The sequence below is a fragment of the Salmo trutta genome, chromosome 39 (genome assembly GCF_901001165.1).
Source record: "Salmo trutta chromosome 39, fSalTru1.1, whole genome shotgun sequence".
In the NCBI taxonomy this organism is placed as follows: Eukaryota; Metazoa; Chordata; class Actinopteri; order Salmoniformes; family Salmonidae; genus Salmo; species Salmo trutta.
In genome coordinates this window covers 8,081,410-8,216,409 of record NC_042995.1, presented here as the reverse complement: position 1 = coordinate 8,216,409, position 135,000 = coordinate 8,081,410, and the positions used below count along the sequence as shown (strand labels likewise).

Below are 135,000 nucleotides of genomic sequence, written 5' to 3'. Positions count from 1 at the left end.
CGAATGAACAATGTAACCATGCCGAATGAACCCTGTAACCATGCCGGATTAACCCTGTAACCATGCCGAATTAACCCTGTAACCATGCCGGATTAACCCTGTAACCATGCCGAATTAAGCCTTTAACCATGCCAAATTAACCCTGTAACCATGCTGAATTAACCCTGTAACCATGCCGAATTAACCCTGTAACCATACCGAATTAACCCTGTAACCATGCCGAATTAACCCTGTAACCATGCCGAATTAACCCTGTAACCATGCTGAATTAACCCTGTAACCATGCTGAATTAATGCATCAAAAATAGACGTTGATCCATAATACTGTACGTCGATGTTCGAACGGAAACTATGAGATCTTGTGTTAGATCAGGGTTTCCCAAACTGGGTCCTGGGGCCCCGTCTGGGTGCACATTTTGATTCAAATAATCCAGGCTTGATGATGAGTTGGTTATTTGAATCACCTGTGTAGTGCTAGGGCAAAAAACAAAACGTGCACCCAGGGGGAGGCCCCAGGACCCAGTTTGGGAAACCCTGTGTTAGACAACCAACCATTTGTATGTTAGATCAATATTTTGCCTGTTCTACCATCCTGAAACATCCTGTTACTGTCAAACTTCCTGCCACTCATAGCTTTTTACCCCTCCTCCCACCTCACACACACACACACACACACACACACACACACACACACACACCTCAGACCTATTAGCCCTTTCAGCCCTTATCCCTCCAGGCCTCCAGACCCCCTATCCCTCCAGACTCCCTATCCCTCCAGACCCCCTATCCCTCCAGACCCCCTATCCCTCCAGACCCCCTATCCCTCCAGACCTCCCTATCCCTCCAGACTCCCTATCCCTCCAGACCCCCTATCCCTCCAGACCCCCTATCCCTCCAGACCCCCTATCCCTCCAGACCCCCTATCCCTCCAGACCTCCAGACCCCTATCCCTCCAGACCCTATCCCTCCAGACCCCCTATCCCTCCAGACCTCCAGACCCCCTATCCCTCCAGACCCCCTATCCCTCCAGACCCCCCTATCCCTCCAGACCCCCCATCCCTCCAGACCTATCCCTCCAGACCCCCTATCCCTCCAGACCTCCAGACCCCCTATCCCTCCAGACCTCCTATCCCTCTATCCCTCCAGACCCCCTATCCCTCCAGAACCCCTATCCCTCCAGACCTCCAGACCCCCTATCCCTCCAGACCTCCTATCCCTCTAGACCTCCAGACTCCCTATCCCTCCAGACCCCCCTATCCCCTCCAGACATCCTATCCCTCCAGACCTCCTATCCCTCCAGTCATCCTATCCCTCCAGACCCCCTATCCCTCCAGACCCCCTATCCCTCCAGACCTCCTATCCCTCCAGTCATCCTATCCCTCTAGACATCCTATCCCTCCAGACCCCCTATCCCTCCAGTCATCCTATCCCTCCAGTCATCCTATCCCTCTAGACATCCTATCCCTCCAGACCCCCTATCCCTCCAGACCCCCTATCCCTCCAGACCTCCTATCCCTCCAGTCATCCTATCCCTCTAGACATCCTATCCCTCCAGACCCCCTATCCCTCCAGTCATCCTATCCCTCCAGACTCCCTATCCCTCCAGACCCCCTATCCCTCCAGTCATCCTATCCCTCCAGACTCCCTATCCCTCCAGACCCCCCTATCCCTCCAGTCATCCTATCCCTCCAGTCATCCTATCCCTCCAGACTCCCTATCCCTCCAGACTCCCTATCCCTCCAGTCATCCTATCCCTCCAGACTCCCTATCCCTCCAGACCCCCTATCCCTCCAGACCTCCTATCCCTCCAGACCCCCTATCCCTCCAGACTCCCTATCCCTCCAGACCCCCTATCCCTCCAGACCTCCTATCCCTCCAGACTCCCTATCCCTCCAGACATCCTATCCCTCTAGACATCCTATCCCTCCAGACACCCTATCCCTCCAGACCTCCTATCCCTCCAGACCCCCTATCCCTCCAGACCCCCTATCCCTCCAGACCCCCTATCCCTCCAGACCTCCTATCCCTCCAGACCTCCTATCCCTCCAGACCCCCTATCCCTCCATACCTCCTATCCCTCCAGACCCCCTATCCCTCCAGACCTCCTATCCCTCCAGACCTCCTATCCCTCCAGACCCCCTATCCCTCCAGACCTCCTATCCCTCCAGACCCCCTATCCCTCCAGACTCCCTATCCCTCCAGACATCCTATCCCTCTAGACATCCTATCCCTCCAGTCATCCTATCCCTCCAGACTCCCTATCCCTCCAGACCCCCTATCCCTCCAGACTCCCTATCCCTCCAGACCCCCTATCCCTCTAGACCTCCTATCCCTCCAGACCCCCTATCCCTCCAGACCTCCTATCCCTCCAGACCCCCTATCCCTCCAGACTCCCTATCCCTCCAGACATCCTATCCCTCTAGACATCCTATCCCTCCAGTCATCCTATCCCTCCAGACTCCCTATCCCTCCAGACCCCCTATCCCTCCAGACTCCCTATCCCTCCAGACTCCCTATCCCTCTAGACATCCTATCCCTCCAGACCCCCTATCCCTCCAGACTCCCTATCCCTCCAGACCCCCTATCCCTCCAGACTCCCTATCCCTCCAGACCCCCTATCCCTCCAGACCTCCTATCCCTCCAGACCTCCTATCCCTCCAGACTCCCTATCCCTCCAGACCTCCTATCCCTCCAGACCTCCTATCCCTCCAGACTCCCTATCCCTCCAGACCCCCTATCCCTCCAGACTCCCTATCCCTCCAGACATCCTATCCCTCTAGACATCCTATCCCTCCAGACCCCCTATCCCTCCAGACCCCTATCCCTCCAGACTCCCTATCCCTCCAGACCCCCTATCCCTCCAGACATCCTATCCCTCCAGACTCCCTATCCCTCCAGAACCCCTATCCCTCCAGACCTCCTATCCCTCCAGACCCCCTATCCCTCCAGACCCCCTATCCCTCCAGACCTCCTATCCCTCCAGACCTCCTATCCCTCCAGACCCCCTATCCCTCCAGACCCCCTATCCCTCCATACCTCCTATCCCTCCAGACCTCCTATCCCTCCAGACCCCCTATCCCTCCAGACCCCCTATCCCTCCATACCTCCTATCCCTCCATACCTCCTATCCCTCCATACCTCCTATCCCTCCAGACCTCCTATCCCTCCAAACCTCCTATCCCTCCAAACCTCCTATCCCTCCAGACCTCCTATCCCTCCAAACCTCCTATCCCTCCAAACCTCCTATCCTTCCAGACCTCCTAACAACGTACAGCCTGTAGATGAATGTCTGTAGCTGAACATCCAGAAGCATTAGGCTAATGCTAGAAGCCGTAATGGACTCATATCCGGCATGAACATGCAGACACAGCACACATCACATTGGTTAAAATGTTTAACATGGCCACTTACTGTGTGTGTGTGTGTGTGTGTGTGTGTGTGTTGTGTGTGTGTGTGTGTTGTGTGTGTGTGTGTGTGTGTGTGTGTGTGTGTGTGTGTGTGTGTGTGTGTGTGTGTGTGTGTGTTTGTTGTGTCTTTACAGGAGAAGAGGAAGAGGCAGACAGAGATCGAGAACAAGAGGAGACAGCTGGAAGATGACAGAAGACAGCTTCAACACCTAAAGGTACAGACACACACACACACACACACACACACACACACACACACACACACACACACACACACACACACACTCTTATCGTAAGAGTAAGGATGTTAACCCCGGTGTCCTGGCTAAATTCCTAATCTGGCCTTCATACCATCACAGTCACTTAATCATCCCCAGCTTCCAATTGGCTAATTCATCCCCCCTCCTCTCCCCTGTAACTATTCCCCAGGTCGTTGCTGTAAATGAGAAAGTGTTCTCAGTCAACTTACCTGGTAAAATAAGGGTAAAATAAAAAATAAACACACACACACATACACACACACACACAGGCCTTTGTGTCTCTGTTTAGTACCAGATAGAAACACACTCGGCTGTCACAGACTGTTAACACAAGCTAGGAGATAAAGCCTGCTTCGATGCACATTACATAGCCTCCCTGTTATCTCCCCTCTAGCTGACTTAACCAAAGTTAAAATAGCCCTTTGATAACCCTTCACACACTGACTGAAACACCAGCCTCTGATAAAGTAGTGTGTGTTAGAACACCACCAATGACCTTGTGTGCTCCCATTCCTGTCTTTTCTGTGTGTGGCTAAAACGGGGTACAGTATGTGTGTGAGAGTGGTTTCCTGCTCAGAGGGAGTGGAACACAAATCTGTTTCCTCTGACCAACCTTCTATGGATTGTCTCTAGACACACGCACACACACCGTCACACACACACACACACACACACACACACGCACACGCACGCACGCACGCACGCACACACACACACACACACAATGAGTTCTACAGCGGCTGTTTCTAATTAGGTGTCATATGTGATGATGTAATGCAGCCTGGAGATTTTGTGATGTAACCATGGAGACGTGCACACGTATGGTAGAGAAGTAAAAGTTTGAGAGTAGAGTAAGGTGTGTGTGTGAGTGTGTGTGTATGAGTGTGTGTGTGTGTGTGTGTGTGTGTGTGTGTGTGTGTGTGTGTGTGTGTGTGTGTGTGTGTGTGTGTGAGTGTGTGTGTATGAGTGTGTGTGTGTGTGCGTGTGTTCCTTCCATTGTCAGTAGTGTAAGTAGTTTTTACACCAGAACAATGAACAGCGTGCTGAGCTGGGGAGGGATGTGCATATCCAATTATATCCAATTATGTGGGTGGGGGGAAGGGGAGACACTGCTGATGGCTACTTTACTGAGGAAAAATGTACTTACTATGTCTGATGTGTGGTTGACCCACCTAGCTATCTGAAGATGAATGCACTAACTGGAAGTCGCTCTGGATAAGAGAGTCTGCTAAATGACTCAAATGTAAATGTAAAATGGAGGGAGAGAGAGAAATATGAAAGAGAGAGGGAGGAGTTTTATGCAGCGTTACGGGAAAAAGTATATACATATTTGCTTAATGGAGAGAGAGATAGAAAGAGAGAGTGACGGATGAGAGACAGTGAAGTAGAGAGAGAGAGAGAGAGAGAGAGAGAGAGAGAGATGGATGAAGAAAAGGGGAGTGTTGTTTGTAAATTATTTTTCATCATATGGTTGGAATGCACATACAGCTGACAGGAGAATGCTGGGGAGAGAAGGACTACTCCTTTTCCCTGGAACTGGTCTAGCTGACAGGAGAATGCTGGGGAGAGAAGGACTACTCCTTTTTCCTGGAGCTGGTCTAGCTGACAGAAGAATGCTGGAGAGAGAAGGACTACTCCTTTTCCCTGGAGCTGGTCTAGCTGACAGGAGAATGCTGGAGAGAGAAGGACTACTCCTTTTTCCTGGAGCAGGTCTAGCTGACAGGAGAATGCTGGGGAGAGAAGGCCTACTCCTTTTCCCTGGAGCTGGTCTAGCTGACAGGAGAATGCTGGGGAGAGAAGGCCTACTCCTTTAACCTGGAGCTGGTCTAGCTAACAGGAGAATGCTGGGGAGAGAAGGACTACTCCTTTTTCCTGGAGCTGGTCTAGCTGACAGAAGAATGCTGGGTAGAGAAGGACTACTCCTTTTCCCTGGAGCTGGTCTAGCTGACAGAAGAATGCTGGGTAGAGAAGGACTACTCCTTTTCCCTGGAGCTGGTCTAGCTGACAGGAGAATGCTGGGGAGAGAAGGACTACTCCTTTTTCCTGGAGCTGGTCTAGCTGACAGGAGAATGCTGGAGAGAGAAGGACTACTCCTTTTTCCTGGAGATGGTCTAGCTGACAGAAGAATGCTGGGTAGAGAAGGCCTAGTCCTTTTTCCTGGAGCTGGTCTACGTAGCTGACAGTGTCGCTGCCTGAAATATACACTTAGAAAAAAGGCTTTAGAACCCTTTTGGGTTCCATGTAGAATCCTCTGTGGAAAGTGTTCTACAAGGAACCGAAAGGGTTCTACCCTTAACCAAAAAGGGTTCTTCAAAGTGTTCTCTTATGGGGACAGCCGAAGAACCCTTATTGGTTCATTTTTTTTCTAAGTGTGTACATTGCCTAAATACCTTCCTCTGTTACCAGTGGTTGAACCTCTATTTCCTACTGTCTGTCTACCCTCTCTCAATGCCCTTGCTCATTCTATTCTACCTGTGTGTGTGTGTGTGTGTGTGTGTGTGTGTGTGTGTGTGTGTGTGTGTGCGTGCGTGCGTGCGTGCGTAGTCAAAAGCTCTGAGAGAGCGCTGGTTGTTGGATGGGGCTCCAGAGGAAGATGAGACTCAGAGACGACTTCAGGAGGACGAAGAGAGGACTAAGGCACTAGAGAAGAGCATCCTCTGGTTAGTACACATACATACACACACACATAGGCACACACACACACATACACACACACACACGCCGTTGCCGGTCGTCATTGTCGATAAAGCAAAGTAACTCTTTACTTTCTCTTTAATACTCTTTCTCCACACACTCCATTCATGTGTAATTAATGTGTGTGTGTGTGTGTGTGCGTGCGTGCGTGCGTGCGTGTGTGTGTGTGTGTGTGTGTGTGTGTGTGTGTCAGCCTGGAGCAGGAGATAGAGGAGCTGGAGAATCCGGTCGTGACCAAAGAGAACGGAGGAGGTCAGTTCTACTGTTAATAAACTGTTAACATTCTGATCATTATTTTCCATCTGGTATTGCATTTTTTCCATTTGTTAAAAATTACCAAAACTTTACCAACATTTGCTGATTATATGATGCAAACTATTTTTATATGACGGGACTTTATTCACATAAAAACAGTCGGATGGAAACCTGGCTAATGTTTTCTAGATTTTTGTCCATGTAGAGCCTAACCAGCTCCCCCCCCTCTCACTCACCTCTTTCTCTCCCCCTCTCTATTGACCCCCTCTCTCCTCTCCCTTCTCTCCCCAGCTGTAAATGGAGTATCACAGAACCAGAGTCCTAGAAGAGAACTAACAGGAGTAGAAGCCAAGTTGTTGGGTCCCAGTCCAGACCAGGCCAGCGCTGAGAACCCTGTTACCCTGGTCTTCATGGGCTATACAGCTCTGGAGGGTGAGATAGCGGGGGAGGTGGGGGAGGCAGTGGGGACAGAGGGTGGAGACGGCTCAGTCAAGGCGGAGCTTGTGATGCTACCAGATGGGGAGGGGAAGGGGGGTAGGAGAGGGGGAGACGGAGACCCAGGCAGCAGCCAATGGGAGTACGGGTGAGAAGGGGGAGGCAAGGGGGGCAAATGGGGGAGGAGGGGAGGAGGGGGAGAAGGAGAAGAAACAGAGTTGCAAGTGTTGCACAGTCATGTGAGTGTGTGTGTGTGTGTGTGTGTGTGTGTGTGTGTGTGTGTGTGTGTGTCAAAGAAAAATAGATGTGTGTGAGAGTTTGTGTGTGTGTGTGTGAGTGTGTCAGAGCAAGAGAGACTTGAGTGCGTACGTGTGTATGCGTGTCTGATCACACACTTATCAGCACTACAAAACCAAACAGTCCGACTCCTCCTGCCAAGCAGCAAAAACTACAGCCAACACCAACCATATACAGCCAACAGACACTGGAGAATCAGTACTACTGTGTATTACTGTAGTAGTACTACAACAACAACCTACAGCCAGGACAATATACACTAGACTATGTACTACTCTAGTACTACAATAACAACCTACAGCCAGGACAATATACACTAGACTATGTACTACTCAAGTACTACAATAACAACCTACAGCCAGGACAATATACACTAGACTATGTACTACTCTAGTACTACAATAACAATGGGGAAATCTGAAATGGAACCCTATTCCCTATAGTACTTTAGGCCAAAACACTCCCACAGTGCACTAGTATAGGGAAAAGGCTGCTATTTCAGATGCAGCTAGTACCTCCAGACTGATCAAACAAAAACTCCCTCACTGTGTACTGCTATCGTACTACTATTTACTACGATGTATTTCTTCTGATATGGATTATTCTTTTATTTTGATTGCTATTTTTATATTTTTCTGTCTTGACATTTATAGTGTATTCTGTGTGTACTTCTGTATTCTATTCTATCAATATTATCTTTATTATTGAACTGGATGTGCCGTCACGTTATTGTTGAAAAGAAAATGTAGCAGGTCTTTGTATTGTAATGTGTCTGCTATCGGAGCCATCTGGAAAATGTCTATCATTGTTTTTTAGTCCAGAATATGAAGAAGACATACATTTTGTATATTTCTCTGTGTATCAAGTATTTATCAGTCAGTTTCATATTATATTGTCTCTGTAATATAATTTCACAGTGTGAACAGTATTCAAATATATTGATATCAAGTTTTATACAATGTATTTATTTGTTTGGTTTCTGCCAAATCATAGCCAGCCACACTCTGCATGCAAGCTTGTACCATCATCACAAATCAGTAGGTAAACCAATCAATCAATGAATCAAGAAACCACACCATGTCATCTGGTACATCTCAGATAACATCATTATCTCTGTTTTAAACTGTCCATCCCATGTCATCATCTCTATCTCATCATCTCAAGTCATTTATACTCCACTTACATCTAGTAATCTATTGATCTCTATTCATCTCTACTAATCTCCTCATTAGACTCACTATGACACTGTGCAACTCATAAACACATTTCACTATTATATTGTTAAAAAATGTAAAGGATGGCTGGTTCACTGTTTGAGTCAAGCCCAGCCATTGTTTAAATGCTGATGCTTATGAATTTGTTGAGTCAGTGATGTTGAATCTTCTGATGTAGCATTAACTCTAACTCTGATTAGTGTTGTTATGATCGTAATACTCCTCATCAGGTCTGATCAGTATCATTGATAACTAATCCATCATCACGGCATATTGCTTAACATGAATGTAATAATGGGTTCTACTGGGATCGAAGGGAAGGTGAAATCTGTCGTCAGCAGAATAAACCTTCCATTCCCAGAGACTCTCTGGTGTCTGTGTGTTCCATTACCCTGCTCTACAGTGTACACTAGGGGAAAGAGAACGGGTGGGGTCTGGGATGAGAGAGGGAGGAGGGAGAGAAGGGAGACTGGAGTGGATAGGTTGAATGAAGGGAAATAGAGAGGGGATGGGGAGGAGAGGGAGGTGGAGAGAGAAGGTGGGGTTAGGGGGAGTGAGAGATTACAGATCTCTCGCTGGAACCAGGGAGTGTGATGGTCTTGGGTTAGCTGGGGTCGTTTATGGGTCAGATCCACACACCATAGATTACCTCTGCTTTTTTATGCATTGGAAATAGTAACAACTGTTTCAAACCACTAAATACAACAACAACAAAAACATGCAAAAAAACCCCACTTGGGTCAAGTATGTGAAATACTTTTAATAATTGATGTGTGGTTGATTTTGTTTACCCAGCATGGAGTTTGTACCTAAATGACTATTCCATTGTATCCAGCATGGTAATCTGCTGCTGAAGTATGAAGAACGTTGACAATTTGACCCAGCAGGTCTGCCTCAGAGTCCCATGGTAAACCAAATCACACAGCTGCTCCTCCTCAGTCAGCCCTGTAACAGACAAATTATGCCATCTGTTGGCCAATGCATGAACTACAACCCTGTATGGAATTTGTATTTTCTGAACTACATGAACTGATTGTGAAACAGGAAAGAAGCAGCATTCATTGTTTAGTTGCAAAGGTTTGCGAGTCAGCCATCCAATACCAGAACATAATAAATCAATGTGTGTCAATGAAAACCATTCTTCGTTATTTTTCCAGGTAAACAAATGCAAAGCAAGGGTATGGTTTCACAGTGATTATGGTCAAGTTTCGGCCGAGAACTTTAAGAGAACGTTATACCCACCCTTTTACGAACCAATCAAATCGCGATGCTAGGTGTAAGTGCCCGCCCATTTCGGGTTCTTCCAAGTACCTGGACCAATCAACGAACGCCTCGGTGTATTCAGCCATTTTGTATGAAAATCAAGGAAATCTGCCGCCGCTCCAGAGACCTGTGGATTATATCGAACGATGGAAGGGTGAGTGAAAAATATGTAGTTTTATGTCGAAAAGAAACGGAAATAATCTAACCGTAGTTTGACTATTTATATATTTTTTGATATATAGCTATGTTATGCAATATGTTTAGTAGTAGTTTAGCGTTTAGTTTGAGACGAGATGATGCTTGAGACTTTCAACAAGGCTAGCTAGTTAGCATTGTCTGCGCGTGAGCGTGTCCGGAAGGGATGCGAACTAGTTGAAGTTAAGACTTTTAATAAGGGTTGTTTATTTTTTAAACTTATTATATTGCAAATAACAGAAAAAACGCTAGTTGCAGTTTTTTTCCATGTAGACGAAAGTAACCACCTTTAAAGTATTGCCAAATTTAGTTTAAAAAAAACGCCCATCTTGAATCAACGTGTCTTTGTAACGTTAGCTAGTTTCCGCATTCCATATGTGCGCTCGTGTTTGTGGAAGGCGAATGTTGTGTGTTCAGGATTAGGGTAATTCTTCCAATTCTATGGCTATTAGCTGCTCAGGGGACATTTCAATTCAACGAGGTGAACTAACGCAAACTTTTCTTGAGTCAATGCAGTTTCTAGCTAGCTATGAACTTCCATAAAGTTAGTAACTAAACTTCCTCTTTCCTCCTCCATTTCCTTCTCTCCTCTCTTTTCCCCCCTTTGTTTCAACAGACACAAGTTAGATGCTGATCTGTATCCTATGGGACCTGGCTACGTCACAGACATAGAGTAAGTCTCCTGATAGATTTTACATTTACAATCAATCAAAAATGTAATGTAAAATGTTGATTGAGTGATTTACTGATTGGTTGATCTTTTAGGAAAATGCATCCTGCCCTCTTTGGAGTAACTCAAATGAGTAACCCTCCTTTTCTCTCTCTCCCCAGTGTTTCAGTGGGTACCAAGGTAGGTGTCTTCATTCACAATTTAATTCCTTGTTTTTTCTCTCTGTCTTCTGTGCTAAAACGTTGGTTAAAGTCTCTCCTCTGTGGCTGTGTCTCTGAGTGCTGTTAGCATGAGTGTCTTGTGTCTCTGGCTGGAACAGTAGCTGTATTGTAGAGAGATGGAGTGAGGCTGCTGGGCCACTCCAGACATGAGCACCATTGACTGACTGACACAGAGCAGCTTCATTAACTGTAGTCTGGCTGAGCAAGACCATCTGTCTGACAGACTATTCCTCTCCAGCCATTACTCTGTTAATACATTTACCCGGGTCGTATTTGTTGGTACATGTAGCAAGACGTTTTGCAACAGAAAATGGAAACAAGTTTGTTATTGGGCATGTTCAGGGTTTTCTTCGGTTGGTGCTTAGTCAATACAACCCAGCTAGGCCTGTCTCTGTCTCCATGGTGTATGTGGTTATGATCATTGTGAATGTTCCTTTCTCTTCCAGAGGGGATCTGATGAACTCTTCTCCTCCTACATCATGACCCCAGGTGTGTGTGTAGCTGATGGTTAATCAGAATTTTCTCTGTTGTTCTCTAGTAGTTAATGGTAATGTGTCTGGTAATCAGAATGTTCTATGTTGTTCTCTAGTATCTGATGTTAATGTCTGGTAATCAGAATGTTCTGTGCTGTTCTCTAGTAGTTAATGGTGCTAAGAGTAGGAAGTTACATTAAAAAGGTGTCTGTGTTTGTAGCCAACGGTAATGACAGTAAGAAGTTCAAAGGTGAGATGCGGAGCCCCAGTGCTCCATCGCGTGTCATCCACCTGCGCCAGCTGCCTGGGGACATCCAGGATTCTGAGGTCATCAGCATGGGAATGCCCTTTGGGAAGGTCACCAACCTTCTGATGATGAAGGGAAAGAACCAGGTACACGGGCACACTACAGATCCTCTACCCTAAAGGTGTTCACATACACTACAGATCCTCTACCCTAAAGGTGTTCACATACACTACAGATCCTCTACCCTGAAGGTGTTCACACACACACACTACATATCCTCTACTCTAAAGGTGTTCACACACACACTACATATCCTCTACCCTAAAGGTGTTCACACACACACTACAGATCCTCTACCCTGAAGGTGGTTCACACACACACTACATATCCTCTACCCTAAGGTGTTCACACACACACTACACTATCATCACCCTAAAGGTGTTCACACACACACCACAGATCCTTTACCCTAAAGGTGTTCACACACACACTACAGATCCTCTACCCTAAAGGTGTCACACACACGCTACAGATCCTCTACCCTGAAGGTGTTCACCACACACTACATATCCTCTACCCTAAAGGTGTTCACACACACGCTACCGATCCTCTACCCTGAAGGTGTTCACACACACATACAGATCCTCTACCCTAAAGGGGTTCACACCACCACAGATCCTTTACCAAAGGTGTTCACACACACACGCTACAGATCCTCTACCCTGAAGGTGTTCACACACACACTACAGATCCTCTACCTAAAGGTGTTGCACACACACGCTACAGATCCTCTACCACTAAAGGGGTTCACACACACCACAGATCCTTTACCCTAAAGGTGTTCACACACACCACAGATCCTTTACCCTAAAGGTGTTCCACACACGCTACAGATCCTCTACCCTAAAGGGGTTCACACACACGCTACAGATCCTCTACCCTAAAGGTGTTCACACACACACTACAGATCCTCTACCCTAAAGGGGTTCACACACACGCTACAGATCCTCTACCCTAAAGGTGTTCACACACACACTACAGATTCCTCTACCCTAAAGGGGTTCACACACACTACAGATCCTCTACCCTGAAGGGGTTCACACACACCACAGATCCTCTACCCTAAAGGGGTTCACACACACGCTACAGATCCTCTACCCTGAAGGTGTTCACACACACCACAGATCCTCTACCCTGAAGGTGTTCACACACACACTACAGATCCTTTACCCTAAAGGTGTTCACACACACACTACAGATCCTGCTACCCTAAAGGTGTTCACACACGCTACAGATCCTCTACCCTGAAGGTGTTCACACACACACTACAGATCCTTTACCCTAAAGGTGTTCACACACACACTACAGATCCTCTACCCTAAAGGTGTTCACACACGCTACAGATCCTCTACCCTAAAGTGTTCACACACACGCTACAGATCCTCTACCCTAAAGGTGTTCACACACACGCTACAGATCCTCTCCCCTAAAGGTGTTCACACACGCTACAGATCCTCTACCCTAAAGGTGTTCACACACACGCTACAGATCCTCTACCCTAAAGGTGTTCACACACCGCTACAGATCCTCTACCCTAAAGGGGTTCACACACACGCTACAGATCCTCTACCCTAAAGGGGTTCACACACCGCTACAGATCCTCTACCCTAAAGGGGTTCACACACACACTACAGATCCTCTACCCTAAAGGGGTTCACACACACACTACAGATACTCTACCCTAAAGGTGTTCACACACACACGCTACAGAGCCTCTACCCTAAAGGGGTTCACACACGCTACAGATTAGAGGTCGACCGATTATGATTTTTCAATCCCGATTATTGAGGACCAAAACAGCCGATATCATTAATCGGCCAATTTTTTTATTTATTTATTTGTAATATTGACAATTAACAACAATACTGAATGAACACTTTTTTTTATTTTAACTTAATGTAATACATCAATAAAATCTATTAGTCTCAAATAAATATCAACATGTTCAATTTGGTTTAAATATGCAAACACAGTGTTGGAGAGAAAGGACAAATGCAATATGTGCCAAGTAAAAAAGCTAATATTTAAGTTCCTTGCTCAGAACATGAGAACATATGAAAGCTGGTGTTCAATATTCCCAGTTAAGAAGTTTTAGGTTGTAGTTATTATTGGAAATATGACGCGTGGACTATTTCTCTCTATACCATTTGTATTTCCTACCTTTGCCTATTGGATGTTCTTATAGGCACTATAGTATTGCCAGCCTAATCTCGGGAGTTGATAGGCTTGATGTCCTAAACAGCGCTGTGCCTCAAGCATTGCTAAGAGTTGCTGGCAAAACACTGTAAAGTGCTGTTTGAATGAATGCTTACGAGCCTGCTGCTGCCCTCCCACCGCTCAAACTGCTCTATCAAATATCAAATCATAGACTTAATTATAATAAACACAGAAATACGAGCCTTTGGTCATCAATATGGTCAAGCTGTAAACTATAATTTCGAAACAAAACTTTTATTCTTTTAGTGAAGTACGAACCGTTCTGTATTTTATCGAACGGGTGGCAACCCTAAGTATAAATATTGTTGTTTACATTGCACAACCTTCAATGTTATGTCATAATTATATCACCCGTTTGGAAAAGTTGAAGTAGGCTGTGATTCGATGATAAATTAACAGGCACCGCATTGATTATATGCAACGCAGGACAAGCTTGTTAACCTAGTAATATCATCAACCATGTGTAGTTAACTAGTGATTATGTTAAGATTGATTGTTTTTTATAAGATAAGTTTAATGCAAGCTAGAAACTTACCTTGGCTCATTGCTGCAACAAGGTCCTTTTGATGCTGCACTTGCGTAACAGGTGGTCAGCCTGCCACGCAGTCTCCTCGTGGATTGCAATGTAATCAGCCATAATCGGCATCCAAAAAGGCCGATTACCGATTGTTCTGAAAACTTGAAATTGACCCTAACTAATGCCGATTTTAATCGGTCGACCTCTACAACAGATCCACTATCCTAAAGGTGTTCACACACATACAGATCCTCTACTCTAAAGGGGTTCACACTCAGGAACACATACATGGTGTCCACACACACCTTCCCTGGCTGATCTTTTGTGTGTGTGTGTAGGCGTTCCTGGAGATGAACACCGTGGACCAGGCTCAGACCATGGTGAACTACTACGCTACGGTCACCCCCCTCATCAGACAGCAGCCCGTATTCATGCAGTACAGCAACCACAAGGAACTCAAGACCGACAACTCACCTAACCAAGTGGTAGTGCCATTGACCCATACCAATACGAGACTCACTAACTTGTATGTCTGTAGCACATTTGTAAAGAGGTTACAGAGGTTACAGCATAGTGCCCACAGTACAATGTAATAACAGTGTGTGTGTGTGTGTGTGTGTGCCCCGCCCCAGAGAGTCCAGGCAGCACTGCAGGCGGTGAATGCTGTCCAGGGTGGCACCATGTTGGGCTCTACCATGTCCGGTATGGGGGGTGGGATGGGCGCTACCATGTCAGTTGGAGGGGGAGAGATGGGAGCCAGAGGCATGGCCACCCAGAGCCCTGTCCTTAGAGTCATAGTAGAAAACCTCTTCTACCCCGTCACACTGGAAGTCCTGCACCAGGTACGCACACTCCACCAGTGTTTCTTAGTCATGAGTGTGTTCAAATGGTTTTCTTTTGCTTGTTGTCAAAATGCCTGCAGCAGGGATGTAACTGTGTGTGTTCTCCCCTGTAGATCTTCTCTAAGTATGGGTCTGTTCTGAAGATCATCACCTTCACTAAGAACAACCTAGTTCCAGGCTCTGGTCCAATACGCTGACCCCCATGACGGCACAGCACACCCCAAATGGTACACACACCCCCCAATAAACCTCTGATTTCTCCATCTCTCTCTCTCTGCCGTCTCCAGATGGTCAGAACATCAATACTAGATGCTGTAAATGGACTTGCCTGACCTTCCACACACCCCTAATCCCTCTGTGTCTCTGCAGTCTCTAGACGGTCAGAACATCTATAACGGCTGCTGTACTCTGAGGGTGAGTTTCTCCAAGCTGACCAGCCTCAACGCTGAAGTTTACCAACGATAAGAGCCGTGACTACACCCAGACCTGACCTTTCTACTGGAGAGCAACACAACCCTCAGCCTGGAATGGACCAGCACGCGATGGCTGCTGCAGCCTTCGGTAACACACACACGTTAGACCAGTGTTTCTCAAACTTTTTTTTGTACCAGGAGATAGCACGTAGCTACCAGGCTGCTCTTCTGGAGACTGTCAAACTGACACTGAAATTAGACTCATGTCTTTTTTCCCTCTCTCTTTCTCTCCCACCTTCTATCTCTTTCCAGGGTCTCCAGGTCTGATCTCAGCGTCTCCTTATGGACACGGATTCCCCCAGGCCTTCACTCTACAGCAGGCTGCAGTACATCCTCACGTTAAACACAGTCAGCTGGTTCACTCTACCTGTAGCCTCCTACAAACCTGTTCTTACTCCGTTTATTACATAGCTATTACTACATTGTCAAATCATCGGTCGGTCTACTCCAGCTGCACAGCTTGGCCCCGGTGCTTGAGATAACGTGTGTGTTTCTTTGTGTGTCTAGGTCTGTCTATGCCCGGTGCCTTGGCGTCATTCGGTATGGGTCCAGGGGGCATGGCCGCTAGTCGTCTCGGCCTGCAAGCCCTCGGCGGTGGAGGAGGACAAGCTGGCGTCCTATTGGTCAGCAACCTCAACCCAGAGGTCAGGACTGTTACTACCCACACACTCTTTCTCTCACCCACAAGCACACCAGTATACATCCTTTCTCTATTGTACAAGCACACCAGTATACATCCTTTCTCTATCGTACAAGCACACCAGTATACATCCTTTCTCTCACCCACAAGCACACCAGTATACATCCTTTCTCTATTGTACAAGCACACCAGTATACATCCTTTCTCTATTGTACAAGCACACCAGTATACATCCTTTCTCTATCGTACAAGCACACCAGTATACATCCTTTCTCTATCGTACAAGCACACCAGTATACATCCTTTCTCTATCGTACAAGCACACCAGTATACATCCTTTCTCTATCGTACAAGCACACCAGTATACATCCTTTCTCTATCGTACAAGCACACCAGTATACATCCTTTCTCTATCGTACAAGCACACCAGTATACATCCTTTCTCTATTGTACAAGCACACCAGTATACATCCTTTCTCTTTCGTACAAGCACATCAGTATACATCCTTTCTCTATTGTACAAGCACACCAGTATACATCCTTTCTCTATCGTACAAGCACACCAGTATACATCCTTTCTCTATCGTACAAGCACACCAGTATACATCCTTTCTCTATTGTACAAGCACACCAGTATACATCCTTTCTCTATCGTACAAGCACACCAGTATACATCCTTCTCTATCGTACAAGCACACCAGTATACATCCTTTCTCTATCGTACAAGCACACCAGTATACATCCTTTCTCTATCGTACAAGCACACCAGTATACATCCTTTCTCTATTGTACAAGCACACCAGTATACATCCTTTCTCTATCGTACAAGCACACCAGTATACATCCTTTCTCTATTGTACAAGCACACCAGTATACATCCTTTCTCTATCGTACAAGCACACCAGTATACATCCTTTCTCTATTGTACAAGCACACCAGTATACATCCTTTCTCTATCGTACAAGCACACCAGTATACATCCTTTCTCTATCGTACAAGCACACCAGTATACATCCTTTCTCTATCGTACAAGCACACCAGTATACATTCTTTCTCTATCGTACAAGCACACCAGTATACATCCTTCTCTATCGTACAAGCACACCAGTATACATCTCTTTCTCTCGTACAAGCACACCAGTACATCCTTTCTCTATCGTACAAGCACACCAGTATACATCCTTTCTCTATCGTACAAGCACACCTATACATCCTTTCTCTATCGTACAAGCACACCAGTATACATCCTTTCTCTATTGTACAAGCACACCAGTATACATCCTTTCTCTATTGTCACACACCAGTATACATCCTTTCTCTATCGTACAAGCACACCAGTATACATCCTTTCTCTATCGTACAAGCACACCAGTATACATCCTTTCTCTATCGTACAAGCACACCAGTATACATCCTTTCTCTATCGTACAAGCACACCAGTATACATCCTTTCTCTATTGTACAAGCACACCAGTATACATCCTTTCTCTATCGTACAAGCACACCAGTATACATCCTTTCTCTATTGTACAAGCACACCAGTATACATCCTTTCTCTATCGTACAAGCACACCAGTATACATCCTTTCTCTATTGTACAAGCACACCAGTATACATCCTTTCTCTATCGTACAAGCACACCAGTATACATCCTTTCTCTATCGTACAAGCACACCATAGTAAACTTTTCCTCTGAGCCCTTTAAATGGGTGTGTCTCCACGGTTTAGAACTAACAGTTTTCTGTTATCTTCCATTTCATGGCTTCCTTTTTGTCTATTCTTGAGTTGCTGGAGACACAATAATCCTTATATAGAGACACCCCCCATGTTATTGTACTGTATTATCTGACCTGTACTGTTGCATTGTTAATCTCTCTTTTCTCCTCCTAGTGTTGCCATAGTCACAGTGTTTTAATTTAGACACTGTGTTTACTGACCTTGTTTTTTTCTTCTTTACCTCCTTTCTTTTATTCTCTCTCCTTCCCCATCTCATCCTGCTCTTTGCCCTTTATAAAAACTCACTCCTATGCCAACTCTTTCTTCTCATCATTCTCCCTCTATCTATCTCTGTCTTTCTCTCCCTCTCTTTCTCTCCCTCTCTTTCTCCTCCATGTGATCCTCCCGTGGACCTCTTGGCTGCTGACTGCTGGACTCCATCCCTCCATCCCTGACTCCACTCTCCTCCTCCACTTTACCCCTGTCCCCTCCCTCTTTCTCTCTCCCCCTCCCTGGTTCCTCTACCTCCCCCTGCTGTTTATAAAGAGCGTTACACCAAACTGCCTCTTTATTCTCTTTGGTATGTTATCAGCCTTTCGTTTCCCTTTATGACTTTAGGTTTTTACATTTACCTACTGTTACCAATAATATTATATCATCACTGTACCTTTGACTGTACCTACCTCATTCAGTCTTCATTTACCCTTATATTGACCTAAATATATACTTTTTATTATTTTATCATTCTTTAATCTGTTTCACTTAATATATTATTTAATTACCCAACTGGTACTGAATCTATCTGTTACCTGGGCTGGTTTTTCATGTTGTGGTTCTGTCTGTCTGTGAATCAGAAATCCAAGCTCTCCTTTACATGAATCAGTCGTTTTCATTTCAATGGCCAGAAACTGAGTAGTGGTGGTGATATAGAACCTGTGGTCTGGGCATTACAGTAGTCTAGTCTGTCTGCTGTTGATCAAGACCATCACATTACAACACTGACATTACAACTAAGTCTCTTCAGGAAAATGCATCTGGTTTGGAGTGTGTGCTGTGTTTTTAACCTGTGTGTGTTCTTCAGGTGTGTTATGGCGACGTGATGAGAGTTAAGATTCTGTTCAAATAAGAAGGACAACGGCTCTGGTCCAGATGGCTGATGGCACACAGGCTCAGCTAGGTCCTGTGTGTATGGGACCGTTGAGTCTGTGTGTTATTGAGTAGGCACGTGTGGTTCTGGTGTTTGACGGTCTGTGTTCTCTTCAGCGATGAGCCACCTGAACGGGGTGCGTCTCCATGGCCGGTCTCTACGTGTCTCCATGTCTAAACACACCACCGTACAGCTGCCCAGAGAAGGTATGTACACACACTACCATGTCTAAACACACAGCTGCCCAGAGAAGGTATGTACACACACTACCATGTCCTAAACACACCACCGTACAGCTGCCAGAGGAGAGGTATGTACACACACTACCATGTTCAAACACACAGCTGCCCCGAGAAGGTATGTACACACACTACCAGGTCTAAAACCCACAGCTGCCCAGAGAGAAGGTATGTAAACACACGACCATGTCTAAAACACACAGCTGCCCAGAGAGAAGGTATGTACACACACGACCATGTCTAAACACACAGCTGCCCAGAGAGAAGGTATGTACCACACACGACCATGTCTAAACACACAGCTGCCTCAGAGAGATGGTATGTACACACACTACCATGTCTACACACACAGCTGCCCAGAGAGAAAGTATGTACACACCACTACTACCATGTCTAAACACACAGCTGCCCAGAGAGAAGGTATGTACACACACTACCATGTTCTAAACACACAGCTGCCCAGAGAGAAGGTATGGGCCGTCTAACATCCACTAATGTTGTGTCATGACATGTTCTACTCTATCCTATTCAAGGCCATGAGGACCAGGGGTTGACTAAGGACTATGCCACCTCTCCTCTCCACCGTTTTAAGAAGCCTGGCTCCAAAAACTACAACAACATCTACCCTCCCTCTGGCACACTGCACCTCTCCAACATACCGTACGTACACACACACAACATCCCCTTTATGTTTGAAAGTGTCCTATTGCTTTCTCTGCTAATGCTTTCTCTTTCTCTCTCTAGTCCTGCAGTAGGAGAGGAGGATCTGAAGGCACTGTTCAGCAGTTCAGGAGCTTCAGTCACGGCCTTCAAGTTCTTCCAGTAAGTCTCAACATCCAACTACACTTTTATGACATCACTACCTAATGATCAAATCAAACTTTATTTGTCACATGCGCCGAATACAACAAGTGTAGACCTGGGCCTTCCCTGTAGCTCAGTTGGTAGAGCATGGTGTTTGCAAGCATGTGTTTGCAACGCCAGGGTTGTGGGTTCGATTCCCACGGGGGGCCAGCACAGAAAAAAGAAAAAAATGAAATGTATGCATTCCACTACTGTAAGTCGCTCTGGATAAGAGCGTCTGCTAAATGACTAAATGTAAATGTAGACTTTACCGTGAAATGCTTACTTACAAGCCCTTAACCCAACAGTGCAGTTCAAGAAGAGTTAAGAAAATATTTACTAAGTAGACTAAAATAAAAGTAACACAATAACGAGGTTATATACAGGGGGCACCGTCAGTGTGGGGGGGTACAGGGTTAGTTGAGGTAATTGATGTGCTTGTCTTTATGGCGTCTTTACCTAATGATGTAATCGTCTTTGTGGCATCACTACCTGACAATGTTAAGGTCTTTATGATTTCACTACCCAATGGTGGAATGGTCTTTATCACATCGCTACCTGATGATGTTTTTGACTTTATGGCATCACTACCTGATGTAATGGGGAATCCTCTTTCCTGGTGTGCATAGGAAGGACCGTAAGATGGCTCTGATCCAGATGAGCTCAGTGGAGGAAGCTGTTGAGAGTCTCATCGAGTTCCACAACCATGACCTGGGAGACAACCACCACCTCAGAGTGTCTTTCTCCAAATCTACCATCTAACACAATCACTCACACACACACAGCTGTAACTACAGAGTATAGACCAAACCTGTTTATCAGAATGCCTTCCACGTCGTTTGTATGTCAAGTCTTATTCCACACGACACACTTAATCATTCCTTTATACTTTTTTAAGTTTTATCATTTTTACACAATTATTTACATTTACTATGGATATAATCGGTTCATATTTTATTTTAGTAGTTCGACTTCTATGGAAGGAAACTCACAGAACTCTCCAAGATGCACATCTAGTATTTCTGTTTCTACACTCTGCAGAATGCACATCTAGTCTTTCTGTTTCTAGATTACAATGTTTTATTTTTTTCCATTTCATATACTTAAAAAAAGAAAAATCCATTGATTAATGTTTTCTGTTTCTACTGTCTGTCCTTGGGATTTTCACCACTAGTCATATTGATCTAACAAAATGCCTTTCCGCAACAGTCTAGTGCCTTAACCAGACCAGCCGGCTAGCCTTTCCATGCTATTACATTGGTTTTATATGATTAGACTCTCAAAAAAGCTTTTTCTTTGAACATCAACAATTTGAGTTGAATTATATGGCTGTGGTCTTCCCTTTTGATTTCTAGATGTACACTATGCATTCCATTTCTATTTTTGTAACCTGGTAGTTCTATACTCTATCATTTTCATACCGTGTACTGTTTGATATCTACCGGTCACTGTGCCTCAAGTCTTAATTCTTGCTCCAGACGGTGCTACTTAAAATCATGCAGCATTGAGTCTTTAGTGCCTACTTCACCCCTAATATTTTACAGATACACACATGAAATACTCAAATTTATTTCACACAGCCTTAGATATTTAGTGCCTACAACACAAACGTATTTATTACCTTTGTTCTGGCACTGACTGTCTATATATGGCTTTTGCTATAGATTCTTCTGTAGCATAAACTGTTTCGTGTAGCTATTGATGGTTGATGTTATTGAGGACCAAAGTACCTACCACCCCTTCTACTAAAAGACAACGTTCTAAACTCTCTTTTCTCCCATTGGTTTGATTCTATGGTCCAAATTGAAAGACCGCTTCTAGGGATTTGATTTTGTTTTCATTTTATACCTAATCTGTCGGCCATTAGATCTAAAAATAGTAATTTTGAGTGAGTTATACCTTGAATTTGTGATATTTGGTTTCTTGTCCCATTTCTGTTAATTACAGTTAATTCCTCTATGTTGTAGAGTACTTTAAGCATGAATATATACTGTATGTTGACCTAGTTGATGATATCACAGTGGATAGCTGTGAGGTAGTTCTGTATTCCTCTCCTGGTAACGGTTGTCGCTTTTATTTTCCATTATGGTTTTATTGGGGTCAGGGGTCAGCAGGATGTGATATCATGAAGCAGGGGGAGGGTTTTTGTCTGTCTATATTTAGTGTTTTTGTACCACAGTGATTTGGATTGTACCACAGATTCCATTTCATTCCAACATGTATATTTTGATATATAGTTAACAAACGTTGATTCCAACATGTATATTTTGATATAAAGGTAATGCCAGCTTTCTCTGGAGGGCTGTAAAGATGAGTTTTGTATCACAAAGAAATTAAACTTAATGGAACACAGCCTTGTGTTTTTGATGTTTGCTGATTTCCAAATGGCCCCCTAGTCTCAAGGCACTACCCCCGGCCCCTACTCCCTATAGGCACACTTGTAGATCTGAATAGATTTGAGAGGTTTAAGCAAGCTTCTTTGCCTTCTGATAGGCTTGGGAATGACCCTCTCACTGGTTAATCCCTGTATGGCCACTTGGTGGAGCCATGTGTAGGGATACAGTATACATCACTGTATCCAGGAAAATATGGCACTAGGTGGAGCCATCTCTCGCTCTGACTTTGTCCCCACTGACACAGAAGTGACTATCTTGTGATTATTTCTCTGGCTGTCCCACTGCTACGAAGATGACTTTACCTTGTGATTATCTCCCTGACTCTGTCCCCACTGCAACAGAGGCGACTTTTTCGCCAATTAGATAGGATTAAATGCATAGAAATAAATTGAATAGAACATGCGAATCATGACTTGAACTACTGTTCTATTCATTCTATTCTATGCATTTAATCCTATCCGATAACCGAAATCCAGATAGTCACCAGGGCCGTTTTTCTAAAGTTAACGATCTCTGTGACATCACCTTTGTGTCATTTTCTTGTAATTTTACTTAGAGGACATTGCTTTGGTGACGGTGCGTTCTGTTCAGACCTCATGTCCCCCTTACAACCGTAGGGGTCTGGTGGTGGTGATGAAATAGTAGTAATTTCCCACCCACACACTGTTGAATTTTCTTCAATATACAGTACCAGTCAAAAGTTTGGACAGACCTACTCATTCAAGGGTTTTTATTTTTATTATCTACATTGTAGAATAGTAGTGAAGACATCACAACTATTAAATGACATATGGAATCATATAGTAACCAAAAAAAGTGAGATTCTCATATATGTTTGAGATTCTTCAAAGTAGCCACCCTTTGCCTTGATGACAGCTTTGCATTCTCTCAACCAGCTTCACCTAGAATGTTTTTCCAACAGTCTTGAAGGAGTTCCCACATATGCTGAGCACTTGTTGGCTGCTTTTCCTTCACTCTGCGCTCCAACTCATCCCAAACCATCTCAATTGGGTTGAGGTTGGGTGATAGTGGAGGCCAGGTCATCTTATGCAGCACTCCATCACTCCTTGGTCAAATAGCCCTTACACACTTGGAGGTGTGTTGGGTCATTGTTCTATTGAAAAACAATGATAGTCTCACTAAGTGCAACCCAGATGGGATGTCGTATTGCTGTAGAATGCTGTGGTAGCCATGCTGGTTAAGTGTGCCTTGAATACTAAATAAATCACAGACAGTGTCACCAGCAAGCCACCATCACACCTCCTCCCTGCTCACGGTGGGAACCACACATGCAGAGATAATCTGTTCACCTACTCTGCGTCTGACAAAAACACAGCGGTTGGAACCATAAATCTCAAATTTGGACTCATCGGACCAAAGCACAGATTTCCACCGGTCTAATGTCCATTGCTCGTGTTTCTTGGCCCAAACAAGTCTCTTCTTATTGGTGTCCTTTAGTAGGGGTTTCTTTGAAATTCGACCATGAAGGCCTGATTCATGCAGTCTCTGAACAGTTGATGTTGAGATGTGTCTGTTACTTGAACTCTGTGAAGCATTTATTTGGGCTGCAATTTCTGAGGCTGGTAACTCTAATGAACTTATCCTCTGCAGCAGAGTTAACTCTGGGTTTTCCTTTCCTATGGTGGTCCTCATGAGAGCCAGTTTTCATCATAGCGCTTGATGGTTTTGCGACTGCACTTGAAGAAACTTTCAAAGTTCTTGACATTTTCCGGATTTACTGACCATATCTTAAAGTATGATGGACTGTCGTTTCTCTTTGCTTATTTGAGCTGTTCTTGCCATAAAATGGACTTGGTCGTTACCAAATAGGGCTATCTTCTGTATACCACCCCGACCTTGTCACAACACAAGTGATTGCCTCAAATGCATTAAGAAGGAAAGAAATTCCACAAATGAACTTTTAAACAAGGCATACCTCATGAAGCTGGTTGAGGAGAATGCAAGAGTGTGCAAAGCTGTCAATCAAGGCAAAGGGTGGTCTACTTTGAAGAATCTCAAATGTAAAATATATTTTGATTTTGTTTAACACTTTTTTGGTTACTACATGATTCCATATGTGTTATTTCACAGTTTTGATGTCTCCACTATTATTCTACAATGTAGAAAATAGTACAAATAAAGAAAAACCCTGGAATGAGTAGGTGCGTCCCAAACGTTTGACTGGTACTATATATATATATATTTTAGAACTGCCCTTGTAAAAAAAAAAAAAAATCTGTCATTATCCTGGATATGAAGCGGGCCAGTAACCGAGGGTTGCCAATTCAGATCCCAGGGCTCATGGGGGAATATCTGCAGGGAGTGAGCAGACAGCCGGAGGGCTGCTGGCAGTGGTCTCTATCCCATGTCCTACATACTGCCTTACGCCCTTGAGCAGGCACTTAAGCTCACACAGCTCCAGGGTTGCTCAACCCTGTTCTGCTCATGTATTGGGTTGGGTAGAGCATCTACAAGCTACTTCATCCTCCTGCATGTGTGTTTAACATGCACAGCTCCAGACCGGCAGAGAGATGGGAGAGGAGTGAGACAGAAGACTAGGAGGGAGGGGTAGAGGAGGGACGAGAGGTGTGTGTTTAAACATGTTCGCTCCAGGCAGCCACCTTATGAATATTCAGTCAGACAGTCAGACAACAATGCAGCTGGTCTGGGTTGTGTTGTGTGTAGAATGGTTAGTTTATTATAAATTTATTAGGTTATGATGGTTAGAATGGTTCGTTTATTATTAATTTATTTAGGTTTTGATGGTTAGAGTTTATTATTCTTTATTTAGGTTATGATAGTTAGAATGGTTAGTTTATTATTATTAATTTAGGTTATGATGGTTAGAATGGTTAGTTTTATTATTAATTAATTTAGGTTATGATGGTAGAATGGTTTAGTTTTATTATTCATTATTTAGGGTTAGATGGTAAGAATGGTTAGTTTATTATTAATTAATTTAGGTTATGATGGTTAGAATGGTAGTTTATTATTTAATTTATTAGGTTATGATGGTTATGAGGGGAAGTTTATTATCCATTTATTTAGGGTTATGATGGTTAGAATGGTTAGTTTATAAAAACATTTTCGGTTATGATGGTTAGATTATTCAAATCACATTTTATTGGTCACATACACATTAGCAGATGATATTGCGGATGTAGCGAAATGCTGTTATTCATTTAATTAGGTTATGATGGTTAGTTTATTATTCATTTAATTAGGTTATGATGGTTAGTTTATTATTCATTTATTTAGGTTATGATGGTTAGTTTATTATTCATTTAATTAGGTTATGATGGTTAGTTTATTATTCATTTATTTTGGTTATGATGGTTTGTTTATTATTCATTTATGATGGTTATGATTGGTTAGTTTATTATTCATTTATTTAGATTATGATGGTTAGTTTATTATTCATTTATTTAGGTTATGATGGTTAGTTTATTATTCATTTATTTAGGTTATGATGGTTGGTTTATTATTCAGTTATTTTGGTTATGATGGTTAGAATGGTTTATTACACAGAGCAGACCCAGTATGCCAGTAGATGTATTATTTTACAGCTGTATTTGGGTTATATTGGTTATGATGGGGGTATATATCTGTTCATAAAGATAAGTATTCTTACAATACTCTTAATATTTCGATTATATACATTCTTGCAGCACAGATGCACTACAATTATAACTACATTATTCTGGAACAGTACAAATGTAGTAATACCTTAATTGTACAATAAAGGTGTAGTAATAACTTGATTACACGACTTGATTTGTAAAGATGTAGTAACTGGATTGACAGTGATGTTCTAACCTAACACTGTCAGTATTATCCTAACCTGTCACGTCCTAACCAGTAAAAGTGGTTATTTGTCATTGTAGTTTGGTCAGGGCGTGGCAGGGGGTGTTTGTTTTGTGTGTTTTTGGTTTAGGTTCTATGTGTTCTATTTCTATGTTTAAATCTAGTTTTCTATTTCTATGTTGGTTTTTGGTAGGACCTCCAATTAGAGGCAGCTGGTTGTCGTTGTCTCTAATTGGAGGCCATATTTAGTTGAGGTTGTTTCACTTGTGTTTTGTGGGTGGTTATTTCCTGTATAGTCTGTGCACCTTATGGGACTGTTTCGTTGTTTGTTTCTTTTGTTTGTGTTATTTCTAATAAATTAAGAAGATGAGCACTTTACCCGCTGCGCCTTGGTCCAATCCTTACGACGCTTATGACATAACCCATGTTATGTATATGTGGATACATACAGTGTAATACAGCTGAACTAAGCGGCTTCAGAGCCGCGGGAGCAGTGAGTCAGACACTGTCCCCAGAGGTAAGAGACTGAGAGACTCCGCCAGCTCAGAGTGAGAGAGGGAGGGAGGGGAGAGGGAGGATGGGGAGAGGGAGGGAGGGAGAAAGAGGGAGGATGGGGAGAGGGAGAGAGAGAAGGAGGTGAAAACGAGCAGTGAGGAGATTCTGGCAGCAGCGGGAGCTGAGAATCAGATTCACCACGAGGAGTGTTGTCACCGTGAGAGACTGTTGGAAGGATCGCCACGTTATTCACTCTGTCGGTCTGTCTCTCTGCCAGTCTGTGTGTGTGTGTGTGTCTGCCAGTCTCTGTGTGTTGATCCGTAAAGAACATTGTGGAGTGTGGACCATGAAGCCAAATTGGATTTGACATACAAATCAGCAGAAACAGACAGAGAAGAGGCTAACTTGGGACGGGAGGAGTGTGATAGCTGGTGATCTGTGATAAAAACGAGCAGAAATAACAGGACCCAACCAACCACTCTCACTGAGGAAACGATAACCTGTCGTGGTTTATTGACCCGAACGAACATCTGAAGAATATTCAAATGGACCTCCCTTAATGAAGGGAGGTGTTCAGGATCAGATAGAAACTGGTCAGTACCGCAACATCTACCTTCGACACCAAAACAGGATATGTTAGTGAGGAAACTGGTCAGTACCGAAACATCTTAGAGGAACCTTCCAGCACCAAACATAATTTCTTACTGAAGAAAACTGCTCAGCACTGGAACATAACTCACTGGGGGAAAAAATCAGTATGGAACATGTCTCACTGAAGAAACTGTTCAGTACCAAAACAACTCCCTGAGGAAACTGTTACGAACCAATAGATCTCTTACTGAAGACAGTTCAGTCCCAGCGAGCTGAGGGGAGTCAGGATGTTCGGTCCCCAGACGACATTAAATCCAGATTGGATTTGGCTTCGCGTCTCTTTGTGGAGTGGAGGAGAGGAGTGGAGAGAAGAGGTTTCTATTTGTGCTGATAGTGTGTGATCGAAAGAGAGAGGACGACATCGTGAGATGGCTGATAATTCATCAACGCCAGTATTTATAGAAATACAGAAATATGTCAAATAATAACAATGTCTCATCACCGTAATCAATCATCAATGAACAGACAGTGGACTTAAGATAAATGCGTGGATTCAGGAGAATGAAAGTCACTAGTTTGGATGTCATATTCAGGGGAGCACAAGTTGTACGATGGGAGGACAAGTCTCAGACCCTGGCAAGAACATATACACTCTTCCTGTATTGATTGAGATTGAGTGATTTGCCCAACATGCAAGCGCAACAGGTTAGGTTTGGGCATGCTAGCGATTGGTTAAGGTAAGGTTAGCTTTAGGTATGCTAGCAAAGTGGTAAAGGTTCAGGATAAGGTTCGTAAACAAAAACACGCTAAAACAACACACCCTGGATTCAAACCGCATTACAAAGTCCTGGATTCAAAGTCCTGCACACTACGACCTCTACCAACCTGTTTCCACTAACAGGCTGGAACAATCGGAATGGACTGGGATCTTTGAATGCCCACACTGATTGAGACTGTCCATGCACTGGATATTCCAACTCAACTGTAAGCTAACATAACCAGCGAACACTACTGTGGAGGTGGATCTAACAAGTAGACTTCAAGTGGACACTATGATGTTGTGTGTAACTGGTTGAGGAGTGTGAGGTGGACGGCTCGGCCTGGTCAGAGGACTGTGTGTACGTGTGTGACGCAGGTGGTTCTGATGTGTCTGACCGTCCTGTCTTCCTGTCTGTCCGTCTGGGCTGAAGACCAGATCATCTTCGACCACCATGCTGTCTACTGGAACAGCACGAACCCCAGGTAGGATGATACAGTCTGTGTGTTTGTGTGTGTTTGTGTGGATGCTATAATTGAGCTGAAAGCTCCTTTTGTCTCTGATAGACAATGAGGGCATCATGCCTCCCTCTTTCATTCTGCCTCCCTCTCCAGTTATTGAGTATAGGGGATAGACACACGCAAACACACACACACGCACACACTGCTGTGGTTAGCTGGGTCTCATTGACATGGTGCAGAGCAGCCTCGCTCTGTCAGTCTAATGAATTCTGACAGACTGGACAGCCTCCCCCTCCCTACATCCCTTCTCTCTCTCTCAGGTACATATATAAACAGTGAAAGTGCTCCCACTCTATCACGGTTGGAATTACCACTAACCGGCTAACAGCCCTGTCTCCCCCTGAAACACACACACACCGACACTGCTGATTTAGTTCAGCTAACAGCTCTGTCTCTCCACAAGTGCTCAAATATTTAACAGGCAAGGAGGAAGACTCTCCTCTCTCTCTCTCTTTTTCTCTCCGTCTCTTTCTTTCTTTTTTTCCTTTCTCACTCTGCTCTTCCCCTCCTCCTTCTGTCAACGTGCTACATCAGACAACATGCTTTGTTTGTGCAATGCTATTGTTATATTGCTGAATTAATGTGTGATGGGAGGTTGATAGAAAAGTTTGTTTATACAGAAACAAATGAACAGGAGATGAGTTTCAAACCACACACACACAGCTTTGTTTTTGCGAAACACACATGCATCCTGTCTCTCTAGCCTCAGAGAATAGCCAAATCTAATCCCAGGGTTGATCCTTCAAAGTAATTATATTCTTCTCCTCCCTTTTTCCTCCCCTTCCCGTTTTCTCGCCATCCCATTTCCTCCTGATCCTGTTTCCTCCACATCCCGTTTTCTCGCCATCCCATTTCCTCCTGATCCTGTTTCCTCCACATCCCGTGTCCTCCCCATCCCATTTCCTCCCGATCCTGTTTCCTCCCCATCCCGTTTTATCGCCATCCCATTTCCTCCTGATCCTGTTTCCTCCCCATCCCGTGTCCTCCCCATCCCATTTCCTCCTGATCCTGTGGCCTCCCCATCCCGTGTCCTCCCCATCATGTTTTCTCCCCATCCCGTTTTCTCCCCATCCTGTGTCCTCCTGATCCTGTGTCCTCCCTATCCTGTGTCCTCCACATCCCGTTTTCTCCCCATCCCGTTTTCTCCTCATCCTGTGTCCTCCCCATCCCGTTTTCTCCCCATCCTGTGTCCTCCCCATCACGTTTTCTCCTATCCTGTGTCCTCCCCATCCCGTTTTCTCCTCATCCTGTGTCCTCATCATCCTGTGTCCTCCCCATCACGTTCTCTCCATCCTGTGTCCTCCCCTTCCCGTTTTCTCGCCATCCTGTGTCCTCCCCATCACATTTTCTCCCCATCCTGTGTCCTCCCCATCCTGTGTCCTCACCATCCCGTTTTCTCCCAATCCCGTTTTCTCCCCATCCCGTGTCCTCACCAAACCCCGTTTTCTCCCCATCCTGTGTCCTCCCTATCCCGTGTCCTCCCCATCACGTTTTCTCCCATCACGTTTTCTCCTCTCTCTTCTGGGAGGCTTTGTGGTTCTCTCCATCCTCCTCCAGAGGTCCCTAATGATGGTTGCAGAGGGTTTCATGCTATGGGATGGATGTCCTCAGAGAAAGACTGAAAGGAGAAGATAGTAGCTAGTGTGTGTGTGTGCGCAGAAAGGCCTACTCTCCTCTCAACTGTGTCAGACACACAGACTTAGCCATGTGCAGTCTCTCCTGTCCCCTGCGGCACATTCACATCCATGTATCTGTCTTGCCCTTTTCCCCCCCCCCAAAAAAAATATATATACACACACACACACACACACACACACACACACACACACACACACACACACACACACACACACACAACACACACACACACACACACACACACACACACACACACACACACACACACACACACACACACACACACACACACACACACACACACACACACACACCACACACACACACACACACACACACACTTTCTCTACTGTCCCCTGTGACATACACAGATATATCTTTCAGTTTGTTCTGACACACATCTGTACTATACACTTACATGTAACAGCAAACCTCTGTGTGTTTGTGTGTGTCTGCCTGCTCTCTATCTTACTGTCTTCTCTGTTTGAAATGAAACAGCCTCTGTCTGTCTGTCTGTCTCTCTGTCTGTGTCTACCTTTTATTCCCACTATGACTGATGTACACCAGTTATGACAAACACATCTAAACAATAGAAAATAAACAGGAGACAAGACAACAAAAAAGCCTGTTAACGTCTCTGACTTGATTACAATACAATAATCAAAGCTTCTGGTGTGTGTGTGTGCTCTCAGTACACAATTTTTACAGATGAGAGAGAGAGAGGAGAGAAAGAGGAGGAGAGAGAGAAGAGAAAGAGGAGGAGAGAGAGAAGAGAAGAGAGAGAGGAGAGAGAGAGAGAGAAGAGAAGGAGAGAGGAGAGAGAGAGCGGAAGAGAGGAGATGAGAGAGAGAGCAAGAGGAGAGAGAGGAGAGAGGGAGAGATAGGGAGCGAGAAAGATGAGAGAGAGAGAGACAGAGGTTGTAAGGAGAGGAAGGAGAAGGAGTGTGAAGCGAGTGGGGGGATGAGAGAAATTATGTGGGAGAGACAGGAAGAGATGTTTTGCTGGTGTACACAATCTGTTTTCCACTTGGTTTAGCTTCACAGGTGATGTTAAATGTCTATAAAACATTTAAGGTCAGGACTCGGAACAACTTTCACTCAGCAAACTTTGTCAGGAAATCTCTGTTTTTAGTGGTGTGTGTGTGTTTGATATTGCAATCACATCACCACTCATTATATGTTTTAAAAGATGGAGGCACTTGTCTGAAAGATCCCCTTATTCTTAATCTGATCTCGCTTCATTGGCAGGTTCTTCTTGAATTACGGTGACAATTGGACTTGGCACTTTGGAAAAAAAGTACTTCATTCTTCTAGATGTGTATTTATTTAAATGTATTTAGTTACATCTTCCCATTTTAAATCAACTAATATGGTACCTTAATGACTTTAAATAACATTTACCATTATGATAACATTGTGCCACCAGTAGGAGTATTAACACCAATGAGTCACGTGTGCTCCCTCTCCGGCCTCTAGCTCACCAGGCTGCTCGTTATGGCGCACACCTGTCACCATCGTTACGCGCACCAGCGCCTCATCAGACTCACCTGGACTCCATCACTTCCCTGATTACCTTCCCTATATATGTCACTTCCTTCCCCAGGCATCATTGTTTCTGTTCCAGTGTCATGTTTTTGTATTTAGTTGCGTTTATTTATTAAAATACTCACTCCTCGCTTCCTGACTCTCAGCGCACATTCTGAAATGGAGACCACAAATGCTGAAATCTAACGTCATCAATCCTTTAAAAAGAATGTACTGAAGTGATATGATTAAACATTTTGCTCACAATGTTATTTCCCTTCATTTCAATTCACTAACACCAAGTGGCACTTTGGATTGAGACACACCACATGATCAACTGAATCCTCAAACGTATGACATACTAAAAGGGTGTGTTTAGCTAATAATTTGATTTAATATAGACCCATCCCCGATAACAGTTTGCCACTGGAGAGAATGCTCAAGGTCCTTGTATATCTTTCTAATTATTGATTTTCAAGGCGGTAACACCAATGACATAACACTGAGGGACACACATTATATAACTTCATAGCCTTCTTTTTTTTAATTGATCTATACAATACCTGATAGTAAATGTCAAAGATAGCAGATAGATACAAGATATCTGGTGTACTGTATTAGAAACACAATATACTAGCGATGTTAGATGGAAACATTCAATATTACATAGAAACAGATAAGAGATGGAAAGAAGGTATTCGCCGCAGATGCACGCCCACCCACACACACGACAATGAAATGACAGGAGTGAGAAAGGAAAGAAATAGACTATTAGAAAGGTGGGGATAGAGACAGAGGAGATAAAGAGATTACAGGAGGAGATACAGGAGGAGTGTGTGAGGTATGAGTTGTGGCGTACGGCTGTGGAGCTGCATACTCACCGTTTGATCACACACACTTCAAACGCACACTTCTGTCTTCTTTCCAGATCCCAGAACTGTGTGTCTTTGTGTGTGTGTGTTAGAGATGGTGCACTGTTCTAAACTGGGTCGGTCCTAAAAACTAGACTGCTGAGAAACTGGCGGTGCGGCTACCTTCTAACATTACTAACCGCTTTACGCTGGGCTTCTTAAAGGGATAGTTCACCCAAATGATTAAATGCCTTATTAGTTTCCTTACCCTGAAAGCGGTCCTATGGACAAGGACAGACTGTAATCCACGCTTTGTGTGTGCTTACTCACGGTGACCAACCACTAACTTTAAGCATTAGTGTGTGTATGTGAGTATTTTGGAAAGGGATTGTGATAGCTTATTATTCTGAAGTTTTTCTTGCTTTCTACATCTGTGAGAGAAACACAGTTAGAGAGAAAATACTCGTATGTCTGAGAGAGAGATGTTTTCAGAGATGTGTGTGTGTGTGCCACAGCTGGTGAGGAAATGCTCCCAGCAACATCTCCTCATTGGTTCAAAGTTCAGACTGTTTTCTCTCTGGTTGTGGAGAAAGGGAATTAACCCCCCCCCCCCACACACACACACTGCTGTCTTTATTAGTCTTGAGGAGGTGATGAGGCACAATCTCTCTCTCTCCCTCCTTTCTTACTAATTCGGAGAGACTGCCTGGATGAATAATTCATGTTCTCTCTGCCATCCTCATTCAGGTGTGTGTGCGTGCATGCGTGCACTGTGCTATTTCGCTTTAACATGTTTCAGCTGTGAAGAAGAACATCTCCTGTAATGCTTGCACAATCGTCTCTAAGCCTAGCTCTACCCCCCCCCCCACACACACACACTAACCTCAGCTGTAACCCTGTGCTCTACAAATCATTTATACTTTATTTTTTTACACAGTCAGATGGGAAAATAATGTATTAATGATCCATCTACACTACAAGTGTCAAATGATTTTGAAATGTTCTATGTTTTGTACATAGACATTGATAAAAGTGTTATTAGCCAAATGCTTTCTCTAAACTACCGTCAAATCACTTACACTTTCAAATGTATAGGCTGATAGGTTAATACTTTATTAATCCTCAAGACGACATTTCAGTAGCGAAAGCTGAGAGACATAAGAGGGTTAAAAGTAGAAATGTGTTAAATCATTTGAAGAGAAAAAGAGGAAGTTTATACAGTGAGACAGAAAAATTAGAAATGATGCTGTTTGTCTGGTTAGATAATCCTCTATAGGTGGTGGTTGTCTGGGTAGAGAATCCTCTATAGATGGTGGTTATCTGGTTAGAGAATCCTCTATAGATGGTGGTTGTCTGGGTAGAGAATCCCCTATAGGTGGTGGTTGTCTGGTTAGAGAATCCTCTATAGATGGTGGTTGTCTGGGTAGAGAATCCCCTATAGATGGTGGTTGTCTGGGTAGAGAATCCCCTATAGATGGTGGTTGTCTGGGTAGAGAATCCTCTATAGATGGTGGTTGTCTGGGTAGAGAATCCCCTATAGGTGGTGGTTGTCTGGGTAGAGAATCCTCTATAGATGGTGGTTATCTGGTTAGAGAATCCTCTATAGATGGTGGTTGTCTGGGTAGAGAATCCCCTATAGGTGGTGGTTGTCTGGTTAGAGAATCCTCTATAGATGGTGGTTGTCTGGGTAGAGAATCCCCTATAGATGGTGGTTGTCTGGGTAGAGAATCCTCTATAGATGTTGGTTGTCTGGGTAGAGAATCCTCTATAGGTGGTGGTTGTCTGGGTAGAGAATCCCCTATAGGTGGTGGTTGTCTGGTTAGAGAATCCTCTATAGGTGGTGGTTGTCTGGTTAGAGAATCCTCTATAGGTGGTGGTTGTCTGGGTAGAGAATCCTCTATAGATTGTGGTTATCTGGGTAGAGAATCCTCTATAGATGGTGGTTATCTGGTTTGAGAATCCTGTATAGATGGTGGTTGTCTGGGTAGAGAATCCTCTATAGGTGGTGGTTGTCTGGGTAGAGAATCCCCTATAGGTGGTGGTTGTCTGGTTAGAGAATCCCCTATAGGTGGTGGTTGTCTGGGTAGAGAATCCCCTATAGGTGGTGGTTGTCTGGGTAGAGAATCCTCAATAGGTGGTGGTTGTCTGGGTAGAGAATCCTCTATAGATGGTGGTTGTCTGGGTAGAGAATCCTCTATAGATTGTGGTTGTCTGGGTAGAGAATCCTCTATAGGTGGTGGTTGTCTGGGTAGAGAATCCCCTATAGGTGGTGGTTGTCTGGTTAGAGAATCCTCTATAGGTGGTGGTTGTCTGGTTAGAGAATCCTCTATAGGTGGTGGTTGTCTGGTTAGAGAATCCTCTATAGGTGGTGGTTGTCTGGGTAGAGAATCCTCTATAGATGGTGGTTGTCTGGTTAGAGAATCATCTATAGATGGTGGTTGTCTGGTTAGAGAATCCTCTATAGGTGGTGGTTGTCTGGTTAGAGAATCCTCTATAGGTGGTGGTTGTCTGGGTAGAGAATCCTCTATAGGTGGTGGTTGTCTGGGTAGAGAATCCCCTATAGGTGGTGGTTGTCTGGTTAGAGAATCCTCTATAGGTGGTGGTTGTCTGGTTAGAGAATCCTCTATAGGTGGTGGTTGTCTGGTTAGAGAATCCTCTATAGGTGGTGGTTGTCTGGGTAGAGAATCCTCTATAGATGGTGGTTGTCTGGTTAGAGAATCATCTATAGATGGTGGTTGTCTGGTTAGAGAATCCTCTATAGGTGGTGGTTGTCTGGTTAGAGAATCCTCTATAGGTGGTGGTTGTCTGGTTAGAGAATCCTCTATAGGTGGTGGTTGTCTGGTTAGAGAATCCTCTATAGGTGGTGGTTGTCTGGGTAGAGAATCCTCTATAGGTGGTGGTTGTCTGGTAAAGGGTTGGTGGTTTCTCTGGTAAAGTGTTGGGTTGGTGGTTGTCTGGTAAAGGGTTGTGTTGGTGGTTGTCTGGTAAAGGGTTGGGGTGGTGGGTGTCTGCTAGAGTGTTTAGTTGATGCTTATCTGATAAAGGGCTGGGGTGGTGATTGTCTGGTAAAGGGTTGGGTTAGTTGTTGTCTGGTAAAGGGTTGGGGTGGTGGTTGTCTGGTAAAGGGTTGGGGTGGTGGTTGTCTGGTAAAGGGTTGGGGTGGTGGTTGTCTGGTAAAGGGTTGGGTTAGTTGTTGTCTGGTAAAGGGTTGGGGTGGTGGATGTCTGGTAAAGGGTTGGGGTAGTGGTTGTCTGGTAAAGGGTTGGGGTGGTGGTTGTCTGGTAAAGGGTTGGGGTGGTGGTTGTCTGGTAAAGGGTTGGGGTGGTGGTTGTCTGGTAAAGGGTTGGGGTGGTGGTTGTCTGGTAAAGGGTTGGGGTGGTGGTTGTCTGGTAAAGGGTTGGGGTGGTGGTTGTCTGGTAAAGGGTTGGGGTGGTGGTTGTCTGGTAAAGGGTTGGGTTAGTTGTTGTCTGGTAAAGGGTTGGGGTGGTGGTTGTCTGGTAAAGGGTTGGGGTGGTGGTTGTCTGGTAAAGGGTTGGGGTGGTGGTTGTCTGGTAAAGGGTTGGGGTGGTGGTTGTCTGGTAAAGGGTTGGTGGTTGTCTGGTAAAGGGTTGGGTTAGTTGTTGTCTGGTAAAGGGTTGGGGTGGTGGTTGTCTGGTAAAGGGTTGGGTTAGTTGTTGTCTGGTAAAGGGTTGGGGTGGTGGTTGTCTGGTAAAGGGTTGGGGTGGTGGTTGTCTGGTAAAGGGTTGGGTTAGTTGTTGTCTGGTAAAGGGTTGGGGGCAGAAGGGGGTTACGGTTGCTTGTTTTCTGGTAAAGTGCTTACGGGGCATGTCAGTGTTTGGAGTTATTAATAAAACACAAATTATATTATTGATCAAAGATGTGGCAAACTGCCCGCAGATATAACCTCATTTTGATATGGATGTGTGTGTGTGTTCGATATGGATTTAGTGAAGAGCCTCTAAGTGTTTTCCAGCTTTGAGTGATTAAGTCAGGCTACTACAGTAGACACACATCAGGATGGGTGGGTGGAGAGAGGGATGGAGGGAGAGAGAGAGAAGGGTGGGGCAGGAATGAGGGGAAAACTCTTATGTTTATGTCAGTTGGTTAATCAGTTAGTTAGTCGTCAGTCAATCAGACAAATGTGAAGCATCTACTGTGAGATTCAATTATTCCATTTCATCAGAATCACTGGAGCAGTTACATACTTTTAGTCAATTTATTTCAATAACCTTCCCCAACCCTCTCATACCCGGGAGGGGAAGTACCGTACAAAACTAGTCCCGGAGAAGAGAGAGGGATATGAGAGGAGAGTGTAGAGGGATATGAGAGAAGAGCGTAGAGGGATATGAGAGGAGAGTGTAGAGGGATAATAGAGGAGAGTGTAGAGGGATATGAGAAGAGAGTGTAGAGGGATATGAGAGGAGAGCGTAGAGGGATATGAGAGGAGAGCGTAGAGGGATATGAGAGAAGAGCGTAGAGGGATATGAGAGGAGAGTGTAAGGGGATATGAGAGGAGAGTAGAGGGATATTAGAGGAGAGTGTAGAGGGATATGAGAGGAGAGTGTAGAGGGATAATAGAGGAGAGTGTAGAGGGATATGAGAAGAGAGTGTAGAGGGATATGAGAGGAGAGCGTAGAGGGATATGAGAGGAGAGCGTAGAGGGATATGAGAGAAGAGCGTAGAGGGATATGAGAGGAGAGTGTAGAGGGATATGAGAGGAGAGTGTAGAGGGATATGAGAGGAGAGCGTAGAGGGATATGAGAGGAGAGCGTAGAGGGATATGAGAGGAGAGTGTAGAGGGATATGAGAGGAGAGTGTAGAGGGATATGAGAGGAGAGTGTAGAGGGATATGAGAGGAGAGTGTAGAGGGATATGAGAGGAGAGTGTAGAGGGATAATAGAAGAGAGTGTAGAGGGATATGAGAGGAGAGTGTAGAGGGATATGAGAGGAGAGTGCAGAGGGATATGAGAGGAGAGTGTAGAGGGATATGAGAGGAGAGTGTAGAGGGATATGAGAGGAGAGTGTAGAGGGATATGAGAGGAGAGTGTAGAGGGATAATAGAGGAGAGTGTAGAGGGATATGAGAAGAGAGTGTAGAGGGATATGAGAGGAGAGCGTAGAGGGATATGAGAGGAGAGCGTAGAGGGATATGAGAGGAGAGCGTAGAGGGATATGAGAGGAGAGTGTAGAGGGATATGAGAGGAGAGTGTAGAGGGATATGAGAGGAGAGTGTAGAGGGATATGAGAAGAGAGTGTAGAGGGATATGAGAGGAGAGTGTAGAGGGATATGAGAGGAGAGTGTAGAGGGATATGAGAGGAGAGTGTAGAGGGATATGAGAAGAGAGTGTAGAGGGATATGAGAGGAGAGTGTAGAGGGATATGAGAAGAGAGTGTAGAGGGATATGAGAGGAGAGTGTAGAGGGATATGAGAGGAGAGTGTAGAGGGATATGAGAGGAGAGTGTAGAGGGATATGAGAAGAGAGCGTAGAGGGATATGAGAGGAGAGTGTAGAGGGATATGAGAAGAGAGCGTAGAGGGATATGAGAGGAGAGTGTAGAGGGATATGAGAAGAGAGTGTAGAGGGATATGAGAGGAGAGTGTAGAGGGATATGAGAGGAGAGTGTAGAGGGATATGAGAGGAGAGTGTAGAGGGATATGAGAGGAGAGTGTAGAGGGATATGAGAAGAGAGTGTAGAGGGATATGAGAGGAGAGTGTAGAGGGATATGAGAAGAGAGCGTAGAGGGATATGAGAGGAGAGTGTAGAGGGATATGAGAAGAGAGTGTAGAGGGATATGAGAGGAGAGTGTAGAGGGATATGAGAAGAGAGTGTAGAGGGATATGAGAGGAGAGAAGTGGTGGATGAGAGAAAAAAGTTGAGAAAGTTGCTGAAGGTCATCTGAGAGCCTCGGGGTAGGACCAATCAAAAGACAAATCTGTCAGCCAATCAAATCTGTCAGCCAATCAAAGCCCAGTCCTGTATCATATTCTTCAATCGACAAACACACACACACACACAGGCACACACACACACACCGCAGGGAAATGCAAGTAAGTGAACTCTTTCAAACAGAGAGAACTAACCTTCATCAGCCTGCTTTATCTGGAAGTTTAACCTACACAACTATTAATATGCCACTCTAACACTGGGAGGAGAGGAGCGATCACAGGCTTTGATATGGTAATGAGGGGGTTTACACACACACACACACACACACACACACACACACACACACACACACACACTGCCTGAGTGCGATGAGGCTGTTTACATAAGGGCCTGCCCTGGGACGAGTGAGAGCTGTCATCCTGCCAGAAAGAGAGAGAGAGAAAGAGAGAGGGGGAGTGAGAGGGAGCGAGAGAGCAAACAGCCTGTCTGATCTTTTTACTGAGGGATGGAGTGAGAGATGGTGAAAAGGAACTGTTTAGAGAAGTGGAAGGACAACTGCTAAGAAAAAGAAAACAGAAGATGGAGAAATGAGAAGGAGATGGAGGGTAGAGAAGGAGATGAAGAGAAGAGAAGGAAGAAAGAGAAGGAGATGGAGGAAAGAGAAGAGATGGAGGAAAGAGAAGAGATGGAGGGAAGATAAGGAGATGGAGGGAAGAGAAGAGGAGGGAAGAGAAGGAGATAGAGGGAAGAGAAGGAGAAAGAGAAGGAGATAGAGGGAAGAGAAGGTGATGGAGGAAAGAGAAGAGGAGGGAAGAGAAGGAGATGGAGGGAAGATAAGGAGATGGAGGGAAGAGAAGAGGAGGGAAGAGAAGGAGATAGAGGGAAGAGAAGGAGAAAGAGAAGGAGATAGAGGGAAGAGAAGGTGATGGAGGAAAGAGAAGAGGAGGGAAGAGAAGGAGATGGAGGGAAGAGAAGGAGAAAGAGAAGGAGATGGAGGGAAGAGAAGGTGATGGAGGAAAGAGAAGAATATGGAGGGAAAGTGGAGAGGGTCATGGAAAGAGAAAGGGAATGGTAAGACCTAGAGGAAAAGGAGGGGAAGGCAAGAATGGAGAGAAAGGGGGGAATAAAGGATATGGTCCCCTGTTTCCCTCAGTTCAATGTGTCCTCTTTCAGGCTCTTAATCTACATTAACACACACACACACACGCTGCCTTCATGTCCGCACTCAGTGCTTAAAATAAAGTTTAGTGTGTGTGTGAGACTGTGTCTGTGTGCGTGTCTGTGTGTGCGTGACTGTGTGTGAGTGACTGTGTGCTTGAGTGTGTGTGTGTATGACTGTGTGTGTGTGTGTGTGTGTGTGTGTGTGTGTGTGTGTGTGTGTGTGTGTGTGTGTGTGTGTGTGTGTGCGCGTGCATGTGTGTATGAGGGGGTTGTAACCAAGGTCAAAACCACTTAAGTGTCTGTCTTATGTAACCCCCCCCCGTACAAATATTCCCCCGCTATGTCTGAGCTGCATACTAAGGTGGACACACACAGACACACACTCTCTTTAAAGCGAAAGGGTGTGTATCGATTTAGCATGGTGTGCAGATTCCCACCACAACCCCTATACAAGGATTAAAATGAGAGCGCCAGAGGAACACACACACATCGCTTCTTAACGACACAACCTCTCCTAGCTACTCCTGTATCAGTTAGTTGAGGGGTATCTCTCTTCCTCCCCCGTATCCCCCTTCCTCCTCTTTCCTCTCTTTCATCTCGCCATTAGGCCCACAGGCTAAGGAGGTGTGTCTTTGTGTGTGTGTGTGTGTGTATGTGTGTGTGTGTGTGTTTAAAGGAAGAGAAACAGCAGAGCTAGCAGTAGTTAATTAATACACATCAAAAGGACCATTAAATATGAAACAGCTACACAGCACAGCCAACAGCAGCAACAGTTTGGCTGACCTGAATAATTCACACAAGAGCTTACCCTGTGTGTGTGTGTGTGTGTGTGTGTGTGTGTGTGTGTGTGTGTGTGTGTGTGTGTGTGTGTGTGTGTGTGTGTGTGTGTGTGTGTGTGTGTGTGTGTGTGTGTTTAATGTGAATTATTCAGAATATAGCTTACCCTTCTGCCCAACACTCTATTTTGTTAACAAGAAAAATATTTATTTATACACTTTAAGTCTCTTTACCTTTATAGAATTATTTATAATTAGAGCTGTCAATATCTCTATCAATCATGTTACTATCTCTATTAGTGCTGTCAATATCTCTATCAATAATGTAACTTATCCAATCATCCCTGTTATAGCTCAGTCAGTCCTGTTACTATCTCTATCAGCCCTGTTACTATCACAGTCAGTCCTGATACCATCTCTATCAGCCCTGTTACCGTCTCTATCAGCCCTGTTACTATCGCAGTCAGCCCTGTTACTATCGCAGTCAGCCCTGTTACTATCGCAGTCAGCCCTGTTACTATCGCAGTCAGCCCTGTTACTATCGCAGTCAGCCCTGTTACTATCGCAGTCAGCCCTGTTACTATCGCAGTCAGTCCTGTTACTATCGCAGTCAGTCCTGTTTCTATCGCAGTCAGTCCTGTTTCTATCTCAATCAGTCCTGTTACTATAGTCAGTCAGTCAGTCCTGTTACTATCTCAATCAGCCCTGTTAGGCTACTCTCTCTAACTCACCCCCAATATTGGGTATGTAACAGAATATACTTAGGCCGGGATACAATCCGTTCGCACATTGAAACACGCTTGGCATTTAAAGGTAATTTCCGATTGAGCAATGTGGGAACATTGCCTGTAATGCACGATTGGATTGAATCCAGCCCTTATTCAGATTACTTTTACATCTCCACCAGTGAATAGCTCGCAATGTCAAGAACATAAACGGTAGTAAATTAACAAAATAAAAATATGATTATTTGAAACCCCATGAGGCTAGAGTTGCATTTTTTTTGACCATTTTACTATTGGTTTTCATTCTCAGGGTTGAAAATGGAAAGAGTGGAACAGAGCTGCTACACTATGGGCGTCGCTTGATGTCTGTGTGTGTTTCCCCCTGAGCGGATGCCTATTTCTAGATCGGTGGGGGGCAAGGTTTGGCCACTGGAGGAGAAAAGCTGCGTTTCTGTTTTAGAGAAGAAATCCTCACAACCTAAACCCTTCACACACACACACGCACACACAATGAAGCACACACACACACAATGAAGCAAACACACACGGGTCTTTCTATAAACTAGGGTACCAGTGAGGATTTCTTATACTGGACAACTTCTTAATAAGTCATTGATAATAATCTGCCAATTTTTTTTCATGTCATTACAGATACAGTATAAGGGGGGATCATACACAGTATAAGGGGAGATCAGAGCTTGCAAAGCTGTCATCAAGGCAAAGGGTGACTACTTCGAAGAACACTTTTAGGGTTACTACATGATTCCAAATGTGTTATTTCATAGTTTTGTTGTCTTCACTATTATTCTACAATGTAGAAAATAGTAAAAATAAAGAAAAACCCTTGAATGAGTAGGTGTCCAAATCTTTGCCTGGTACTGTAGGTCCAGAATATTTTGGTGTCTCATTCCTGAGTCTAGCTGTGCGCAATTGTGTAAGATAGACTATTGCGCAACACCCAACACTCTTCCTATTAATTATTCTGGATATAATGACGACAAATTACATAGCCTAGTGGGCTTATTCACAACATGATCTGGTAATGAAATAACATGACAAATCCATTTTATTTTCCATGTTACACCTGCCATTTTAAACAACAAGGGGCTTGAAGTAGCCCACTTGGAGCTCAGAAATTCAAGCACTAGAATATGCCTACCTTGAGTTGAAAATCTGACATTTCCTCAATTTGGTGCTTGAAAATTACTTCTAATTATTGTAGCCAATTTATAAATTCTCCTGCTCCCATATAATTATCTGTGATTTCATTTTTTATCAGTTTTTGCCACTTTCGTTTGTTTCCCGCTGCAACTATGTTGCCGTGAAATCACGTACAGTTGTTATGAAGTCGACAACATCTACTGAAAAATCGCCATGCATACATCCAATCTATTTAGTCAAGCAATGTCCACATTATTCTCACATATTTTAGAATGTAATAATAATAATTAGAATATCAAGGCCTAAAAAATGTATTTTTCTTAAAGTGGTAATGACCTACTTTTTCTTTTGCACTTTTTGGGTGGACGGGGGTTCTATATTAGGCCCTAAATGTACAATTCTATAAATTATACAATTGTTTAACATTGTTGAGATCCTTGAAAAGGACAATAGAGTGCTTGAAAGCGTCCCTGAACGTCCTTGAATTAGACTTGCCAGTGTCTGTGTGAACCCTACTTAAAGGATGTATAGTCCTAGTCCTGTGTTGTTGTATAGGTGGAGTAATGGGCTAATTTGCATGTATTCCCTTTTATTCCTCTAAGTACACATCTGGAACTGCATGAAAATCCTTTGATCTTGTTTCAAACCATTTAGAAATGTTTTGCCCAATGTCACACTGGCCTCATTATTTATAGAAAGACCCACATACATTTTCAGCAGAAAGTAGAGTTGTGCGCATGCGTTTGTATCTTTGTGTAATGTGTGTGTGTGTGTATCCGCTTGGTCACGGTGGTTGAGCACTCTGATTAATGCTTACAGAGAGACAACAGATGGGGGAGAGGGGAGATATGAGGGGATAGAGGATATAGATGGTGGAGGACAGGGAGTTGGAGAGAGATATGAGGAGTGGGAGAGAGAGAGAAACAGAAGCAAGGAGAGAGAGAAAGAGAGAAACAGAGAGAGACCGAGGGACAGCTAGATGGAAAGAGAAAGCAGTGTAAATCCATCCTAACCCTGTGGTTTTGTTGTGGTTGTGTTGTGGCAGTGTTTTAACCATGTTGTTGTGTTGCGGTCTAGGTTCCACCATGACTACAGGGTTGCGGTCAGTATAAATGACTACCTCGACATCTACTGTCCATTCTACACCAATGGCCCTCCGGCTCACGGTCGAATGGAACGCTATATCCTGTTCATGGTCAACCACGAGGGGTACACTTCCTGTCAACACAGGATGAGGGGGTTCAAACGCTGGGAGTGCAACCGACCTACCGGTCTTGACGGTCCCCTGCGCTTCTCAGAAAAGTTCCAGCTGTTTACGCCTTTCTCCCTGGGCTTCGAGTTCAGGCCAGGACACGAATACTACTATATCTGTGCGTAATATATCATATCACTACAATATAACTAATATGTGAGCAATATTTTGTACTACTACAGTACTACGACTATAAATGTGAGTAATATCTTGTACTACTACAGTACTACCACTATAAATGTCAGTAATATCTTGTACTACTACAGTAACACTACTATAAATGTGAGTAATATCTTGTATTACTACAGTACTACTACTATAAATGTGAGTAATATCTTGTACTACTACCGTACTACTACTATAAATGTGAGAAATATGTCGTACTACTGCAGTACAACAACAACATATTATGGGGTGAGTTGAAATTTCCATTTAAGTCGAATTTGACATGAATGCATGAAGTACAATTTTTGACTTCAATGTAAGTTAGGATTTACTCCTCTTACTGCTACAGTACAACTACTAGTATATGTATTACTACTGCTATGAGGAGAGAGAGAGAGAAGAGGAGTAACGAGAGAAAGGTAGAGAGAGGGAGGGTGGGAAGAGGAAGGGTCATGGTTATTTCCTCTGAGCAGCAGATTTTTATGATGTTGCTCTGAGGTCAGACTTGGCTCTTCTTATCCTCTCACTGTGTGTGTGTGTGTGTGTGTGTGTGTGTGTGTGTGTGTGTGTGTGTGTGTGTGTGTGTGTATGTATATCTCCCTTTCAACCTCATGGACACCAGATGTAGTGGGATCACCCAGGTCTAACCTGAACCCCATTCACAGTGGCATAACCAACATAGCAAACTACAACCTATCTCCATCTCATTTTCTTTCCCTCCCTCTTTCTCTCTGTCAGCGTCTCCTCATCCCAACCATGTAGGGAGGCCGTGTCTGAGACTGAAGGTGTATGTCAGACCCCCAGGTAAGTCACGCTCTAACTACACACACACACACACACACACACACACACACACAAACACAGAGAGAAGACAGGACAGTAGAAAGACAGACAGAAATCCTCTCCTTCAAGTTCCTAAGAGACATAACTCCTCCCCTTTAAATGTAGTTCCTAATAGAGACATGACTCCGCTCCTTTAAATGTATAGAGACGACTCCTCTCCTTTAAATGTAGTTCCTAATAGAGATACAACTCCTCTCCTTTAAGTTAAGTTCCCAAAATAGACATGACTCCTCTCCTTTAAATGTAGTTCCTAATAGAGACATGACTCCGCTCCTTTAAATGTATAGAGACGACTCCTCTCCTTTAAATGTAGTTCCTAATAGAGATACAACTCCTCTCCTTTAAGTTAAGTTCCCAAAATAGACATGACTCCTCTCCTTTAAATGTAGTTCCTAATAGAGACATGACTCCTCTCCTTTAAATGTAGTTCCTAATAGAGACATGACTCCTCTCCTTTAAATGTAGTTCCTAATAGAGACATGACTCCTCTCCTTTCAATGTAGTTCCTAATAGAGACATGACTCCTCTCCTTTAAATGTAGTTCCTAATAGAGACATGACTCCTCTCCTTTCAATGTAGTTCCTAATAGAGACATGACTCCTCTCCTTTAAATGTAGTTCCTAATAGAGACATGACTCCTCTCCTTTAAATGTAGTTCCTAATAGAGACACGACTCCTCTCCTTTAAATGTAGTTCCTAATAGAGACATGACTCCTCTCCATTTAATTTAGTTCCTAGAGACATGACTCCTCTCCTTTCAATGTAGTTCCTAATAGAGACATGACTCCTCTCCTTTAAATGTAGTTCCTAATAGAGACATGACTCCTCTCCTTTAAATGTAGTTCCTAATAGAGACATGACTCCTCTCCTTTAAATGTAGTTCCTAATAGAGACATGACTCCTCTCCTTTAAATGTAGTTCCTAAGAGACATGACTCCTCTCCTTTAAATGTAGTTCCTAATAGAGACATGACTCCTCTCCTTTAAATGTAGTTCCTAATAGAGACATGACTCCTCTTCTTTAAATGTAGTTCCTAATAGAGACATGACTCCTCTCCTTTCAATGTAGTTCCTAATAGAGACATGACTCCTCTCCTTTAAATGTAGTTCCTAATAGAGACATGACTCCTCTCCTTTAAATGTAGTTCCTAATAGAGACATGACTCCTCTCCTTTAAATGTAGTTCCTAATAGAGACATGACTCCTCTCCTTTAAATGTAGTTCCTAAGAGACATGACTCCTCTCCTTTAAATGTAGTTCCTAATAGAGACATGACTCCTCTCCTTTAAATGTAGTTCCTAATAGAGACATGACTCCTCTCCTTTAAATGTAGTTCCTAATAGAGACACGACTCCTCTCCTTTAAATGTAGTTCCTAATAGAGACATGACTCCTCTCCTTTAAATGTAGTTCCTAATAGAGACATGACTCCTCTCCTTTAAATGTAGTTCCTAATAGAGACATGACTCCTCTCCTTTAAATGTAGTTCCTAATAGAGACATGACTCCTCTCCTTTAAATGTAGTTCCTAATAGAGACATGACTCCTCTCCTTTAAATGTAGTTCCTAATAGAGACATGACTCCTCTCCTTTAAATGTAGTTCCTAATAGAGACATGACTCCTCTCCTTTAAATGTAGTTCCTAATAGAGACATGACTCCTCTCCTCTGTAATTACTCTTTTTTTCTGACTGACATATAAACCTCATCTTCTTCTAAAGACTTTCTACAATTATCACTGTGTGTGTACAACTGTATTAAACTGTAATAAGGTTGCTTAAACCCCCTGCTGAGGTCTTGGCAACATTAGTCTCCTCTCTCTCTTTCTCCTCTTACATTCTTTCTCTCATTCTCTTTCTCTGTTGCTGTATCTGGAACTCCAACACTTTCTTATTATTATTCCTGTTATTTTCTGTCTATTTTAGTAATTTTCTCTCCATTCTGTTGTTCTCTCTCTCCAATCAGTTGGTTGTTTAGATTTCTTTCACTCTACTTTCAAATGCTTCCATCATTTTCTCTCCGCTTTCAGATCGTTCTGGCCTTCTCTTTCTCTCTGTTCTATTCTGTCCTATCTCTCCTTTCAGATCATTCTGGCCTTTTCTTTCTCTCTGTGCTATTCTGTCCTATCTCTCCTTTCAGATGTTTTCTTTCTCTCTGTCTGTTCAGACTTCAGTGTTTTCACTCTCTGTTGAGTCATGTTGTCATTCTCTCTGTCTGTTCCAGGCAGTTCAGGGTTTGACTCTCCAGAGCCCTTTCTGACTGATGGAGCTGCAGACTGGAGCCCAGAGTCCCTGCTAGCCCCAGCCCTAATAGCCAGCCTGGCCTCACTGCTACTGGGCTCCCTCTCATCGCTGTGACTCCCCCTCCACTGGAGCAAGACCTAGAACAGAGTCTTTGCTGGAAGGCTGCCTGGCTGGCTGTCCCTCAAACTCCCACACGCTCAGGGAGAAACTATCTTTCAGTCCTGGATTAAAAACCACTGTGGGTCCCCAGGACAAGCATTTACAGCCCCTGGGCTAATTCATGGATGAAGAGCCCCTAGTCTAAACTTAACCCTAACCCCCCTGGGGTGTCTGAAGGGACATGGATGGGGGGTGGTGGTAGTTGGCTGGACACACACATGCATGACCACTGTGAATCTGGACGGAACTAACTAAACTGATGGTGTTTCTGTTATGTTTACATGATCACATATAATTTAATTGAAGATGGTTCTACGGATGATGTCATGGTTATATTTGAAATGGACAGTTAATTAGACTTCCAAAGTGCAGATTCTGATCTGACACTCAGAAGAAGCCTTCTGATGGACAGAGAAACGACTCAACTATATTTACTGCTGCAACCCCCAGCCCACAGAGGGAAGAGGAGAAGGAAGGGGAGAGGGAACTAAACAAAGAAAAGGAGAGAGAAAGAAAAAGAGTCTCTGGGGACCGAGACTTCTTTAATGTCGGGAAGGGAACATAATGAGAAAGCACTGTATTCACACACATACACAAACAAACAAGAACACGTTTCTACCCTGTTTCATCTTATTTTTGTTCCGTTTAAAAGCACCATCAATTATTAATATATATGAGAGAGAGAGAGAGAGAGAGAGAGAGAGAGAGAGAGAGAGAGAGAGAGAGAGAGAGAGAGAGAGAGAGAGAGAAAGGAAAGTTTGGTCCCTACTTTATTCTCTAACCCTAAAACCGTTGATGATGACTCAGTATTCTGTTCCTCTGATGTTGCGTGTCTTAGTGTGTGTAATCCGCTGGTAGTTTGTTCTATCATGTACAGCATTTACGCTAGGGCGATCCATGCCATGGTTTAATGTATAAAAGGTTTCCTTCACGTCTCCATCTCATCAGTTTGTCTCCTGTTCTGATCTGTTGTTTTTGTCAAGATGATGAGACAGGAGAGAAACACACCAATAAATATTGTTTTGTCTACAAAGTGACTGACAGTGATTATTGTCTTCTATACAGTAACGCAGGAATAGCTCCTATTTCTTAGTTGGTTGACACCATTGTCCTCTGCTGGTCAGTGAGTGTCACTGTTTTACCTCTAAATTCAGGTAAATTTGTAATGAGGAGGGAAAGGGAGTTTTCTATAAAAACATGTTTTTGTTTAATGGCTTTCCAATTCATTACTTTCACTGAAAAAACTATGAGAGAGAAAAATGTAAAAAAGAAAATGAACAGCAACAAAACAGTTACGCACAGACCTACACTAGGGCCTGAAGTATGTCTTGGTTAGGGAAAACTCCTAGCCTTAGGTCATACGACAAAACGTACAGTTTTATGAACCAGAACGCTAACTTATGGCACCTCGAGGCGCTTCTTGAGGTCCTGGATCTCTCTCTCCATGTGGTAGATATCATCAGACAACTGCCGGTGGCCGGACTGGGCCTTCATCAGTTGGCAGTGGAGACGCTTCACGATGGCATTGTACCGTCTGTTCTGGATCTGAGAACAACACACTTGGGTTTTAAACAGATATTGTAGCTTTTGATTTTTGTTGACATTGTCCTGCATTTCTTCCTTTTTGTATGTACAACACTTTGAGCTGCATGTTTGAAAGGTACCAGATAAATAGTTATTCTTATTATGAATACTGTACATGGTGGGTCTTTATCTAACAGAAACTCTCTGGAGTGACTTATTTTCTGTTGGATGAGAGGAAAATGAGGGTGAGTGAGCATCAGACAATAGGGATTCACTACCGTACCTCGATATGCTTCTTAATCAGTGTGTGACTCTCAAACTCCTTCAAGATGAGCTCTCTTCTCTCAGTCACCATCTTCCTCCGGGCTGAGATCTGCCCCCTCATTTCATCCATCTCTTTCTGTCAAGAGATTGCAGATTTATTATTGATTCACGATAACAATTTGCGAACAGGTGAATTGGAGAAAACAGGGATCACAGGACCAAATTAAAGTTGTTTTTAACATATCCCATATGACTGTAATCTGTCAACATCTACACTGGTTCCTCATCTGCTCTTACCTGTGCCTGCTTCACAGCATTCCCCTCTGGGTTCTCCAGGTCGGCCCTCAGCTCCTCTCTCCTCTCTGTGAGCACTCTGACCAGAGCCCTTTTCTCCACTAGCTCCCTGTGAGCCCTCGTCTGGCTCTCCGCTTGCAAGACAGCTGTCCGGTGGCCCTCCATCTTGTTCCGGTAGGTGTTGTAACCGGCCAGCACGCGGCTGAAGTTGTCCTCCTCTTCCTCGATCAGCATTCGGAGCTCTGTGTTTTCGTTGTAGACGGTGATGGAACGCAAGCCCAGGTCTTGCATGTGTCGCTGCAGGTGTTCCATCTCACCCTCCAGGATGAGAATCTGCCTCACATTGGATTTTAACTCCACTTCAGCTTCTTTGCCTTTCTTCTCAATGTCTGATAGTATGGCCTGGTAGCAGATGAAAACAACATTGCTTTACACTGAGTGTTAAAACAAATGTTCTAATATTAATGTTGCATGGAATATATAATTTAAGCAGCAATAATTACAGTGTTCCTGGAGTTTTCAAATGTTACTGGTCATTGTGTTAGCAGGTAAGGAGAGTTTCACCTGGAGAGAGCTGAGCACTTGTTGTTTCTCCTGGAGCGCCACAATCTGGGCATATCCTTGTTGAGAGACGTCTTCTAAAGCTTGTGTTAGAGAGAAGTCAGGCCCTCCGTGTGTCTCTACAGCAATACATGGAAGGGACGCTGTCACATCTGAAGAAAGAAGGTGGTTTGTTATTAGCTAAGCTAGCTAACGTTAGCTTCCTAAATTAGCTTGTTGTAGTCCTAACGTTAACTCTTTAGTATCTCCACCCCCAACAACTTTAGGCATACTTTGCTGCTGTTTTAGCAAAGCATCCCAAGATAATACAGGCAGTCCAACATTTTATACGGAATTTGCTATATGTTTTCTTGCCATTTTCCACCGTCATCCCAGCAGAGTTGGCCATGTTGACACGTTTGTTGTTGTGCGCGAAACAGAGTTGATTTTCGCGCTCAGCTCAGCACGTGCGCTCTCTTGGCCTGGCTGAAGTTCCTGGGGGGGTTCAGGTGGGATTCCCCCAATACGACCCAGATTGACTGACTTCACCTTTGCCGAGTAAAGCAATATACTTATGTTAAGAATTAAACCATTAAAGAAACCAGAAGTTCGGACACACCCAAAGAGTTCCATTGAATTGAGTGGCTCATCTTCATTTTCCAGATATTGGAGAAACGTTCATTTGTGCCCTTCCCACTCAAAATGTAGGGGAAATAAATAGTGATCGTTATTCAAATCCATTGGTCAGTGAAGTAAACTAAAGGAAATGTAGCCCTAGTTTTCGTATTAATTTATTTTACAATGGATTTCCAGATGTCCGGATTTGGTTCTATACATCATTTTTATGTGATAAATGACAGGGACTTGTCCCTATGGTTTCTGGTGGTACGAGACAGTATAAATGTGAGTTATGTGTATTTACATGTTTCTTTGTTCCCAGTGTGAGGCCATAGCCTACTGGTTAGGTCCACAAGTGGTGTTTTAGGGTTAGCGAATAAAGTAGGGACCATTCTCTCTCTCTCTCTCTCTCTCTCTCTCACGCTCTCTCTATACCTTTATAAATCTAATTGATGATATGAAAAGATGGCAGTTATAGAGAAAATGTGTCTGTAGGCCATTTGATTGCACACAGCAGCCCTCCAGGATATGTACTCAGTCACTCATTTTGTTTCCTTACTATAACCAGAATATAGGAAGGATATAAGGAAGCTAGTACTAATACATCCCCATTACGCTTCAACACACACTTCCTCTAAGTGTGTGCGCGTGTGTGTGTGATGGGATCAAGTCCTTTCAGTTTTTGTGCAGCCTACTGGAAATGTATTGCGACCATCCAGATGAACAAAACAAGGTTCCTTTCCCAGGCCCATGCAGCCTATAAAGCCATGACCCAGTAGGATTTGGCTGTGAAGGCGCTAGCTGGGCTGAAGGCTGGTGAGGGACCCACCATTTGGTAAACAATAGCCAATAGATTTGATTTACTAGCACAGGACCTGACAGCTATTTGTGCTGGTGGATGTAAATATTTTATTTGTTGTTTGGGTTTGTTTGCGCACAAAAAATAGCAAATTGTTTGAACGTGATGACAGTTGGAGTTCCCCATTTGTGGTTGAAGTTCCCCATTTGTGGTTTGCCTCCAGATGCTAAAGTTCTGAGTAATTAGCTGCTGTGGTTTCTGAGTCTTGTGGCTTTATTGAGGCACATTTACGGTGTACGAAATAGGTACAGGTGTGTGCCGGTGCCCCATAACCAGTTATGAAAACAAAACGGATGTGCTGCAGTGAACATCATGATCTTATAGGCTATTGCGCCATTACATCCTATGAACTTTTTATGCGTTTGGATTTCTCATGTGTGTTTGATTAAATAGAGCCCTCCTCAGTCAATCCCAGTCTCAGTCCCATAGACACAACAGGATAAACTGTATGTATGACTCAACAGGGTGCTCCCCCTCCCTGCCTCCTTCCCTCCAATCCCTCCCTCCTTCCAATCCCTCCCTCCATCTGTGACTCAATATAACCACAACTATTTCCTGTCTGGTTCCCTGACATTGACTCTCATTCCCTGTGTTTCATCAGCACTAAAACATGTGTATCTGTTGCTATTATTTTGTCCACTCCATCCTTCCTAAAAATAGGAAGAGAGACAACAAAGAGGGGATGGATGGAGATACAGTAGCTATGTTTATTTTTAATTTCATACAATGTTGATCTTTTAAATACCATTAATGGCCCTAGAACAGGGGTTGTTGGCTGTGGCTGGTCAACTACATTAATACCCTGTTATTCATCTCATCTGCTGTTATTTGGGCCACCTGTGTTTTGAGGTGAATACTGATACTGAGGTTTCCATGTGTTTGATGCCATTCCATTTGCTCCGTTCCAGACATTATTATGAGCTGTCCTCCCCACAGCAGCCTCTACTGATTTGAAGTATAGTAATTTGAGTGGTTGCATCAGCAGTTTTACAAATGAAACCTTTATTGAAAGCCGAGCTGATTTGTGTGCTATTGTTGCCCATTTTCTGAAAGGTTACAGAGTGGTGCCAGCTATATGCCAGACTGAAAACAAATGAAACAGTCTTTGTTTCAGTGGACGACATTAATACTGTCTTAAGAGTGCAACTGTCGAGCTGAGATGGTGTAGTTAGGTGCCGTTAATGCACGCTTTGACATGGAAATGACATACGAGTGAAGAAAGCTTTCAAGGGAAATATGGTGTGTGTGTTGAATTGTTCTAATCCAAGCATGGACAGATCGATTCCTCACTTCGCAAATGGATTTTCATGTGAAGAAGGCAAACTGAGCATAGTAATGACATTACACGTCAACAAAAGAGTATCTCATTTCATTTTAAATCAGAGACATGAGGCGAAGTGGGGGAGGGGCAGGACTATAGGGGTCAGTGAAATCAGGGAATGAGTAAGGAGAGTAGGGGGCCTCTAAATATGCATGACACAGCACTCCCAGCATGCATCACTAACTGGGGTTATTCCCTTCTAACCACAGAAAGCACATAAAATCGAGGCGCCCTGCACTCGTACGCCTGAGACAGTGTCAAGTTTTCAGAGATCTGCTGAGGTAAAACAGTCTCTCAGGGTGAAATGTAATGGTCTAATGGCATCCCTGTTTTCCTATAAAATGGGTTGAAGCATGGCAATATTGGTGATAATAACGGAGCATTTATAATCTCTCTCCTGTATTTTTACAATTGTATATGACTTTATTGGAATGTTCTATAAACACACAAAAAACTGAACACAGAATTGAATACGAGATATCTCAGAAAATACATAAATATTGAAAACTTCATAAAACTAAATTAAAAGTGAGCCAAATTCAGTTTGTTTTCGCAGTATAAAAATACAAAAATCTATTCCATATGCAGACAGTCCAGCTATCTAAAAGATATGAATTGCACCTCATCTACAGCCCTGAGCTGGGAATGGGATTAAAGAGATATCAGTTACTAATTCATCAATTAAGTGCCCTGGGTCTCCTTCCTCATTCATCATATGCTGATTCTGAAGGCCCCGAAGTAGCTTCCCTCAGCTTCCGGGTCCAGCAGCCAGGAGTTGGACACGCTGACGTAGATACTGTCCCCGGGCCCCAGGGGGAAAGCCCCTCCCTGCTGCTGACAACACATGTGGTAGTGGCTCCTCTGCCAGTGCTTGGTGCTGCCGCTTTTCATCAGCACAGCTGGCCTGTGGGGGGCACTGTGACTGTGACGCTCGTGGAACACGTATTGTATAAGAAGGGCAACAGCCCCGGCCCCGGCTCCATCTTCTCTGTGAATGCTAGGCTCTGCTGAAGCCCCTCTTCTCCCTGGAGCATGAGACCCAGACTCCAACAGTGACTCCTCTACCTGGTCGTAGTACCTGAAGCAGGTTTTGGCGTAGATGTAGTACAGGCCTCCCTCGCGGACCAGGATCCTGCCGTCATGGTACCCGATCTTGGACAGGTGTCCATGGGCGTGGTCCCAGTGGATCATGGTGTTCTGGATGTCTCTCTGGATGTGCCCACTGGGAGGCTGAATGGGCAGGTGGGCTGATGGTGTGACCTCCCTGGGTTTGGTTGGGCACCTCTGTGACTCCCCTCTCTGGAGGTCGTCCGATGTCTCAACTAGGGCTGGTCCGGTCTGGGTGACCTGAAGTTGACAACAGAGACAGCGGCAAGAGATGTTAGAGGTCACAGTAGCCCAAATCCCTCATTGGGCATCGATACACTGCTGTTAGATGCATTTATAGAGTTATTGACCACTTGTCACTTAAACTTTTTTTTACTGCAGTAGGCTAAATCAGGGTCACACAGTGTATTTCTTAAACAAATCTACTTTGAAACAAGTATACACCTTCACACATGGTTGTGGGCTTAAAAAGAAGACTCCTGCACCATGTCAGATGTAGAGTTGAAATGTATTACATTTTGAGTTTGCATTTCAATATTACCCTTTATTTCCATGACAGAAGACTGAACTATAACAAAACCGTTTGACATAGAACATCGGATTTTCTGCAAGTTTTTGAAATAATGTTTATTAATTATGAAAAATATGAATAACATTGCACCCATGAGGCCACTAGGTCACTTTATATGTACAGTATATAGTGTATTCTAGTCATAGACATCCTATATAACTACTGCTGTACACACCTTCTCTATTAATATAGTGTCCCAACTGTCCCTACACACCAATATACATATTTATATTCCGGACTCTGACATCGTTCATTCTGATATTTCTTAATTTCTTTCTTTTTACTTTTTGGATTATGTGTATATTGTTTTGTATTGTTAGGTATTACTGCACTGTTGGAGCATTTCGCTGCACCTGCGATAACATCTGTAAATCTGTGTAAACCAATAAACTTTTATTTGATTTGTTGCTCTCTTGCAATACATAAAGCTACTTTGTAAGCCATAAGAGGCAATAGCCAGTAAAACCATCCATACAATATGAAACACTTTGTCTCTGTTTGAAGTTTAATGTGTTATAGATGTTGTGGTGAGAGAGCAACCACTTGAAATGGATTACATTTAGTGCAATGTGTATTTGTGGCAATCATTGTATATAATAATTTTTTTGTCCAATGTTTTCTTGCAGCACCTGCAAACTGTTATAACAATAACTTTTTTCATACAAAATACAACTTTGTGCTATAGAATTACATAGATTTTATGATCATTTTTAGAGTATAATCCAATGTAAGAGACCTATGCATTAGTATTTGTATTATGATTACCTGTTGAAGATGACCTGTCAAGTGAAGTACAACAGCAACACTTGATACCACTTGAAGTAATCCCATGAAAACGACGGTACCAATAAGAGTTCTGTTTGAAATTGGTTCTGTTCTCCTAAGCTGCTGAAATCTTGGCAGACTGCTTTCCATTTCCTAAAGATCCGTTTAATACTGAACATCAAATATCCACTGTGTTTCAAACAGACCCAATGTTAGGCTATGCTTTCCCCGAGATGTGTTTGTATTTCAGCGTATTCTCATTACCAATAGAAGTTTTAGGAGGCGGTTTTCTCAGTTTAGTACCCCCCCTCTTTGAGGACCAATCAGATTACAGATTCATTTAAATAGCTTTTTAACACCACCAGGGGCGCTGTTGTAAAATACTGTGCGAAAAACATGATTTAGGACTACATATCCCAGCATTCAACACCACTCTTTGACCTTGCTGGAAGCGTGATTACATTCTTTACAATGTTACTACATCTGAGATGATAAACTCATGTAAGTAGTTTACACTTATTTCGTATACACTGTAGCCAGATGCTTACGCAGAAATGTATTCGACTGTGTGGCCTCGTCTCGCCCCTCCACATGCGCAAGAGAATATGGAAGGACCTAGCAAATCGATCACTTGTATCATCAAGACGTTATTGTAACAATCATTTGGGAGATTTATACCGGAATGAGTCTGTACAAAGATATCTTCGGCAGCTTGTGGAAGAGTACAGAGATGTCACCAAAACATTACAACATGGGTTTCTCAACGACTCTGCCAGGAAAGAGTTGAACAAGAGAGAGGTGGGACTTTCACCAGTGGCCACTGCGTTTCAGAGCGCTGAACATGCCGTGAAAGACCTAGAGGAGGTTGAAACTCTGCTTCAGAGTAAGTAAGCTGTGTTCTGTTTTGTGTATTTTGTTAATTGCTAACTAGCTAGTGGTCTTTCTGTGTCTTCCTTTCATACGTGTCTCTAACGCCTGTGTGCCGTAATGACCAGAAGAGGTCGCCAATGCTTCAAAAACAATGTGCTAACTGTGAAATGTGTCATGTATCTGAAAATGTTATACATTGTCATCCATATTCTCATTTTACAGGGACAGTCGGTTCCAAAGAGGAAGACCGACAAATGGTCCAGCTACTGAAAGAGGAACAAGCACAGATCACCCAAAGAATCGAGTCATTGAGAAAAGATGTACGAACAGACATTAGACACAGAACATTTTAAATGTCTGCCTTGGTCAGTCTGGAACTTGATGAGAAAATCTGAATTCATATTCCCCCAGTTGATCCAGACACTAGTACCCAGTGACCCACATGACACCAGTAATGTCCTTCTGGAGGTGGTAACAGGGCGGACAACAGGAGGTGAGTCAGTGAACTGTAATTACTCAATGAACAGCATAGGCCATGGCCAACAGCTCTCCATTACACTCCTGGTCCTAATGATAATGTATGTCCCCTCTGGTACACATGTTTTGATCCAGGTGACATCTGTCAACAGTTCACCAGAGAGATGTTTGACATGTACCAAGGCCTTGCCAGCTACAAGAACTGGGACTTTGAGATATTCAACTACACACCTGCTGAATATGGTAATGCTTCTCTTCAGTCTGTCCTATATGGGTCACTGGATGAAAGTGTCTGTGTTTATGTATGATTGATTGGTGTGTTTATGGTCTGATTTGATTCACTCAGGTGGACTGCACCATGCGGCAGTAAGGATAGCGGGGGAGAGTGTGTACCGGCGTCTGAAGCATGAGGGAGGGACACACCGGGTTCAGAGGATCCCCGAGGTGGGCCTGTCCTCCAGGATGCAACGCATTCACACAGGAACCATGACCGTCATCGTCCTGCCACAACCCAACGAGGTCTGCCTGTCTGCCTGCCTGCCTGTCTGTCTGTCTGCCCGTCTGTCTGTCTGTCTGCACGATAATAAATTGGCATTCTGTTTTGTAGCTGGACATCAGCATTGACCCTAAGGACCTGCGGGTTGATACGTTCAGATCGAGAGGGGCGGGAGGTCAAAGTGTCAACACAACAGACAGTGCTGTCCGAATAGTACACCTGCCAACAGGTAAGAGCTTACAGTTTGGAGAAACAGAATATGTATTGAAAATCCACTTTAAGAAGTAAAAAAAAAAATCAATGGCACTTCTCAATTCTTGATTTTGAATTGATCTCCTGATATTGACTGAATTGAAATGGAATTACTGACTCACCCGTTCTCTGACCCTAGGTACGGAATTACTGACTGACCCGTTCTCTGACCCTAGGTACGGAATTACTGACTGACCCGTTCTGACCCTAGGTACGGAATTACTGACTGACCCGTTCTCTGACCCTAGGTACGGAATTACTGACTGACCCGTTCTCTGACCCTAGGTACGGTGGCAGAGTGTCAGACGTCCCGCTCTCAGCTGCAGAACCGTGACACGGCCCTGCGCGTGCTGAAGGCCCGCCTCTACCAGAGCATGATGGGTAGAGAGACGGAGCAGAGACTTACGGCACGCAAACAGCAGGTGATCCCCGACACAGTCCCATCCTAAAGCTTTACTGTCCCCCTCCTCCCTCCCCCCAACTCACCTCAGAGCCATTCATGTTACTCCTTCTCCAGGTGGGCACTCGCTCCCAGTCGGAGAGGATTCGCTCCTACAACTTCAGCCAGGACCGCGTGACAGATCACCGGACTGGCTATGTGACCAGAGATATCAAGGTGGACTTCTAACTATGCAAACAAGCAGTCTATAATGGAAGTTGATTTGTTGTGTAATGTTTGTCATGTCATGCTTTTACATGTAGTGGTAAGTTGGTTAATGTGTCTTCTGTATTCTCTTGGCAGGAGTTCATGAGGGGCGGAGAGCCCCTGGATGATCTGATCTCAGAGCTGTTGGAACACGGAGACAAGGAGGCTCTGCTGGAGCTGGTGGTGACCTGCATTCAGAGATACTGACTCAAGACAGTGTGACGCCTTAGTTCTGGGAGCTAGCTAACATGACCCACTGCTGCAGCACTGACAGGAGAACAGTCAGACTGGTGGAGTCAGAGCAGATACGGAAGCAGTGGCGCAAACACTGATCCTGGTTCAGTTTGTGAAAAGAATGGCGTGTGGGTGGAGAAAAGAGAGCCTGGCTGCAGACAACCCAGCTCTTTAACCAGTCTCAAACATATACACAATTACACCCTAGCATCTTAATAAAGTCCCAAAATGTTACTGAAAATAGTTGGCGATGAGCCCTGCTCCTATTGGGTGTGTCAGAGCTATGTTTCAGCCCAACACACACGCTCTAATCTCAAGCACCCAGGCTGTCTGGCAGCTGGCCAGCCATGGCATCAGTATCTCTCACACACAGCCATAGCAATGAGCGTGTATTGGCACCAATGAAGGGTTGAATTACCTTCGAGGCTACTCAAGCCCCTGTGAAATGTTTGAGTTGCTCTGACAGAAGTCTGCAAAATAAATCCAGGGAAGACTATTGATTACTAAAGGCTGGACTAAAGGCTGATGGACTAAAGGAAGAAGCATAGAGAAAATGTCCACACCAGCAGAATGTATATTCAACATTGTACTTTTTTTTTTTTATTGCAAGCCATCTTTAATCAATCATACTGTAGAAAACTTTCTTTGCGTTTTCTTTCTCGCATACTCCAACCATGTTGGGCTACGGTTCAGGGCTGGGTTTCCCCAAAGCAGCGTAGCACTAGGATCATGTTAATTCCATTGAAACTAAATAGACAAAAGATGACCTTAGTGCTAAGATGGTTTTGGGAGACCCAGGCCTGAGCATGTACAGGTGGCGATGTGGAAAATGACCACCACCACAGTAAGGACATCACAGCGGTCCTTCACAAGCCATCCACAAATTATCCAGTTAAAAATACATCACTCATAAGAAAATATCTCTGGGAATGATATTGTCTGTCTGTCATGGCTGTATGCTATTCAACTCAAATAAAAAAGCAGGAGGGCATCAGGCATTGAAAAAGGAAATTGTAAAGAGTAACACTTCAAGTTAGGACAGCTAAAGCCACTGATCCAGCTTGTTTCAGACGTCTGCTTGTCCTATCGTTCAACCCCAAAAGCTTCTGATATACTGTAACTTGGGTGGTTGGATGGGTAAAATTCAACCTGAACAATTCTGAAATGATGGCATCTTGGTGAGTAGCTAACTCGAGTTCTCTGTAGCCTACAGGGACCTGACCTGCGTATCCAGGTATTGATATGACGTTGCTAGAATTGTCCCATTACACAATAACAGTCTCTAACAACATCCCCCAGTTTGTCAAGCCTTGTCTGTTTAAAAAGAGTTCATATGAATTAGCCTGGGTATTAGTTATCATCTCCCCGTTGCCTCAGGCTCCTGGAGGATTTCCCGTTCTCTGCTTTCCTCTTCCTGAACGTGGCCCCAGCTCCCGACGCGGGGCCACCGTCGTCGCCCAAAGAGGTGATGATACGCTCCCTAAACTTGGGTTTGGGCTCAGGTGGCAGCTCCGCGGGGGCGCTAGCTGAACCTTCCACCTGTGGTAGCTGCAGGTCCACTTTCTCACTGGAGGAGAGAACATGGGGTATAGAGCAGATAGGTGAGTTATTAGTTTAGCATTTAATAAGGCACACAATAACAAGTTGGCTAAAATAGAGACAGACTAGCACCAGGGTCCTGTTCATTAAGGCAAACTGTAACAAAATCTCATAGTTAAATCCAAGTGAAGACATTGACGGTATAACAGTCTCTTACTAAGGCTCTTCTTCTTCCTGTATCTGCTCCCAGGCTCCGTAAGGGTTGGTCTTCCTGGGCTTCTTAACAGCAGGCCTCTCCTCTTTCTCCTCAGGCACAGCTGTCGGTGTGTCTTTGGCCACTTCGTCTCCCTTCCCCCCATCATCCTCACCATCTTTATCCTCTCCCTCCTTGTCTGAAGGCGGTGTATTCTTTTTGTGAGGAGAGCAAATGATTATTGAAATAATCGTCAGTCACCATGACTCAAATCCTAAACTAATGCCTACTATTGTTTGTGCCCATTCACTACCAATGGGGTTGTATTGAGAACTCAGAGTCTCACCCTGAACTGAATCTTGGTGACCTGATTGGAATCCTCTCCTTCCCCAGCTCCGTTGGTACTGTTGGAGCTGTCCTCCCCAGAGAGGGGTTCTGGCTGTAGGGCAGATGGGTCATCTACCCCTGGGGGGCCCACTATCTCTCCACTGGGCCCAGACCCAGACTCACCACCGGCAGGGAGATCTGCAGGTCTTTCCCAGCTGGACTCTGTCAGAGTGGGGGAAACATCAAAACTATGTCAAACATAATTATGTAAAACATACATCATTCTTGTCATTACCAATCTTTATAGACTGACCTCCAGTCTCTGTGTTGTAGTAGTAGGTAAATCCATCAGGACTGACTGCCTCCATCCAGGCACTACCTAAGGAGATCTACAGGGGAAAAAAGTGTGTTCATACCAGGACTTGAATGCATTACCTCGGTACATTACACTGACTCTAAACATATCAAATAGGTAATAACATACAAGAGACTTCCTGGTGAAAAGAAAGTTATTAAGAAAAATAAATTAAATAGTTGTGTGTACCTCAGTTTGACCAGGCTGTGGAGATGGTGTGCTCTTTCCCTGCAACCCAGATGGTTTGTCCCACTGAAATTCTGAAAAGATATAAAAACACAATGCTTCAGGAGAAAGGTGAATGGTCCTAGGTGTATGTTCAAAACTGATTTATTAAAGTCACAGTCTGACTTTTAACCCGTCATCTCTGATATCTGCGGAGGTGTTGTGGTCTTCAGCCTACCCATGGTTCGTACCCATGGTTCGTACAGACAGTTGCAAACCAAATGCAAGGGCTTTCAAGTACTTTTTTAAGCACTAATATTTATTTCCAAGGACCAGCAATTTGTAATAGTTCCTATTATGCAATTGTTTCTATTCGCCACCAGATGGCAGTATATTCACCAAGACCTCATAAAAAAAAACATACTATTCATTACATTTACATTTTTACATTTTAGTCATTTAGCAGACGCTCTTATCCAGAGCGACTTACAGTGGTGAATGCATACATTTCATACAATTTCATACATATCATACATTTGGTTTTTTTTTGTTTTTTTTCTGTGCTGGCCCCCCATGGGAATTGAACCCACAACCCTGGTGTTGCAAACACCATGCTCTACCAACTGAGCTACAGGGAAGGCTGTACTACCTTACAAGCTCTACTCAATAATACGTTTCTACTACATACATGAGGTAAATCAGTACTGATGTAATTTGAGTAGTGATGAGCAGAGTTTTGGGACATGCCTACTTGTGAACACACATTTCTTATTCGCATTACTACACAACTCCAGCTTTATGACAGTATTGTAGTTTTAGTGGGAATCTACTACTCAATAGCTACGACAAAACGTCTTGCTTCAGCTTTAGAGTTGCCGGTCGGGAGAAGGGCTGTGTGAGGAAAACAGCACGTGAACGACAACCAGAACAGCAGGAGCACGGCTGCCGCTTGATAAAGTGGAATATCGCAGGCGCCCCTTGAATGAGGAAAAAAAAAAAGCTCTGGAGAGAAAAAGTCTCAATGTAGAACTGGCACCAGTGCAGGATGCAGTGTTGTACCTTTCCCCTCCAGGGCAGATTACACCATGTTGCCCAGCATTTTAGCTATCGATGTGATGTTTGGCAGTGCCTAATCAGTCGGTTCTGTACCTGCCTGGCTGAGTGGCAGTGTGGGTAGAATGAGAGAGCTCGCCTGGCAACCAGAGTGCGAAACACATGAAATAAAATTCGGTAGTGTACCTGGAAAGGAATTCGTAAGAGCAATATATTTTTCTAATATTTTTCATATTAACATATTTGATCGTTTTCTGTTCTCCTCTCATTTTAATTCAAGTACTTTTCAAGTACCAACTTCAGATTTTCAAGGTATTCAAGTAATTGAATTTCAGAGTGCCAAATTCAATTACTTTAAGCACTTCAAGCACCTTGTGTGAACCTTGCCTACCTCCTGTCATAGAGTTGTAGTAGTATGTGAGTCCTTCGCCTGTCTTTCCCTCCACCCAGTTCTCTGATTCCTTTCTGGGCATCCTCTCCTTTCCAGGCTTTCGCTTCTTTTCTTGTTTTCGAGATGGAGATTGAGATGGAACTGGGCTTGGAGTTTGGGCTTTGGTTTGAGATGGGGAACCTAAGCAAACACACAAAATCACATTGATATATTAGCCATTTGAGCAGACCCTCTTTTCCAAAACGACTTACACCGAGTGTGTTCTAACAACTTTTTAAAAGCTTCAAGTTTCATTAGTCGTAGTATGTACAGTATACGCATGGTGTACATCATCCGACAAAATGCTTACTTGACAGGTTCCTTCTCGACAATGCAACAACAATAAGAGATAATAAAATATTAGAATACAAAAACTATAAGAAACAATGGTAATAAGTTACACACTCATTAGACGGTACAAATAAAAACAGACTGGCAGGTTATTAAGTTAGTAAATCAATAAAACATTTAATTAAGAAGTTACCTGATGGTTTTATCCCCAACCTTTTCATATCCTCTTCATAAGCTTTCAGTGCAGCCGCCTCCATCGTTGCAAACTCTTTAGACTGACGATCCTCCTTCTTCGCCTTGTCAATGCTCTTCTTTTGCATCTGTACAGAAGAAGGGCCGGAGTATCAGTCAAGTCACCAATGAGATGACAGCATGGGGTGAGAGTGGCATATCTGGACCTTATCTCTGCTGAAATACACCACTAGGCCAGCCAGGAGGGCTATGCATGCTAAGCTGCGTTTACAAAGCATCAATAGTTTCCCTTGCAACAGTGACCCCTGTTGATACCTCTGTGTAATAACGTGTTATCAGCAGACTACATAGAACCCAGAGAGAAAACAGTATAGTCTCAGGTGATTGACAACATTTATGGCATCTGTATTTCTTATGCAGTATGTTAGCTACAACCCTGGCACTGACAGGCACCCATCTTTCTATGTTTCACAAGTGAAGGAAAAACACAATGATGACAACTCACCTCAGCAATTTTGGCAGCAACATTTTCTTTGTGATTCTTCCCTCGTTCATGAAACTCAACACTCTGCATGAGAAACAAACAAGCACAGGGGTGAATACATGATCAAATCTTGTCCTCAGCCACAACCCACAACTTGCAGTCATAACGTAACAGAATACTCTCTCTTTGACACAGATCACCAAGAACAAGTAAGCATTCATTCAACGTTAGTAACATGAGTAGGGCCTAGTCAAAGAGACTGAATAACTAGCATGATGATCATGCCTGAATGGGTAGCTAGTCAGCTAAGTACACCAACTTTACATACCGGTACAAATTACATGACAATTTACTCAACACTCACAGGTTTATTGTCGGCTATCCAGCACTTGCAGTACTGGCAGAATTTCTTTGGCTGGGACTTCCAATATTCCGACCTGAGTAATACAAACAAAATAAACAACTTCATAAACATGTGTTTGAAAGCTGATCAGAATAGCAATTTGGACAGTGAATAAAATGCAACCATGGTCGTACAAACTGAACTAGCTAGCTCGCTAGCTTATGAATAGATGCAACACTATGAAATCAAATGTTATTGGTCATATTATACAACAGGTGTGGACTTTACAGTGAAATGCTCATTTATGAGACAATTCCCAACAGTGCAGAGTTAAAAAGTAAGACATATGTCTACACTGTATGTTATTTTAATGGACATTTTTTTTGCTTTATTTATTTATTTATATATATATATATATATATATATATATATATATATATATATATAGCACATTTTTTTGTCCATTAAAATATCATACAGTGTAGACATGTCTTACTTTTTAACTTGTTTTTGAAAGAAAAGCACATTTTTGTCCATTAAAATCACATCAAATTGATCAGAAATACAGTGTCACATTGTAAATGTTGTAAATTACTATTGTAGCTGGAAACAGCTGATTTTTAATGGCATATCTACATAGGCGTACAGAGGCCCATTATCAGCAACCATCACTCCTGTGTTCCAATGGCACGTTGTGTTAGCTAATCCAAGTTTATCATTTTAAAAGGCTAATTGATCATTAGAAAACCCTTTTGCAATTATGTTAGCACAGCTGAAAACTGTTGTTCTGATTAAAGATGCAATAAAACTGTCCTTCTTTAGACTAGTTCAGTATCTGGAGCATCAGCATTTGTGGGTTCGATTACAGGCTCAAATGGCCAGAAACAAAGAACTTTCTTCTGAAACTCAACAGTCTATTCTTCTTCTGAGAAATGAAGGCTATTCCATGCAAGAAATTGCCAAGAAACTGAACATCTCGTACAACGCTGTGTACTACTCCCTTCACAGAACAGCGCAAACTGGCTCCAGCCAGAATAGAAAGAGGAGTGGGAGGCCCCGGTGCACAACTGAGCAAGTGGACAAGTACATTAGAGTATCTAGTTTGAGAAACAGATGCCTCACAAGTCCTCAACTGGCAGCTTCATTAAACAGTACCCACAAAACACCAGTCTCAACGTCAACAGTGAGGAGGCGACTCCGGGATGCTGGCCTTCTAAGCAGAGTTCCTCTGTCCAGTGTCTGTGTTCTTTTGCCCATCTTAATCTTTTCTTTTTATTGGCCAGTCTGAGATATGGCTTTTTCTTTGCAACTCTGCCTAGAAGGCCAGCATCCCGGAGTCACCTCTTCACTGTTGACGTTGAGACTGGTGTTTTTCGGGTACTATTTAATGAAGCCGTGTTCCAATGGCACTCCGTTGTCAGTTTAGCCTACATTTCACTGATCTTAGTAGCATTTTACTCCCTCTGTTTAATATAACACACATACATTCATTATTAATTTCGGTTGGCTATCCTGATGTGAAGTTTGTTCTAGAGAAAGTATTTGACTCCAGTGACAAAATGAAGGAAATTAGAAGGGGGGAGAATTTCGACAGGCAAGAAAATGCCTTTAGTAAATCTTAAACAAAATACTCACATTGTATTTTCTGATCCAATATAACGTTAAAATAATTGAGGTTAAACAACCTAGCTAGCTAGCTACGCACAAAAGCCGAAAATGTTGAACATTCTCAACCATCAACAACACGGCGTCCGTTTCTTATGACGTATGTACGGATGTCTTTGAGGGTCAAAACTGTTTGTACTCGCTACTGTTATCGCTATTATTGGCTTTATTTTGACAACAAAGTCGTTTGAATTGCAGTTTATTATGAAGAATATGAGAAGAATGGATTGAATTATGAAATTAAATAAATATGTCATCCGTCCCGTGTAGACGGAACAAATAGTCTATAGTCCCTTCAGTGTTCAAGACTTCCCATATGGTCTAGCGGTTAGGATTCCTGGTTTTCACCCAGGCGGCCCGGGTTCGACTCCCGGTATGGGAACAACTCTTTTGTTTATTGAACATGATGTTCTCTATAGCAGTGTCCTAACCCTTCTTCTCCAATACATTGGTGGAAAAAGTACCCGATTGTCATACTTGAGTAAAAGTAAAGATACCTTAATAGAAAATGACTCAAGTGAAAGTCACCCACTAAAATACTACTTGATTAAAAGTCTGAAATTATTTGGTTTTAAATGTACTTATGTATCAAAAAGTAAGTCTAATTGCTCAAATATACTTAAGTATCAAAGTTGCCTCACTTTCGAGGGGCTGATGCGGTTTCTTCTCATAGTAATTATTTGTCCCGTTTTCAAGAAGACCCTCAGAGGGAACGGATGTGGCCACTATGATGTCTCCCTGTCATGACTTTAGTAAGCCGTGGGTATCTTCAAATCTTCAATGAAGTGACATGTAACCGACATGTAAGAAGTGTTTACCCTTGATGTCCAGCAGTCAGTGGTAAGGCAAACTTCAGTAGCTTTTTGGACTCTTTCCCGCACTGAATTTTGAAAGGGTTTTCCTGATTGGAATTGTGTACATTGGATTTAGACTATTGCTATAATTGGCTGGAAATCGGTGGCAATCATTTTAGCCAATGCAATATCAATTTGGCCTTGTTTTCTACTTTGGCACAAACTGGTCCATAGAAGACTGCGTAGTTGTGGGTCGCGAAATAGGCCTACTTGACTGAGTGGATACATCTCCACGTGTGGAGGTGCTGGCTCCACCACTATCACTAGCAGGCCCGCTAGCTTCTCGAAGCTCCGCTACAGCTAGCTTCACAGTTGGGTGCACAGTCCGCATATGCCGGTGTAGGTTGTGCATAGAACCGGCTTTATATGAGATTTTGTTTTGGCAAATTCAACACTGTGCTCAAACATTGTCTACATTATTAAAATGCATCCAAATGCTACTGTGCTTCCGACTAATCTTCCAGCTGTTGTTTTCACAGCTGTCCTTCCTCTCTCCTCGGCTGCTAAGTGTGTGACTGTGAGTTGGCTCCGCCCTCCCTCACGCATCTTTGGTTCATTGGTTGACACTGCGTGTCTGATTGACAGGAACAACAGGTGAGGCTGTTAGTCTGAGCAGACAGTCAGAACGGATGTGTGTGCGCTTGAGCATTTAGGTCTATATTATTTTATTTCTTTTTTCGTTATTTGAATTAGTTAATTTTATTCATTTAAATATTTTGATTATTCATATCTTTTTCTTCAAAAATTTTTTTTTGTATAAATAGATTCGGCTCTTCTGATATGCGAGCCGGCTCCCAACGTCCACCTACAAGAGCCGGCACCTAGAGCCAACTCGTTCGCGAACAACCCATCACTACAAACAAAAAAGCATTTGTGTTTGCCAGGTCAGATGCAGTAGGGGTGACCAGGGATTTTCTCTTTAAGTGCGTGAATTGGACAATTGTCCTGCCCTGCTAAGCATTCAAAATGTAACGAGTACTTTTGCGTGTCAGGGAAAATGTACGGAGTAGAACGTAAATTATTTTCTTTAGGAATGTAGTGAAGTAAACGTAAGAGTTGTCAAAAATATAAATAGTAAAGTACAGATACCCCAAAAAACTACTTAAGTAGTACTTTAAAGTATTTTTACTTAAGTACTTTACATCACTTCTCGAATACCCCCAACAGTAAATATATTTTATTGTAACCCTGGACAAGCACACCTGATTCAACTAATCATCAAACCCTCATTGAGCTGAATGAGGTGTGTTTGTCCAGGGCTACAACAGAAAAGTGTGATGTTGGGGGTACTCAAGAGTTCAGAAACACCTTTCTACAGTACCAATTGGCCTACCTGTGGATTTCACTGTTAAATTACCACTACGTTTTCTAACCTCCCATATGGTCTAGCGGTTAGGATTCCTGGTTTTCACCCAGGCGGCCCGGGTTCGACTCCCGGTATGGGAACGACATTTTTATTAAAACCTTGAACATGTTATGCACAGTAGGCCTAAAGATACAGGTACGGTATATGCCTGCCTGTGGCTTTGCCTGTTAAAATATTGCGAACTGACAAAATAGAATACTCTATCCGATGTAGGCTACTCTAATAATGCTGAAACTAGCGCTCACAGTCACACCAGAATTACACGTTCATCCACGTTACTCAAACGTCAAATTTCTAAGTGTAAGGTTGTTTAGACATTAACTCCACATTTGAGGTTACGCATTAACGGTGAATGGTTAAGGTAAGGGTTAAGGTTTGGGATAGGCTTAAAACAGAAAGCGTTACATGTCCTTTGATACGGAAACTGAATACAATCAATCTGACAAATTTATCGAAATTGTAAGAACTTCACCTGTGAAAATAATCAGTAGCCTACTAACTCTAGAGACAGAATTGAATATCAGGTTCAAATAATACTTTTTTTATCATTTGAAAATCTTTCATTTTTGTTTTTTAAAACAATTACACTCATTCAATTAAATACAGTAAAAAAAAGATGGTGAGATGTGCCATGAAGACTAAATCGGCTTTTTTGAAATACTGAAAAAAATATTAGAAACAGACAGAGAATGCTACATAAGTGATCTTTAAAAAGTAATCCTTCATCCCAAAAGACAAAACATGTACCCTGTGCTCTTCATCAACAAAATTATAATTAACCATAAAAGTGCAATATCACAAATAAAATGAACAAATAAAATAACATTTCAATTCACACTTGTACAATCAGTGCAACAAGTACAAATATTTCATAGATATACCAGGGAATCTTTATAGTTTAAAAAGTGTCCAAAACACAACTTGAAGTCATTTCCCTGTCTTGGTGAGACATTTTGTAAACAGATTGAGACATTAGCTTTAATTTGGTTAATATGCTTCACATAAAAAAAATCATGAAGAATATTGCATCAATACGATCAGCATCCCAACAATGCACACTGAAAGTGAACTTTAGTCTCTACACTAATCATAACATAATAAATAAGATTTATTTTAAATATACCTTGCCATGTAAAAATGAGACCAAATACACCCAGACAATAGGGAGTGATTTTGACTTTTTTTAGCAGCATATTTGGTGCTCTCCATTGAGAAAATACACCTTTTATTAATCATAGTTCCAAAGTAAAAAAAAAGAATTATGTGGCTTAATTAGCATAAAGTGGCAGCTCTTTCTTTAGTAGGTTCATGTAACCATAACGTGGTTAAAAGTTGTTAGTGCATAAAAATATCAACAGGGGGATTCCCCTTGGCACAGACCAAATTGGACAGGTGGAGAATGCATGTTTGACTTTGAGTGCTGACCACACCTCACATACCCAATCATGAGGGCATTCTACACAAGGTTGTTATTCCCTATAGTTTGGTTGACCTGCCTTCTCAATTCTCCAAGAACACTTTGTGTGGCAGTGAGTGACCCCAACCAGCAGGGTCTCTACATTGCCAGCTCTTCTTCTTCTCCTCTCCATGCATCCCTGTCTCAGTAGCAGCCATCTCTCCAGCTCCCGTCTCGTAGGGCACTCAGGCTGGACAAGCTCTTAGGAGGCGTCAATAAACTGGGGAAAAGATCAGATTGGGATGAAAAATAGGAAATTATGATCCCAGACAACAAGAACCTAGTTTTGAGCTTGTTGGCGCTCCCCTAGAGCCTACAGTAGCCTACCTGCGTGTGGGTTGGGCGATCTTGCTTCGAGGGGTGGAGCTGGTCCCAATAAAGGAGGCGGGGCGGGGCAGGCTGCTCCGGGGGGGTGTAGGAGTGCCCCCAACCCCCACGGCTGGTTTACTGGGGAGGGGGATCCCACTGATGCCACTCAGGGACTGCAGACTGGTGGAGGTCGGCATGGTAACTGGCCCTTTCACAGTGGGGCTGACGTAGGCTGTGGCTTTGAGGGGTTGCCGCGACAACGACTGGAAGTTCCCCACACTCTGGACTCTGTTCTGCAACTGACCGGGTGAAGGGACTAGTGGGGAGAGGAACAGGGGGTTGACAATACATCATATACAGATTCATGGATTATTAATGGTTTGATATAATATTCATGTTTTCCTCAGATCTACTGTATAATGTATGGACTACCTACTTAGAATGATCATTTTCAATTTGATGAATTCTGGCAAGTCAATCAAGCCCTGCAATTTTATCGTATGTGTATGGTCAGAGCTAAAACAAAGAAGAGGGTCTCTCACTGGAGGACTGTAGCCTGCTGGCCAGCCCATTGGACGAGTCGAAACTCAGACTGTTCCGAAGGGTGGAAGGAGAGCCGATGTGATTGGCTGGGCTCAGTGGGCTAGGCACGCTGGGAGCCCTGAACAGGTTGGGCATGCTCCTCCGCAGCTTATCTAAATATAATGCACGCACGCACACACACACACACACACACACACACACACACACACACACACACACACACACACACACACACACACACACACACACACAATATTCCTGTATGAATTCAAGGTCACAGATCTAGATGACTAAGACTTTATCATCTCAGATTCGACATAGAGCCCTCTTCAAGGGAATACGTGTCACTCACTACTCTCTCTTGAAGAACACCAGTGTTGAGGCCCCAAAGATAAACATCTCCTGTAATCTCACCACCCTCTGTTCAGTGTCCCTCTCCGGTTTAGCTCCCAGAACAGAAACAGAATAGCCTCAAGAGCTTACGGAACAGTCAGTGTCTGAAGAGGCTTACAGTGAGCACATCCCTGGTAGTCTGCCAGTACAGTCAACAGGCTAGGGAAGTACATCCCTAGTAGTCTGCCAGTACAGTCAACAGGCTAGGGAAGTACATCCCTAGTAGTCTGCCAGTACAGTCAACAGGCTAGGGAAGTACATCCCTCGTAGTCTGCCAGTACAGTCAACAGGCTAGGGAAGTACATCCCTGGTAGTCTGCCAGTACAGTCAACAGGCTAGGGAAGTACATCCCTGGTAGTCTGCCAGTACAGTCAACAGGCTAGGGAAGTACATCCCTGGTAGTCTGCCAGTACAGTCAACAGGCTAGGGAAGTACATCCCTGGTAGTCTGCCAGTACAGTCAACAGGCTAGGGAAGTACATCCCTGGTAGTCTGCCAGTACAGTCAACAGGCTAGGGAAGTACATCCCTGGTAGTCTGCCAGTACAGTCAACAGGCTAGGGAAGTACATCCCTGGTAGTCTGCCAGTACAGTCAACAGGCTAGGGAAGTACATCCCTAGTAGTCTGCCAGTACAGTCAACAGGCTAGGGAAGTACATCCCTGGTAGTCTGCCAGTACAGTCAACAGGCTAGGGAAGTACATCCCTGGTAGTCTGCCAGTACAGTCAACAGGCTAGGGAAGTACATCCCTGGTAGTCTGCCAGTACAGTCAACAGGCTAGGGAAGTACATCCCTGGTAGTCTGCCAGTACAGTCAACAGGCTAGGGAAGTACATCCCTGGTAGTCTGCCAGTACAGTCAACAGGCTAGGGAAGTACATCCCTGGTAGTCTGCCAGTACAGTCAACAGGCTAGGGAAGTACATCCCTGGTAGTCTGCCAGTACAGTCAACAGGCTAGGGAAGTACATCCCTGGTAGTCTGCCAGTACAGTCAACAGGCTAGGGAAGTACATCCCTGGTAGTCTGCCAGTACAGTCAACAGGCTAGGGAAGTACATCCCTGGTAGTCTGCCAGTACAGTCAACAGGCTAGGGAAGTACATCCCTGGTAGTCTGCCAGTACAGTCAACAGGCTAGGGAAGTACATCCCTGGTAGTCTGCCAGTACAGTCAACAGGCTAGGGAAGTACATCCCTGGTAGTCTGCCAGTACAGTCAACAGGCTAGGGAAGTACATCCCTGGTAGTCTGCCAGTACAGTCAACAGGCTAGGGAAGTACCTACGCTACTGACTAACGAGTGGGTGACCTTAAAATGACCTGTTCCCCCATTAACATAAACGATGACAAGTTGAACACAAACCTATAAATAGATTAGTATAACTATTTCATAAGAGGGCCATCATGTCGTGTGTCAGTTATTTTGTAACCCTACTAATATTGTACTTTGTTGTTATGCAAATGTTCCATCAAGACAACAAAAAGGCTTGTTTGAAAAATGTACTCATATGCATCTACATTCCAAATGTGATCTCCAAAATACATAGCGAACATAAATACACAGAAAACATAAATACATAGCGAACATAAATACACAGAAAACATAAACATTATTAGAGGAGAGTCTTGCAAAGCAAGAATTCTTATTAAAAAGTGTGAGACTTCATAAATTTAAGCAGAGGGCCAGGGTTGAGTCCAATAGACATCGAACAGGAGAACACTTATATATATATATAAATAATGGAGGAGTCCAGTGCAACCTGGAGCTGTCCAATAAACATTTTCATTGTCATAAACAAATCTCCCATTTTCTCTAATGAACGCAACCCAAGTACCTGCATGGGCCAGGCATGCTCACCTGATCCAGGCCTGAAGCCCTGTTGTTCGGGTGTGTAGGTGCTGAGTGTGGGGCTGGCCAGGGCCTGGGGTTGTGGAGGGGGCTGATAGGAGAATCCTCCAGAGGGGTACTGAGGGGTGGAGGGGCTGGAGAGGCTGGTTGTGCTCCTTCTCCAGTCCCGTATGCTGGAGAAGGTGTGGGAGTGGGAGAGGCCGCGCTGCAGGGTGGGTCCCACACGGGTCAGACGGGGCTGGGGAGGAGGTAGCTGCACATACTCTTCCTCATCCTCTTCCTCCTCCAGGTCGGCCTCGCCGCTGTGATGAAGGGAGAGGAAGGAGAAGCTGGCGCTGCGGCGGTTGATGGAGGTGGGGGTGGTGGCGTAGTCCTGACGAAGACCTGAAGGAGGGGGAAATACGGACAAGCGCAAACACACAAACACGCACGCGCACACAATCAGTCGTCACCTTCTGCGCCTGAGGTTAAGGTTAATAAAGCCTGGATGAAGTCTGAGGTCTTGTATCACATGTTACAGTGTTAGAAGGGAGAGAAGGACAGAGGAAGATAAGGAGAGAGAGGAACAATAAAGGGCAAGAATATGGCCAGGAATTCAAGACCACTTGAACTGACCAGGAACAACTCTGGGCCATACTTTTAACCTTGGGGCACAGAGTTATTCCCTTTCAGGTCACCTGCTCAATAGTTGTTATTAATAGTTCTGATTTATAAAGCATTTTCCATACTTTTACATAGAAAGGGGGGAAAACTCACCTCTTACTATGTAAAACAATATAGTCATAACTATGTGACAACACCAAAACACTTTTTAATAAAGGGTGAGGGACTCACTGTCCTCCTGCAGACGAGCCATGACCTGGACGTCAACAAGGTCCTGCAGCTTGTATCCCTGCGTTATGGAGTCATCCTCCAGCTCGGAGGCACTGAGCTCACTGTCCATGGAAGACTGGGGGCTGAGGAGGAACCGCCGGAGGCTGCGGCCTTCAGCACACAACAACACAGTTCAGAGGTCAGATCACAGACAAATTACATGGCAGAGATTTTACATTAACAATGTAAAACTGACCAGATGAAAAGCAAGATAAGTTTAGATAGAGGTACACTGGCAGCAAAACAACATCACTCTCCCTTTAAGAAACATTGCAGAGTCACTGTTAGTAGGGAGGCCACGTCATGGAATTGTGCCTTTGGTGATAGAAGCACCACAAATCACAGACAAAGCTAGAAAAGGCCATATTGTGTTAATGGCCACTCCAAGCCCCCATGGCCATTTTCCATTATGGCCGCCAACCAGATCCCCCAGGCTCGACCTAGCTGTGTGACATGTGGCGCTTCCATCACCAACGGCACTATTCCACTCAAGTTTGTCCCCTCACCATCCCACTATGTTGAACTTCACATGGCAAACACCTGAAGCAGCAGAAACTGAACACACACTGAAACACTCCTCTTGCCGTGACAAATGATGAATGATGACCTTGAGGGCTTCTCAATAGTCTATAGCGGCTTCCTCTCCTCTTGTGTCCACCTCTATTCTGATCTGACAATACAACCAGTAGGTGAAACTTAAGGTGTTTCACCTGTCCATATCTCTAACATCAGCAGGAATTAAGGAGAGGAGACAAGAAGAGGAAGCTCTTTCAAAAAGACTATTGAGATGCAAACCTTGACATGACAGAGACTGAGACAATGTGGGCCAGCGGGGGAGCGAGCGAGGCTTACTGCGATTAGCTGAGGAGTGATTGGCTGGGAGGAATGTGGGAATTCTCTCAGCCGTCCCTACAGGAGTCAGGGACAGGTGGAGGAGAGGATGGAGGGGTGAGGAGAATGAGGCTGACGGAGGGAGAAAGAAAGGGAGGGGGAAGGAGACAGGATATGGGGGAGAGAAAGAGAGAATCACGGAGAGTTGTTTTAATGGAGAAAAAAGAAAACTATTCCATTGAAGAGACTGTGGTATTTTTTTTCAATTGTGAAATACCATATTTAAGAAGTAATCATGGATGGAGTAGCCCTTCGTGTCTAAGGACCAGGGGTTTTCCTCACCTGGTGAACTGATCAGGAGAGTTGAGTTTCTGCTCAACACGGCCCAGGATTTTTCTACTCAATAGGGCCCTGATTCTGCTCAATAGGGCCCTGATTCTGCTCAATAGGGTGCAGAGGTTTCCTGCTCAATAGGGACAAGAGTTTCTCCTGATCAGGTTGCAAGGTTGAAAAACCCCTAGTTCAACTAACGTCATATGGTAATATTATGGTAACATTATTATGTCACACAGTAATCTGTGTGTGTATTTACCAGGTCTGTCAGCGGGCGGAGGGGTGGAGCAGGACCTGGAGAACGAGGCACTGAGGGGGGACACTCCAGCTACACGTCTCAGGGGGAGGGCAGGGGAAGAGTGGCTGGAGAAGACCCCCCGCCACCTATGGACTACGCATGGGAGGTAGGAGGAGGGAGGGGAAAAGGCAATGTCATACTGTATCGGACCACCCCCAAAACACACACACACACACAGCTGTCAGTGCTTTCCGGGCCCCTCACAAGGAACAGAGATCAGCAGTGTGAAGCGGTTGTTTACCTCACACCCAGCGCGTCACATTGCTGTGACAGTCACAGAACCACTATTCAGTAGCAGCCAGGGAACACATCTGCTGTCCAATGCCCAGGAGACAAAGCTGCATTCACAACCATCACACACAAACACACACTGCTCAACACACCCATTCAGCACTGGCCAGGACCAGGGACGGAGCAGCGACCACACACACCTTCTGATATATATTCATAGAGGAGACCTACAGGAATGAACACTCGCTAAGCAAATTATCCCAGCAATCTATCTAGAGGAGATGTGGTGGATCAAAAGAACAAAGAGAGAGAAGAATGAATAATAAATGTTGCAGAGCTGAGAAAGCAAATCATCTCTCTCTTTCCCTCTGTGTGGTGGTTCGACTGTGAGCTGCTCAACACAGCGCTGCATATATCCCTGCACCACAGATAGAGTGGGGTTATGTTATACCTGTCACTGAGAATATAAACCACTTAGCAGCAACGAGGCGAGATGCCTTTCATGTAAACACGGTAACCATGGTTACCCCTCTGGTTGCCGAGGGAGGCCCTGTGAACGTAGCAACAGGCAGATAGTAGGTCAAGTGTGAAAGCAGTGGAAGGCTTTTCCTGCAGTTACAGCTACTGTGGAATTAATATACAGGCTTCTAGTAGAGATCCTTACAGCAATGTATTGTCGTAAAATGCAGGTAACTGCCAAAATAAAGGAAACATGAGTATATGAGGGATACAAGTATATTTTATAAGTATTACACTTTATGTTGTTGTTCCCTTTATTTTGGCGGTTACCTGTAATTCACTGATGAAATGGTGGCAGGGAGCCTAGTGGTTAGAGCGTTGGACTAGTAACCGAAAGGTTGCTAGATCGAATCCCTGAGCTGACAAGGTAAAAATCTGTCATTCTGCCCCTGAACAAGGCAGCTAACCCACTGTTCCTAGGCCGTCATTGTAAATAAGAATTGTTTGTAACTGACTTGCCTGGTTAAATAAATAAAAAATAAAATGGCAGCTGCACTGATGCAACGATAAGCTGTTGCATGACAAGTATATAATATGAACGCCAAGTTAAATTGGACCTAATGTGCAAAAACATATCAATACATTTGATACTTTTCAAATATATAATAGTAAAAAGAAATGCAATTAAGCTGACGTGTGTGTTTACTCTAAGTTGTTGAAAGTGACGCACACACACAGACAGTTGCGGCCAGTGCTTCACCTCTCATTAAGAGCTTAGAGGACTAACGCTGTATTAATACATTACCTTCAGCGAAGACCGTGGGAGACGTCACATCACATCTATTCACTCTTCCACTGTCCTGTTTCACACCCCAGCTTCCTCTCGGACATTAACCCAAGGTCCACTCTCAGTGGTCATTAGACACCATGGAATGTATCAGGAGTAGAGGCATTGACCCTGACGTTATCGCTAAATTCCCAAAGTCGGCCACTCATACCTTCACATCACGGCCACCCATTCATTCTCATTCGACCCGGTCAACTCTCCACTGAAACCCTTCTTCAGGTAGATGCTGCGAATTAGAATGTGATCTCCATCCCCTAACCAGGTGAAATGAATGCCCTCACTGTCATAACCATGCTGCGAATGTGTGGGTCTGTAGGTTTGTATACGGCTGTCTTGTCAGGAGTGGCTCCGCTTGTGCGTGACCACCGTGCGTAGTTTAATGTAGCCGGTGCTGTGCGTAGTTTAATGTAGCCGGTGCTGTGCGTAGTTTAATGTAGCCGGTGCTGTGCGTAGTTTAATGTAGCCGGTGCTGTGCGTAGTTTAATGTAGCCGGTGCTGTGCGTAGTTTAATGTAGCCGGTGCTGTGCGTAGTTTAATGTAGCCGGTGCTGTGCGTAGTTTAATGTAGCCGGTGCTGTGCGTAGTTTAATGTAGCCGGTGCTGTGCGTAGTTTAATGTAGCCGGTGCTGTGCGTAGTTTAATGTAGCCGGTGCTGTGCGTAGTTTAATGTAGCCGGTGCTGTGCGTAGTTTAATGTAGCCGGTGCTGTGCGTAGTTTAATGTAGCCGGTGCTGTGCGTAGTTTAATGTAGCCGGTGCTGTGCGTAGTTTAATGTAGCCGGTGCTGTGCGTAGTTTAATGTAGCCGGTGCTGTGCATAGTTTAATGTAGCCGGTGCTGTGCGTAGTTTAATGTAGCCGGTGCTGTGCGTAGTTTAATGTAGCCGGTGCTGTGCGTAGTTTAATGTAGCCAGTACTGTGTGTGACTAGTGACTGTCTGGCAAGGTGCTGTACTTTTACCTCAGAGTCCAAAATAGTCTGGAGTTGGCTGGTTACATAATCCTGAGATACTTGAGGACCTGTTTCACACTGAGCTCAAGGCATCACAGTGCTAGCCCCCCCCCCCCCCTCCACACACACACACACACACAGTAAAGTAGAATCATAACCATCTGCTGAAAGAAAGTCTTTGAAAACAAAACGTTTTGCCAGGTTGATAGAAACTTATGGTCTATTATATAGCCATCCATCTATCAATTCATCCATCCATCCACCCTTGTTGGTCCCTAGTTTCCACCCCTCCTCATACCTTGGTCCAACCTGAGGCACAGTGAGCGGGCAGACTCCACCTCTGTTCTGGGGCTGTCCAGGACCTGTCTGCTCCACTGGAGGGGGGTAACAGGGCTCTCCCCCCACAGCCGGGCCTTGGCTGACACATACAGCCTGCAGGGAAGACAGGATGAGAGCCAGAAGAGGAGGAATGAAGAGGACTTTACTGCCAAGCAGACGGCCACTGTGCTCTGTGAAAATGTGCCTGTTGAAATGGAGGCTAGACCGCATCAGTCTGAGACATGTCGACTTGGGGGTGGACTACTGGACACACAAAGTGCTGTTATTTTAGTGGTAAAACGTATGCATAAGAATACCCGCTGATAAAAGGTGACATTCTACTTTTGACTCATTCTTTTATTATGTCAAAACCATTATAGTTCCCAAAACCAGTTTTGGACTGCAGTCAGAATTGGCTGCTCCTCACTATGCGCCACGGTTTGCACTTGTTGGCTACAATCAATATGATTCTATTCTCAGGTCCTAAGTGACACATACAGCCTGCAGGGAAGACAGGATGAGAGCCAGAAGAGGAGGAATGAAGAGGACTTTACTGCCAAGCAGACGGCCACTGTGCTCTGTGAAAATGTGCCTGTTGAAATGGAGGCTAGACCGCATCAGTCTGAGACATGTCGACTTGGGGGTGGACGACTGGACACACAAAGTGCTGTTATTTTAGTGGTAAAACGTATGCATAAGAATACCCACTGATAAAAGGTGACATTCTACTTTTGACTCATTCTTTTATTATGTCAAATCCATTATAGTTCCCAAAACCAGTTTTGGACTGCAGCTGCCACGGTTTGCACTTGTTGGCTACAATCAATATGATTCTATTCTCAGGTCCTAAGTGAGGTTTTGGCTTGATGTACATTTTTGGGATCATAGTAAAACTGGAAAACGTATCCCTGATCTGAAACCAGTCTTCCCTGTAGGCCCATAAGGGTTGATATGGGACTATAGGGCAGTAAAGTCCTCTTCAGGCTCTCATCCTGTCTTCCCTGCAGGCTGTATGTGTCACTTAGGACCTGAGAATAGAATCACATTGATTGTAGCCAACAAGTGCAAACCGTGGCACATAGTGAGGAGCAGCCAATTCTGACTGCAGTCCAAAACTGGTTTTGGGAACTATAATGGTTTTGACATAATAAAAGAATGAGTCAAAAGTAGAATGTCACCTTTTATCAGCGGGTATTCTTATGCATACGTTTTACCACTAAAATAACAGCACTTTGTGTGTCCAGTAGTCCACCCCCAAGTCGACATGTCTCAGACTGATGCGGTCTAGCCTCCATTTCAACAGGCACATTTTCACAGAGCACAGTGGCCGTCTGCTCAATCATAATCATTGACTATGATAATTGCAACACATCGATGTGTTGTGTTTGCTAAAGAAAAATCGAATGATATTGGAACAAGTGTCAGCTCCATCTTTCTGTCCAATTTGTTCCGAAGGTGTGGCTTTGTCGCCGTATATCATTCCTACTGGGATATGAGTCTCATTTGCAGGTACATCATTATATTCCATAGGCCTACGTCTACCAGAGTAACAGTCACATATCCTAGAAAATGATCAGAACACTGCATCACCATCGTATATGACAGATAAATTGTCATATGCGAATAAGGACTGCAAGTTTCAAAGAAATCTGTCAGATTAAATTTGGCACCTCTCAGCAACATTATACAAACCATTGCACATTGTGAAATAGTTACCAGGTAGCTTCAGAGTCTTCATTAGAGAATATAGCATCTAGGTCCAGAATGTCCACCTCATCCAGAACCGTAGGTTTCATATAATCAGCCTCCGTCTCAAGAGCAGTATCAACATAATGTGAATGTAAATATTCGAACGGTTCGTCCAACGGGAAAAATGACTCCAAGGAAGACTGGCACAGTAGCGTCGGTAACGGACTAGGTATGCAGTAGCTCCCCGCCATGTAGGCCGGGGAGGGAGGTAGAATGTGGGGGCTACCAGTGCAGCCGTTCGCCCGCGTCCTCAATTGCTCATTTTGCAGCTCCAATTTCCGAACCAGCTCTTGGAGCTTTTTCACCTCCAGTTCGGCGTTCGCGGCATTGCTGTTGCCGTTGACATCCGTCATTATCTGGGGGTTCATCACTGCTGCATCCATTGGATGGAAAAGTACAAATACCCGATATATATTTTTATTAAATGGTGGACGGGGTAAGCTACACTCAGTCTCAGCTCACCCGTTGCCCCACACTGTGATTTGCTTGTGGGTTGTATCTCGCTTGCTCTAGTGCCCATCAGGACTAGAGCATTCAGATGCCGCCCATGTCACCCAATGAGGGGCGGTGGCGTGCTACAGACTGTCTCCACCCCCAGCGTGCTGAGTCCACGGCGGGAACGGTTGCCTAATTAGGGATTACAGGACAGGTGCGTGCAAGCGTTCTCGCCTCAAACTTCACAGTTGCGACATTGATAAGTGACAGTTATTTGTTTGACCACAAAGACAATGCACAACACATTGCCTTTGTAACATCGAGCATCAGAAGATGCAGCATTTTTGTTTCAAATATGTTTATTAAAACAGAATGAGAGATTACGTCCAAAGTGAAAATACATTCTTTTTTTCATAGCCTACCTTTTGATAACACAAGACATTGGCTAAACCATTTATAGTTTATTATCGACAAGCATACACAATTGACTTCATTGATATACACATAAAGATCTATTGAATTTGAATGTAATAATAATTTCACCAGCCACAGTACATATTCTACAACCGCATGCTCAGAGCGCCCATGCATCTTGAACACTCCCCTGGTAACACCAGGGCATTTTATGCGCATTGATCGCCATCCTGTGGTGTAAATTGAGACGGCACATGATGGAACTGTCGTGACTTTTTCCAATTTAATGCAGGAGTGAAAGTTCTGAAGGCAAGAAATATACAGAATCTGCTACCGCAGGTTTCATCACCATGGACAGCGACTAAGGCAGAATCCCTAATGTGGACTTTCAGCACCCCATGACCGTGGACAGCGCCTGGTTAAGGTGCAGCTGTAACGTTACTGGCCATTTACTTTTCTATGGAATAAAAACAGCATATTATAGCAAGGTATATGAAAAACATCATTTTATTTTCAATATACAGACAATGACAATGGACAGGTGTGTTGCCAGAGATGGCCCTCTGGTGGCAGAAAACAAACATTCCAGCCTATATGGAGTTGGTTGGGTATTCTGCCCTCACATGGACAGAACCCCTTTGAATTTGTACATGTATTTGAGTCATGTACTTGGTGGCCATTTCCAGATCTAAAACACCTTTAGGGGACATATAAAAAGCTACAACAGGGGTTGGATGAACAATTTGTCCACTTACTAATAACAGCTCTGATCTCAGAGGAAGATAATGATGAAGATGTTGCTGTGATTTCCCTGTGTCCAGTTCTATTCTGTCCTCCACCTCAGCGTTTCTTCCAGGTGTACTTCCTCCTCGCTCCCTCCTGGCCCGGCTTCTTCCTCTCCTTAATTCTGGGGTCAGGGGTCAGCAGCCCAGCTGAGAGGGAGGCAGAGATGCAGGTCAAAGGTCAAACCAAAAATAGTACAATACATCAACGACAAAGCAACAGAGGAACAGCGGCCAATGTTGTTCATTTGATGTAAATTAAAACGGTCCTTCTCTCAACACATCAAATGTGCAGGCTAAAGTTAAATCTAGACTTGGTTTCCTCTATCATAATCGCTCCTCTTTCACCCCAGCTGCCAGACTAACCCTGATTCAGATGACCATCCTACCCATGCTAGATTACTCTCGAGAGGCTAGATGTTCTTTACCATTCGGCCATCAGATTTGCCACCAATGCTCCTTATAGGACACATCACTGCACTATATACTCCTCTGTAAACTGGTCATCTCTGTATACCCGTCGCAACAACCACTGGTGGATGCTTATTTATAAAACCCTCTTAGGCCTCACTCCCCCCTATCTGAGATATCTACTGCAGCCCTCATCCTCCACATACAACACCCGTTCTGCCAGTCACATTCTGTTAAAGGTCCCCAAAGCACACACATCCCTGGGTTGCTCCTCTTTTCAGTTCGCTGCAGCTAGCGACTGGAACGAGCTGCAACAAACACTCAAACTGGACAGTTTTATCTCAATCTCTTCATTCAAAGACTCAATCATGGACACTCTTACTGACAGTTGTGGCTGCTTTGCATGATGTATCGTTGTCTCTACCTTCTTGCCCTTTGTGCTGTTGCCTGTGCCCAATAATGTTTGTACCATGTTTTGTGCTGCTACCATGTTGTATTGCTACCATGTTGTTGTCATGTTGTGTTGCTACCATGCTGTTGTCATGTTGTGCTGCTGACATGCTGTTGTCATGTTGTGTTTCTACCATGCTGTTGTCATGTTGTGTTGCTACCATGCTGTTGTCATGTTGTGCTGCTGCCATGCTGTTGTCATGTTGTGTTGCTACCATGCTGTGTTGCTACCATGCTGTTGTCATGTTGTGCTGCTGCCATGCTGTTGTCATGTTGTGTTGCTACCATGTTGTGTTGCTACCATGCTGTTGTCATGTTGTGCTGCTGCCATGCTATGTTGATGTCTTAGGTCTCTCTTTATATAGTGTTGTCTCTCTTGTAGTGATGTGTGTTTTGTCCTAGATTATTATTATTTAATCGCAGCCCCTGTCCCCGCAGGAGGCCTTTTGCCTCTAGGTAGGCCATCATTGTAAATAAGAATTTGTTCTTAACTGACTTGCCTAGTTGAATAAAGGTTCAATGAAAAATAAATAAATACAAAAATAGATAATAAAGCTTTCTGAATGATGTGTGTGTGTGTGTGTGTGTGTGTGTAGTACCACTACCAACCTTGTCTCATGGTCTCCACCTGTCCCTCAGACAGGAAGCTGAGCATGGCGCAGGAGATGGCGAGGCGTAGCGCCCCCGCCTGGCTGGAATGGCCCCCGCCACTCACACTGCACTGCATGTCAAACCTCCCCAGCACCCCCATGAAGTGGAGGGAGAACATCAACTGCTCACTGTCAGGGGGAGAGGAGAGGGATGGAGAGAAGGGAGGGGATGAGAGGGATAGAGAGAAGGAGAGAAGGGAGGAGAGGGATGAAGAGAAGGGAGGAGAGGACAGGGATGGAGAGAAGGGAGGAGAGTGATGGGGAGAAGGGAGGGGATGAGAGGGATAGAGAGAAGGAGAGAAGGGAGGAGAGGGATGAAGAGAAGGGAGGAGAGGACAGGGATGGAGAGAAGGGAGGAGAAGGATGGAGAGATGAGGGATGAAGATAAGGGAGAAGAGGGATGAGATAGAGGAGGGAGGAGAGGGATGAGATGGAGAGGAGGGAGGAGAGGGATGGAGATGGAGAGAAGGGAGGAGAGGGATGGAGATGAGGGAGGAGAGGGATGGAGAGAAGGGAAGGGATTGAGACAAGGGAGGGGATGGAGAGAAGGGAGGAGGGAAGAGGGATGGAGAGAAGGGAGGAGAGAGGAGAAAAGAAGGGCGAGGGGAGGGATAAAAAGATTGAGGGAGGGAGAGAGGTGGAAAGGAGGGAGGGAGAAAGAGGAGTTGGTTATGAGATAGAATGAGAGCGAGAGAGAGAGAGAGAAAGAGAATAAGAGGGATAACAGGATAAAGAGAGAGAAAAGGGTAAGTAAGTCAGTCAATGGAGTGGGCACTGGACACTGAGATACCAGTTATCAACAGCAGTGGTTGTCTAGAGGATTGTAAAGAGCAGCGGTGTGTGTATAGAGTCCTGTCAACCTCTGTTAGAGCCACACGGTCATATTTAGACACTACAGCAGTCACTCTTCTGTCTCAGCATGAAAAAGACAGATGAGGGGTGTGTGTGTCTGAATATGTATGTTCTGGCCCACATCCCAGCAGACTAAATGAAAGGCTTATTGCTGACACAGTCAAACCACCGTCACCCTTCAGGTCCTATTAGTCCTGTCTCAGTCTGTCCTCAGCCCAGGAGATCACCCACCCACCCACCCACCTAACCCACTCAGTTGTGTAATTAACTCTGCTATATCCCAGATAAATAAAAGAGGCTATAACGCAGTGAAGTGCAACATAAAGCTACTTTTCAACAGTGTTTTGTTTGAGAGTGCACGTGGCACGGCGTGCACATTAAGGAAGGATGGGGAGAGGCGTGTGGAAAGAAGCAGGGACTTGTGATCTCATTGGTGGGAGAGGAAGCACTAACGAGCCATGTCTCTCTGATTTGTCTCGTACTTCATCAGTACTGGTCTGAAAGCACATGCTATTTGAAAACATTACAGTGGATGTCTACTGGGAAGGAACACGGACCGGTCTTGCAGGACAGGGAAGTAGTGGACATAGTTTGTCCCGTTGATGCTGATGGAGCCTGAGCCGCTGTCTCTCAGTAGGACAGTACCTGTAGCGGTCTTCCTCCAGCCTGGGAAACACACACACACAACTTATTATCCTAGATCTCTCTCTTTTACCATGAAGCCCTGGCCTACCAATGACTGTAGGTCATTCTTTGAAAGGGAAAGATCACTGAAACGATGGTGAACTTTAGACCCGGGTTGCTATCAACTGCTTTAAGACAAATGCAAATAAATGCTATTTTATTGATCCATTGATTGATTAAAGCCCAATGGTATTAATTGATTTGATTTCTGTTTACCATCTCCAGTGCTGTAAGCCACTGCGTGCTGGTCGTACTGTAGGGGCTGGACCTGCTGCTTGGAGGACTGGATCTCTAGCTGTCTGCAGTAGCGCTGGACAAAGTCCTCCTCCACAGAGCAGTAGGGCAGAGACAGCAACCTCTCCATCAGCTGGATGAACCGTGCATACTGACCAGAGACACACAACATGGAAGAATAGGAGTTGCCCCTAGACGCTGATCTTGGGTCAGTTTAGCATTTCCCCGACTAATGGCAAAGGTTAGGATTGGGGGAGGGAAAGCTGATCCTGGATCTGTAGGGGAAACGTCACCCTGGAGCGTAAGAACATAAGCACACACGCCTACTTTCTATTGGCGGTGTAGGGCTCTGTTCAGTGTCTAAACAGCAACCTCTTGTGGTGACTAGGTGAACTGCATTATACCAGTAATACAGTGTCTATCATGCCAACAACCAGGTTTCCAGCCAACCTATCTGAGTAAAGTACATGTCAGATACAAATATTGGAAGGCATGATGGAAACAGCAAAGTTGTCGGTAAGCTTTCCAAATGTTTCAAATATTGATATAATAACCATCATGCTGAAGTAAAGTTTATTAGGCAACAGATGAAATAAATGATGATGAACTTCACAGGGTGGTGAAAGTGCAAGGTTATGAGTTTGATGCTCCTTTCCAATAAATATTGAGGGTCTTATTCTGGTGACATGATGATTGATGCTTGGGTGCCTTTTGACAAATGAAACGAATCTCGCTCTTTAGTCCATAATAATCTCATCATGTAGGCTGTACCCGCAATGTATCTGCTAGCTGTCGGCTAGAGCGCACGTGCCAGTACCTGGGTGCACATTCGCAATATAATGCAACATTTGTGACAAAACCATCCGTAGAGTTGAAAATGTGAGAAATCCATTTAACATGTATTTGTTTTATTCGGTACATGGGAATTTAACCGCAAACTTGATTTTTATGTGGACTACCTAATCACACCCTTTTATCCGCAACAATTCAAGTTGATGGAATTGATTATTCTCTGGTGGGAAAATGCACATATTTAATTTATGCAGATTTTTGAATATTCCCATGAAAACCTGGTGCTAATTGGATGGAAACCTAGCTAGTGATATCTAAGGTCTTTTTCCTCAGTAAATACTATCACAGCACAACTGTTGAACTGAGAAGGACCAAGGAAAAGGAGCAGCTATCTGGATGTGATGGTATTAAAAGAGAGTTCCTTCTTACATCGTGGTCCTTCTTACATCCCTGTAGCTCAGTTGGTAGAGCATGGTGTTTGCAACACCAGGGTTGTGGGTTCGATTCCCACGGGGGGCCAGCACAGAAAAAAAATGTATGATATGTATGAAATTGTATGAAATGTATGCATTCACTACTGTAAGTCGCTCTGGATAAGAGCGTCTGCTAAATGACTAAAATGTAAAAAATGTAATGTAAATGTCTCCACCAACAACTCCTCCAGCTCTTCTTTCAGCAACCACCGACTACCCACCGACTACCCACCGACTACCCACCGACTACCCACCGACTACCCACCGACTACCCACCGACTACCCACCGACTACCCACCGACTATCCACCAGAGAACTGAACACAGACACAGTTAGACACACACACACACACACACACACACACACACACACACACACACGTATCAACATTCACTGGTGAACTTATTTCACTGCTCTGTGAAAACAACTATCCTCACATCTGCTTGGCATCCTGGATGAAGAGGCCCTTTCCTCTCAGACGGTCCTGGTGCTTCTCTACTGCCAGGGCTTTAGTGAAGGTGTCCTGAATTGGACAGGAGGACACAGACAACCAGATTAAACAACATGGAACACCCTATGGTCTATGAACCTTTCACTCAATATTAACAATGTGTATTTGTGTTGTATCAAGAAAAGACCAGTATGGAGTGCATTGTATATTCTGGCGCATGCGCGCACGCCGCGCACACACAAGAGATAGAGGATTCTCCATTATGAAAACAGATCCCATATCTGTCCCCATCCTTGGCTGGATTTAATTGGGTGGGAAAATTGAATTGGGGGAGCACTTGGGCTAAAGCTTACTCCCCCTTTCTCCCCAAGAAGCCGCCATGAGGAGCGAGAGGGTTTGCTACCCGCTGTCCGCGGGCACGCTTGTCTAAATTGGCATGGAGCCCATGAGCTTGGCGTTAGCCCATCAAGCGCGGTACAGTATGTTAAGGCTGGTGGTAGAGGGCCCAGACCCGACCCGGGCCAGCAGCCTGGCATTCTGGTCATGTCCCAAAGCAGCCTCACCCTCCCCTCCCCTCCCCCACGTGACCGGGTGAGAACTCATTTCCCTGTCCATTATTCAGCAGATGTTTGTTTAATTCCTTCTTGATAGAGTGGAGTCTAATCCGCCGACACTCCGCCACAGAGAGAGACAGACAGACAGACAGGGGGGGAAAGCAAACATCAAGCAAAAACCAATTTGTGTCACAACAAAATAAGTAATAAAATAATCTTTATAAAAAGGGAGGTAGTGGTGTGAGGGGGTTTATAATCTTTATAAAAAGGGAGGTGGTGTTGTGAGGGGGTTTATAATCTTTATAAAAAGGGAGGTGGTGGTGTGAGGGGGTTTATAATCTTTATAAAAAGGGAGGTGGTGGTGTGAGGGGGTTTATAATCTTTATAAAAAGGGAGGTGGTGGTGTGAGGGGGTTTATAATCTTTATAAAAAGGGAGGTGGTGTTGTGAGGGGGTTTATAATCTTTATAAAAAGGGAGGTGGTGGTGTGAGGGGGTTTATAATCTTTATAAAAAGGGAGGTGGTGTTGTGAGGGGGTTTATAATCTTTATAAAAGGGAGGTGGTGTTGTGAGGGGGTTTATAATCTTTATAAAAAGGGAGGTGGTGTTGTGAGGGGGTTTATAATCTTTATAAAAAGGGAGGTGGTGTTGTGAGGGGGTTTATAATCTTTATAAAAAGGGAGGTGGTGTTGTGAGGGGGTTTATAATCTTTATAAAAAGGGAGGTGGTGTTGTGAGGGGGTTTATAATCTTTATAAAAAGGGAGGTGGTGTTGAGAGGGGGTTTATAATCTTTATAAAATGGGAGGTGGTTGTGAGAGGGGGTTTATAATCTTTATAAAAAGGGAGGTGGTGGTGTGAGGGGGTTTATAATCTTTATAAAAAGGGAGGTTCCCCTCAGCAGTGGGTAGGTTAGGGGGTAGTCAGGTACACCTGGTTCCCCTCAGCAGTGGGTAGGGTAGGGGGTAGTCAGGTACCCCTGGTTCCCCTCAGCAGTGGGTAGGGTAGGGGGTAGTCAGGTACACCTGGTTCCCCTCAGCAGGGGGTAGGTTAGGGGGTAGTCAGGTACCCCTGGTTCCCCTCAGCAGTGGGTAGGGTAGGGGGGAGTCAGGTACCCCTGGTTCCCCTCAGCAGTGGGTAGGGTAGGGGGTAGTCAGGTACCCCTGGTTCCCCTCAGCAGTGGGTAGGGTAGGAGGTAGTCAGGTACCCCTGGTTCCCCTCAGCAGTGGGTAGGGTAGGGGGTAGTCAGGTACACCTGGTTCCCCTCAGCAGGGGGTAGGTTAGGGGGTAGTCAGGTACCCCTGGTTCCCCTCAGCAGTGGGTAGGGTAGGGGGTAGTCAGGGACCACTGGTTCCCCTCAGCAGTGGGTAGGTTAGGGGGTAGTCAGGTACACCTGGTTCCCCTCAGCAGGGGGTAGGTTAGGGGGTAGTCAGGTACCCCTGGTTCCCCTCAGCAGTGGGTAGGGTAGGGGGTAGTCAGGTACCCCTGGTTCCCCTCAGCAGTGGGTAGGGTAGGGGGTAGTCAGGTACCCCTGGTTCCCCTCAGCAGTGGGTAAGGAGTAGTCAGATACCCCTGGTTCCCCTCAGCAGTGGGTAGGGGGTAGTCAGGAAACCCTGGTTCCCCTCAGCAGTGGGTAGGGGGTAGTCAGGTACCCCTAGTTCCCCTCAGCAGTGGGTAGGTTAGGGGGCAGTCAGGTACCCCTGGTTCCCCTCAGCAGTGGGTAGGGAGTAGTCAGGTACCCCTGGTTCCCCTCAGCAGTGGGTAGGGAGTAGTCAGGTACCCCTGGTTCCCCTCAGCAGTGGGTAGGGGGTAGTCAGGAACCCCTGGTTCCCCTCAGCAGTGGGTAGGGGGTAGTCAGGTACCCCTGGTTCCCCTCAGGAGTGGGTAGGGTAGGAGGTAGTCAGGTACCCCTGGTTCCCCTCAGGAGTGGGTAGGGTAGGAGGTAGTCAGGTACCCCTGGTTCCCCTCAGCAGTGGGTAGGTTAGGGGGTAGTCAGGTACACCTGGTTCCCCTCAGCAGGGGGTAGGTTAGGGGGTAGTCAGGTACCCCTGGTTCCCCTCAGCAGTGGGTAGGGTAGGGGGTAGTCAGGTACCCCTGGTTCCCCTCAGCAGTGGGTAGGGGGTAGTCAGGGACCACTGGTTCCCCTCAGCAGTGGGTAGGGTAGGGGGTAGTCAGGTACCACTGGTTCCCCTCAGCAGTGGGTAGGTTAGGGGGTAGTCAGGGACCACTGGTTCCCCTCAGCAGTGGGTAGGGTAGGGGGGAGTCAGGTACACCTGGTTCCCCTCAGCAGTGGGTAGGTTAGGGGGTAGTCAGGTACACCTGGTTCCCCTCAGCAGTGGGTAGGGTAGGGGGTAGTCAGGTACCCCTGGTTCCCCTCAGCAGTGGGTAGGTTAGGGGGTAGTCAGGTACCCCTGGTTCCCCTCAGCAGTAGGTAGGGTAGGGGGTAGTCAGGTACCCCTGGTTCCCCTCAGCAGTGGGTAGGTTAGGGGGTAGTCAGGTACACCTGGTTCCCCTCAGCAGTGGGTAGGGGGTAGTCAGGTACCCCTGGTTCCCCTCAGCAGTGGGTAGGTTAGGGGGTAGTCAGGTACCCCTGGTTCCTTCAGCATTGGGTAGGTTAGGGGGTAGTCAGGTACCCCTGGTTCCCTCAGCAGTGGGTAGGTTAGGGGGTAGTCAGGTACCCCTGGTTCCTTCAGCATTGGGTAGGTTAGGGGGTAGTCAGGTACCCCTGGTTCCCTCAGTAGTGGGTAGGTTAGGGGGTAGTCAGGTACCCCTGGTTCCCCTCAGCAGTGGGTAGGGTAGGTGGTAGTCAGGTACCCCTGGTTCCCCTCAGCAGTAGGTAGGGGGTAGTCAGGTACACCTGGTTCCCCTCAGCAGTGGGTAGGTTAGGGGGTAACCAGGTACACCTGGTACACCTGGTTCCCCTCAGCAGTGGGTAGGGTAGGGGGTAGTCAGGTACCCCTGGTTCCCCTCAGCAGTGGGTAGGTTAGGGGGTAGTCAGGTACCCCTGGTTCCCCTCAGCAGTGGGTAGGGTAGGGGTAGTCAGGTACCCCTGGTTCCCCTCAGCAGTGGGTAGGTTAGGGGGTAGTCAGGTACCCCTGGTTCCCCTCAGCAGTAGGTAGGGGGTAGTCAGGTACACCTGGTTCCCCTCAGCAGTGGGTAGGGTAGGGGGTAGTCAGGTACCCCTGGTTCCCCTCAGCAGTGGGTAGGTTAGGGGGTAGTCAGGTACCCCTGGTTTCCCTCAGCAGTGGGTAGGGTAGGGGTAGTCAGGTACCCCTGGTTCCCCTCAGCAGTGGGTAGGTTAGGGGGTAGTCAGGTACCCCTGGTTCCCCTCAGCAGTAGGTAGGGGGTAGTCAGGTACACCTGGTTCCCCTCAGCAGTGGGTAGGGTAGGGGGTAATCAGGTACCCCTGGTTCCCCTCAGCAGTGGGTAGGTTAGGGGGTAGTCAGGTACCCCTGGTTTCCCTCAGCAGTGGGTAGGGTAGGGGGTAGATAAGATGAAGAGGGCAGTGGAGCAGTGAGGGGGCTAAACCCAACAGAACCACAGAGCACTCAACCTGGAAGCCTCTTCCTCATACACACAGCCAGCTGTACACCCCAATGACTGGGCAGAGTTGTGTGTGTGTGTGTGTGTGTGTGTGTGTGTGTGTGTGTGTGTGTGTGTGTGTGTGTGTGTGTGTGTGTGTGTGTGAGATGTATTATGGGGGCAGGGTGAGGTGTTGTGGCTGTAAATACAGTACTGTGCACATGTAAGTAGATGTGTGTTTGCAGAGTTAATTAACACTCAAATGTTGGGATTGGGATTCTTCCAGAGGTATCAAACAATATGCTGTGTAGTGAGAGAGACGCATAGAAAGAGGGAAACCGAGAGAGTAGTGACCTGTCCCCTTTTTAATCTCAGACTCAGTTCTCCCCTGAAAGGCATACTGGGGTGTTTGTTGTACATGGTCGGGTTGCACTACAGGGGTCTGGGCTGGGGGGGGGGAGAAAAGCCAAAAGAGTGGAGGGGGGTGAGTTCCCTGTCACGGAGAAGGGAAGAGAGAGAGAGCAATAGAGAGTGTAATGTTTACTGTTATTTTTTATTGGTTATTTCACTTTTGTTTATTATCTAATTAACATATGTTTCCCATGCCAATAAAGCCCTTAAATTGAATTGAGAGAAAGAGAGAGAGTAGTTTTCCCTCACAGACAGCCCTCCTCCCTCACAGACAGCCCTCCTCCCTCACAGACAGCCCTCCTCCCTCACAGACAGCCGTCCTCCCTCACAGACAGCCGTCCTCCCTCTCAGACACGTCTGGTCTGACATCCCTATTTAAACTAACAGCAGGGAGCCAGGGGTGGCTGCAGGGCATGGGAAGGGGTGGGGGGGTTGATAAGAGGACAAAAATATTGCCAGGTTACATACACTTCTTATCTACCGCAGAAACACACCTCTGTCCATGGTCAAATCAGCCATATAAACAAGAGGAAGGTAAAGAGGGAGAACGAGCGGGTGTGAAGGAAAAATACAGAAGATGGAGGGTAAGCTGGGTGGGTAGAGGTGGGTAGCTAGCTAATCTACAGCACCGGTCTCCAGGGACCCTCTACCTCTCTGGTGAAATCCCCAGGGCAGAGCAGCTCTCATCCAGGCACAAAGCCTGACTATCAGCCATGGTCACCGAGCCAGGCCTGAAACACGATTTAGGACGGGGACAGAGGGGCCCGTCACAGACACAGTCACACCCTTTGCCTGTCTGCACCCCTTCCTACATTCCGCCTCTCCCAAACACCCCCCCCCATCCTCTCACACTGCTCCTACTCTCACCATCCCACCTCCATCCACATCTCTCTCCGTACCTCCCCACCCCTCCCTCCCTCCCCCAGCCCGCCTGCTGTATTCAGCTGTAGCTCTGGCTGTGTGTGTGAAATGGGATGTGACAGGAGCACCTTTCCCTGGGGATCAGAAGCCTCTCTCTCCCATAAATAGGGCCCTGGAGGCTAAGACTGGGGGCTTTCTACCTCCAGAAAAACATCCCCCATCAGTCTTTCTCCTCCAGGTCTCTCTCACACCCAGTGCTCACGTGCATTAGAGAGTAGTAGGACTGCTTTCCTGTGTAGAACAGAAAGTGGAATGGCCGTCCATCTGCGCCCCATTGGACAGCTAGAGGATATATGAGTGAGAGAGAGAGAGAGTTAGGCCATTGGTGTAAACCACTTTACTTTATCTAGCCCAATCACTGTTAGAGATTGAGCAAAAACTCAGAGGTCCCCCTGCTGGTGATGTTGTGAAAGTGCAGCTCTCACACAGAGTGAAAATGACCACAGGAGTAGAACAATCCATCTCAGTTGTAAATCTATTTAAAAATGACCTACCTCGCTGTTTTGGAAACACCTCTTCCGGATGCTGGAAGTTTCTGAGTTAATACACTTCTACATGAGACAGAAAAAGGAGACAGGGAGGAAGTCTAGTCTTACCTTCATCAGTGGTTTGGCTTTATTGTCAAACAGGCCGGAGGGGAACAGGTATGTAATGCTTCTCTGGAACAGAAACAAGTGAGAAGTCAAATATCATTAACATATCCTAAAGATGGAGGGAGAACCTTTAGTTTAAACAGCCAGCTCTAAACAGGGAGAAACCTTTAGTTTAAACAGCCAGCTCTGAACAGGGAGAAAGCTTTAGTTTAAACAGCCAGCTCAGAACAGGGAGAAACCTTTAGTTTAAACAGCCAGCTCTGAACAGGGAGAAACCTTTAGTTTAAACAGCCAGCTCTGAACAGGGAGAAACCTTTAGTTTAAACAGCCAGCTCTAAACAGGGAGAACCTTTAGTTTAAACAGCCAGCTCTAAACAGGGAGGAACTTTAGTTTAAACAGCTAGCTCTAAACAGGGAGAAACCTTTAGTTTAAACAGCCAGCTCTGAACAGGGAGAAAGCTTTAGTTTAAACAGCCAGCTCTAAACAGGGAGAAAGCTTTAGTTTAAACAGCCAGCTCTGAACAGGGAGAAAGCTTTAGTTTAAACAGCCAGCTCTGAACAGGGAGAAAGCTTTAGTTTAAACAGCCAGCTCTGAACAGGGATAAACCTTTAGTTTAAACAGCCAGCTCTGAACAGGGATAAACCTTTAGTTTAAACAGCCAGCTCTGAACAGGGAGAAACCTTTAGTTTAAACAGTTAGCTCTAAACAGGGAGAACCTTTAGTTTAAACAGCCAGCTCTGAACAGGGAGAAACCTTTAGTTTAAACAGCCAGCTCTAAACAGGGAGAAACCTTTAGTTTAAACAGCCAGCTCTGAACAGGGAGAAAGCTTTAGTTTAAACAGCCAGCTCTGAACAGGGATAAACCTTTAGTTTAAACAGCCAGCTCTGAACAGGGATAAACCTTTAGTTTAAACAGCCAGCTCTGAACAGGGAGAAACCTTTAGTTTAAACAGTTAGCTCTAAACAGGGAGAACCTTTAGTTTAAACAGCCAGCTCTGAACAGGGAGAAACCTTTAGTTTAAACAGCCAGCTCTAAACAGGGAGAAACCTTTAGTTTAAACAGCCAGCTCTGAACAGGGAGAAACCTTTAGTTTAAACAGCCAGCTCTGAACAGGGATAAATGATAGTAGCAGCCAGGCTAGCTAACAGGTTAGAGAGGAGACACTCAAGTCTTGTAAGAGTTCAGATAAAGGCTAGAGGGAAGTTCCTAGAGAACAGCAGTGAAAGTTAGAGGGGAGAGAGAACAAACAAACAGCCAGGTGACAGGAACCAGAGGACAGACTAGAGTCACCAGTTCACCCTAAGTTCACACACTCACAGCCAGTCTCCTTGTGAAGGCAGCAGAGTGGAGCCAGGTCATTAGTGTTGCTACAGATGGCACTACTCTTGACAGGGTGTGTGTGTGTGTGGGAGGTAGGGGGGGGCTGAAGGTGTGTGTGTGTGGGGGAGAGAGAGTCTGAAGGTGTGTGTGTGTGTGTGCGCGTCTCTGAAGGTGTGCATTTGTGTGTGTGGGAGGAGAGGGAGACAGACAGGTAGTGTCCACCCTGCCACTCTTCTCCAGCCAGTCTGTTCATCCCTCCTCTCCCTCATCTTTAACTTATTTTCCTCCTTCACTCTGTCTGCTCAATTAAGAGAGGGAACAGGTGCTAGAAGGAGAGAGCATGCTGCAGCCTTTTGGGCTGTCAAGATGAGGGGAATCAAAGAGAGAGAGGGAGGGAAGGAGAGTGAGAGGTAGAAGAGAGAGAGGCAGGTGAGGGGGAGGTAAAAAGAAGAAGACAGGAGGAGGAGAGTGGAACACTGTGCCAGATGAAGGCAGCACCTGTTCATTTCATACCCTAGGCTGCAGTATGGCAGAGTCCCCTAGGGAGAGACAGAGAGAGGGGAAAGGGAGAGACCACCTCCCTGCCACAGATTTCACTGTGTTGTTCACACCAATCTAGATTCCTCCACTCTGTCTAAACTCCATCGATGTCAATAAAACAACTTAAAGAGAGTACTGCTACACAATAGTTTCTGCACAGTGCCTAATTTAGAAACTAATTTTCACTTTTATTATCTCACCTGCTAACACTTGCATTGTTTGCACTAATAGGAATGTCACATCAACTGAACCAGAGTAAACTGAGCCAGAGTCAACAACAACACACAGGCGCAAGTCTCCCATAATTCCCCCTCCCCATTACCCCTCCTTTTCCCCTAATTACCCCTCCACTCTCCCCATTACCCCTCCTTTTCCCCTAATTCCCCCTCCACTCTCCCCATTACCCCTCCTTTTCCCCTAATTCCCCCTCCAGTGGTCCCCCATTCCCTCTCCCGCCTCCCTCATTTCCCTCACCCTCATTCCCCGTCCAGTCTCCCCCATTCCCCACATCTCTCCCTCTCCTCCACTCATCTGAGGACAGGACGCTCCATGTCACTTCCTTACATAGCCCACTACTAACAGCTCTATTCATTAGATAGGATGAAGGTTAGAGACCGCCAGGAAGTGAAGAATCATGGGAAATCAAACTAAATGAGTGGGACAAACGAAGCTAATGCATTCTTCCTTCGTAATGAATATAACATGGGATGTGTGTGTATCAGGCGTTGCTAATACAGTGGACACAGCACATTACACAGTGCTGGCCCCTGCTGAGTCTGTCTGTCTGTGTGATCAGATCCAGGTCTTATTGTATATTTTCATAATGACTATATGTGCACATCTTATGGATACCAGAATAGTAGAGGCACACAAGTTGTTTTGAAGTAGGTCACTCTGTAATGATCTGCACGACCACCGTGCGTCCCACACGTAGTGGTAATGTAGGTGGGTGTTTTACAGTTCTGAACATAATATTCCCTTACTGCTGTCTAGGTTCCAACCCGGCCTGATTGTACATATTCATTTAATTATTGATGCCAACATGTACCTCTCTGATTATTCGAATATGCATAAAATGTTGTTTTTTGTATGGCCATGTTTTGTATAGCATCCACACCCACTATGTGTTGTATGTGTAATGACTATGTGGGGTAAAATGTGTATATATTAGGGGACGGGATAACGAGGTCTGCTTGACCTGATGAAGATTCGTGTTGGATCAAAACGTTGTCATTAAAGGTGGTAATTGGGGGCAAATTCAGTGTGCGGGCCTTTCTGTTCTTTTCAATTAAACTTCCTTACCCCATCACCTAGGTGTTTTAAGGACATGCATATGACCACAAACTGTTTTACACAGCCCACTGGTAAGTGCTAACAGTTCTGTTCATTATATAGAACGATGGTTAGAGACCGCCGGGAAGTGAAGAATCATGGGAAATCAAACTAAATGAGTGGGGCAAACGAAGCTAATGCATTCTTCCTTCGTAATGAATATAACATGGGATGTGTGTGTATCAGGCGTTGCTAATACAGTGGACACAGCACATTACACAGTGCTGGCCCCTGCTGGTGACTGTTAGAGTGTGTCTGTGTGATCGGCTCCACCAGATGCTGCTGATGGCATGCGGAGACAGACCAGAGATGATTCTCAACTACTGTTGGGGAATTAAACTAATATGGCTGGAAAACCGCCTTAAATACATGTGGCATCTCCAAATAAGGTGCCACCTTTCTAAACATAGCCTAGCCAAATGCATATCTCAATTGAGTTGAGGGTGGACACCATAGACATATTGAGGTATGAATCCATCTCTGATTGTAGGGTAAGGACAAAAAACTGCATTACACTACATCCCTCTAGGGTTTACACTGCATCCCACTAGCGAAAGACAGGAGTTGTACACCCCTCGTTAGACATACGTGCAGTCTTCCTTAAATCAATGTCCCCCTGAGTGAAGGTCTCAGGGTCCTCTCCCATCATGTTGGCTAGATGTCTCTTCCCGATGTTGAACTCCTCCACCTGCTTCTTGATGAACTCATCTGAGAACTTCTCTGGGCCCGCTGCAGCCAGGTTCTTCCTGTGGAGCACAGCACTCACACATAGCTGTCTGGACAGCATCTGAGGTGTGGGAGAGAGGAGGATCTTATGTTAGGATACATACTGTAGTATAGAACTGGTGCTTTTATAACCCTGGGCCTTGGTTTTCACAGGGATAGATGAATGTCAGTTATCTGGGCTAATAGACAGCTCGTCTCTGTAGGTGGCTCTGGTCTTTTAGGTGCATTAAATTAGTCCGAAACGGTGAGATTTGGCATTGACAAATAGACCAACTGATGTGCATTTGACAGCAAGGTATCCACTAGTAAATGGGACTAACGTAGTATAACGTTAGCTAGCTATGTAAACAAGCTCTGGAGGCTTAACTATGTTCATGTAGCTAGCTATGTCCATTATGGCATCATTGTTGAGACAAGAAGAACAATATCTAGAAAGTCAACTAGCTACTTAGCTAGCTGGCTGTCTTACTTCAATGACAGTTTACATGTGAGCTAGTTGACAAGGCATTGCATTGCTACTAGCGCTTAGCTATTTCAGGGACGACTCAGCGCTTCTCCGCAGTGCAGCCCCGTTGACATTACCGTGAAAAGATGCCGAATTAAACTCTTGGCTTTACCTGGCGAGTTAAATTTGACGAGACTGTGTTAAAATTGAAGCAGCAATTTCCGAATTTCCAGAGAAAATACCCACGGTTTTTCCACTGGAGGCCGCCATGTTTGCTGAATGACGCTCTCGTGAAAACAGGAAGTACGTCGATAGCAAATACATTTGTATTACAATGTAACTTTTACAATGTTACTACATTTCATTTATCATAGTATATCTGGCAAAATTCGGATACAAAGTATTTGATTCTACAAAACAATAACCGTATTTGATAAATCCATAGAATAACTATAATAGGTTGTTCAGTCCATGTGTTGCATCCTACAATTAGTTGAACAGAGGTATTATAACAAATATGTGATTTTATTATTATTCATTATTATGCGATATGAGGGTAGAATTCATAATTTTGGGACCCTAAATAGTAGGGAACATTTAAACTTATACAAATCACCCAACCCTACTACACCTGTTCAGATGAGCCACGACAACTAATTCAAGCTGGAAGCTATCGGACCACATAGACTGCAGAACGATTTGTTGACATGGTGAGGTTTTTTTTGGGGGGGGGGCTATACAAAGTATTCACTATGCTTCAGCTGTAACATAAGTGTTTGATACTTGCACTCCCCCTTCATGGATTTAAAACCATATAGGATTGTTGTAGACATTGGCCGGAGGGAGTTTCCACCATTGCTAGTTTCCAAATGTTAAAATACTGAACTTTTCCTTTAAGAAGTTATTCTCTCCACTGCGGCTTCCTGGTGTTGTGTAACGTCCTCCGGAAAAGTTAACCGTAAAAAAACGATTTGTTGCACAGGATCTATTATGAGACGACAAAGTAGAACATCATCTTCAAAACGGAGATGACATAAAGTAAATATTTCGGAAATGAATCCACACGACAGAGCAGAGTGAGTGAATGGACTAAGGGTTATATAGTATAAGGGAAGTATCGCCTGGACTGAGTAAGAGAACATTGACTTAATGGTATGTGTTCAGTCTGACGTGGATCAGTACAGACACTGTTACAAGGAGGTAGTGCCTCTCACAATGTTTTTCTTCAAATTCACATTTTATCAAACCAGTTTGTTAGCTCTATATGAAGTGTTTGTGTAGTTAATAATGAACTTGTACTTGGTGGAGAGGAAGGGCTTACGGATGGACATGAGGAAATGGGTTGTGAACTGTGAGCAGTGGTGGAAAAAGTACCCAATTGTCATACTTGAGTAAAAGTAAAGATACCTTAATAGAAAATGACTCAAGTAAAAGTGAAAGTCACCCAGTAAAATACTACTTGAGTAAAAGTATTTGGTTTAAAATTAAGTATCAAAAGTAAATGTAATTGCTAAAATATACCTATGTATCAAATTTAAAAGTACAGGTATAAATCATTTAAAATTCCTTATATTAATCAAACCAGACAGCATGATTTTCTTGTTTTACGGATAGCTAGGGACACACTTCAACACTGAGACATTTAAACTAAGCATTTGTGTTTAGTGAGTCTGCCAAATCAGAGGCAGTAGGGATGATCAGGGATGTTCTCTTGATAAGTGTGTGAATTGGACCATGTTCCTGTCCTGCTAAGCATTCAACATGTAACTAGTACTTTTGGGTGTCAGGGAAAATGTATGGAGTAAAAAGTACATCATTTTATTTAGGAATGTAGTGAAGTAAAAGTTGTCAACACTATAAGTAGTAAAGTACAGATACCCCAAAAAACAACTTAAGTAGTACTTTAAAGTATTTTTACTTAAGTACTTTCCACCACTGACTGTGAGTATATTTGGGTGTGTACACTTGAATTCTGTTTGATGTACAAACATATTCACCAACATTCTTCTCTCTGTTACAACATGTTTAGGCTTACAGTGGTGATACAATGTTGGGGACCAACTGGTTCCTACACGGAGGAGGTGGATCAGTGAAACACTTTGTACCTTGACTCTCCCTTCAGTTCACCAGAATGAAGAGCAGAGCTTCACACAAAGGGGAGAAATAAATTCATGATCACTACTGTAAGTTGTTGGGTCGTGTGTTAGTGATACAGTGCATTTGGAAATTATTCAGACCCCTTGACTTTTTCCACATTTTGTTAGGTTACAGCCTTATCCTAAAATTGATTCAATTGTGTTTTCCCCTCATCAGTCTACATGCAATACCCCATAATAACAATGCAAAAACAGGTTTTTAGAAATTTTTGCTAATTTATACAAAAAAAAAAGTAATTATTACATTTACATAAGTATTTAGACCCTTTACTCAGTACTTTGTTGAAGCACCATTGGCAGCGATTACAGCCTCGAGTCTTCTTGGGTACAAGCTTGGCACACCTGTATTTGGGCAGTTTCTCCCCTTCTTCTCTGCAGATCCTCTCAAGCTCTGCCAGGTTAGGTGGGGAGCGTCGCTGCACAGCTATTTTCAGGTCTCTCCAGAGATGTTTGATCGGGTTCAAGTCTGTGCTCTGGCTGGGCCACTCAAGGACATTCAGATACTTGTCCCGAAGCCACTTCTGCTTTGTCTTGGCTGTGTGCTTAGGTTTGTTGTCCTGTTGGAAGGTGAACCTTTGCCCCAGTCTGAGGTCCTGAGCACTCTGGAGCAGGTTTTCATCAAGATCTCTCTGTACTTCTCTCCATTCATCTTTCCCTCGATCCTGACAATTGTCCCAGTCCCTGCTTCTGAAAAACATCCCCACAGCATGATTCTGCCACCGCTATGCTTCACCGTAGGGATGGTGCCAGGTTTCCTCCAGACGTGATGCTTTGCATTCAGGCCAAAGAGTTCAATGTTGGTTTCATCAGACCAGAAAATCTTGTTTCTCATGGTCAGAGTCCTTTTGGTGCCTTTTGTCAAACTGCAAGCGGGCTGTCATGTTCCTTTTTTACTGAGGAGTGGCTTCCGTCTGGCCACTCTACCGTAAAGGCCTGATTGGTGGAGTGCTGCAGAGATGGTTGTCCTTCTGGAAGGTTCTCCCATCTCCACAGAGGAACTCTGGAGCTCTGTCAGAGTGACCATCAGGTTCTTGGTCACCTCCCTGACCAAGGCCCTTCTCCCCTGATTGGTCAGTTTGGCCAGGGGACCAACACTAGGAAGAGTCTTGGTGGTTCCAAACTTCTTCCATTTAAGAATGATGGAGGCCACTGTGTTCTTGGGGACCTTCAATGCTGCAGACATTCCCCAGATCTGTTCCCCGACACAATCCTGTCTCGGAGCTCAAAGGACAATTCCTTCGACCTCATGGCTTGGTTTTTGCTCTGACATGCACTATCAACTGTGGGGACCTTATATAGACAGGTGTGTGCCATTCCAAATTATGTCCAATCAATTGACTTTACCACAGGTGGACTCAAGGATGATCAATGGAAACAGGATGCACCTGTACTCCATTTCGAGTCTCATAGCAATGTGTCTGAATACTTGCGTAAATAAGGTATTTTTGTTTTGGATTTGTAAAAAAAATTGCTAACATTTTTAAAACCTGTTTTCACTTTGTCATTATGGTGTATTGTGTGTAGATTGACGAGGAAAACATTGTATTTAATCCATTTTAGAATAAGGCTGTAAGGTAACTGTCACGTTCGTCATATGAAGGAGACCAAGGCGCAGCGTGGGTATTGTTCAACATCTTTATTTATATGTGAAACTATGCAAGACATACTATAAACAAAACAACAAACCGTGACGAAAAGGTGCAACATGCACTAACTCAAAATAATCTCCCACAAACACGAGTGGGAAAAACAACTACTTAAATATGATCCCCAATTAGAGACAACGATGACCAGCTGCCTCTAATTGGGAATCATACGAAAGCCCCAACATAGAAAAATTAAACTAGACAAACCCCCCCAGTCACGCCCTGACCTACTCTACCATAGAAAAATACGAGCTCTCTATGGTCAGGACGTGACAGTAACAAAATGTGAAAAAAGGGAAGGGGTATGAATACTTTCTGAATGCACTGCATATTCAAAGTGTTGTTTTTCACTTAGCCAGTAATGTCGGTTATAGACACTTTCTAGCTTGAGTCACAAGAAAATCCTGGTCCTGGAGAGCTAGGTGTGCAGGCTTTAGTTTCAGCCCAGTACTAATACACCTGACTAGCTACAACGGTGAGACTGTAATGATTTTCCCCAGTAGGGGGCTTGGCTTGGATGCATTCGACTTTTAAGAATGCTGCATGACTACCATGGCAGATTAGTCATGTGTATCTAAAGTCTATTGCAGATAACTTCCTCATGTCTTATCCTCAGTGATCCAAAATGCCTTCTGTTGCTGATCTTCTGCTGGCCACTCTGGAGGACCTTGATAATGGAAATCTAAAGATGTTTAAATGGCACCTGACCCAGGACGTGCTGGAAGGCTTTCCTCACATTCCAGTGAGCCAGCTGGAGAATGCTGACAGACTGGACATTACAAACAAGATGGTGGAGACCTACAGTCCTGACGGAGCTGTGAAGATCTCACTGGAAATCCTGAGGAAGATGAATCAGAACCAAATGTCTGATAGGTTAAATAACCAGTACAATGAGTTTAAGAAAACAGAAGCAGCAGGTTAGACAATTATTCAACTTTTAAGATTATTATCATTTTTACATAACAAGCAGCGAAACACGGCAGGCAGCAGAAAATCCCAGACGAAATTGATGTACTAAAAAAGCTTTCTTTCTCTCTCTCTCTCTCTCAGCCCCGAGTGCTCTAGTGGTTTTAGAAGTCAGAGGTAAGCTGTTTGAATCTACACAACAGCACCCAGCGGGCAGAATTTGAAACGTGCATATGCCGTGTTCACATACTGTTGGAGTTATCGGACGGCAGGTAGCCTAGTGGTTGGAGAGTTGGGCTGGTAAACTAAAAGTTGCTGGACCAAATCCCCGAGCTGACAAGGTAAAAATCTGTCATTCTGCCCCTGAACAAGGCAGTTAACCCACTGTTCCTAGGCCGTCATTGCAAATAACAATTTGTTCTTAACTGACTTGCCTAGTTAAATAAAAATCAGAAATGTCTCTTGATCCCATTCCTGGACAAGCTCACTGAGGGGAGTGACTTGCGCACAGACATTGTGGAGACAAATAATTGGTTCCCCATTAATCACGCCATCCCTTCACATGGTTTAAGAATAGGTAAAGACACATTCACATATGAAGACAATGTTCCATTCTGTCCTCTTCAGGGACATGTTTAAAAGACAAGCCTGACCTCTCCCCTCTCTGGGCCCCAAGTGACTGAGCCCCAGCTAAGGGAAAAGTGCAACTGAAAGACACCAGGGTCCAAAGGGATATTTTCTAATGACAAGTATCTCACATAAACATATTATGCTAATAAAACATCTTCATTATCTATGTTACCCAACTAATTCTGATTCATCCGCCACATTAGTTTCGACTGGGAAGTTTCACTTGAACGACCCTCGATGTTGCACTTACAAGTGGGAAACTCAGAGAAAATGTTGTGGTGATTGACCTTTGACCTTCTCAACCAAAATATGACAATAAATCTATTTTTGACAACTACGACATCATCAATATGGATAATGTATCTAGTTTGACCATATTGTCAATGTTAAGCAAGCTTGCTAATTTTATTATTAGCAATGTTATCTATCTTATCAAGCTAGCTGTATCACAACCGGCCGTGATTGGGAGTCCCATAGGGCGGCGAACAAATGGCCGAACGTCGTCCGGGTTTGGCCAGTGTAGGCCGTCATTGTAAATAATAATTTGTTCTTAACTGACGTGCCAAGTTAAATAAAGGTTAAATAAAAAAGCACAAGAATGAAACAGTCGCATTTCCGACATCACAACTAGAAAATAGGAAGTCCCGACGAGCATGTGAACATGGCAAGATAATGTTTTGAGTTGGAGGTGCTGACCGGCGGGTGGGGTTGGCTTTAATTCATGCAATTCTACATCGTTTTACATGAAATCACAGCCTATAGTCTGACACTGACAAACTGAGATCAATGACCTTGTCTTGAATGCAACCAATAGCCACATTTTTTAAGATAAGCTATTGCTCCTTGGTGGCTAGATTATGCTCTCTTGTGTAGCCTGGTATTTTGTTTATTTATTTCTGTACAGCCATAATTATATACATTTGCCAAATGTACTTAAATGTATTAGCTGCAGCACCTTCAGCACCCCTAATTCCCATGGCTATGGACAGGTGACTTCATTATGATGTTATATTCTAGTAGGAAACTGGTTCTGGTTGAGAAGACCAGATAAGATACAGTGCATTCGGAAAGTATTCAGATTAAATTGTTTTTCCACCCTCATCGATATTCACACAACACCCCGTAATGACAAAGCAAAAACAGGTTTTTAGATTTTTTTGCAAATGTATTAAACATTTTAAGCTGATATCACATTTACATAAGTATTTAGACCCTTTACTCAGAACTTTTGTTCAAGCACCTTTGGCAGCGATTACAGCCTCGAGTCTTCTTGGGTATGACGCTACAAACTTGGCACACTTGTATTTGGGGAGTTTCTCCCATTATTCTCTGCAGATCCTCTTAAGCTCTGTCAGGTTGGATGGGGAGCGCTGCTGAATATAGTGTCTCCAAAAATGTTTGATCGGGTTTAAGCCCAGATTCTGGCTAGGCCACTCAAGGATATTCAGAGACTTGTCCTGAAGCCACTCCTGCGTTATCAAAGAGTTCAATCTTGGTTTCATCAGACCGGAGAATCTTGTTTGTCATGGTCTGGGAGTCCTTTTGGTGCCTTTTTTTGGCAAACACCAAGCGGGCTGTCATGTGCCTTTTACTGAAGAGTGGCTTCCATCTGGTCACTCTACCATAAAGGCCTGATTGGTAGAGTGCTGGAGAGATGGTTGTCCTGCTGGAAGGTTCTCCCATCTCTACAGAGGAACTCTGGAACTCTGTCAGAGTGACCATCGGGTTCTTGTTCACCTCCCTGACCAAGGCTCTTCTCCCCCGATTGCTCAGTTTGGCCGGGCGGCCAGCTCTAGGAAGAGTCTTGGTGCTTCCAAACTTCTTCCATTTAAGAATGATGGAAGCCACTGTGTTCTTGGGGACCTTCAATTCTGCAGATGTTTCGGTACCCTTCTCCAGATCTGTGCCTCGACACAATCCTGTCTCGGATCTCTACGGACAATTCCTTTGACCTCATGGCTTGGTTTTTGCTCTGACATGCACTGTTAACTGTGGGACCTTATATAGACAGGTGTGTGCCTTTCCAAATCATGTCCAATCAATTGAATTTACAACCGGTGGACTCCAGTCAAGTTGTAGAAACATCTCAAGGATGATCAATGGAAACAGTCTCATAGCAAAGGGTCTGAATACTTATCTAAGTAAGGTTTTTATGTTTTTTATTTTTAATACCTTTGAAAACATTTCTAAAAAACTTTTCGCTTTGTCATTATGAGCTATTGTGTGTAGATTGAGGAAATAGTTTAATTTAATACTTTTTAAAATAAGGCTGTAATGTAACAAAATGTGGAAAAAGGGAAAGGGTCTGAATACTTTCCGAATGCACTGTATACCAGATTATTTTTTAAATATAACCTTTATTTAACTAGGCAAGTCAGTTAAGAACAAATTCTTATTTACAATGACGGCCTACACCGGCCAAACTCGGACGACACTGGGCCAATTTTGTGCCGCCCTATGGGACTCCCAATCACGGCCGGTTGAGATACAGTCTGAATTCGAACCAGGATTTCTGTAGTGACGCCTCTAGCGCTGAGATGCAGTGTCTTAGATAACCTGGTAAAAACGTCTTCGTTCATGACGACATCGAGACATCATGTGAAATACGTCATATTTTGGTTGTTATCTGGTGAGATAACCAGGTCATTTATGGTCTCTAAAAAGACGTTTGACAAAACAACCTGACCAAATCATGTCATAAGGACGTCAATACACACACACACATACCGTTACCATGGCAGTAATATAAAAAGTCAACTCACTGGATCTTTGTTTTTTCTTGCAGTCCAAGACAAACTGAAATCCTTCCTTAAGAATAAGTACGGCTGTATATATGAGGGGACGTCAAAGGAAGGTGATTCCATCTACCTAGACCAGATCTACACTGAGCTCCATGTGATCGAGGGGGCCTGGGGAGGGGTCAGAGATGAGCATGAGGTCATACATCTGGAATCCAGAACACCAGCCACAGGAGAGACCACTATTGAAGCCAACAACATTTTCAAACCCCGACCTGATCAAAAGAAGCCAATCAGAACAGGGCTTACACTGGGCATCGCTGGCGTGGGAAAGACTGTCTGCGTTCAGAAGTTTATTCACGACTGGGCAGAAGGAAAGGAGAACCAAGACATTGATTTCATCTTTCCACTTCCTTTTTGCCAAATTAATTCTAATATGGGGGGAAAGGACTGCAGTCTGATTGAACTGCTTCATCAATTCTTCAGTGTCATGGGACCGGTGAAGACCCTGGGGGAAGGTTCTAAAGTTCTGTTCATCTTTGATGGTCTGGACGAGAGTCGACTTCCTCTGAACTTCAACAGTAAGGTTCTGACAGACGACACAAAGCCAGCCTCGCTAGACCAACTGATCACAAACCTCATCACAGGAGAGCTCCTCCCCTCTGCTCTCATCTGGATAACGTCCCGACCTGCTGCAGCCAATCAGATCCCTCGTCAACACATCCACCAGTGGACAGAGGTACAAGGGTTCAATGACCCACAGAAGGAGGAGTACTTCAAGAAGAAAATTAGTGATGAGAAACTGGCCAGCAGAATCATCAACCATGTCAAGTCATCAAGGAGCCTCCACATCATGTGCCACATACCAGCGTTCTGTTGGATTTTAGCCACTGTTCTAGAGAAGCTGTTGGATGAAGCAGGGAGTGGAGAGTTGCCCAAAACCCTGACTGAGATGTACTTACACTTCCTGATCTTTCAGACAGACAGGATAAGAGCAAAAAGGAACTCCGTAGAAAGTGACAACATAGTCCTTAAACTTGGCGAGCTGGCATTTCATCAGCTGGAGAAGGGATATCTTATCTTCTATGAGGAAGACCTGACAGAGTGTGGCATTGGAGTCATAAAAGCATCTGTGCACTCAGGTTTGTGCACCGAGATCTTTAAGGTGGAGGGGAGGACCAGTCAGAAGACAGTGTTCAGCTTTGTGCATCTGAGCATCCAGGAGTGTCTTGCTGCTGTTTATGTGTTTCTCACATTCATAAACTGCAATAAAAACCCACTGGTCCAACAGAACTCATTTTTGCGGATATTGCGGAAACACAAACCTATGATGAACTTAGTCAAGAGTGCAGTGGACAAGGCCCTAAAGAGTAAGAATGGACACCTGGACCTGTTCCTCCGTTTCCTTCTGGGCCTCTCACTGGAGTCCAATCAGACTCTCCTACAAGGCCTACTGACACAGACAGGAAGCAGCTCACAGACCAGTGAGGAAATAGTTGAGTACATCAAGATGAAGATCAGGAAGAATCCGTCTCCGGAGAGATGCATCAATCTGTTCCACTGTCTGAGTGAGCTGAGTGACCATTCTCTAGTGAAGGAGATCCAAAGTTACCTGAGCTCAGGAAGTCTCTCAGCAACCAAACTGTCACCTGCACTGTTTTCAGCTCTGGCGTTTGTGTTGCTGTCTTCAAAAGAAGAGCTGGATGTGTTTGACCTGAAGAAATACTTTAGATCAGATGAGGCTCTTCTGAGGATGCTGCCAGTAGTCAAAGCCTCCAGAACAGCCCTGTGAGTAACTGTTAGGACATTTTAAATACAGATCATCAGGAATAAATATTTCAATTAATATATATATACATTTTTATACTGCTATGCTACTTCTCAAATAACATGCTGTAAAACCTCAAATTGTCGATTTTAAACATCTAATTTAGGCTGAATCAATGTAACCTCTCAAACCGATGCTGCAAAGCGCTGGGCACAGCTCTCATCTCCTCACACTTGGAAGAGCTGGACCTGAGTGGCAACGACCTGCAGGATTTAGGAGTGAAGCTACTCTCTGCTGGACTGCAAAGTCCACAATGTAAACTGGTGACACTGAAGTGAGTATTCCTGTACTTGTTCAACAAGTAATAATTATTCATTAGATCAACGTGTTTAGAGGCCAATTTCAGTTTAATTAACTTTCAGATTCAATACTGCAAAACAAAAGTCCTGTAAAACAAACTTTTTAAATCCACATCATTTTCATTTTCTCCAATAATTAATTCAGCAATTCTTTTTTAGCAATATTGTAGCCATGCTGATAGGAATATAACTATTTTAGCAATACTTTAGTTTTCCTCGTTGTTTGTGAGCAACATGGTTTAGAAGTGTCTGAAATAGTTTAGTACTACGTACAGTACCTTATCATAATCCAGAAGTCAATGTGAACATCACATTTTAGACTGAAGTTTAATCCATATCAGCTTTGAGAGAAGAAGCAAAATGCATCTGTCATTTTTGATGTTCATGTGAAATCATGATGCAGGCTGTCAGGCTGTCAGGTCACAGAGGAAGGATGTGCTGCTCTGGCTTCAGCTCTGAGGTCAAACCCCTCCCACCTGAGAGAGCTGGACCTGAGCTACAATGACCCAGGAGACTCAGGAGTGAAGCTGCTCTATGCTATACGGGAGGATCCACACTGTAAACTGGAGAAACTCAAGTATGTAGAGGTTTTGAATCAATCAGTACTCAGTGTAACACAATGTATTCCCTAGTGTGTGTGTGTGTGTGTGTGTGTGTGTGTGTGTGTGTGTGTGTGTGTGTGGTGTGTGTGTGTGTGTGTGTGACTAATTCACTGTCTATTCCTCTGCTTTTCCTACAGTGTGGACCATGGTAGAGGGTGCAGGTTAAAATCAGGGCCCCAAAAATGTGAGTTTTTTGTTTAATGGGCATATGCTGTTTGTGTTGGACCTGGGTTTAAATACATGTGTTCAATTATGTGTTATTTAAATGCTTATTTTCTGTGTATTTTCACAAATAATGTGGCCCTAATCAACTTCTTCTATTGGAAGTACTTTAAAGTATATTTTTTTAATATTCCAGAATACATTATTTCAAATACCAAACAGACCTGGGTCAAATGCATGGGAGTATTTAAATGTTTGTGTAAATACTGTGTATGTTCAAATACATGTTTTCCAAGTGTTTTTTCCCAAATACAGTATATTTCAATCCTGGTCTCCCCCATTTAGATGCATGTGATCTCACACTGGACCCAAACACAGCACACAGAACCCTCTCTCTGTCTGAGGAGAACAGGAAGGTGGAATGGACCTGGAAGGAGCAGCCGTATTCAGATCACCCAGAGAGATTTGAGGACTATGAACAGGTGCTGTGTAGAGAGGGTCTGACTGGGTGCTGTTACTGGGAGGTAGAGTTGAGTGGGAGGGCTTGTATAGCAGTAACATATAAAGGAATCAGCAGGAGAGGAAAGGGTCCTGCCAGTCGGCTTGGAGCCAATGACAAGTCCTGGAATCTGAACAGATTTTATGACAGTTACTCTGCCAGGCACAATTATAAGAGAACCGACATACCTGTCCCCTCGTCCCGCTCCAGCAGAGTAGGAGTGTATCTGGACTGGCCGTCCGGCACTCTGTCCTTCTACAGCGTCTCCTCTGACACACTGACCCACTTGCACACATTCCACTCTACATTCACTGAGCCCGTCTACCCAGGGTTTTATGTAGGGGGTGACACAGGGACTGTGACCCTGTGTCAGGTAAAATAACCTCCTGTGTCCTAGAGGAACACCTGAGTCTTCAGAGAAGTCATACTCCTGTTCAATCACATCTGGGTGACCTGATGGGATATGTTTCACTCTGATCATGACATGAATGAGTAAGTAAACATGAATATACCGTACATCTCTAAAGTTGACTGACCTTGTAACTAGAATCACCTCACTGCTGTAAAAATCTCCCATTTAAAATCTCTAGTTGTTATTGCTTTTCCTTATTGTTTGTAATAAAATTTTCTAGAATGTTCTTATTTTTTTACGTTCTACTTTTAGATACAATAAGCATAGGTGCTGTTGGCGTCTTTAAATATTTGACTAAAGTAGGATACATAGTACATAGCACGGGAGGTTGGTGGCACCTTAACTGGGGAGGACAGGCTCGTGGTAATGACTGGAGAGGAATCCGTTGAATGGTATCAATTAAACTTAATGCCATTCCGTTTACTCCATTCCAGACGTTATTATCAGCCGTCCTCCCCTCAACAGCCTCCACTTGTACATAGACTTATTTGATATTATTGAGAGACTGAGGCACAAGGCAGTGAGCAACAATAGGTTTGTGAATGGACTGTAAGGTGCTAGCATTACAGCACATGAATGGGCAAGGGTAAACATCACTTCATAGGCCTATTAAGTAGTATGCAAGTCCAGATCATTTGTGCATCTAGAAGAAGAGGTAAGAAGTACACTGCAGACCTGGTTTGATTTGGTGTGTGTGTGTGTGTGTGTGTGTGTGTGTGTGTGTGTGTGTGTGTGTGTGTGTGTGTGTGTGTGTGTGTGTGTGTGTGTGTGTGTGTGTGTGTGTGTGTGTGTGTGTGTGTGTGTGGTTAGAGATCAATGCTGTTTCTTCACTGAGATTACTTCGATAGAGTTGGAATGGGAATTCTGGGAGATGAATCAAAGTGAAGGGGCGCAGACTCCCGGCCCGTGCCAGTCGATATGGTGGCGTGGTTAATTCGCCTAAGGAATGTTATCGTCTAGCTAATGATAAACGGTGTTTGCCCTGGTTTTAGCCACGAGCATGCTCCTGCTCACAAAGAAAAATAGTGTTCGACCCGTGGTCTCTAATTCACAGTGGGGGGTGAGGGGTGCCACATAAATCAAACCTATGCCTCAGTCCCACTCTGACAGGACAGGGGAGCCTCAGCAGATTGTGTTGTGGAGATATTCGTGTGTGCGTGCGCGCCGAGGAGAGAGTTCTTCATGTGTAAACTGTGAAACATGACACTAGGTTGTAATTACTTCAAACAAGACACTGTTCGTTTTTGTTTTTGTAATGTGTTTTATTAAATGACAGCATTTTATTAATCTGGATTTCTGCGCTTTGTTCAAAATATATCTAAATAGATAACAAATACCTTGCCAACTGTTAGACTGAAAGAGATATACGGTATAAGGAGAAGTACATTCATATATTGGGCCTATATTATGGATGCATGGTTGCTTGTTGGCACATCTATGATAGGCTACCTCGCTCACTCACAGTCATTAGGAAATTGGCTTCCATCCAATCCAGTCATTGTTCCATATGGATTACCAAGGCATTCCAGCAGACATTCATCCTGAAAGACACTGCCACAACAGACAACGATGACCTCCAGTCACTATGATGGCAGATTGAGTGACACTTATTAATTGTTGGCTATGGCCCACAAAATGAACCACACAACAAGTAATGGGGATATGAACACACAATATGGCTGTGTGCCAAGTCTTCTTGCTTCATCATCTCCACCACGTACGTTTCCATGCTGGTCTGGCTGGCGAGGGAGGAGGGAGAGGGCTTACCAGCGAGCCAAGGCTTTATTCCTGTCGTCGTCTCCTCTGCGCTTTACGCTGATTCCCTAATATCCTTTGTGCCCTGTGCCGTGGATAAGCCCATCCTGCTGAAACATGGCTGTCATGCCTATAAGCCATTCATCGCTTTAAGAATCCATTATGGTCCATCCACAAACATGGACTCAGAGGGCCAGTCTGCACAAGCTCATTTTCCCTGGTATTTACCCCACTGATATGTAACAGAGAACCTCCTATAGATCACAATGGACTACAGGGGCTGTTGCAACACATTTGTGCATGGCCGGTAAATGATCAATGAATATCCTTGGAATATACCTTGTAGTAACTATATTATTACCATTCATGTGTATGTATCTACTGTATGTATATTAGTAAAGTTTCCACCAAGTTAGACATAGACCGTTAGAGAGGTAGTCATACAGTGTTGTGGGAATGAGAACATGTCCAAGGGCATCCTCCCTCAACCTGTACTGATGTCCTCTAAAATAAGCTGGGTGATGCCCCTCTCCTCTCCTCTCTAACCAAAGCCTAACACGCTGCAGCAGTAGACAGCATCAATACATCAAAGTCATGATCTCCCTCTCTATATGTCTACTTATATACCTACCTACCTATCTACCTACCTACCTACCTCCCTATCCACCTACCTACCTCCCTACCTACCTATCCACCTACCTACCTACCTACCCGCCTAGCTACCTACCTACCCACCTACCTACCTCCCTACCTACCCGCCTAGCTACCTACCTACCTACCCACCTGCCTATCTACCTACCTACCTGCCTACCTCCCTATCCACCTACCTACCTACCTATCCGCCTACCTACCTACCTACCTACCCTTCTACCTACCTACCTACCTACCCGCCTACCTACCTACCTACCTACCTATCCGCCTACCTACCTACCTACCTACCTACCCTTCTACCTACCTACCTACCTACCTGCCCATATACCTACCTGCCTACCTACCTACCCACCTACCTACCTACCCGCCTACCTACCTACCTACCTACCTACCCACATACCTACCCACCTACCTACCCGCCTACCTACCTACCTACCCACCTGCCTATCTACCTACCCACCGACCTAACTGCCTGTCTACCTGCCTATCTACCTGCCTGCCTGCCTACCTGCCTGCCTACCTACCCTCCTACCTACCCGACTGCCTGTCTGCCTACCTACCTACCTATCTGCCTGCCTGCCTGCCTGCCTGCCTGCCTACCTGCCGGACGTATTTATTAATAGTGTTTCCTATTCCTCTCCTTGGCTCTCTCGTTCCTCTGGTACTCCTTCTTGACAAACAGGCTCGCAACCACCTACATTAATTCAAGACCCTGCTATTCTCTGTCAAGAGTTCCCCCAACTCATCCTTCATAGAGAATGCTTTGCATAGTGTAAACCGCTTGTCTCCTCTTAGTGTGTGTGTGTATGTGTGTGAGGGTGTGTGTATCCCCCAAATTGCTTAATAACTAATCTCAGAGGAGAGGCAGGCGTGAGGTGAGTAGAGAGTGAGAGAGTTGCTCTCCCTCTCCCCCCTTGTGGAAACAGGCGTATGCTTTTGTCATGGATGCCAGCGCACCATACATATCCCCAGGCCTTCTTCAACAACCCCCACCTCCTCCCTCATTCAGGAACAAGCATGTGTACCCAAGCCAACACTGATTGGCCTCTTATCTGTTGTGAGCGGAGGGAGGGAGGGAGGGAGGCAGTGATTGGAAAAGGCAGCCTGGGGATATGAGGCGACCACATGGTGTCGCGGAGCCAGTCCAGCGAGCAGCCTTCAAAACACACACACACACATTCAGAACAACACACACACAGATGCACACACTGTGCCACACCTGAACAACTAGTATATTAGTACACGCATACTAAAAGTTCAAAAGGGCTGTATAGGAGATGTTCTTTATTTGGGCTGTTGACCATTTTGTCCAATATAAGTTTTCATACAGTATTAACACATAGGCCGGCATGGAGTTACCTTGTTGTGATAAACAGGCTGTGTGTGCGTGAGTGCGTGTGTTTGTGTGTAAAACCCCATAGTACCATTTGAGCCCAGAGAGCAGCCGTCCCGGTCCTGGCCCCAACATGGCCCCTCACTGAGGGCCTCGGTTAGCAGCTGGGGTGCAGGACAGTTTAGGCTCTGACCTAATGCATCTCTAATGTGGCCAGGCACTAATGGGCTAGCTTGGCCTGAGGCCAGTCAGACTGCAGCCAGCTTGTCTTGACCAAAACGCTAAAGAGACGAGCTGAGGTAATTGTTGTCATTCTATAATGCCTGGGGTCAAAAAGCCTATTTCGCCCACCACCACCTTAGCCAGCCTCAGGGTATAGGCAGCAGTGCCAAGATGAGGAGGGTGGTGGTGGGTGGCATTGGTGGCCAGAGGGTTATAGTGGTTCTAATAATGGATGTCTATTCCACTCCTAACCAACACTTCTCTTCAGCCCTTTGTCTCCTTATTCATTCTCTCATGGCAAAATGGTTTTCTATCAACCCTGTAGTACAGTGGAGGCTGGTGAGGGTAGGACGGCTCATAATAATAACTGGAACGTCGCAAATGGAATGGCATCAAGCACATGTGTTTGATGTATTTGATACCATTCCACTGATTCTGCTCCAGCCATTACCAAGAGTCCATCCTCCCCAATTAAGGTTCCACCAGCCTCCTGTGTTAAAGAACCTTAAAGCTCAACTCTGGACCTCGAAGCCAGTTCCAGTGCCTGTTTTCATTGTTCCCCTCTAATCAGGGACTGATTTAGACCTGGGACACCAGGTGTGTGCAATTAAACCAGCAGAAAACCAGCAAGCTCCGGACCTCGTAGGGTAAGAGTGGAGTACCCCTGCTATAGTGGATATTATTCATTTAAATGTTTTTATTTAACCTTTATTTAACTAGACAAGTCAGTTAAAAACAAATTCTTATTTTACAATGACGACCTACCCTGGCCAAACCCTCTAACCCGGAAGACGCTGGGCCAGTTGTGCACCGCCCTATAGGACTCCCGATTACGGCCGGTTGTGATACAGCCCGGGATCGAAACAGGGTCTGTAGTGACACCTCTGCACTGAGATGCAGTACCTTAGACCGCTGCGTCCAGACTACTCTGCAGTAAACCTCTGGTTTACTATTAGACCTTCCATCAACAGTATTGGTATTACTATCAGTGTGTCTGTGGTCTTTGACTAATCCCCCAAACTGATCATCAGTGATCACTGATTCCCACAGTGAATCTAGCATGAGATCAGATATCCCCGATCACTCTGCTGTGGCTTCGGCCATTTTCCCCACCCGTCCCGCTGAGCCACACAGTCTCCTACCGTGAAGACTGTTTAGCTAGATATCCTATCTCTGATGGCCATGAAATCCCCCCTCACAGCTGATCAAAGAGCAAAAGCATGAAGTGGAAATGAATTCACACTCGTGAAACCTTTTAATGAATAGAGACATTCTGCGGAGCGGAGACATAAAGCTGAACTGTCAGCGATTACCTGCTGGAATCAGCCTTCATCAATATCAGGCTAATTACAAAACACTCCTGGCAGGCCGTGAAACCAATCGACCACTGAGACAGATTGGACCGCGGCAGCTATAGATGTCCACAGATATTAGTCTTTTTTAGCAAGGGCCCATAGGGAGACGGGGAGCCTGGCTGTCCTGCTGAGGAGAGGAGAGCTGGCTGGGAGAGCTACATTAAGCTAGCCACCCTCAGACTGAACACAGGGATTCACATCTAATATCTTATTGGGGCTTCAGCCCTGGAGGTTTCTCTAGAGATCTTGACAATGAAATAGTAAACATGATTTAGTATGACAAGATATAACAAGCTATGATATAATGTAATAAAATAAGCTACTATATAAAACAGTATAACATCACACGGTTTACCATTTTGTAAGATAACACATGATATTTGTCAGTCCTTTTAGCCCCTATGCTTCTCTTTTTCTGTTGGACTTTCTGTCTTAGTTATGGGATGTCTCTGTCTGTATGGGTCTGGGTGTGACCATCAGGTGTCTGTGTCCCTGGAGTGGACCAGTGTGGCCCAGTGGCTCCCAGACCAAGCTTGGCTTCCGTCTATCATATGGAACCACTTTGGAGACCCCTCCCGCTCTCTCACTTTCTTGCTCTCTTTCTTGCTCTCTTTCTTTCTCTTTCTTTCTCTCTCTCACTGTCTCTCTCTCTCTCTCTCTTTCTCAGGTTTCCCCCCTGAAACAAACTGAAGGGTTACTTCAGTCCTTTCCCAGGATAAAATAAAGAAGTAGTCTCTTTTTCCTGCTCCCTTTTTTCATTTCAGGTGAGTGTCGAGGTGGAGACAGAGGCAGGGAGTCTCTGCACCGGAGAGAGGGAGCAGCAGGAAGGAAGTCATTACAGCGTTGTGTGGAGAGGGGCGCTGGGGGGCCCTGGGAGCCAGCTGGCGGTGGTTTGGGAGGAAGAGGTGCGCGGGAGGGGGGACCCAGACGGGACAGGGGAAACCTGAGCCCCTGGAAATAGCTGAGAATGCCCTAAGAAAAACTTCGGCCCGCCTCGTCCCACCAACATTTCCCATAATGGTCTCAGCCTGCAAATAGGATGAGTAGTGGTCTCCCCACAGGTTTCCCCATACCCTACACCAGAGACACTGAGAGAGACACTGAGAGAGACAGGACTCATACACATACATGTACGTACACTCAAAAATCACTAATAAAGCAGTTGGGTAACTTTTTTTTCTTTTTCAAGTTGGGACAACTTGTTTTCACAGTGAGCTTATCTTACTTACTGTAACACCTGAAGGATTTCACAATCAGATCAAAAGCATGCATACTTTATGCCCGTGCTGAATCAGACTGGTGCTAGTTGGAATGAAAACCTATCTGGGCAAATAAATATTCAGATATTTGAACATGGAAGTTGAAAGTCAGGGAAATTCCAGTCTGTGCAATGTGGTTGTGTGAGCTTTATGCGACTATATTCATGTTGTTTTCATTTTGCCTGCGGTTGGATGGAGGTTTGGAGAGAAATCTAGCATGTAGTCGCAAATCAATCGTAGTTTATTGCAAAAAAAGATTTGTCTGAAAATAATGCTTCTATCTGACTGCGTGACAGGAGTTTGACTCTACATTCTCCTCAAGTAATCTGTGGCTGCATGGAATATTACACCGATGACAGTCAGTGGGAATTAATTGTTTTCTTCAGTCTTCATGGATCCTTCAACACGATGCGACCAGTTGGTAACCACTCTTTCATCACATAAGTGATTTGGTTGTTGTATTGTCAATAACTAAAATTACAGCTCTCAGAGAGAGAAACCTTTGAGTTGTCCTTGGCTGAACCATTACAACTTTTCCTTTTTTCATTAGGGGAAATGGTTGCAATTAACACAATTAAAAGGAATAATGTCAACTATTAGAGTTAACAATATTGTAGGCCTATGTCGAATAGAGTCTTAGGATTGATATTTGAATTCAATAGATAGATTGACCACTTTTAAACCCTGTTCTCATTGATGAGTTGACAATCTTTCCTTTGATCGATCCCCCTCTCTCTCTCTCCCTCTATAATTACAGTGATTGCACAGACACAAAATGACACGCCACGCTTACAACCTCAAATCACAGCCAGGGTAGGTAGTCCTAGAGACAGGAGTAGTGAAATCATTTTGGGGGAAATCACTGTAAAGAAATCAGCCGTCTGACTGAAAGGCTGCGGCGGCAAATTGAGACTATAGTCAAGGATCCAATCTGGGAGGCATTTTCTCTGTTGATCAGAGGGACCTGGGAACTACTGCTGGGCTCCATAGACATCTGCTCTGGCAATTTCACCACACTGTAGCCTGCAAAGGTTAAACCACTAAAATGTAATATTTGCCTAGAGGGGGTCAAGGCAGAGCAATTACAAGGTACAATCGGCAGGGCTAATCAGCTACTGCGGCGTACAGGGGGGCTGGGCAAATAAGCCCTGATCAGAAGCACTGTTCTCCTTTTCTCCTGTGTCTCTGTTTACTTATTAAACCCTGTTCTCATGTTCAAGGGCCTGAATTGCGCCCCCCCTCCCCCCCATCAGCCCAGCAGGTACGTTTAGCTCCTGACACTTTTAAATGGGACCACACTTCACTGAAAGTCCTGTTAATCAGTATTGGTGCCCTTTGTGGTAGACAGGGGTCTTAAATTACTCTTTTCCAATCTGGCTGGCATTAACACCTATGGTGGAGGATGGGTATTGAGCCTAAGGACTGGAAACAAAGACATGTGGACCAGGAGTAGATCCGTATGTGTATGTACTACATGTACGTAGGGGAGACCGGGGCACAGAGTAACAACGAAATAACTCAAATTAGAAACCAGTTAGAAAGCTGTTACTCAACGTGAAAATGATTGGTTAGTGTATCTACATGCCTATTACATTATTATATTTTGTTGTATTGACAACAAGAAGTTTTGTATTTGTTTTATTATTGACATGTGGAACATCCCCTATGTTTCTAATCATATAGGATTTTTATCAGTAACAATAAGTATTTTCATTGGTGTAGTTGATTACAATTATTCTTGTATTTTCTCACAAGACTCAGATTAGACGCAAATTGTAACATTTGTTACTATTAAACCCCTTACCTAAAATTAAATGGTATTTTATATGGTATTTAGACACATTCACATAGTGATATAACATTTCACTTCTTTACATCAAGTTTCCCAATACAACTAAGATAATACCTTAAAAAATAAACATATTCATACTTTTCAATGCTAAAAGTATCTTATATAAAAATATATAGATTTTTTACCAAAAAGATGAAATTAAAATATTTTTGGTCAATTTTGGGTATTTTCATATATCAGTTTCAAATATCAGTTTCAAATCATAAAATTGTTCAATTGCCCCTAATTTTTACAATTGAAGACAGTGTTCCATTTAACCCTGCAGCCTGTTACGATTAACCCTGCCTACATTTTGACTGCCGCCACTTGTAAACGACTGGTATGTCCTAGAAATGTAGTTACAGTGTGCAATGGTAGCTGAGATATGTGATGTTTGTATAAAAATATTATGAATCTAACTCAAATAATGTTTTCATAAATAAGCAAAAGACGGAAACTGTTAGTTTGTGCCCCGGTCTCCCCTACATGTCAGCTCATTATCACATCACTGAAGGGGGTGGGGGCAATAATCTTTCACTGTTGTTTTCATGCCTACTCTTTGACACCAACATGGTAATGAGTGTGTATCAGCACCAGGATTAATGTATAATACAGTACCACTGTCTGGTGTACAACACTTTTCAACAAGGCTCGGGAACAATTACTGGTAATTAAATATGTGCCAGTTACTGAAAAAGATAATTATGTCCTTGGTGTATAACATCAATTAATTACTTTTATTTCAGCGAGTAGCAAAGCTCTTTAAACAACGGTGCGTGCTGATTCATATAGAGCACATACTTAAAAACTGGCATATTTTGTTAGTTAGTTAGTTAGTATCTATGTGATAGAAATGTGCTCCTAACAGAGAAGAGTAGACCAGAGCCAGAGGCAAATCTTTAACATTATGTAGATTCATTGTAATATTTTCTTAACCATTTTTTGTTTGCCAAAAAAGTTACAAGTAGTTAATTTGTGATGTGTCACATTAGAATGACGTCACTAGTCTAAATGTATTTGTATTTATTTAACTAGGCAAGTCTGTTAAGAACAAATTCTTATTTACAATTTCTTTTTTTTCATGACGGCCTACCCCGGCCAAACCCGGACGACGCTGGGCCAATTGTGCGACGCCCTATGGGACTCCCAATCACGGCCGGTTGTGATACAGCCCGGAATCAAACCAGGGTCTGTAGTGATGCCTCTAGCACTGAGATGCAGTGCTTTACACCGCTGCGCCACTCGGGAGTCAAAGATCTTGTCATCTTATGATCTTGCATACTTATTTGGTCCTTTATTGACCAATCCTCTCCTGGCTTCTCCAGGTGTACTGCACACTACTTGTCATGTGAGCTCCCCATTCATTCCTCTCTATACAGATGACACATTCTACGCTGCAGACTGCCATCCTCTGGTGCTGCCAAGCTGGCAGAGACACAGGACTAACACTGGTCCTATTCACACTCTAACCTCTCCCTCCCTCTCTCCTTCCCCCGTTCCCTTCTTCCCTCCGTCCCACTGTACAGTGGCTGAAGGACCAGTGTGGTTGCTATTTACCATTGACTGAAAAGGATGGTAAAAATGTCTCTCCATCATGAAGACGTACTGAGGCTTGGTCATTGAATACGTACTGTATAAATCCAGGGCATAGGTCATGACCTGAAGCCAGCGCATAAACATTATAGACGTAAGCTAGCACGGCAACACGATTTCAAACTCCATTTCCTCTCTGGTGTGGAGTTGAAACTGCATGTGAGTAATGTCCCTCAAAGCTCCCCATACCTACGCAACCAGGAACTCACATTCTTCTGCAAATATTCCATTTGGATTTCGTAGAACAGAACTAAAGAACCAAAGAGAGGTGAGAATGCATGAATTAACCACAATCTATCTTTGGGCCTGAGGCCTTAATACCTAACTTGAAAATACCTGTGTCCAACCATTAGTAATCTATTCAATCCCCAACCTATAAATGGTTACACAGCAACCCCTCTGAGGCAAAACCCACCAGATTCTCTCTGCTTTCAATCAAACTCTGGTTAATGAGATACAGAGTCACATTCCCTCTCTCCTCATCTCTCTCTCTCCCTTTCACATTTTGTCTCTCTCTCTGTCTCACTCTCTCTCCCTTACATTTTCTCTCTCCCTTTTGCATTTTCTCTCTCTCTCTCCCTTTCACATTTTCTCTCTCTAAATGTGAACATTTCTCTCTCTCACTCTCTCCCTTTCACATTTTCTTTCTCTCTCTCTCTCTCTCTCTCTCTACCTTTCACATTTTCTTTCTCTCTCTCTCTCTCTCTCTCTCTACCTTTCACATTTCTCTCTCTCACTCTCTCCCTTTCACATTTTCTTTTTCTCTCTCTCTCTCTCTCTCTCTCTCTCGCTCTCTCTCTCTACCTTTCACATTTTCTCTCTCTCTGTTTCCTTTGGGTCTCAGAGTATACAGTAATTCTATCTGCCAACTTGCTCTAGCCTCCTGCTCCCATGGTTTAATCCATGCATGTATGCAAATGCACATGTCTCCTCAAACAATCAGCACGTCACTAGTGCATGTGTGAGGCTGCGTTCTTGTGAAGGGTGTGTGTGTGAGTGAATGTGTGTGTTTGAGTCTGTGCATATAGTATGCGCCTGTTTTGGCATGTTTGTACGTGTTTGCGTGTTTGTGCATATATGCGTACTTGTGTGTGTTGAGGACGGACAGTTCTTCATCGGTGTGTGTGTGTGTGTGTGTGTGTGTGTGTGTGTGTGTGTGTGTGTGTGTGCGTGTGTGTGTGTCTCACGCGAGGCCTCGCTCCTTGCGGTCTAAGTATTATTGACAAATCCATCACAGGCAGTGATGCATCGGCTCCTGGCTCGCCCCGCAGGACTCAGGGGCCGTCGCTGACATGCTGTCACCTTGGTAACTGCTGCCCAAGTGAACGGCCTGCTGGGATAGCTGACCTCTGTTGGCGGGCCACTGTGAGGCCGCGGCAGGCGGCGTGTGGCAGGAGATGTCACCGCGACCGGACCCCCTGAGGACGGGCCCTTCACGGTCCCAGCCATCGATCCATCAGCCCAGCCACCTCCATGTCCCCGTCACTGGCTAGACCAAACCAGACCCTCTCTGGGTACATTTATTCCAGTCAAACGTGAGAGAGGGAGGGAGCTGTTTAGCATTTTGGGGCCAGACAGACAGGCAATGGTGGTAGGCTTATAGATTTCAATGATTCATTTGAAACTTTGTTGTGCCCAGTTCAGGGATCCTTAAATTGAGATTGAAGTATTAGGGGTTTTATTTGTTGTGAATTGATTTGGTTTGGTCTGAAGAGTTATCCTGTAACATTTTGATTATTAACCAATAACCACACAGTGAGATCAGATGTCTGTTTATGGAAACTTTTTATTCTCTTGTCTATGTGAAATTGCTGTTGAGAAATGTTTTTTTTTTTGTAAACACTTTTTAAAGAATGCATTTAAAAAATATATATATTTGTTTGGCCCTAGGCAGGCATCTGGATTAGTTCTCATTGTAAAGTATGAACAATATTCCCGAAAGGCGATTTGAAGCGTTATTCATTGGCACTGGCCTGCTGTGGTTGTGGGCGTCAGTTGTTTGGAATGCTCTGTTTTGTGTGGAGCAGCCATCGGACACAAGGTCTGAGGCCGTAGATCGCCTGAACAGCCTCTCTCTGCTGCGTATTGATATGTGAGAACCAAACCACATGTGGTGGTGAGCCTGGCTGAATACGCTACGCTTACTAGTTAAATGACAGCATACCTTGTTTCAAATACTATTTCAAATATCGCAATTACTTTCACATTCGAAGTAAGTTCTGACATATTTTTTTTAAAGACAAGTTGTTTAATATTTTAATGTATTTGGAAATACACTTGGAAAGTATTTGAAATGCTCAAATACACTGACCCAAATAGCCTACACGACCATGCATTTAACCCAGGTATTTGAAAGTCCTGTCAAATACAATTTAGAATACTTTATTTTTATTTTTTATATAACCACTCAAATACTCAAATAAAAGTACTTGTTTTGGGCTGTGTATTTGAAAATACTCAAATACACAGAAAAAGTATTTTAAATACCAGATACTCAAATACACATGTATTTGAACCCAGGTGTGATTGACAGAATAGACATTAAGAACATCTAGAAAGAGATACTAGATGTGATCAACAATCTATTAACTCAGAGCAATAATTCATCAAGTTATATGTTGAAATATGCAGTGGTTTAGTTTGCTTGAGGACCAAAGTGTGCACTGTAGACTTAATGAGTTATCATATTGTGGTTTGAAAATACTAAACACACAATGTCAAGAGATAATCTGCTTGTCCTTATTGAAACTGTCTGGGTTCTTTCCCTTGGTGGACATAGTTAGTTTACACACAGTGAAGTCATCTTATGTGTACCCTATACCTTACAATGCCATCAGACATCCTCTCACCCCCATTAAATCATTTTCCTGAAAAGGAGATGACCTCATCAGAGCTATGATGTCATCCAGATGACTCAGGTCTTTTAGGACTGTGTCACCCTCAACTGTCCCCCTCCCTCCTTAGTGGAGATGTCCAACTCTCTGGAGAGGTTTGGTAAGGAGAGGAGAGGAGAGGAGAGAAGTGGGCAGAGAGGAGAGGAGAGGAGAGGAGAGGAGAGGAGAGGAGAGGAGAAGTGGGCAGAGAGGAGAGTAGGCGAATGACTGGTCAACAGCTGACTTTGATGATAAAGCGCAGAGAACAGAGAAAGAAAGGAGAGATGGAGCTATACAGTAGTTTGGTCTATTGTCGTTTTACTGTATCTTACGATGCTGGTTGAAACTGTAATGGTAAAACTCTGTCTATGGGAGTGGGTATGAGACACACTAAGGTCCCTCCAGACATAGGGGATTTAACTGTGTTGTGCAGAAAGAAGTGAATGAGAGGGTCACCCCACTCTAGCGTAGGCTATCTAACAATAACATCAGGTTGGTCAAACATGCATGTGATTTCAAGTCCTCTGGATTGAAAATATTCCTTAAAAAATCCCCCCAAAATATATTTTTGTATTTTGTGGAAGATAAGAATATACAAAGTCAAATTGGATGAAATGTATAGGCCTACTTTAAATACAATAATCATTTGCACGGGAAAGACTTCCAAAATTGAACGAAATCTCCAGTCTTGAACGAAATCAAATTTACATAAACAAACTAGCCTAAAAATTACATTTAAGGGAAAAACAGTGAGATAAGATCAACTCACGCATCATGACAAACAATTAGGCTCAATTTGCGTATACCTGTTGCAATTTTCAAACAAATGAAAAGTCAGAGAAAGTACATGTTTAAAATGCTGTTATTAATGTCTCGTGCACAGCAGAAGCGCTGTTTTCCCGAAGCGTTCAGGGCAAGAGGTCTGTCTATATGTAGGCTACTGTAACTCTCAGCTAACATTGAGATACATTTAAAATCAGGATTCGCTACATACGAATCCTCACATATGATTTTTTATTAAATGTGTTATCAACGTAGCCTATATGATAAATATAATTTATCTTTAAACAATGACGAAAACAGTTGACTTTCATTGATTAAAACAGTTTACATATTTGAATATAATGCGCACACAAAGACATTCAGAGTTGCCTAATTTGTAAATAATGTTCCCACTTGAAATTCTTGTTTTTATCGTGGTCTTTCCAATATCATCATTATTATTTGTATGCAATACTGTTTTTTTTATTGTAGGAAACAAAATAAAAAGCATCTTCATTTTGCAGAATATTATACCCAGCTATTAATTCCAGCAGATGGCGCTGTAATGTCATAGAAGCTTGGAGAGCCACGTTTACCCCAAAATCCATTTCATACATCAAAGAGATGAATAAAAAAAGAATACATATTTTAAGTTATTTTCATAACATAACGATATTTTCTACTGCAAGAAATTTGACATGAGACAAAACAATCCATAGCAAATACGTGGCTTTGCTGTAGTTTCATGGCTGTATATGAAGTGCATCTTGGAAAAGCGATACACGTTGGTATAATCTTTAGGGAAAACCTGAAGCCTGCACATTATCTAAAGTTGGATTCGCATGTGAATATTTGAAGCTTTACGTGTTTCCTTGTATCAAGTAAAGCACCAGCTTAATAATAATAATACAGCCACTGTTGAACGCATTATAAAGATGAATTTACTATTAATCATTATAATGGTAGGCCTAAGGCAAAACGGATTTAGGCAAAGTTTTTTCTTGACTTAAACGAAACAAATTGAAGCAATCTTTTATCACATTTAAAATGACATGCCATTAATATTCCTGCCAAAGCTTGATAAAGTTTTGTATTTAAACCCACCCGATAGATGTATCCAAAGTTTACTGATAAATCTCAATATGTCAAAAACAGATGCATGCAACAGACCTGATGAGGAAGAGAGTGAGGCGAGTGTCCATTCAAAACCCCAAAATGTCTGTACGCTCGAATATATCAAATCTTACCTCTGTGCAGATGACGTCCTGAATGGCCATACATCAGATGTATAGATGCTGTGGGAGGTTGGCGAGGTTGGTGAATGAAGCCATGCGTGCGTGACTGCGGGTATGTTTGTAATGTAGCAGGATCTCACGCACGGCTCTTCATGGGCTGAAAGTGGGCTACCATAAACCCCGCGGGTTCAACTTGGGTGAGAGACCTTTGCAGGGCAGACCAACGCCGAGTCCTCCTTGATTATTTCACAATGGTCAAGTTGTCTTATCGTATGAAGGGATGAGTATGAAGGGATGAGTGTGACTGGGTGATGTGCACTTTGTCTTCTTTACGGTGCCTGACTTGCAACTGACAAGAGTTGTCAACTGTTCGGCCAGTTACATCTAGCCACTGTATTTTCAGGTTGTTGCATATGTCAACCTATTGCTTTAAACGTGAATCAATACAGCGTCTTCAAACGGAAGAAGGACGCGGACAATACGTTTATAGATCAGCGTCTATTTCATTGTCTTTATGTGTTGATTATTCGTTCATTTTTGTGGGTCACACACGTTTAGCTGCATGTGTTTAGTAGGCCTACATTTTAATGGCATGTCAAATTTAAAAATAAAACATTACATTTGAAGTTACTTTTTTGTATTGTTGACAGGCGGATCAGATACTGAATCATGTTAGTTTAGAGTCCTTAGTTAAACAGACTCTATTCTACCCATCCGCTGTGACCACGAAACCCTGACCTTCACGATTTATAGAAAGGAAACCCCAAGAGTCGCGTCACCGCCATACATATTTTAAAACGTCCTCCTCCATTCTTGCGCGTGAGAATGTCAGGTCAGGTAGGCACGAGGCAGTCGGAATTAGGAATAGGCACCCCGCGTGCAGCACATCATGCCAATCCGTGGAATTCAATCGGTGCTTTGTACGGTCCAATCTCCGGACCCTCGCTGTCAGAAGGCCGAGTGATAAATGATATATAGTAGGCCTATATTCTGTTTATGTGGTTATTATCGTGCTCACCTTTTCCCTTTTCATTTGGATGTAAATACCTGTAAGTGAAGTCCAATAACGTACATGTTATAGGCAGGGATGAGGCCATAAGAAGTTGCAACGTTTATAGAGAGCATATTAACTATTCATACACCTTCATGGCTTTGAATCAGTCACATTAACTGACCCTGTATATAGGTTACTTACGTCTCATGTTCTTCTAATTTCTTATTTGAATTTCTCGTGTGTTTTTGTTCTACCTTATGTTATTTTTAGTACTACATTGATATTGAATACGGCATCGTTGGTTTTAGAGCTTGCAAGAAAGGCATTTCACTGTACTTGTGCATATGACATTAACTTGAAACTAATACAAAATTCTAATAAAAATATGCTACTGATTAGCCTATTTTATAATACATGTGTAATATCATATTTTAGATATTTACAACGCAATGCCTTTGTGCTCAAGTTACTCTTCAAAACAAATTAAATCATAAAATCAATCATCACAATTGTGAACGTTTTTGTTATAATATCATTGGTTACATCATTTTAAGTTGATTAAAGGTTTTATCTTTCACTTTCTGGAGAATAGGATGGTTACCTGCAGGCAATGAAATGCATATAAGGAATATCAATCCAAACCGTTTTAGAGGGAGACACTGGAATCTGTGCCCGCAGAAGGAGAAACAGGAAGTTTCTGTCGTCAAGGGCCATCTCTGATGAAATGGAGCTTCATGTGGAAGTATTGACATAATATAACATACCCATGGGAAGTACCCTATTACAACGCCCATTAGACTTGGCCTACTGAAAAAGAGCTGGGCTAAGGGATTTCAAATATATATATTAGCAATAGAACAAAAGGCCTAAGAAGAAGAAGTTCAGTTTGGAAGGAGACGCATGTGCCATGACTCGTAAGAGATGAGGAATATATAAAATAAATATACATTCGATTTTATCCTCACATCAGTCAAGAGCAGAACATGAGGGGGCTTAGATTTTTTGGTGGGGGAATCTATATCACCGACAGAAGACTACAATTTTCGCAACAGGATATGAACTATAGGCCATCGAGGAAGCCTCCCCATGGAAAACAGCGCCGGTTTAATGCATATTCATGTGGACGGCACGTGGGAGAAGTAGAATATGAGGGAAACGATTGTGGGGGTCAAATTTTGACTGGGATATTACACTTTCAAGGAATTCAAAACACTATACGTGCATGCATAATAGAACCGATGTTGTGAGAAAGAAGCCTAAACTAAACCATATTAAACACTTTAGCATAGTATACTATGACGTAATAACAATGTTGAGATCCTGTAAATGTGTAAGGTGTGCACACAGGCCTACATTATAACATATTAGGCCTATACGTCTAATCGAGTCTAAGAGCATAATCTGAAGAATCAGGCTATTTCTCAATTTGTTGTGTTAGGTTGTTGTTTTTCGTCGTTGTTGTTGATATGTGTCATCCAAATCTTCCTATCAGCAGTCCATAATGTTGCCATTCGTTATGCTAGGCCCATTGTTGCGCCGTGACTGAACGGATTTATTCTGAAGTGCAGAGAAAGTGTTGATATTTGAATAATGAATCCAAAAACACTCAACGTTAATCTGCCACATACTGTAGGCCTAAACTGGGCGCAGAGATGGACTTGCAGACATCTAACCAAATCATAAACGTCGATGAACATTTCTGCTACCACTGAATGGCTTGGTCTGGTGGCGAAACAAATATTCTCTATGAAAACGGCCTTATGCTGAACCCCATTGTGTTGAGAGAATGTCCAAACTGCAGGGCTTTGGGGTGACGGGGGGCCTCCCCTTTAACCCGGGTAACAATTGTTCACGATTTAAAAGAGAAAGTTACGCTGCCATACAGATTCCACAACGAGAAATATCCTTATGCGTTATGGAGACAAAGGACTAGGCCAGGGTATTGCCCACCAGGTTTTGAAGACCCATGGAAATGCTGAGCGAACAGGCTGGCTGGGCGAGAGAGAGTTTGTGCATAAAGCAAATCAAATCCAGTTATGTTATTTTGGAAGTCTTTACATGTCACGCTGTAAAAGAGAAATATTATAATTTTTTATAAATGTGGATACTTTTGAACGCTTCAGACAGATAATACTGCACAAGCACTTTTCCCATGCATGAATGGTAAACGCACAATGCACTAAGTTTGCATAATGGTTACAATTAATGTACTATTAAACAATGCAGGTAATAATCCCTATACTCGACCCATAACGCAGAAACATCGATTCAGATCAAAATCATTTTGCAGACGTGGAAAACATATCACACACGTCATGTGACATATTATCACATTTCGAAGGTGGGCAATACGCCCCAGATGATCAAATATGAAGAATATGGAAAATAATATAGATTTCCTGAAACTATTATATATTGTGTTATATCATAGGATTGAAATTATTGACAACTAATTTTAGTCAATGGGTTATCCCTCTTTACAAATACCAATTCGATTATATTGGGTGCGTTGGTGACGTATATGGATGGACGCGTGTGCTCACAATTATCTTGGCTATTTGAAATATCCAAACGAAACATATTCTTACTTTTTATATGCTTGTCTTAAATTATCCTACTTTTCTTTATAGGCATTTATGGAAATTGCATATTGCAAGTGGCAGCTATCTAATACTACAAAAATATGTTGGTATTATTCAGTTCGAACCAAACTGCATGCGTCTATAGCCACCCATTTCTCTGGGATTTCATGGATTCAATGACCAAATCTACCCGCGTGTCTGACTGCCACTTTTATTAATGAGGACAAAGGAAAGTGATGCATACTTCTTCTATAGCGTTGAATTCAGTTGCTAAGCAACTAGTGTATGGGAAATCATCCGCGAAATTTAAATCTTCGAGCGTGGATAGTGCATTTAGCTGAATAGTCAACTTGCGAAAAAGTTGGAGAGCCGAGTGCATTTCCAAGCTATAGGTTTCGTCCTAATTTCAGTCTTAAGAAATCGAAATAGTTTATATAGGCTACACTGTAGCATCATTTATGGCGTGGCATGCACTATTATGCAAATAGAGATGTAGGCTATCCACAGGCCTATAGGCCTAAGCTGAACCAAAGTCACACAACCAAAACAAACATGCGCAAACCTTGTAGGTATTGCATTCTCGACGCTAATGTCAATTTTACACAACAAAAGCTAATTCAAACATGTTAAAACGCCATTATTGTATCTATTTGTATTCGTTGGCTCCAATGTCCAATTTGATAGGCCTAATCAATGTCCAACTCATTGCCCCAAAGCCTGGTGTCAATGTGAAATCGCAAAGTTATCTTAAGTATTATTTTAAACCATGAAACATCTGTCTACGCCAAGACTACCATACTTTGAGGGTACCATGATATATTTAGACTCGCTATGCATTAGGTCAGCATCATGCTTGTTGTGTTGTTATCACACTAATGACATTTATGTTTCATTTAAATCATCGCAAAAGGATGTTTACAATAATGGGAATTCGGAAGCATTAGGCTATAGTCACTGAAAAACGAGTTGTCCATGCACCCTGCAACGTCCCATGCAAGAGCATATTTACACCATAGGCCTATAAGGAAAACCTAAACAGTGTAGGATACGGTCATCACTTTGCAACTAAAAAGTAGAATATCCAACGCCAAAACTCTAATAACGTAATGACAACAGTGGATAGTGTACAGTGTGTTCACATGCGCATGCATGTGAGTGTGTCGGGAGGAAGAATCTTGACCTTTGTGCATATTTGCAAAATAACAATACTGTTTCTCAAAACATAAATAAGGTCCATGAGATGTATATATGAATACACTGGCGCATGAAAACAATAAGACTAAAATATATAGACTATACTGCTTTCAATCGGATCGTCGTACTCCTATACTGACGTAGGGCGAATGATTCAATATTTGACAAACAATATCAGTAGCAACATCTACCTTTATGTTTGTCTGTAAAACATGACGCACAACTCCGGTGAGATAGGCCTACAGCATTAACCAGAGTTCTGGAATAAGATCGGCAAGATCCCCCACATTGGGCCTACTGCGGAAGTGTCACGCGGTGGATGTAAACAAACGCATAGACCGTACTTTGAAGTGACTAGTAGTCTACGGACTAATTATAGGGCTAGATGATGCAAACGCTACATAATCAATAAAGTTATCGGATGCTGCTGCGATGATGAAGGTGAAGAAGCGAATTAGTTCAAGATAAATATGAATGGTGAATAAATCAAATATACCCCGGTGAAATTGTGAAATATAATTCCCTATGGTGCTCCAATAACATTGACAGTGGAGATGCACAGAGGTTCAGCATTTCATATAACATAGGCCTATTTTTCCTAAATTATAGTATTTTTTTGTAAACTTATGTTATGCAAATCTGTGACAAAAGTAGTTGGAACAAGAACAATCGGCAATTTCTCTGCGTTAACCTTTCTCACATTAAATAATATCACGAATGCATGCCTTGTTTCATAAACAAACGTAGCTAAATATTCAATTCAAATATAAATCTCAAAACACACAATGACGTAATTTCATTCTAACAAATTTATTGGTCTCAATCAGCTCGTAAGGAATCACTACTGAAATTAAATTACAATCAAATTATCACATCAAAATATACCCTTATTACCTAACAACTGTCAATGTCAGCTTATGTTGATTTGTGCTCCTTTTAGAAACGAGAATACAAAAATTAAACATAACAAATGAAGTCAACAATGAAAACAGGAAAGCAAAACATCTTACACAAAGTTCTGGGGGGAAATAAATTACCGTTTGGAATAATTGATATGTATTCCGAATAGAATATTAAAACAAGTCATTTTGATGAAAAATATAAAGTAAATAAGTCAGATCAGCATCTGATCTAATGAATCTATATTGCCGGCTTTACAGAGTCTGTTGTTTATTAAAACCTACCAAAGAATACTGCTTAGAAATGGCAGCATGTATAGTTACATCCACAGCACCCATTCAGTCACACTTGGCAACGGAGAGGAGAAGAATTTCAAATAAGTGCAGCTGAAGATAGTCTTTTCAAATGTCTATTTCTATTTCTTCATTCACGGTGTTCAAGTCCCATGAAAAAAAATCCATTTGAAAAAAAGAGGTGATCTTTTAGATCAGATGGCGAGGACAGTCCTGGTGAGTATATATTTTATCATTAGGCGTGGAGGGCCTCAAAATCCCAATTCCTCTTTGTGAAAATTTAAACCATGCAGTCCTCCCCGCAAAAAATATGTTGGAAGCTTCGTGGATGCCACTCTTCTTCGTATTGATGCTGTTGCAGTTTTTGTTCCTTTGTTAAAGTAGGGGTTTAAAATGTCCCATTTTTAAATATACAAATGCCTGCCTCTTTTGTCTTTCGCAAATCAGATACAGGGTACAGGGGGAATCTTTTTAAAATTCTAATAGGACTACTTGCTTTGAAATTTCCAGTTGGTGTTGTTAATGCGCCAAAATTACCTGATGGAACGAACTTGTAGTCACCCTCTGGTCGGTCGGTTCACTCGGCCCAGTTAAACTTGCATCTTTTAAGTAATCTACTAAAAAATGTCCCTGAAAGAAAGAGCAGAAGGAACCTTTTAGGTTAAGACATTTCAGGGCTTGGAAGAAGGTTATCGGTGCGTTTTGGGGTTGGGTGGAAAAGGGGGGTTTGTTTTGTTCTGGTGAAAAATATATAACACATTTGCAGTCTTATTCCTATTCCATCACAATCACAGTATCAAAAATGTTTTGGCTATCTTGACGATAGTCTGTGTTTTTATCAGTTTTAATTTTATATAAAATATTTTTTAGTCTTGTGTTCTGCTCTATGTCTCACTGAACATTCGTTTGCAGTCCATGGAGGGGGGCGGTGTATCTGCACTCACATTGCCGACCTGCGAGTACACATCCTCCGGCGTCTGTGGCACTCCTGGGGGCGTCATCCGTTTTTCCTTCTGTCTCCTATTGCAAAACCACACTCTAACCACTTCTTTCTCCAGCTGCAAGTTGTCCGCTAGTGAGGTTATCTCTTGGGCCGAGGGTTTGGGGCATTTCAGGAAGTGGCTCTCCAAAGCTCCCTTCACGCTTACTTCGATGGACGTGCGCTTCTTTCGCTTCCTACCTTGTGCGGCTATCTTGTCGATGCTGGTCGGGCTGCCAGTGGTAGAATCCGCCTCCTCCAGCCATTTGTTTAGCAATGGCTTCAGCTTGCACATGTTTTTGAAGCTGAGCTGGAGAGCTTCAAACCGACAAATGGTGGTCTGAGAGAAGACGTTCCCGTACAGGGTGCCCAGGGCCAAGCCCACGTCCGCCTGCGTAAAGCCTAGTTTGATCCGGCGCTGTTTGAACTGCTTGGCGAACTGCTCCAAGTCGTCCGAGGTCGGTGTGTCCTCGTCGGAGTGCTGGTCGTGGCTGTTCACCCCTCCGTGGTGTTGCTGCTGGTGATGCGGATGCTGGTGGTGATGGTGGTGATGGTGGCTGCCGTGGTCCAGCTCTGGGGTGTCCCCCCTTACCAGACCCGGGTGCACCAGGCTCTGGCTCCCTGGTTGACTGAGCATTCCATTCACCGTGAAGCCCCCGGGGTTGGAGTAGATCAGCGACTGCTGCTGCTGCTGTCCCCCGGATATCGAGTTGAGGTGAGCCGCAGTTGTGCTCCCCCAAGCCCCTGCGTGAGTCTGATGAGGACCTAAGTGTGGGGGCCTGTGGTGCAACGCGGTGCCCGTGTGTAGATCGTCTCTGCCCGAGTTGTTTTTCACGTCCTGCTGCTGAGGGCTGCCTGTCATACCGACGGGACTCGACGACCAATGCGATCCGGCTTCGGCTGCTGCTACAGCGGCTGCAGCTGCCGCTGCGGCGGCGTGCGGCAGGGATGTCACCCACTGATGAGCATGGCTCAACATATGTCCTCCGTTGCTCGCTGCCATAGCTCCCTGCATGAAGTCACTCTGTACCATCTTTACTGTGGGGTCTCCCCTGTACCCACCAGACACCGAGGTAACCGCAGCACTGCCCGGCTGCATACCACCGCCTCCAGAGTCAGAATGCACGATCGAGCCGGACGAGAGGATACTATTGCTGGACAGATAGGGGTTGGAAGCCGCGGTGGCCATTCCGTTAACCCTTATGAATATGTTTGTTGATTACCCCCCTCCCTTTTTCAGTTACTTTTTTCGAGCAGGCAAATTGTATCTCATGAATTATTCAAACTTTAAAAGTCTGGGTTGTATTTTGACAAATACCATTGACTTGTTCTGCAAACGCCAGAAGAATAAAAAGGATAGCAAAAATGATTTTAAATCCGTATTTGTTGTGTTTAGAGCATTTATGTATTTCAAATAGAAATGGATAAAATAGCGATGAATAAAAATCCAGGTTCTCAAAAGCAGTTTGAAACCATGTGCAGTCCGTCAAGAAAGTTTTGTCGTATTTAGAACGTCTGAGAGTTCAAATTAAAATACACAGAAAAAATATATTTGCCCCAACAAACTTCTAGTGGTCGAAGAAATGTAACAATTTCTCCACGAAATACAAAGTCCCAGTTTATGTTCCTATTGCAGGGGAGAAAAACACAAGCACTGGCTCCTTGGTTCTTTTGAAATTTAGCCGCTGAGATTTCTCCCTTGTTGCTTTATTCTTTTCTTTCGCTGTTCCTTTTATAGTACTGTAGAGTCTTTCTCTTTGTTCTGTTTTGATGTGTATAAACCTGCCAAACCGCTAACTCCCGCTGAAGTACAATCCAGTATTACAGTGCACGGCGATGGTTGCAAGCCTCTTCTCCCATTCGCTTGTTCGGTCTCTCTCTCTCCCTCTCTTTCTCTTTCTGACAGTTCGCTCAGTCCCTCCCTCAAAGCTCGAGGACACACGAATGTTTACCCTGTGCCAAGCGTGCGCACATCGTCCACGTCTCGCCCCCTTCAAATACGAGGAAGTCGAGTGCAAGACTCCCGTTGATTGGATACCCGGGGTGTGATTGACAGGTCTCGCCAGCCTCGCTTGAGGCGCGTAAACCTCCTTCCGGCCGTTGCAATTGGCTGGTTTTTAATTCAATCCAAATAAATAAATAAATGAGCAAATTAATACAAAATAAAGGAATGAAATAAACCAAAAAATATCTGATGAATGTGTTCGTGAGCAATATGGAGCTATACATGAATTATTGTTTATGTGGGTTCTAAACATATTATAACTTTCATATAAATCAGAATAGATTCAACCTTGTCAAAAACCAGAAAGTGTTTTAAAACTGTTATTTGTGGAAATAGACCTAATGATATATTGGATTTATCTGCATAAAATATGTTTATATTAGCCTAATATGCATAACAGCGATCACCTAAAATAAACTATTGTAATAGGCTTGGTGGAGATGGGGCCTTTTGTACGTTTTGGATGTTGGTGTAGGCCTACAAACGTCATTGTCAATGTGCTTTAGGACAGTAATGCTCTTAGTACCTTCACGTAACCAGACCATTTATTGTGTGCCCTTGAGAATGTTTTGAACAATATGACTAATTGTGTGATGCCATTTCTGTGCCATTTATCCCTAAAACACCATCATATTCAATATTCCTCACGTCTTGCTTGATGGCTGGGCTTTGGTTCCTCGGGAGTTAATGGACAAAGGTTGTGGGGATGCTTCCATGCGGAAACAGAACGCATAGGCAACCTCACTGAACCACAGGGAAAGAGAAAGTGGCAACCAAAACAAGGGTAAATTGAGCAGCCCTTGGGGGATTTGCAGGGGGAAAAGTCTGCCTTTCAAATCTGACTACCACAACCAACTAGTCTACGTTTGGGCCCTATAAAATGCACCTTCTTTTTAGATCACTCCATAACGCAGAAATGAATGAGCCTATGTTAAGTGGACCCCCTCAGCATATGGATTCACCCAGCAGTGTTAATGAATAAATACCATATGTAATATATTGCATCCACTGGCTGAGACGAAGTCACGTTCACGTGAAGCACTAGCAAGGACGCACAAGATTTCAGAGCTACTGCTTGCTTACCGTGTTGGCTACTGTAGAGCAGCTATTGCCAGTATTATTGGCTATTCTTAAAGTTTAGGATAAACCATAACCCTGAACCATGACCTTATGTTCGAGATAGGGTCAGAAAGCAGGGAAAAGTATTACGATGATCCTAACCATCTCATGTTGTTTCCTAATAAAACCCACCGTGCGTGCCAAAGACTGAGCAGAGATTTTATTGCATATGAGCAAAGATAATAGACTGGTGTAGTTTAGCACATAGTGGATGCCAGAGTTCCTTCATTCCCAGTAGATTTCATTTGGACCCGGCTCAAAACCGAGGAAGCCTCGTGGAGTTGTTTACATTGAATACAGGATAGGGCCGGTGCCATGGGGCCGTCCTTTTATTAATATACAGTGAGGATTTCTGTCTAAATTACTGCTATACATTTCAGGTTGCACACTTTCAAAGGGCGGCTAGCGCGGCGGTGAGAAACGTGACACCGGGTAATGGGAAGGAAAAACGTTAACTTCCAAAAGATCACCGAAAAGAGTAAAAAAAATACATTTCTTAAAAAAATGTCCCGGAGTTCAATGCATGCCGCTAAATTCAGTCTCTTTGAAATATGGTGTGCTTATTATTTATTTGTTTATTTTATAAGGTCCCCAAGTTCCCTGCTGGGGAGTTCATTTGTTTTCTATGCAAAAAAGAAAGGGAAAAAAAATCCCCAAGTATAACAAGAGACGAACAGTTAGTGCTGATTTTCATTTGCATAAATTTTCATATATTTTAGTGAAAATAATAGCGGAGCCGAGGAGTGCTCTGCTCAGTTGAGGCAGAGGAAAGAAATCTTAGGGAGCACCGACTCGTAGGAAAGGAGATGGCCATTAATAGATTACAAATATACATGTAAAGCATTTTTCGACTATTCTTGGATATAAGGTAAGTCAAATAATATTTGAATTTCCTATACTATCCATACTGGAAGGAAAAGCAATGTAATGTGAACTAGCCTATACCATACTAAACGTATAGCTTAGCGAATTTCTAAACACGTATTTTAACGCATTTGATGTCATTTTAGCCCATATGTTATGTCACACTGCCGACATAAACATTTCCCACCTCTAACTCTCAGAAAAAACATATATGTTGTTTTTCCCTTTTTGAAACAAAAAATCGATACATGCTTTGTGTTGGCTTTCGCTCCCATGCCTCGCTTTTATAAATAGTGAGCAGACGGTTAAGCGGTGCTGTTTTGTAGTGAATGTCCACTGGAGAAAGTGCAATCAATCAAATTTAAGCAGGATACCCCTTGGTGGAATTCTCTGGAGGAGTCGCATAGGCACCAGTGAATATCAAATCGTTTACATAAATCGATCGCGTGCAGCTGTAGAAAAGTTTGTTTAAAGTTGAGCAACAATAATGACATAACACACGACTTTAAGTGTAATCAACGGACTAGAATGCGTAGGAAAACTGATCGAATGAGAGGCATAGTCTATAGTTTGCTATAGGCTAAGGCTATGACCATATAGACTATTTAGTTCTGGCTTGAGAAATCATGGAGCTATTCCGAAAGCATATGTAGCCTATAGGCAATCCTTAAGATAACTGAAATTAAAACGATTATAGAGATGTACAACAATATTTAGGTTTTCATAAGTCCGCCTGGAATGGTCCTCAAGCAAGTTTGCTTCGAACACAATTGCACGGACATTTTAAAAGTAATAGCAGTTGCTTAACATGCACTATTTTTCTGACTTCATACTTTTTGTGGTCAGCGGCGAATTTCTTCACTTTCCTGCGTTTTTCTCACGGGTTAACAGTGTGTGCCCTCGCTGTTAAAGATGCCGTCTCGCGCAGCCCCGCTAGGACCGTTTGTTTCATTGATGGGGAGGCATTTCTGAACCCAGCCTTTCGGTTGTCATGGTGAGCTGAATAAAAGAGGGAACACTAGTCGCATTAAGCTATATGTTTGTGCACTGGACTCGAGATGAAAGAGCTGTTGAAGCCAGTACCATCTAGCATGCCTATAGCAGAGCCAACAACTCCATCTCCCCTTCTTCTCGGCACCACGGCCATACATGTACAACCATCTTTACATTGCCAACACTCTAGAATGTGACAGACGCTCCCCTCACCTGTGAGCTATTGTGCTTTAGATGTGGAAATTAAATTGAGTTCATTGTTGACTTTAGGTTAGATAAATATTATCTACCAGCAGGTGTCGCGCTTACTCATGATGGCAGGCCAGCCTTGGTGAGTAATAGTCGCATTCTTGTTTTGTTGACTGCGACGCAATTTAAAAAAATACAGATCTGACTTGATAGAATAGAGAAGCTGAATGACACGATATAGGACAATAAAACACAATTATAATAGGAAAGAAACCGACTGTATAATTAAGTAACTGGACTCCAAAGGCTTAACACTAAAATATTGTGCAATTACTAATTAGTGAATTTGTCAATTATATT

At 43.9% G+C, this 135,000-nt stretch overlaps 10 protein-coding genes, 2 long non-coding RNA genes, 2 other non-coding genes and 1 pseudogene across 25 annotated transcripts in view; 8 read left to right on the top strand and 7 right to left on the bottom strand.

The window, feature by feature from the left end:
• LOC115179232 (paralemmin-1) overlaps nt 1-7,203 on the top strand; it is a 15,567-nt gene extending 8,364 nt beyond the window's left edge. Inside the window, exons 3-6 of the mRNA XM_029740624.1 lie at nt 3,542-3,622; nt 6,212-6,327; nt 6,555-6,613; nt 6,908-7,203. Of these exons, the coding sequence (XP_029596484.1) occupies nt 3,542-3,622; nt 6,212-6,327; nt 6,555-6,613; nt 6,908-7,203 (552 nt within the window). The remainder of the gene's footprint in view (nt 1-3,541; nt 3,623-6,211; nt 6,328-6,554; nt 6,614-6,907) is intronic.
• A 2,099-nt stretch (nt 7,204-9,302) lies between these two features.
• LOC115179702 (uncharacterized) lies at nt 9,303-9,910 on the bottom strand. The gene is made up of 2 exons (XR_003872985.1): nt 9,805-9,910; nt 9,303-9,507 (listed from the first exon to the last, which is right to left on the bottom strand). It is a non-coding gene; the product is annotated as an uncharacterized LOC115179702 (long non-coding RNA).
• LOC115179701 (polypyrimidine tract-binding protein 1-like) lies at nt 9,893-22,677 on the top strand (annotated as a pseudogene).
• Nucleotides 22,678-28,685: 6,008 nt separating this feature from the next.
• Nucleotides 28,686-48,305, top strand: LOC115179700 (ephrin-A2-like). Of its 2 annotated transcripts, none has more exons than XM_029741384.1 (4): nt 28,686-28,853; nt 43,690-43,982; nt 44,768-44,833; nt 47,092-48,305. In XM_029741384.1, exons 1-4 carry the CDS (start codon nt 28,756-28,758, stop codon nt 47,223-47,225), a joined length of 591 nt encoding a protein of 196 aa, XP_029597244.1. In that variant the 5' UTR covers nt 28,686-28,755; the 3' UTR covers nt 47,226-48,305. The 2 variants fall into 2 exon arrangements, with proteins under 2 accessions (XP_029597244.1, XP_029597243.1); XM_029741383.1 differs by lacking the exon at nt 28,686-28,853 and adding an exon at nt 43,374-43,609.
• Nucleotides 48,306-48,462: 157 nt separating this feature from the next.
• Nucleotides 48,463-50,414, bottom strand: LOC115179699 (coiled-coil domain-containing protein 122-like). The gene is made up of 5 exons (XM_029741382.1): nt 50,268-50,414; nt 49,917-50,065; nt 49,356-49,754; nt 49,078-49,194; nt 48,463-48,815 (listed from the first exon to the last, which is right to left on the bottom strand). The coding sequence occupies exons 1-5, from the start codon at nt 50,299-50,301 to the stop codon at nt 48,669-48,671; spliced, it is 846 nt and encodes a 281-aa protein (XP_029597242.1). The 5' UTR covers nt 50,302-50,414; the 3' UTR covers nt 48,463-48,668.
• A 1,940-nt stretch (nt 50,415-52,354) lies between these two features.
• LOC115179125 (tumor necrosis factor ligand superfamily member 11) lies at nt 52,355-57,798 on the bottom strand. 2 transcript variants are annotated; one of them, XM_029740406.1, is made up of 2 exons: nt 55,134-55,551; nt 52,355-54,037 (listed from the first exon to the last, which is right to left on the bottom strand). In XM_029740406.1, exons 1-2 carry the CDS (start codon nt 55,281-55,283, stop codon nt 53,402-53,404), a joined length of 786 nt encoding a protein of 261 aa, XP_029596266.1. In that variant the 5' UTR covers nt 55,284-55,551; the 3' UTR covers nt 52,355-53,401. The 2 variants fall into 2 exon arrangements, with proteins under 2 accessions (XP_029596266.1, XP_029596267.1); XM_029740407.1 differs by lacking the exon at nt 55,134-55,551 and adding an exon at nt 57,715-57,798 and having other exon boundaries at nt 52,359-54,037.
• mtrf1 (mitochondrial translational release factor 1) lies at nt 55,536-59,114 on the top strand. Its single transcript, XM_029740404.1, has 9 exons — nt 55,536-56,016; nt 56,226-56,323; nt 56,415-56,496; nt 56,616-56,723; nt 56,827-56,999; nt 57,088-57,205; nt 57,514-57,650; nt 57,746-57,844; nt 57,971-59,114. Exons 1-9 carry the CDS (start codon nt 55,674-55,676, stop codon nt 58,079-58,081), a joined length of 1,269 nt encoding a protein of 422 aa, XP_029596264.1. The 5' UTR covers nt 55,536-55,673; the 3' UTR covers nt 58,082-59,114.
• On the bottom strand, nt 58,684-65,252 carry LOC115179124 (WW domain-binding protein 4). Its single transcript, XM_029740405.1, has 10 exons — nt 65,116-65,252; nt 63,502-63,574; nt 63,159-63,221; nt 62,655-62,781; nt 62,132-62,311; nt 60,712-60,782; nt 60,481-60,556; nt 60,187-60,389; nt 59,865-60,055; nt 58,684-59,675 (listed from the first exon to the last, which is right to left on the bottom strand). Coding segments are annotated over exons 1-10 (1,203 nt in total). The 5' UTR covers nt 65,118-65,252; the 3' UTR covers nt 58,684-59,458.
• A 203-nt stretch (nt 65,253-65,455) lies between these two features.
• Nucleotides 65,456-65,527, top strand: trnae-uuc (transfer RNA glutamic acid (anticodon UUC)). The gene has a single exon. It is a non-coding gene; the product is annotated as a tRNA-Glu (tRNA).
• A 1,846-nt stretch (nt 65,528-67,373) lies between these two features.
• Nucleotides 67,374-67,445, top strand: trnae-uuc (transfer RNA glutamic acid (anticodon UUC)). Its single transcript has one exon. It is a non-coding gene; the product is annotated as a tRNA-Glu (tRNA).
• A 487-nt stretch (nt 67,446-67,932) lies between these two features.
• Nucleotides 67,933-79,295, bottom strand: LOC115179438 (SLAIN motif-containing protein 1). 3 transcript variants are annotated; one of them, XM_029740964.1, is made up of 9 exons: nt 78,758-79,295; nt 77,022-77,155; nt 74,202-74,333; nt 73,631-73,741; nt 72,740-72,889; nt 71,915-72,289; nt 69,673-69,825; nt 69,149-69,446; nt 67,933-69,041 (listed from the first exon to the last, which is right to left on the bottom strand). In XM_029740964.1, exons 1-9 carry the CDS (start codon nt 79,171-79,173, stop codon nt 68,966-68,968), a joined length of 1,845 nt encoding a protein of 614 aa, XP_029596824.1. In that variant the 5' UTR covers nt 79,174-79,295; the 3' UTR covers nt 67,933-68,965. The 3 variants fall into 3 exon arrangements, with proteins under 3 accessions (XP_029596824.1, XP_029596825.1, XP_029596826.1); XM_029740965.1 differs by lacking the exon at nt 73,631-73,741; XM_029740966.1 differs by lacking the exons at nt 73,631-73,741; nt 74,202-74,333.
• A 271-nt stretch (nt 79,296-79,566) lies between these two features.
• LOC115179776 (28S ribosomal protein S9, mitochondrial-like) lies at nt 79,567-96,089 on the bottom strand. Its single transcript, XM_029741533.1, has 6 exons — nt 96,028-96,089; nt 95,215-95,397; nt 91,420-91,482; nt 85,405-85,490; nt 81,892-82,061; nt 79,567-80,571 (listed from the first exon to the last, which is right to left on the bottom strand). The coding sequence occupies exons 1-6, from the start codon at nt 96,049-96,051 to the stop codon at nt 80,480-80,482; spliced, it is 618 nt and encodes a 205-aa protein (XP_029597393.1). The 5' UTR covers nt 96,052-96,089; the 3' UTR covers nt 79,567-80,479.
• On the top strand, nt 87,208-89,361 carry LOC115179777 (uncharacterized). 5 transcript variants are annotated; one of them, XR_003872994.1, is made up of 7 exons: nt 87,208-87,486; nt 87,912-88,057; nt 88,099-88,537; nt 88,906-88,967; nt 89,100-89,191; nt 89,237-89,282; nt 89,324-89,361. It is a non-coding gene; the product is annotated as an uncharacterized LOC115179777 (long non-coding RNA). The 5 variants fall into 5 exon arrangements; XR_003872997.1 differs by lacking the exon at nt 89,324-89,361 and having other exon boundaries at nt 87,209-87,486; nt 88,237-88,537; nt 89,237-89,319; XR_003872993.1 differs by lacking the exon at nt 89,324-89,361 and having other exon boundaries at nt 87,209-87,486; nt 89,237-89,319.
• A 318-nt stretch (nt 96,090-96,407) lies between the features above and the next one.
• LOC115179774 (NACHT, LRR and PYD domains-containing protein 12) lies at nt 96,408-108,946 on the top strand. 4 transcript variants are annotated; one of them, XM_029741531.1, is made up of 9 exons: nt 96,408-96,491; nt 97,811-97,964; nt 100,200-100,500; nt 100,634-100,666; nt 103,905-105,645; nt 105,792-105,959; nt 106,388-106,561; nt 106,724-106,770; nt 107,094-108,946. In XM_029741531.1, the coding sequence occupies exons 3-9, from the start codon at nt 100,209-100,211 to the stop codon at nt 107,627-107,629; spliced, it is 2,991 nt and encodes a 996-aa protein (XP_029597391.1). In that variant the 5' UTR covers nt 96,408-96,491; nt 97,811-97,964; nt 100,200-100,208; the 3' UTR covers nt 107,630-108,946. The 4 variants fall into 4 exon arrangements, with proteins under 4 accessions (XP_029597391.1, XP_029597392.1, XP_029597390.1 ...); XM_029741532.1 differs by lacking the exon at nt 96,408-96,491 and adding an exon at nt 96,547-96,819; XM_029741530.1 differs by lacking the exon at nt 96,408-96,491 and adding an exon at nt 96,547-96,857.
• A 19,143-nt stretch (nt 108,947-128,089) lies between these two features.
• On the bottom strand, nt 128,090-131,462 carry LOC115179620 (POU domain, class 3, transcription factor 3-B). The gene is made up of 2 exons (XM_029741253.1): nt 129,436-131,462; nt 128,090-129,121 (listed from the first exon to the last, which is right to left on the bottom strand). The coding sequence occupies exons 1-2, from the start codon at nt 130,657-130,659 to the stop codon at nt 129,011-129,013; spliced, it is 1,335 nt and encodes a 444-aa protein (XP_029597113.1). The 5' UTR covers nt 130,660-131,462; the 3' UTR covers nt 128,090-129,010.
• Between the last annotated feature and the right edge of the window lie 3,538 nt (nt 131,463-135,000).

Coding starts and splice junctions, on each gene's coding strand:
- LOC115179124 (XM_029740405.1), bottom strand. Junction 62,782..63,158: donor TTGCTGCCAAAATTGCTGAG/GTGAGTTGTCAT, acceptor TCTTCTGTACAG/ATGCAAAAGAAGAGCATTGA. Junction 62,312..62,654: donor GTTGGGGATAAAACCATCAG/GTAACTTCTTAA, acceptor GTGTTTGCTTAG/GTTCCCCATCTCAAACCAAA.
- LOC115179699 (XM_029741382.1), bottom strand. CDS start 50,301: ATGGCCAACTCTGCTGGGATGACGGTGGAAAATG. Junction 49,755..49,916: donor AAGTGCTCAGCTCTCTCCAG/GTGAAACTCTCC, acceptor ATCTGCTACCAG/GCCATACTATCAGACATTGA. Junction 48,816..49,077: donor TGATTAAGAAGCATATCGAG/GTACGGTAGTGA, acceptor TGTTGTTCTCAG/ATCCAGAACAGACGGTACAA.
- LOC115179620 (XM_029741253.1), bottom strand. CDS start 130,659: ATGGCCACCGCGGCTTCCAACCCCTATCTGTCCAGCAATAGTATCCTC. Junction 129,122..129,435: donor TGTACTCGCAGGTCGGCAAT/GTGAGTGCAGAT, acceptor TCTTTCTTTCAG/GGACATTTTTTAGTAGATTA.
- LOC115179774 (XM_029741531.1), top strand. CDS start 100,209: ATGCCTTCTGTTGCTGATCTTCTGCTGGCCACTCTGGAGGACCTTGAT. Junction 105,960..106,387: donor TGTAAACTGGTGACACTGAA/GTGAGTATTCCT, acceptor ATCATGATGCAG/GCTGTCAGGCTGTCAGGTCA. Junction 106,771..107,093: donor AAAATCAGGGCCCCAAAAAT/GTGAGTTTTTTG, acceptor TCCCCCATTTAG/ATGCATGTGATCTCACACTG.
- mtrf1 (XM_029740404.1), top strand. CDS start 55,674: ATGCTTACGCAGAAATGTATTCGACTGTGTGGCCTCGTCTCGCCCCTC. Junction 56,324..56,414: donor TCGAGTCATTGAGAAAAGAT/GTACGAACAGAC, acceptor ATATTCCCCCAG/TTGATCCAGACACTAGTACC. Junction 57,206..57,513: donor AATAGTACACCTGCCAACAG/GTAAGAGCTTAC, acceptor CTCTGACCCTAG/GTACGGTGGCAGAGTGTCAG.
- LOC115179700 (XM_029741383.1), top strand. CDS start 43,482: ATGGTGGAGGACAGGGAGTTGGAGAGAGATATGAGGAGTGGGAGAGAG. Junction 43,983..44,767: donor ACACGAATACTACTATATCT/GTGCGTAATATA, acceptor TCTCTCTGTCAG/CGTCTCCTCATCCCAACCAT. Junction 44,834..47,091: donor GGTGTATGTCAGACCCCCAG/GTAAGTCACGCT, acceptor TGTCTGTTCCAG/GCAGTTCAGGGTTTGACTCT.
- LOC115179125 (XM_029740406.1), bottom strand. CDS start 55,283: ATGGAAAGCAGTCTGCCAAGATTTCAGCAGCTTAGGAGAACAGAACCA. Junction 54,038..55,133: donor TGACAGGTCATCTTCAACAG/GTAATCATAATA, acceptor TGTCAACTTCAG/GTCACCCAGACCGGACCAGC.
- LOC115179438 (XM_029740964.1), bottom strand. CDS start 79,173: ATGGATGCAGCAGTGATGAACCCCCAGATAATGACGGATGTCAACGGC. Junction 77,156..78,757: donor GAAGACTCTGAAGCTACCTG/GTAACTATTTCA, acceptor TCTTCCCTGCAG/GCTGTATGTGTCAGCCAAGG. Junction 69,042..69,148: donor ATCGCCCAACCCACACGCAG/GTAGGCTACTGT, acceptor TCTTTTCCCCAG/TTTATTGACGCCTCCTAAGA.
- LOC115179776 (XM_029741533.1), bottom strand. CDS start 96,051: ATGGCGGCCTCCAGTGGAAAAACC. Junction 95,398..96,027: donor CGGCCTCCAGTGGAAAAACC/GTGGGTATTTTC, acceptor CCCACACCTCAG/ATGCTGTCCAGACAGCTATG. Junction 91,483..95,214: donor TCACTCAGGGGGACATTGAT/TTAAGGAAGACT, acceptor TTTCTGTTCCAG/AGAAGCATTACATACCTGTT.